A 135,588-nucleotide genomic window follows, 5' to 3' on the forward strand; every position below is an offset into this window, starting at 1 on the left:
CGGCGCAATATCTAATTAAAAAAAGCAAGGTAATATCTTTATATAAAGTAATATATATTTATAAAAAAGCCTTTATAAAACGCTCGCTCTATTTTAAAATAGCTAGCTACGATAACGCAATTATTATTAATTCTTTTAACTAGAATTTAAATAATCCTTATATAATATTTATTAAGTATAGTATCCCTGGAATAGACTTACTAACTATATAAAAGTATCGTAATTACTATAGTTATATTACTAAATCTCTTTATAATAAATACGTATCGAGGCGCGCTATAAAAAGTAAAATAAAAGTAAGTGGTTAGTAGAAGGCTTATAGTCTAGTCCGCTAGGCTTATAATATATTATATACATATCGATTTAGAACTTATCTTTACGATCCGTAGTAGATATATAAATAATACTATATTAGATTTTCTAGCTAGTCGATTTATATATATACTAGTACGAGCTTATATATTATTTTCTATACCTTTCGCTTATCTTTTTTAGTCTTAGGCTGTCGCTATGCGATATATTATTTAAATATAATTTTAAATTATACGATATAGTACTTACTATATATATACTACCTAAATAAGTTCTTTCTTTTTTAAATAGCCGGTATAAATACCGTAAGTACGGATATATAAGCTTAGTTAGTAATATTAATAGCCGTATAACTTATATTAAATAATAAAAAGTCTAAATTATACCTCTTCTGCTTTCGTTAACGGTTCTAATTAAAGTCCCTCTTATTTCTAAATAATAATAAGCTTCTTCGCGCCGTATAGTTAAAAATAAAAAGCTTATTATTATAATGCTTTAAGTAGACTCTTAATAAATCTTTAGTATGTCTAGTAGTAGCATAATAAAATAGGGATAAGTTTATTAAATAAACGATATTAGTTTAACGCAATACCACTGCGGCCTATTAATTAAAAAGTAATTATTATATTTTATTTAGGGATTTCTTTTTTATCCCGGTCCGAGCGGGGTTCTGTCTTATATTTACTTATTATTACCGGTTTTTATATATTACTTAACGCATTTCTAGTATCCCTTTATCTACCCTCGGTTGTTAATTTAGTAAAGTTTAATTATACTACTTAGAGTGATTTTCTAAGCTTATAGTAGATCTATATAAACGAGTGGTATCTATCCCTTATAGGGCAGTCCTATTAGATTAACGACTATATCTAGATAAAGGGATGCTAGAAATGCGTTAAGTAATATATAAGAACCGGTAATAATAGGTAAATATAAGATAGAACCCCGCTCGGACCGGGATAAGAAGGAAATCCTTAAATAAAACATAACAATCACCTTTAGATAAATAGACCTCGGTAGTATTATATTAAATTAATATCGTTTATTTAATATGTCCTGGCCTAACTATATAAATAACTAAGTAATAACTATATGCGGTAGGTTTTACTTAAGCGAGAGTATCCTAGATTCTGTTACACTAAGTCTCTAAGTAAAGCTATTCCTATCCAACTTTTCAGCCTCCTAATGCTAAATTTGGGGAATTCGTTAGTAAATGATGGCTATTCCGATCTATATAGCAAACTTATTATGTTTTTAAGCAGGTTATATAAGGGGCGGTAGGAGTAATATTATAATCCGTACTTCCTTTCTTAATAAGAATCCTTAGATAAGGAAGGAAGGTTTATTTTTCTTCTAGCTACGTCTATTTCCTTTTTATTTCTTAATATCGTGACTTTATACCGAGCATAGCCTACGAGTATCCCGAGTGACGGGCTCGGCCCGGCATAATAATACTCGTAGGCTAAATAAATATTACCAACCTTTACCCTAAACCCTTATAAGTAAGAGGATTAATAATAACTAAAACCGATTGCTCTTAGCCATTAGTAACCTAGTAGCTAGAATGCGTAGTATAATAAAACTTAAAAGCTTACTAATTAGAAGTATAGTACTAAACTACGTTAAAACCTATTTAAATTTATACTTAAGTATAGTATATTAATAATACCGTCTTATTAATAACTACCCCTAGGATAGTATAATAAGGTATATTTAGAGTTAGAGTTATTAAATCTTAGGTATTACTAAATCAAAGATAGGCTATTATTATAATACGTAGTAAATATACTACTTAAAAAAGTGCTCTAAAGCTCGTATATTAGATTCTCATAGGTAAAAAAGGCTTTTAAGATTAGTTCTTATAAAGGGCAGCAAAGTAGCAAGTTAGTAGACCTTTATTATCCAAGCTATTAGAGAAGTTATTAGGGTAGTGCGGGGCGTAATAGGTACTAATTAGTAATGGCTAGGGTAGGAGTTTTTATATATTCAGAGCTTATTTACTACTATAATTAGTCTGAGTAAAACCCACTTATTGCCTTTTTATATTATTTCTAGTTAATAAGTAGTAGGAGATTTTATTTACCTAGTACGTAGTATTAAACTTTCTTCGGAAATTCCTTTGGAAAGTGAAATAGATTATAATACTTTAAATAGGAAGAAGTGTGAGCCTTTTAACTTGTCTATTTAGTTCGGATATCTTAGGGAGATTATATTATACCTACCGTTACTTTAATATGGGATATTACTAATAGCAATGGCTCCGAAAGTTCATGAACTTAGTCGCTAGTGGTACGATTAATATACGTATACATAGGTCGTCTTGCTTAATATGCCGCCCCGTAGCTTCATCTTTTTCTAAATAATTAGCGCTTTAAAATAGTAGGTAATTATAATACGTTCCAGATGCATTTTCACAAGCGATGTGATTATAGGTAGTTAGTAGCATTTTAGTGAGAGTAATAGCATTGATTCTGTTAACGTGCTAATTCTAACAAATTTTACTAGCTCTCTAATAAGCTGAAATCAAGCGTGAGCAGATTTACCTCTGGGTTTGACGTATTAATTAGGTACGAGTTCATGCGTGATTGAATAGTTTTGAACTAACTGAAGAGTCTGTTCTATTGCTGACCTCTTGATGGAAAACACTCTACTAGACTTGGGAGGCGCCTCTTGGACACGCTGCTAGAGATGCAAAAGCACGAAGACGTAAAAGAAGTCCGATGATACTGGAACCAAGGCTGGGATTAGGATGATCTATATGTGACGGCCAGCTCCAGATTCGCTAGAGCACCGGATCTTGAGGATTCGGCAGCGATCATAGGCACTTCTTTAAGCGAACGACATAGCTAGCGGAGCGTTCGTATAGATATATTATAAAAATAAAAGGACGACTTACGTATTATATTAAATAAGAGTAGCTAAAGGTTTTATAGCCTATATTTCGCAAGTCTCGTATACGATACTTAGAAATAGTCGGGGTACCTAGACTAGTCTTATTCATATTGAATTTATTTATATATTTTATTACTATCTAAGTCCCTACGTCGGAGCGTAGGGGATACTTAAGATATTTAGGTTTTCTCTCTCCCTTTAGGGATTAGCTATTAGACGCGACGCTAGTATACTATATTAAGGTTCTTAGAAAACCTTAGTAATATTATTCTAGTCCCTAAAATAATAGTAAAAGGGACCGGACTAGTTAGACATTAGCTTTACCGCGAGTTTAGTAAGGCAGACTAGGAAAGGTATTACGTAGCTCTAGCTTAGATTCTAGGTTAAAAGAGGCCTTTTAGTAATTAATCTTTATAAAGTACTTAGAAACTTCGTTAGACCTAGTGTCTATTATTAGGCAGGATATATTATATGCGAGCTAGGCGGTATAAGCGATGAGGCTTTTTAATTAAATTAGAAACTATAATTTAACAAAAGACAAACCTCGCAGCGGTGCAGCATTAGCCTATGAAGTTTTAGTGTAATTTATTGAATTTAATTAGGAAAGTTGATTTCCCTATCAATCTTTAGTCGTACCTTACGACGTAAACTTTTCGTTATCACTACAGTCCCTCTCTCCATTGTCTTAAGGAGGTAACCGCTTCGCCTTCATAGCGTTAAAATGATCCCGATCTGGCAAGCCTCTACATAGAGTCTGATATTTCTACATAACATATCAATCGCTTTTCCATCTTCCGACTCGCGTAACTTAGCAAGGAAACCGCGGCATTAGTTCCCAAAAACTCGGGTTTGTATCACAACTTAAAACCATCGACGAATCGCATTGCTCTGTCGTCCCGACTGACTCAGTGAGTGGATCCATGGGCGGGTGGGAATTTGGCACAGGTCAGCAGAGTCAGGTTATCTTGGTAACTACCTGACGGCAATCTAATACACTTTTCCTCTCGTGCCTAGATTAGGGACTTATTACTAATCCTCTAGCCCGTTCAGTCTCAAAAAGCACACTAGCAGGGGTCTCCTAGCTTGGTTGAAGCGAATGGCTCTTTAGTAGCCCTGTGCTAATGCTAACCATAGATAGCGACGCACCGCTGAAGAAAAACCTCCTCCTATAGGCTTAGTTACCCACGAGTTAATTTTATGTTTTCCAACACTATTCTGAATTGTTCGGGAATTCTGGGCGTAAAAGAAGGGGGTTGAGGAAGAATAGGGGCTGAATGTTATTAATAGGTATATAAAAGAACATTGAAGCGCATTATCTTAGGCTTACTAACGCTATATTCGTAGTGAGTAAGCCTCGTGATAGTGCGTCGCTTGTTCGAACTTCTTAAACGTGCCCGGGTCTCGTACTGGGCATTCTAGTAGGCTTTGGCTTGGCCTGTCGGAGGAGGCGGTGGTGGCCCCGGGTCCTTCTCAGTGTCCATGGCTAGAGCGCGTGGCTAGGAGGTGATGCATAAGAGTGCGAGGCAAAAGCTTCGATAATGATGACTCCGGCATCATTGCCCCCTGTTCTGCATTATGTGGGTACGCCGGCCAGCACTCAACTGGTTGGGCCGTAACACCTATTATTAGTATAGTAATAGCTACTTAACTCCGAGCTACTACTAAGGTCATCTCGTAACTAATGAGTTTCTTAAGGGCTTAGATGATATGAATAGTAGCTTTTTTATAATCCGCTTTCTAAACTATTAAAGCTAGTAATAATACTAGTTATTGATAAATTATTTAATAATATAAAGACGTTTTTCTATACTTCGTATTATTTAGCTTTTTCTACAAGAGCTGTGAAGACGGATCTTGCGGCAGATCCTACCTAAGTAGCTACTATAGAGTGTTACGACCCAACATATATAACTAAGACCAGGGCCCGCCCCGCAGGCTTGCGGCGGCTGCGGCATACTATATATATAAGAGAACGGGGACTTAGGGTAACTCCTATAGAACGGAAGAACTATAGACAAGTTACGTGTAGATAAGAAACAGTGATCACGCGATAAGGTAATTATTATAATTACTTTAAGTAAGCGCTTACTAGTATCCACTGAGCGATCACTCGGTAGGAAAGGTAATTATTAATAAAGGATATATTTAGAGACGAGACTTGTATATAGTATAGGCTTAAGCCGGGCTTAAGGATAAACTTCCTATAGCTTCTTTAGTAATTAACTTAGTATTAGATCTTACGATCGCTTTTAGCTATTTTTACTAAGAATACCTTCTGATAAGACTACGATTAATTACCGAAGCCTTACTTACTTTACGACTTATAGACATAGCTTTAGGGAAGCTATCCACGACTACGATACTATTTACTTAGTACTCGCAGCCTCAACTTCTGCTAACATACTCACTACGACTAGCTGGCCGTAACATAGACGTGGGTGGCTGCTCTATTAATAGAGGGACGTTGTTAGTGGCTCTAAGCTGGCTTTCCGTTAGGCTGGGCCGAGTCCCTTGGTGTTGTAGCGTCGCTTAGCTCTTGAGTTTGAGTTCGACACTGGAGGTGTCCCGGAGCCTAGTTTGGAGTTGGCTACGTCGGCCGACATTAGTCCGGTGCTAGGCGGCGGCTGTGAGGTAACCGCGTACGCGAGCTCTGGTAATAAGTAGTGAAAACTCGCCCCTCGGCTGGATTAAATGAGTCACATGCACGTTTGATTAAAGAGAGAATAACGGGCGCACTAGAACTCACGCTTCTATAGTCCTTTCCCCTACAATCCAAGAGAGCTGGCCACTGCCTACAGTACCTCGCGAGGGACAATTACCGGAAAAGTTTTCGTTGATAACGGCGCATGGGTAAGGAAGCAGCATCCGTTGATACTGACTCGCAGAGAGTAATCCTGACCTAATGCAAACCTAAAAAGTCTCGATAACTACACAGAGTTTGAGGTTTATTTACTTCTGATTAATTGCTCTACAAGACCTTTCCTAATCAGATGGTAATGTTCACAGGATCTGCCTGTACATCGCGCCGATGCTTCCGGTGTCCTACTTTTGTGATTACCCGTATATATACGTAGCACAAGGCTCTCACACCCGGATGAGTTTTTTTGCACTCTCTTGCATGTCATAGTACTCAATATGAAGCCTTACTATCCTCTTTTTCTTGCCCAGGCTGTCTGCTGTGCTACCTTGCAAGAACAGACCACCAACCTAAAGGACAATGCTCTGGCAAAGAGAGCTTCCTGCAATGTTTGTGTGTGAGTACGGACAGGCGTAGCAGGTTTGGACAAACAACTGATAGCACCACAGAACTACGGTGAAAGCCTCTTCTACCACGAGCTGGGGCCCTTTCTCGATCCCCTTCGACCAAGGTGGTCAGACGTCAAGAGGAGTATACGTGGGGTGCAATGTCCACATTGACCGCAAACGGACTACAGACTGTCTACAATGGAGAGTTTGGACTTCTGGCTCTTGTGGGCAGGTTATAAAACAGCAAACATGCTGATGGACGACACGGCTGGTTGAAAGGAATTGAATGTTAAATACATCCCTCTGGACAGTGAAAGTCCGTATAGGCATCGTATGTACGCAACCTGCAACGACATAGAATGCGTCATTATACAGCAAGTATTTTATTTCCAGCCTCCTGCAGTGTAGTAGTGCACGAAGGAATTGCAAGTCATGAAGGCCAAAGCGAACGCTTTTACGCATGCAAGTCCTTATAGGAGGAATTGGACCTCAAAGCTTTTCCCTAAGTGCAGAGTATTAGGCATGACCGGCGCTTGCTGTCCGTGCCGAAGAGGACGACAAAGGGCGTTGTACATCCTGCTACGATGCCGCAAATCTAGGTATATTAAGCGCCAGAAACTCGCCGCGTTTCGTACCATGGTACATTGCCGTGCAGGAAACCTAGATATTGCCACCTTAGCAAGAAACATAGGACCCGAAATCTGATACTCTTTGACTGTTTTTTGCCGATAACCTTTGAAGCAAATGGAATTCATGTCACACTGCAAGCGATTTCGCTAGATCCATCGCCGTTTGTAGTGTCTGAGACTTGACCCTTTAGATTATGATAGGAGTCGGTGACTAAACATGCCGGTGGCGTCTACTCAGCAATCGGGCTATTAAATGACGATATTGTTGAGGGTTGCTGCAAGACTGAATACGAAATAGATTTCTTATCAACTCGTTTTACGCTGGGTAAGTTACACTCTCCACTATCCGAAGCAGCAAGATATCAGGGCAATAGCCTCCTCTAATAATGTGGTACAACCCAACATGCTTGATCAAGACCGGGTCCCGCCCCGCAGGCCTACGGCGGCTGCGCCACACTATATATTGATTAATTGATTGATTCCTACTCGGTTTTGGCCGCTTAAGTCAGTAGCTATGCCCGGATAGCGGGGTTTGGCCAATAGCCGACGCGCTCCGGGTATTAGGCAAGTCTAGTTCTGGGGTGCATCCGAGGACCACGGCAGTTCCTACGTACCCAGTTTATACTTCTGCTTAGACTTATTCCACTATTGCTAGGAATAGCTCCGGGCATACGTTCTAACTTTATTTGCTATTCTAGCGTATAAGGCTAGTAGTAGAGGGTTGGGTATCGGGAGGGTAGCCTCTTTCTTTAAAAGTTTATTAGCTAATTTATTTCTAAGAATCTAGGTATATCTGGGCGACTAGTAATATTTAATATTCCTTATTTACTAAGCGTTAATAATCTCTTATATCGCTACTTACGAGCTACTTAGAGAGCTACTAAAGCTTAAGATAAAGTTTAGGGTAGAAGTATATTTAAGGTAGATATATATTAGTATAATAGAGGAGGTAAATAGGTAAAGTACTCGCCGTAGGCCTTATTAGGCTCCTTTAGCTTCGGTATTAAAGACCTCTATAACTATAGCTTTTTATAATAACTTAAGGGACGTAATGTATTATATACCTATAGCTTACTACGCTTTTAATAAGTATTAACTTATTTAAGTAAACTACGAGGTTAAAGGCTAAAAGTCCCCTTATTATTTATTAAAAAGTAAGTAAGGATTAGGACCGGCTATAGTTATAGGGGTAAGAGAGTATAGGTCCGCTAAAGTCGGGTTTCCCTCTTAAAATAATTAAGTACTTACCCCTCTAGCTAAAGGACTAATAAGTATAGGGCGTTACTTTAGTATAGCCTCGTAGTATTACGCTATCTTACCCCTTTTAGATCGGCTATAATAATAAGTAGGCCTTACTCTCTAAATAAAAAGTTAGTTAGGGTAATATATTAGACTTAGAGCACGGCCTAGGTAAGTAAAGTAGCCTTTTTAACTAATATATACGAGCGGTTCGCGAGGGTAGTCCCTATTCGGGGCGCTTATAAGAAGTTAGCCAGCTTAGTATAGCTTAAAAACTATACTTTAAAGCTAAATAGAGTTAATAAGATAATATAAGCCGTTATAATAAGTTATAAAAGCTATAGGACGGGAAATAAGATTGAAAAAAAAATTATATAAAAAAAGAATTATCTTTTTTTAAATATAGGAATCTAGTTTTATTTATTCCGCTCTTATTACTAATCTATCTATATAGTTTATTTAAACCTTATTTACTACTTTACTTATTTTTTTATATTATACTTAAACTAACGACTTTATAGAGTTATTTCTCCCCGCTAAGGTATATTCTATTCTTAGTAATTTAACTCTTTATAAAGATATTTTTTATCCGAATTACGCTAGTAATTTTAGAATACTCTACTATAATTTCGTACCCCGCTTTAATACCCTTACTTATTAAAATAATACGTTACGTACTTATTTATATAAATTGCTAGAATTGCGTATTAGATTAGTAACTATAATTAATAAACCTCGTAAAGTTATTTTACTAACCCTATTAGATTTAATAGGCTCGGCTACCCGTCGAGCTATTTATAACGTTCGTATTTCGCAAATCTCTTATAATAAGGCTTATAAATTCTCTTATTACTGCGCCGTACTTAAATAAATATAGAGCTATTAGGCCGTTATTATATCCGTTAGAGGTCCGGAATACTTATACTAAATAAGGGAACCGGTATCCGAACTTAAATAGTATTAAGAAGTTATAGTATAAGTTAGTTTTAGGGTTTTTATACTATTCCCGCCCATACGATTAATATATATATATATTTAGGACGTAAGCTATAGTATTTATTAGCAGCACTTACTATAAGTTATTAGTACCCTATGCGCTTATATCTATAACTAAGTGTTTAAGCTACTTAAAGCTAAAGTTAGGGTTATACTTAAGGTATATTAACTAGAGTAATACCGGATCCGAACCGTTCTTATAAACTACTTAGTTATATAAGTAATTAAAAAAGCGACGCTACGTATATTTATTAATAATTATAAGTAGATATTATTATATAAAATATAGCGTATTAGTAATAACCTTGATTTATAACTAGAGGTACCGGAGTTATTATATACTATTTAAGTTAAATCTAACTCTATATTTATAGAAGCAATAGAATCCTATACTAAAAAAGATAAGTATTACTTAGCCTCCCGCGTCCTTAATATTTTTATAACCGCGCTAAATAGCTATTTTATTTCGTAACTCTTTTTTAAACTATTTAAAGTCGTTATATATTTTAATAAGCGTCGCTTTATAATATTTAATACGGGATATACTAAGTTTAATAATAATAAATAGCTTAATGTATAAGTTAAAATGCTTAATTTATTATGCTTAAATAATAACCTTAATTAAGTAGTACGCGCGGCTAACTTACGTAATTTTTTAATAAAAAATATTATTATAATTAAAAATCTCTTCGATTTTAATATTAAATAGCGTACTTTATACTAACAACGCCTAGACTTAGTTAAACCCTAGCTACTTAGGAAAGTAAATCTTAATAATATTATTAATACTTTCCGTTTTTACCCTCGCTACTATTACTATAAGCTATTATTATTTAAGTAAATATTAAGAATCTAAGCCTATGTAATTATAAATCCGCTCTTAGATATTAACGACGAATTTATTAATAGAGGACTATTATAGGTTAGAGACGACGTTTAACTAAATATTTATAAGATAAGAGAAACCGTTAGTAAACTATATATACTACTAACTTTCTAAGTGCTCTTTTTTTATATCTATAGTTTTTTTAACTAGTTATAATACTAAGACCCTCTATTTCTAAAATAAGGTATTAGCTCTAGTCTTAGTTAATAATTATAGTAGCCCTTAGGTTAGTATCTTTTACGCTTAGATAGAAGGCTAGCTAATACTATTTATTACTAATTATATACTAAAAGTGGGTAGTATTAGCTACTTAATAATATTTCCTTTTTTTATATAAATTATACTTAGCCTATTATTTTCGCTTTATAAAATTATATTAGATAAGTCTAAGATTTTCTATATATTAATAGTAATAGTTAGTATAAGTCCCTCTCGTACTTTATTAGCTACCCCCTTACTACTTATATAGCATATTTACGGAGGAGCCGTAAAGTAAACTAAATAATAATATTTAATAATAGCTTGTTTACTATTTTATCTATTTAAAATACTTATTCTGTATCGTAGTAGTTATTACTATTATAAATTAGTTATATAGGTAGTATATAAAGGCTAAACGGTTAGTAAATAATTTACGAAACTGGGGGTTCTAGCCCTCGATAATTAAAATAAATACGTAATATATAGAAATTATAGGTATATAAGATGTTTAACGTTATATTACTTACTTACTATCCTAGATAAGAACTTTAAATTAAAGTACCGGTTTTACTAAGTTCTTAAATAAATAATCCCGCAGGATTTCTATAAATAGGTTTAGAATTACGTAGTAAAGATCCTATTATAGAGTCTCTATACGCTACTCCGAGGGTATTATTATTTAACGTTAGTAAGGATTAATCGTTACGAGAGAGTATAAGAGAGTAAGAGAGAAAAAAAGAAAAAAAGAAAAACAAAAAAAAAAGAGAAGCGAATTTATATAAATAATTTAAAAAAGAATATAATAAAGCTTATGTATATTATTTATAAATAGTTATTAAGTATCGTAGTAGGCTTGCGAGCGAGTAACGTTACTTAGTTCTATATTTATAATCTTTTTTATATTAAAGGTCGGTCTAGTTATGCCGATATAAAGTAAGCTAAAGTAATTTAATTTTCCCCTCCCTCTAAGAAATAAGCGCAGACGTAATTAGAATCTAGTCTATAAAACGCTAGTTTAAAATAATATAATACGAATTATTAATATATAAATAGAGCTAAATTACTAAGTAAGTAAAGATTTTAAAATAGAGAAGGGGTAGTAGTAGAGCTAGGTAGAGAGACCCTTATTTTATATTCTTTATTATTTATTTAAGTTTTAGTAGTCCTACTATAGCTATTATTATAAAAGGCCCGAAAAATAAGATTAGCTTAACCCGTTTTTAGTAAATACCGCTGTTAATATTACAAAAGCATGCCTAAAGGATAGGCTAGTTAGTAAAAGAATAAGCGTTATATAATTAAAGTTTACCTAGTACCGGCTAGCTAACGTCACCCTTATTTTAGTAAAATTACTTAGAAATAGCTAGTTTAGGCCTTACTAAATCGGAACGTTAAAATAGTATTATTAACTTACCTAGCTTACTTATTTTAGCTTTTCCTACCCTAATCTAGAATTTCTATAAAGCTTAAGGAACGGGTCGGAAGCTAGCGCCTCTAAATAATTACTAAAGATTAAGTAAGTTAGTTTCTCGTACTTTAGTTAATATACTTAGTAATAGACTTCTAAACTATACTAGCTTATCTTATTATAATATATACTAAATAAATACTTATAAGAGCTAGCGCTACTAATAAAGATCCTTTTAACTATAATAACTATTAGTACTTAAGCGCTATAGACTATGAGAATTATTTATAAAATAAGTAAAAATAGCTATAAATAATCGTAAACGTGCCCTGCCGCTCTAATACGTAAGATCTGACTAATAGAGATACTTACTTAATACTTAGAATTTGCCTATTTTTAGTTACTATTTTTGAAACTTCTTTTGGTAAGCGAGGGCGCTTATTAGTAATTATAATACTCTGCGTATTTAAGGTGAGTAAGTTAATAATTATTAACTAAGAAATTACTAACCGATTTAATATAGGATATTATTCAGGGGTTTTATTATAATAACTAGGACCTCGTTTTTTATAAACCGTTAGAGTATGTTAACTAGGCTTAGTAATTTATATTATTACCCTAAGTATATAGTCTAGGAGTATAAACTAAGCCCTACTAATACCGTCCTAATTTACTATTTAGTATTTTAGCTAAGCGACGCTATTTTAAAAAAGGTTTTAAGTTTCGTTTTTAGTATCGGCTTATTTTATTAGTACGTACCTATACTATTATAATTATAGATACGTAAATACGTAAATGCTCTAGTTTAGCAATTCTTATTTATTAATCTAGACTATAACTAATATTATTTAGCCTCCGCTATTTATCCTTCTAAAGTAATAAATTATTCTTATTTAGCTAGAAAATATATACGAGTTCTTTATAATAATATATAATTCTAAGTTATTACGATAAAAGAGCTAGTTAACTTTCCTACCTAATCTAAGTATAAGTTAGGCCCTTAGTTAATATACTATTTACGTTACGATTTACTTATGCCTTTTAGCTTCTCTATTATTAAACTAAGCTAATTAAGAGAACTTTATCTTCGTCGCTTTCCCTTTTTAAATCATTAGTAACCTTAGTTAATATTATAAAAAACGGTAAGATAAAAAAGTAAAATAGTAACGTTCTAATTACGAGTCTAAAAGAGTTAAATCCGGTCTTATTTCGAGGGAAATTAGTAGGGTTTATTTTAAAAATACCCTGTTTAGTATTATATTATATATAATAACGATTAAATAAGTAAAATAAAATTCCTTAATATATTATATTAAATATAAGTATATAACTAGTATATCTAAGCTTTAAAGCAGTCTTTGTTCGTTTCTAAATAGAAAATATATTTATAAATAAAAATAAACTTAATATTTAAGTATACGTCTTTAGTATTCCCTATAATAATATAGTTATAAAGTAGTAGGTAGCCTACTTTATCGTTATCTTCGCGCGGGAATATATAAGTAAGTAATAATATTATACTAAATAGTAATAAAGCGATAAAAATTATCTGTTATTTAGATAAAAGTAAAATAGTAAGTATAGTATAAATAAAAAGAAGCTATAGCCCGATATATACTAAACGTAGGTTAAATAGTTATTTATAGGGGGGTACTAATTAAATACTATAAGTAGCGAGTATTTCGGACCGGTACTCTAAATTAATTAATTATATAGTACTTAACGGCTGGCTTATTAAATAATACTAAGTAACGATTATTAAGCCGGAGGGACGTATACGTAATTCCTTATTTCTATTTTTTATTAGCTTAATATAATATCCGTTAAGTTAAACGTAGTAAGGTATTTATAAAAAAGATAGGGTTTAGGACGAGTACTAGGGCTATAGACCTAACCTAGAGGGGAGTAAAACGGACGCAAAAGTAAAGTAATTAATAAGAAAGTAAAAAGCGCGATTTATTATTAGTATTAATTACGAAATAAGAAGGAGTATTTACGGGTTCGGAGAGTATAGGATCTCGCTTAATTAGTACGTTAGGACTACTTTGTTAAACTAAATTAACTAAGTAGCGTTATATTTATTTAAAGTATATTAGTACTACTTAGTATGTTTTATAATAATAAAGATTAGCCTACTATAGGTCTATTATATTTATAACGCTCTATTATCCTTATTTAGTTCTTTCTTAAGACCCTACTTTAAAATTACGCTTATTAATACTGCGCTAGCTTAATATCTATTTAGCTAACGGTAATCTCGTTCTTATTACTTATTTACAAAATTATTACTATCTAACTAAGATTTGCTTAACTAGTATTTAAGGTATTTACTACCTCGACGCGCCTTAATACTAGCTATTTATACTTAAGAAATAGAGTAATAGGCCTATAAAGAAGTTATTTACTAAGCACGAGCTATTTAATTCTAATTAAGCCGAATACTCCTTTATATAGCTATAACCCTTTAACAAAGGGCGGACCACGTTTATTTACGTTATATTATATAATAAGTAGCTATAAGATAATAGGCCCGATAAGTAGCTTTAACTACGTTGTTATAGTATTATAAACTACCTCGTACGTTATATATAAGTTAAAGTAAATATTATAACTAAGCTTATTATTATTATACTACTAAGAGCGATCTTAGTTTAGTAGTATAGTATTTAACTTAAAATAGGTATTATTATCTTAGTTAGTAACTTTAGTACTATAACGTTTTATTAAGTACTTATTAAAGCTAGCGGGTCCGTATATAGGAGAGCTATTATCGTTCTTAATATAGCGTAACTCCTTACGAAACGTACGTATTAGCTTACTATATATATAGTTATATTATATATTACTTCCTCTCTTATATATATTCTTAATATTTAAAGCTCTTAAAAATTATTAAAACGACCCCTTCTCTACTTTAAAGCGTAGTAGTCCTAATAAAATTAGATTAAAATAAACTTTATTTTTTATAAATTATATTATAAGACTTAAAGTATAATATAAAGAGGTCTGTTATGTCTATATACTATTTATATCTAATAAGAGCTTATATATTTAGTATTAAATATAGGACTATTATCGTAATATAGCGTTAATCTTCTAATACTAATTATATATTATATAATCCTTTACTAAGTCTCGCTACTAAGTTAGCGTCTAAACTTAGCTAGGCGAACTATATTTATTATTATTACTTAGTAAAACGCTACGAAAGAAGCTAATATTAGCCTTTCTAATAGAGCGTATAGCCTTAGCTAACTAATTAGCCTCGGCTTGCTTTACGTTAACTTCGGCTTATTTGATATATTACTTATTTTTAAATTATACCGTCTTTTTTAAGAGAGCAAGAGCTAATTAAATGCCCTAAGGATATTGTATTATATTTCTAATAATAGAGCCTCGAACTACTTATATAAATAAAATATACCGAATTGTTATATACTACGTTTTTAAATTATAAATTATACTATATTTTAGTTATATTAAAGCTTATCCCTACTTAATATATTATATTAAATGCGCGAGGGAGACCGTTAGCCGGCGTAGGTTTATATTTGATTTCTAAAACTAAATTTATAAGTAGATTTCTAATACTTAGTAAAACGGATACCTAGGCTAATAAGTAGGGCAATTCTAGGGTTCTTTCTAAGCACTAGCTTCTTCGTATTTTAGAACATTAGTAATAAATAATATATTACTATTTTATAGTATATTAAAGACCTATGCTATTACCTAAATACTTATTAAAAAAAAGTTAAAAAAGTAGTAGATTAGGGCTATATATAAAAAGTATATCTTATTAAATTAAACTTTTTAATTCTCTAAGCGCACGGATACCTTTATATAGTACGAACTTTAATAGCCTCGTATATAGTATTAATAAGGGGTCTAAATTAATTACTCTAAAAATAGCTTATACTAAGAACGGATAAATACCGTAGCCTCTCTATTAAGTTATAATAACTATACTTAACTAAAATAATCTTTTAACTTACTATTAATAAATCTAAAAAGGCTAGTAGGCTTAGTATCGGGCTTTATTATTATAGCGCCTTATCTTACTCGTTCTTTATATAATCTTTAAAATATTATTTATAGTAAGTTACTACGTAAAACGACCGCTTATTAATAATAGTATAGCCGATTTAATAAAATATTATCTATAGATAGTACGCCGAATCCGCTCGAAACTACGTATTTAAAAAGGGATAAATAGTCCTAAAAAGCTATATAAAATATTGCTTAAGAGCGTAACTTAGACCTACGAAACGAATATATATACTATATCTCGTAATACCTATCTAAGTAGTTAATATTTATAAACAAATCCGGTATAAATAAGAGTATTAGTATACGCTATTAAAGCTAGGTTTTTTAAGAGAAGCGGCTACGTTAAATTAAGCGATTTTATTACGGTTAAAAGTACTAGATCTTATTAGCATATATTTAAGATGGAGTAATATACTTTTAGGTATATAAAAGATCGACGGATATAAAAGTTTTTAAGAGTTTTATTAAGATACTCTTATTATATTATAGTTACTAGCCCGAGCCTAGGTCTATTTTAATTATAAATAATACCTCTTTTTATTACTTAGACCGTATATAAGAGATATGCGCAGTAGCGGGAGTATTATTACTTTACTTAGCGCCGTATTTACTAAATATCGTTCTTATTAAGTATTACTTTAGTAAGTTAAAAAACTTTATTTAATAGGTCTAAAACGAATATTAAAGATTTATACGGGCTAATTTTTAATTATTCTTAGAGGAATATATAACGATTATTAACTAGTAAAACAAAAGTACTAAGGGCTATTTTTATTACTATTCGATCTTTATTAACGAGCTACTAAACTAAAATAATCAACTAGATATAAATATTATACTACTACGATACTATATTTATATTCGAAATAGACCTAAATATCCCATAACTATCGGCGAGCTATACTTTCTAACACGCCCTAGTTAATAAAAAACTAAGTATCGTAATCCTTATAAACTAGCTCGAGATCTAGCCCCCTCTCGAGCGTTAGGTTATATATAAGCTTAAAGTATCGTTTCTAAGTAAGGCTTCTTATTAAAATAATACTATTTTTAATATACTTCGATAATATCGTCCTTTAGCCTAGTTACGTAAAGGGGGAGTAAACGGGGAGGTAGGCTAACTAGGCTACTAAGATTTAATAATAGTCTATCCGACGCTATTATATAATTTAAAATATAGTTATAAATAATTATAGGGACGTAGTTAGTAGAGTCCGATCCTGAGTCTTATTATTTACGCTTACGACCCTATTATTCCTAAGTATATAGTTATGCCCGGATCTCCTCTAAGATATAGTTATAAGTATCTAAGCTATAGCCTTATTATACTTATTAAATAAGATTTCTTATATAATAATTAAGTAGCTAGTGGTATATTTTTTAAGTACGATCTTATTAGTATTACTATCCGTTATCGCATAGGGTACCTAGGCATTTTATAAGCTAATAGACCTATTTCTACGGGTTAACCTCGCTAGCAGCCTCTTACTTAATATCTATCCGTATATTTTACTTTATAAAGCCTATCGCGTAGTTAAGATTATAATCGACGTATAGAAAAAATCGGAAACGTAAAATAAGAACGTTAAAATAGAGCTTCGCGCGGTTACTATAGAGCTATAAATAGTTAAAAATAAGCTATAAGCCGTTAAAAGAGAGCTATAAGTAATAAAAGAACGTATAGAGAATAAAAGCGCTAAGATAAACGAAAACCTTAAAGTACTTATAATAGTAATAGTAATACGAAATAGCTTAAGTACGTTATATATAGACGTTATATAAAGCGGCTTAAGTAAATAAAGTTACGACTTATAAATAGTTATAATAGGTAACGTAACGCTATTAAGCTATAATAACCCTCTATTTTATATAATCAATATATAAAAAGTTAAAAAAAGTAATAATAAGCTTAACATAAGTTAGGTTTAGGCTATAGTAAAAAAGGAGATGTGTATAATAAACAAATAGGGTAGCTAGCGCTATTAAGTTATTATAATAAACTTAAAGAATACGGATAGGATCCGGATTATTTATTATAATAATACTAAATATAAGCTTATTAAGTAAATCGTAAAAAAGAGCTTCGGTCCCGGTATATAAGTTTTATGAGACGAACTCTACTCTATAAAAGTTAATAATATAAAAAGAACTAAAATACTAAATAAAAAGGGTAATATTAGAGCTAAAGTAGTAGAGGTACTTAGCTAAGAAAACGAGACTATAGTTATTAAAATATCTTAGCTAAATAAAAAAGATATACTGAAGGTATATAGGTCTATAGTTATATTTATAATTAAGGCTAATAATATATATAAACTAATTTTTAAAAGCTTTTTTTATATTAAAAAAGAGTCCGGTACGATAATAGTATTTAAGTAGCGGCTACGTCCGTAATAGTATTATAATTATTAATAAATTATTAAGTATAAGGCGTATTAGTGCGCAAACCCCTAAGTATATAGACGCTATATTAAAGTAGGCTACTATTATTCTAAATTTTATAAAATAATTATAATATACGTACTTTATAATAAACTATACGAGTTATTTAATAAGAACTATCTAGAGCTATATCCGCGTTCTTATAAATAAAAAGGTCTAGATCCTTTAGCTTAATATAAAGAAATAGGCTAAGGTTTATAAGAGTTTAATAAATAATAAGGCATTACGCGACTTTATAATTATAATAATATAAGAGCTATAGGCGTAGAGAATAAAAAATAAGGCTATTATTATTTTAATAAAATATAATAAGTAAATAAAGATAATACTAACGGAGTAGAGGGATAAAGGAAAATAGGGAATTAGGAGTTTATTAGAAATAAATAGAAAAGTAGAGGCGGAGTAAGTATTAATAGCGTCCTCGGATATTACTACGGCCGTTATTTAGCTTTTAAATCGAAGGTTATTAATAATATTAATATATATATTAGTATAAAAGCTAAAGATATTATAATAAGCGTGCGACTTATTAAAATAAGCTATTATAAATATCTAAATAAGAATAAGTAAAAGGGTAGACATAGCCTTAGTAAGAGACTTTAATTACTATAACTACTTATAGGGAGGCGATAATATATTAAAAAGCTAGTAAGGCGAGGTAGACTTAATTATTAATTTAATAAATAAGTACTCGCTCCGTAGCCTCCTTTTATATAATATAAAAACGTAAAAAAAGAATAATATAATAATAATAATTAACTTATCCCTCGCGTTTAAAGAGTTAATAAAAATAGTAATATAATACGCCCTATATAAAATAAACTATAGGTCGGATTACTAAGTAATCGAGATAATTTTTAATATAGCCGCGCTTAAAATAAAAAGCTAACTACGGCTCCTCCTTAAAAACGCTCTATAAAAATAAATTAATAAAAAAGTAAAAATAAACTTAGATTAAATACTAACGAGAGGTATAATATAATAGTAAATAGATTAATTAATATTTATAATATATAAAGTAGTAGAGGTATTAATATTAATAGCTAAGCTATCTCTATATATAAAAAAATAATAAACGGTCGACCTTACTTAGCTCTAATAAATCTATACTTCTTAAAAAAAACCGGGTAAGGGTAGAGAGAAGGGTAAGTAATACTTAAGCTAAGCTAGAAAAACGTACCGGCTTAGTAACTAAGTAATATTATAATACTATTTAATAATAAAAAAAGAGCTATTAAGAAGACTTACTAACTAACGATATAAATATTTAAAAAGCCGCGAAGTACTTTAATATTAATAAAGGGGCTTTTTTTAGTAAAATTCCCTATTTAAAAAAAGCCGATAGTTCCTAAATAGGAGACGTTATAGAATAGGCTAAAGAGCTACTTTTTATATTCTTCTCTCCTCTTTTTAATATAATTAAGGAAGAGGGGGAGCGGCTATAAAGGTCGTTAATACCCTTCCCTAACCTTATATTAAAAAAAGTAAAAAAATAGCTCTTTATAATAAAGTCGTAAAAAGCCCCTAGAGAAAATAGTTTATTAATAATAATATAGAAGTATATATAGCTAATAATAAAAGAGAGGGTATTTATACTCTTTTAAACCTTATTAAATAAAAGGGTATTATTAAGGTAATAATAATATATAAAAATTATTTTATTAAAGAAACTAAATAAAAGCGACTACGGTATAATAAAAGCCTAGTAACCGATCTCGCTTTTATTAATACTTAAAAAAGTACTAGAGTCGGTCTTAATAAAACGTATCTCGTATACGGTTAAAATATTTAACCTCCTCTTTACGAACTACTTTAATACTTATAAGTAGAGGTCGGTAAAGTAAGCGCTATTATTACTATAAAAGTATATTTATAAAGTATAAAAAAAAAGAAAAATAGTTAGTTTAGTGAATTTTAATATTAAAAGAGCTTATAATAAAGTATATAAAAAGAAATTATTTTAATAACTTAGGGCGCGGGGTATCTTTAAAAAGCTAGTAAAATAAGTTAATACCTTTTATTTTTATAAAATAATAAGTATTTTAGTTAATAATTATAAGTCCGGGGCTCGTCCGCTATTATAAGCCGGGCTACTTTAAGGCTTATTATTATTACTTATACTCTTCTTTTTTTTTAATACTAACCTTATATAATATTATATTAATAAGACTAGGGGCGCACTAGCCTTTATTAATAACTATATAACATAGGTTATTAAAAAATTATAAGAAGTAAACTGGGAAGGTATTTAAAATATTATTAATAAAATACTTAAGTAGGAACGACGAAGTGGGGCGACTTTTAAGATAAATAAGACGGTTATTATTTAGTTTATATATAACTAAAGACTATTACCGGACTCAACTAGCTTTATTATTAAAGGGGATACTATTTAACTAAAGGACTATATTAAAATACTAGGGGTAATAATAGATATAAAACTTCGTTTTAAAAAGCATATTATAAACGTAACGATAAAAGGGCTAGAGGCTGTACTAAGACTTAGGCGCTTTGAAAATCTATTTTTAATAACGGCTAAATAGTTTTTTATAGCGGCCGTAGTATTAATAATAAACTATGCGTTAAATATTTAAAAATATAAATATTATGTAGCGTAGATAAAAGTAATTAACTAAGTATAAAGGATTAGTACCTAAGTAGTTATAAGAACTTTTAACCTAGTAACTATAGTAGTTACCGAAGTAGAGGTAAGTATATAATTAGTATAAGAGAGATATAATAAAAAATTAACAATATTTTAAATATAAATACAAAGCTTTCTTAAGACCTATCCGCTTCGGTATTTACGGGCGGTAGCTTTTAAACAATTCTTATTACCCTTTTAACTAATAATAGAGGCCTATTATAATCTACTTTTTAATAAGCTAGAGACTATCGAAGGGTATCTAATTACTTTATAAAAAGCCCGGATTAATATAGTAATTAATAACGACGCAGTTAAAGCTACTAAAGCAATCTAATCTAGGTAAGTAATAAGGATAGTAATAAGAAGCTTAGTAAGAAATGGGATTATAAATTATAAAACGACTATAGCACTATTTATATTACTTAGAGAGGGTAGTAGTATAATAATAGCCTTATGCATACTTAGCTTAAAAATAGAGCTAAACTTATATATAATAAAACTAGCGGCGCTAATGAAAGTAATAAAGTCTCTCTTATAAAGGCTTAATTACTAGGCTATTTACGTATTTACTTATAATAAAGCGGCTATACTAGCTATTTATAACCCGTAATAATAATTAAGCTAATAAGAGATCTGCTAATTATATACCGGCGTATAAGATCTTTAAAAAAAAAGTAATAAAGTTATACTCTTCTAGCTTTTATTAATAATAAAATTAGACCTATTAAAAGCGGCTAAAGTAGTAATAAAAAAAAGTATAAGACTAAATAAGATATTATAAAAATAACCGGCTAGAGCCTACTTAACGGTACTAAGGATCGCTTTATAAAGTATATAATAAAAGTACGGAGCTTTACTTAATAACGTAAGAGTATATTTAAAAAAGATCGATATTACTTTATTAAAAAGGTATATACGTAACTTATATAACGAGCTTTTTTAAAAAAAAGCTAATATCCTAGCGTAACTACGTACTAATATAATAAGACTAAATTAGTACTTATACTAAATTAAAATAACTACCTCAGCGCATTACGCCTATAGGTATATAATAAAATTAGTAAAGTATTTTCTTTTTTATTATATATAATAAATAGTAAAACGAACTTAGATACTTTAATAATAGAAACGCAGAGAGGAAACTTATCGTACTTTTTTTAAAAAAAAAAGCGCGTCCGACCCTAATAACTAGTTACCGAACGTAAATATTATTAAAGAAATAATTAAGTTTATTATAAGTACGAAGAGACTAGATACTTAGATTAGCTAGTAATGAAACGACTATAAGTAATTACTAACCCTACTATAACGACCTATACTAACTTATATATTAACTAATAATACCTCTACGTACCCTCGTACTATTAATAATAAGATTAGCTTCGGCTGCTAATAATAAAAAGCCGAACACTTTAGGAAATACCCTTAAAATAGCCTATTATTAATACTATAAGTAACCGTAGTATTAGTATATAAAACTAAAAATAATATATATAGAGACGGATAAGGCTTATATAGGCTTTTAAGAGGTAAGGATATAAACGAAAGTAGGGAATATATAAATAATTATATAAGCCCTAAATAGCTTAGCTAGGGCGTAATAAACTATATATATATATATATATATTATATATATATCGCTTCCTCTATTGTAAATATTCTTAATATTTAAGAAGCCGAAAGTTGCTATAATAGGCCTTTATAAACCTCTAGTAATAGCTATAGTAGTTAGTTTATAAACTAAAATATAGGGTCGGGATAGTATATAATAATACGAGGGGTAGTGCGTAATTAAGAGCTACTCTAAAGCATTTATAATTAGCTTTTATAGCACTTCTAACTATAGTTATATATATATAGTAAGAACGACTTTAGGCCTAGCTTATAAGGGTCGAATTAAAAAAAAACAAAAGCAGTATATTGCTAAGAGGAAGTAATATTTAATCTATACTATATAGTACTACTACTATACTTAGGCTAACTTACTTAACCTAACTTTCGGAGTAATTAGATAAGCTATATAACTATACGTAGTAGCTTCTATCTCGGGCTCTACTCGCTAGCTTTAGACACTTTAGTCCTAATAGACACGCTCGATAGGGTTATTTTAAAGTAATGAGATATAGCACCTATAGCACGTTCATTCGCCTATTGCTTATAATAAGTAAGAAGTAGGATATATATACTCATAATATATAGGTCTTAAGCATATTATAGTTAATATATAGTATAAAGGGATTATCTATAAGTATTATAAATTTAAAGCTATATTTAGTATTCTTATTTTTAAAAATCGCCTTATTAAGTAAAACGCCTTATAAATAGAGGCTTTTATAAAAATATATATTAACCTTCTTCCTCTACGACTCTAACGAAGAGAGCGATAGTATTAAAAAAGAAAAAGGACTTAAATAAGGCGATTCGTATTAGGGAATAAGCTTTTTAACTAATATAGCGTCTTTTAATATTACGGCTAGTATTAAAACTAACTACTCTATAATAGCTTAATATCTAACTAAGAATAACTAAGTAATATCTTTATATAAAGTAATATACGTCTATAAAAAAACCTTTATAAAACGCTCGCTCTATTTTAAAATAGCTAGCTATAATAGCGCGATTATTACTAATTCTTTTAACTAAAATTTAAATAATCCTTACGCAAGGTTTACTAAGTATAGTATCCCTAGGCTAAACTTACTAATTATATAAGGGTATTATAATTACTATAGTTATATTACTAAATATCCTTATAATAAATATATATCGAGGCGCGCCGTAAATAATAAGATAAAAGCTAGTGGTTAGTAAAAGACTATTTTATAAACCCGTATATAAAAACAAAAATTTCTCGTGAGGATCGTAGACTCGTTAACGTATAAATTTTAATATTATTAACTTTACGTACGACTATAGTAATAAGGGAAGATGTTTATAAATCGTTAAATCCTATTTAGCTTATTAAAGGCTTATAGTCTGGTCCGCTAGGCTTATAATACATTATATACACACTAATTTAGAACTTATTTATATAATCTATAGTAGATATATAAACGATATAATATTAGATTTTCTAGCTAGTCGATTTATATATATACTAGTACGAGCTTATGTATTATTTTCTATACCTTTCGCTTATCTTTTCTAATCTCGGGCTATTATTATATAATGCGTTATTTAATTATATTTTTAATATATATAATATAGTATATATTATATATATATATACTACTTAGATAAGTTTTTCTTTTTTTAAATAACTAGTATAAATATTATAAGTGCGGATATATAAGCTTAGTTAGTAATATTAGTAGCTGTATAACTTATATTAAATAATAAAAAGTCTGACTTATACCTTTTTTATTTTTATTAACGGCTCTAATTAAAGTCCCTCTCGTTTTTAAATAATAATAAGCTTCTTTGCGCCGTATAATTAGAAATAAAAAGCTTATTATTATAGTGCTTTAAGTAGAGTTTTTATTTACGCTCTATTTATTTAATAATAAAGTATATATAATTATTTAGTATATGTAATTAGTCCTAAACTAACGGTTATGGCTTCTTATTCTACTTTTTAGATAGTTATCGGATCTTATTATTTAGGCTACTCGTATTTAAAGCTACGTACTAATATCCGTAAGTAATAACTCTACGTTCTTTTTACTAGTAAATATATTAAAAGCCGATTTTAGCTACTTTTATAAAAAGGCTATAATAAAGTTTAGGAAACTAGTAATTATAAAATAAACTTAGATACGGCTCTACTACTACTTAGTACTTAACGCGTTCGTGCGGTATATTTATTTAAAAAGGGATGTATTAAGTAGAGTAGAACGATAAGATAATAATATATTAGACTTATTTTTTATTTTATAGTTCGTTAATAATATAGTACTATTATATAGTAGTCCGTACTTAATAAATTATAGCTTCTCGTTAGTAGTAGCTAAAGAAAAGGGATAGAACTAATAAGAACTATAATAAAACGGTTAAAAACATTATATAGCATTATAAATAGATATAATAACGGCACGGGGCTAATATATATATCTAAGTCCGCTTTAAAAATAGGTTCTATAAATACTCGTCTTTTAATAAGTATAATTTCCCTAAATCTCGTAATAAATTAGTTAGTTTAATTATATTATAGCCCTTTAAGGCTACCTTTAAGGCTAAGGTTTAATAAAAAACGATTTATCTAGTTCTAATAATAAGATCGCTATTAAACTATATAAAAAGAAGATCTCGAAGCAACGTTAAAGGTTAATCTAGCATAATTAGCGGTTAAGTATAACGATATAGCTATTTAGTAGAGGATCGTAATTATATTAATATCTATTTTTTTTATATATCTATTATACCGCCCGGATTACTATATATACTTAGTATTTCGCTCTCCTTATATCCTTTAATTTATACTATCTCCTTAAAAAAGGTAGTAAGTAGTATATTTATAATATTACTCTTTAAATTAACTTATTTATTACTTTTTATTAATTTTATACCGCATCGCGGTTTATAAAAAGATATAAATTAAGACCCGTTCGCTTATATATTAACTAAAATATAATAATAATTAATCCGTCCGAGTCTTTTAGCTAAATCTATATAAATTATATAACTATAGTAATCGTAAAATCTTTAGGTATAAGGTAGTCTAACCCGAAGAAATCTCTATTTCTATTTAATATTAGAAAGGCACTAACGAATATAAGTTAGCAAAATAATTATAATATAGTTATGTTAGACCGGCGAGGTATATAGCTCGTGCGTTAATAAGCCTTTTTGCGCACGTAGTATAAGTAAAGAGCGTACGTAAGTTATAATATAACGACGCCTCTTTTTAAATAGTTTAGTTTATAAAAAGACGGCTTACTTATTAATAAGGACGCTAGGGATTACTTAGTAATATAATAAGATCCGTTCTGCGCTATAGGCTAGCCTAAATACTTTTTTACTACTTTCTAACCTTTAAAAGACTAAATATATACTTTATTAACTATATTAATTAAGGATATTATAAGCTAAATAAGAGATACTAAGGATTTAGCTAAGTTTTTATAAAAAAACGTATTAATAAAGAATAAGAATATGCCGAGGTAATAGAGTAACGAACTTAGCTTATTTTATTTAATAAACATATCCCTACTTATTATTCCCTAGTTTTTACTAAATTTACTATTAAAATAAACTATAGACTAATTTCTAAGGGCTTTATTATAAATCCGTAAAATAAGTTATATTTTATTAATCTCTATTTATAGCTTAACTTCGCGCTAACTAAGTATTACTTTTAATACCCCTTATTATACTCCCTTATTAACCGACGCTATTTTAAAAATATATTATTTTTATTTAGTTAAAAAACTAGGATCGTAAAGCGTAAGATTATTAATAAAAAGGCTATTAAGGGCCCTATTAAAATAATTATAAATAAGATTAAAAAAGTAAAAGAAGTCTAAAGCGCGTTCGATTTAGTTAACGGACTCGTTTTTAAAAACTACTTATATATACTTAGTAACGTAGCGGCGGATATTGTTAAATATAACTTCTTATTAATACCTCCCTCTATAATATATAATAATAAGTCGATTTCTAATAGTTATAGGCCGTTAGATTTGCGTTTACTATATTAAAAACGATAATAACTCGAGTAGTTCTTTAATACTTTATATTCCTAAATATAAATTATTACGTTAACTTCTTATATAATACTTATATAGCACTTATACTTAATAAATATATATAAAGAAATAGTAAACTAGAAGATAATATTAATATTGATTAACCTAAATGCGCGGTTTTAGTATTATATAGAGAGGCTTACCGCAATTACTATTATATACAGACTTATTATTAATAACTAAAAGCTTATTTAAGCACGGTTTATTAATAATAATTAAGGCAATTATATTTATAAAGCTTAACTAGCGCAAGTCTAAGACGCTTTCTTTTTATTTAGTAAAGCCTTTTCTAAAAATAAAAGCCTACTTTAAATATACTAGCCTCTATACGGTAATTACTTAATACTTAACCTTTAGTTTAATTACTCTCGGTATAATAAAAAAGAAATATAAATACTACTATCCCCTATAATATAAATAACCTAGTATAATTATATAATATAAAACGCCCCCTCTTATAAACTAATAAGGCTCGATATTACTTCTTAAAATATAAATAAATAGCTCTTAATTACTAAAAGTATAAGTAAACTACTATTTTCTAAACCGCTCCCTGTTAACTCTAAAGCTCGCTTTTTAAATTTTTTAAAATAGCCTCTTTTATAATATATAAAAAGTATACTTTAATATTTAATATAAACCTAGTTTTTTTATAAATTATAATATAAAACTTACTTCTATTCTCTTAAATAGCCTTGCGTAGTTATACTAAAACCGTAGCTAACTTACGAAGTTCGAGTTAATACGTTTCTTCTTAACCTGTAAATTAAGCTATTATATTAGTAATTCTTAGCTTTTTAAAAATTCTATTTATATACTATCCGAGGATAAGCTAGGGCGTTTTACTAAACTAAAGCTACGGTATATATACCCCCGGGCTCTTATATTTAGCTACTATTTTAATTTTTATAGTATTTATTTAAGCTATTAGTACTTATTATATTAATTATTAGTTAGTAAAAGCATTTCTTTCTTAGCTATTATCGGTTTATAATTAATTTATTACGTATATTAATAATTATAAAGTACTACCCTCCTTAACCTTTTACTAATAGTATATATTTACTTTAAATCGTACAATATATATAAAATCTCCTAACTAGTATTAAAGAGCCCGGTAATGCGCCGTGCTATTTTTTAACTTAGGTGGGTATTAAGTAAGGGTACGCTCGAAATTCCTACCCTACTTAGAATTCTACGAACTATCGATTAGCTTATTAATAATCTTCTTATAACGCTCAATAATTAGGGTACAGTAAACTAAATATAAATTAATTTAAAAGCTATTTTATTACCGCCCTTAGTAAAAGTTAAGAAGCTTCTTAAGACTATTTCGATTTATTATAATATTAACTTTATTAAAGCGGAATAATAGGTTTATCAATACTATAGCGTAAAATAGCGGCTTAAAAGAATATTTAGGAATACGCACCGTGCTTTTATTTATTAAGTAAGTAGCTTAGTTTTTAAGTACCGTAATTAATAAAAAAACCTCTTATAAGACCGCTATAAAGCCTACTAATAGTTAGTTATATAGTATTATCCCTAGGTACTTAAGGCCTATTAGGTATTTAAATCTTTAGATCCTAGCTAGCTTTTTAATTATAGCTATAAACTAGCTTAGAATCTGCTATGCTAAATACTATAAAGTCTAATAGCTCTATAAAATACTTAATATAGTAAATTACTTAGCTATTTATTATAGTCTCTTATATCTACGCATTATACTAAGGGGAAGTGGGATCTAGGTGGGGTTTCCCTATCTCTCCTTTCCGTAAGTATTCGTTCTTCCCTATTTAATAATAACCCGGATTTATAAATAAAAAAGACTATAATCTACTAAATAAAAACTATATTATACGTAATAACGATATAGCTAGAGTTATAAGCTAAGTATAATAAAGATAAATATTATATATAAAAGATCTAAGGATAGTAGTATAAAACGAATAGTTATCGCCCAGATTTAGGCATTATTATTTTAAATACCTAGAGTTAGTACCCTAAATATTTAGTTCGCTAGCGTTATCTAGTTTTAAAATTAGGGCTATAAGGTTAGGCTTTTATGATATTTTATAATATAATAAGGGGCTAATATATAGTATATTACTAACGTTATTTCTATTAGATTTTTATACTTAGTAAAGTAGGCTTAAAAATATAAAGCGCCTTAGAAGAGCACGTCCCTCTACTCTATTAATATCTAGTCCCTAATTTAGATACTTTTAGGTTCTATTATTATTTAATAAATATATTCTTACTAAAGCCTTATTACGGTACATAATAAAGCATTTGTTATTTTATATTAAATATAATCCGTTACTATAATTATTACGGAATTAATAAAGGGCTTTGTCTAGGACTTACGATAGTTATATTAGTAAGTTAAACTCCTAGCTATATATTTACGGGTAGTGTCCTACTAGCCTAGGTAACTTAACTAGCTAAAGCCTAGCGTATTAAGGTCGGGGTACCTCTACTTAGATAATTAACTAAATGCGCTATAAGTACTTAGTAAGGGTTTTCCCTTTAGCCTAATACTATAGTGATTAACTAGTACGAGGGACGTAAATAGAGCTTAATAAGTTACTAAGATAATATTATAAAGAATAGAGCCTATACTTAGCCGTATCTATCGAAATAAGGATTATAAATATATAATAAACGCCCTAAATAGAGAAACGTCTTTTTAAATAGTTAAAAAGTAAGTAAATAGAAAAGCATAGCTAAGAGTAGTAAAAAGTTAATATTAAGGGGGTAGAATCCGGAATTAAGAAGGTAAATAGATCTAAATAGCTAGTAAAAAAGCGTAATAGAATACTAAAAAAAAATAATAGAAAAAGAGTTTAAAATAATAAAATAAAACCGGGGTAGTAGAATAAATCGAAGTTCGCTAATAGGTATAATAACTTATATAAATAGTAAAATTAAGCTTAGTATAATAAAAACGCTAAACTAAGAATTAGATTTATAAAAATAATAAAAAGATAAGTAGGGTCGAACTGCTTTAGGGGTAATAGAATTAAATTAAAGCGGGGGAAACTAAGTACTTATTAAAAATTATAGAGCCCTTTTCCCGTTTTTAATAATATAAGTTCGGATAATATAAAATAATTATAATAACGGCTTTAATAGATTTTCGAAAGAACTTTTATATATATATTATATATTATATAAGCTTTAGGAATTAAAGGCTATAAGGGTAAACGAGATTAAATAGCCTAGAGATTACTAAGTAGCGATACCCTCCCCTAACTATACTTTATATTTTAGTAAAATAGTATAGGGTACTAGGACGGTATTTATCTCTATAAAATCCGATTCTTACTAATTCCTAGTGCTTTATTAAAGAGTTAATCTTATATAGTACTTATTTTAAGGCCTTAATTACTTAGCTACTATTAGACTTTATATTAAATAGCTAATATACTTTTATTTACGTAGTCCTTTAAAACCCGAAATAGACCCTATATATTTTTAACTACCTCTTTTAACTAGAGCTCGTTATGAATAAGTTATAAAATAAGTCCTTAATAATTTAGCTACTCCTTAACGCAAACTATTATAATCTCTACGAATCCTTCGGACTTATAAGCTAGAAAGGTTACGTAATTAGCTAGTTAAATCTCGTCTTTAAGTTATAAAATATAATTTAAAAATTAGAAACCTTATTAATATCGATACTAAGCGTTAATTACTTAGTGCGGGGAGGGGGGGGAGGGGAGGAAGGGGTTACTTCCGTTTTAATAATTAAATAATAGCCCAATAGAATTTAATCTTATTATTAATTATTTATAATAATAGTATTTTAAAGAGTAACTTTCTAACTATATAATCCGAGTATAAGTAAGTTAACTAAGTTTCGTCTTTATTTAAACGTTAAGGAGTTTTATTAAAAGCTAAATTAGCGACGTTAATAAAGGATTAAGAATTAAATAGCTAGCCTTAGGTAAATTAACGTTAGATCGATAGGAGACTAAATAATTAAAGTATAATTACCCTATTTAGTTAGAATTAATAAGGGATACGACGTACCCCTAAGGCTTATTAAATTAGGCCGCGGGAGGTATTATAGCTAGTATTCTTTTATATTATATAATAAAATTACCGAGGAGGACTATAATTAGAAAGTAGCTAGGCGTTTTAACTAAAATAGCGACATTCTTTATATTTTAAATTACTAGACCTAAGTAGTACTTAACCGGCTAAAAAGCTAAGGAGCCTCTTATATATACTTTACTTACGTAATATAAGCATATAAATTCGTATTTACTAACCTAATATAAGCCTATAGTAATACTATTAGCTAATATCTTAGTTACGGTACTAGTAGAGAGCTTATTTATAATTACTATAGCGTTTATATAATAACGCCGAATATAATAAGATAAAGGCTATTAATTAATTTTATATTAACTAATATATTAATATAAGTATAGCCCCTTAATAGAATAAGGTAGTTACGTTTATATATATATATTTATAGCTAGTAAGAGGGTTACGTTTATAACGGTTTATTAATATTAAACGCTTTGTAAGCTATTTTCTTATTACTATTCCCAGCTTTTATAAATATATAAGTTAATAAGAACCTATTTAGAACGGTTCTTTAGAACCCTTAAGTAAAAAATCTTATACTTTCTTAGCTATATTAACAGCTATTTCTCGCTATTTAGCGTTTATATATCTTAATATATAATATATTATAAAGTCTAGCTCTTTTATAAATCTTTTACTTTCTTAGCTATTTGATATAGTTAATTTCCTTAATATCCCCCGCTTCCTCTTTTTATTCTAACGGTTCGAACTAAGTAGATTAAGAAGTAAGCGGCGGCTAAATTCTGCCCGCTTAAAGTCTATTATTATAATACTTTTACTTATTATACTCTTATTACGTAATATATTATATAATTTTGCGTCGTTATAAAGAATACCTAATTAATATAAATTCTAATATGCTTAAGTAACTACGTTAATATTTACGTTAGTTATTTAATTAGTAGAGTTAAATAGAGGTTTTCCGGCCTAACTAAGAAATAAAATATGCTCGTATATATTACTATTGTAGTATAATAGTAGGGTTAAATTAGTCCGCCCTAAGTAAACGGGAACATATTTTCTTTAAATTAAGCGGAGTTTATTATATATCTTTTTTTTATAATAAAAGAGGGCTAGGTTAAGTATCTTAACGCCTTTAGTAACAAGAGTATAGTTATAGGAGGATATCCTAATCTTAAAAAGTATATTAATAGACCTAGATAGGTAAAATAATACGACGTTAATATCGTAACTACGGTCTTTAGCTAGTTAAACGTAAATAAGTTAGAGGAAATCTAATTAGTTTAAGTATTAATATCCGTAATTTTAAAAATTCGGGTAGCGTTTATCTAGGGGCTAGCTATTTACTAATCTAAGTAGATATTATAATATATAGAACTAACGATCTTTTATATTTATTTACTTCCCTTAGCTATAATATCGGTACTCTTATACTTATTTACTAGTCGAGCCCGTACTTAACTTCGCAAGAGCCTTTTTATTATTAAGGATTAGTCGTATTAGTATTAGTAAGAGAGGAGTTCCTTTTTTATTATTACCGCTACTATCCCGCTACTTTATATTATTATCAAATTATTTATATTAAAACCGTATTCAAATTAATAAGTACTTAAACCCTTATTAGCGTTAAGGCTTATATAGAGAGATATATACCTCCTTACCCTTATATACTATTTTAAATATATTTTTTAGTACGTTATCGTACTCTATAGCCTAGGTATTAAGACCTATAATAGTATTATACTAAGACTATGGGGGTAAGTTAGTACGCAGAGCCTAAAAAATAAAAGCAAAGACCTATATAATAGCTATACTATAAAGCTTATTTTTATCGTCGTTATTATTAAAAATATTTAAGTTAAGTATGTATACGGAATAGTATATAATAATAAGATCGTCTAGAATATATAAAAAAACGAACGCCTTTTTTATATATATATATTTATATTAAATACTTTTATTAATTATATACGAGAAGAGCTAAGTTATAATAATAATAACGAGCGATCTTAATATAAACCTAAACTTCTTATTATTTTTATTTATTATATTACGTTCGGGTTTAATTTCTAATTCTAAACCGGTAACGACTTTATTACGTCGTAATTTATATAGTACTTTATATTTAATTACTAGGGCCGGACTATTTTAGTTATTAAAAGTATAATATATATAGAACTAATTTACTTAATTACCCTTACCCCTAGCTCTTTATTAAGGCTTATAGCTTAGTAGCCTTAAGAGAAGTACCGTAGCGTTAATATTATTTTACTTAATAAATAATTACTTTATAGGCTCGGATAAGGCTTTATTTATTTAACTAAGGTTCGTATAACTTTTAAAGATTATAGTCCTTTATAAGCTAATATTACTTCGGAGTTACGTATTATTATATACTTTATTAATTAGTTTTTAAACCGCGTTTTTAATTATATTGTGCTCGAAGTTCTAGAGGCTAGTCTCGTTATTAATCGGGTTAATTAAAAATATAACGTAATTTAATTAATATAGAAATAGAAATATAGGCTTTAAAGCGAACGTACCGGAATTTAAGAGTTAATCCTATATCTCTTATTACCTCGTTACGAAGTTATCTTATAGAACGATTTATTAAGGGAAAATCTAGCTTATTAAATTAGTTATATTACCTTACGTAATTAAGGTACGATCGGTTACTACTTTAATAGCGAGGCTAAGTAAATAATAAAATATCAGATAATATAAAAAGGTTTATAATCGTACTATTTTTATAAGTTCTTTAGCTTACTCGCGTCGGCGCTATTCTTTATTACGAAGTTACTACGCTTCTAAAAGCTATTATTATAATTTTACGAGTTTATTTTCTATTATAATCCGATATATATATAATATAAACTAAGCGATTAATAAATTTAACCCTTAAGTCTTAATAATTTAAATTATTTAGATATATTTCGTTACGTTTAGTCTATATCGCCCCGATAACTATCGTACCTTAAATTTAGAGTTACGTAAAAGAGTTATAGTAAGCTAATTAAATCTATCCCTTACGTCGGCTCTTAATAGGCTTATTAGTACGTACTTATAAAAATAACTAAGTAAACTAGCGGTACGGATTAATAAATACGTCTTATATTAATTTATACGTTTCTTTATACGTTTTTTTATATTACTATATAGAGCGGATATATTATCTTTAGTTATTATTTAAACTTACGAATAGTTTAGTAAAAACTCTTATAACCTATATAATAGTAATATAATATAGATAAACGAACTAAGATTATTCGAGAAGTATTATTTCCGAAGCGGTATTAGATAACCTTATCATATCCCCTATTATAAATCTTAGGATAATATATTTATTAATAAGGAGGTATTAGCTTTTTAAAAATAGCCGGATAGTATATAAAAGCTCTATTTTATTAAAAATATAAATAAAGTCTCCCTCCTTAGCTACTAGCGTTAGCTAGCCTAGCCTTTTATTCTCTATATTACTAAACCGCTAGTATAGCTTTTTTAATATTATACTCTCGAGGAGATAGCTTAATTTAAGGCCTATACTTATTATTATAATAAATAACTACTTATTATAGTTATTTTTATAGGCTATAGTTTTATAAAGCTATATTTAAGTAATAAACTCTATCTTAACTACTACTAAACCCTAAGGAACTTCTTTATTAATAAAAAAAATACTTAATAATACGTTTTATAAAGCTCCCTCGACGTTAGTTATGCCCGAGGCCTTTATAATAAATAAATATTCTTTAAGCTATTCCTATCTCCGCTTTTATATTACCTAAATATTCTTCCGAAAGGGTTATAAATCCCTATTAAATAACTTTTCAATAATACGAGCGTTACTAAGACTTTTATTATCCGATCTAAAAAAGCGAACCTTATTAATAATATAGCCCCGTCTCCCTAGGATATTACCGCTATTATATAATACCGTTTATAATACTATATCCCTAGATACGTTATAATCTTTATATTATTATATAAAGAACTAAGTAACTAAGGTACCCCCGTCCTTATTACTTACTACGCTTTAAATATTTAGTACTTAAGAACGTATTTAATACTTTAATAAAATAAAATAAATAAGAGACTAAAGTAACTTAAGACTTATATTATTAATAACGTAAATAAATACGAACTATTAATAAGCCTTCTTTATTAGGCTTTTATAATTAATTAAATCGAAGCGGTTAGTATTAAATATAATACTTATTATTATAAAAATATAATTACGGGGATTAATATATTTAAATTCTAGCGTCCTTATAATAAGAAATAATAAAAGTTACTTCTCTATACCCTCTATACGTATAAGAAGTAAAGCTCGTAATAAAAATAATCCTAATACCTTTTTACTAGCCTCGAGAGGATTAGGGTAGGTTTATATAAACTCCTCTATTATTTTTAAATATTATTTAATAAAGCTAATTTAATAAACTAGCGTAGTTTATAAGAAATATAATCTATTAACTATTAACTTTAGCCTTTATAATTTTACTAGCTCTTAAATAACCTATTTCTATATAAATTATTAATAATTAAGTAGAGCTTAAATATATTAAAACGTAGTAGTTCGGTACTTATTAAATGTTATTTATAACGGCCCCTTAGCCCGACTTTTAGTAATTAAGTCTAGGTTAGAATTTAGTATACCCTAAGCTATAGTAAACTTACGTAGCTAACTAAAGGCTATTTTAACGTTACTTAATTCCTTACTAAGCTAAATAACTATAGCAAACGTAGCGGCGTATATATTACTTATTATCCTAACTTATTAGCTATACTCCGAGATATTATATTAATTATATCCTTAGTGCCCCTTTAAAGTAGTTTAGACCTTAGGATTACGAGTTAGTATCTTATTATATTAAAGATATAAGATAGAGATATAAGAGGTAGTTATATATATCTATTTATATATTAATATTAAATACTTTATATAATCTAGACTAGGCCTAGCCTTATATCCCTATAGCTATCCGTTTACGCTTTACTTTTTTTAATCGCTTTTACTTAACTTAGTCTAATATCCTTAGCGAAACGCTATAAAAAGTCTATATATACTATCTAAACGTATTTAGTATTAAAAAACTCGGGTTATCTTAATATTAAAAATAGTTATACTAAATAAGATTATTATATTATATAATACGCTCTCGTTTTACTAAATACTAATTATTAAAATAGTTATTTCTAATTACTAGCTAGTAGTACTTAAACGTCCGTTTTATTAATAAAAGCTTATAATCCTTAATATAATTAGGGTACTAATTTAAATTAAGAAGTAGTAAGAAGGGCTTAGGTTAAGGAGTCTTTTTAATAATTAGCTTAGGTTAAGGATAAGTACGAATACGGTCTTATCTAACTATCTCTTTTTTATTATAAAATATAATTATTAAATTAATAGCCTTAATCTAAAGCTCTATAAGTTTATTATAAAAGTAGTTAGTTAATTAATAATAGAGGATATAGGCTAATTTAGTACGCTCAGAGATCTAGAGGTTAATATCCGGTTTAATATACTCCTCGTTTTTTTTATTATTCGCTTACTTCTTAATATCTTATATTAAGTAGTTATAGAAATAATATTCGAGATACTCTTTTATAATACTCTTATTATATTAATCCCGCTTCGTACATATTTCCTTAGTTAGCCTACGGATTTCGGCTTTATTTTCTTTATTTTATACTTAGTATTAACTTCCCCCTAACTCCTATTACTATTACTCTAGCTTTATAATTTCCGAATTAAGAAGTAAGTTCTCCTAAACCTCTTTAAGGACTATATCTTTTATTACTTAAGGATTGCGCATAAGGCTAATATACGTAAATACTTTATATATTTACTCCTTAGTTTTTTTTTTTTAAAAGTTATTTTAGAGGTCGAACTAAACGTTCTTATTAAAATATACGCCTTAAAACGTAATAAACTTAGGATCGTAGCGTATTATTTAGTTACGTATAGTATTAAACGTATTCTTTAAAGTTAAAGCTTTAAGTATTTAAAATCCTTATAAATACTATTTACCTTAACTTATTATTTACTATATTTACTGCCCCTCTTTAAGTAAACCGTAGCGTCTAGGCCTTTTCGAAACCTATATTAAAGCTCTATCGGCCTATATTATTTTATAATTTAAAATAACTTATAGCCTCGTTAATAACTAATATACTATTACTAAACTTTTAAAAAATTAGAACCTTAAGTATTAACTACTTCTATTATAAAGCCGTAAACTAGACTAAACCCCTAACCTCTATTCTTAGTACTTAGGTTATATTTATTAGGCTTATTATATTAAAAGCCTAGTTATAGAGCGCTAGAGTAATAATAATACTAACGGTATAGAAAATGAGCCCTTTTATAGGTATAAAGAAGAAGATAGTCCTATTTATAATTAATATAAAAAGCACTAAAAGTAATTAGAGCCGCGGCGCTACGTATACTCACGGTCTTAGCTTATTATTAGCTCCTTTGTAGTAAATGAACTTATTAAACTGCCCTAGGACATTCGTTACGGTACTTATTTCGCCCCAAGCAATCTAACTCATACTTAACTAAAAATATAAATAAGGCTAATAAGGGTATCTTTATATAAGGGGATTATATACTTATTATATAAATATAAGGTTTCTTCTTATAGTTATTCATTCGTTATACTTATTAATATATATAGAATGACCCCTGCCTATCTAACTGCTGCTCGATAGTTATGAGCCCAGTAGACTCACGCAGCCTCTCTGGACTCTAAATAGCTCCAGAACTGCCACTACACCCCTGAACTATTGTCACAGTAGCCAGGCGGGATTTCAGTTATTCCACGAGTATCAAAACATCAACAGTGCCATTATTGATCATGGCATCCCGTCATTCTTCCATTCGCCTTCAGGGGCAAGGAGATTGGTCAAATTGGTACACCTTCATAAGGATGAACGCCAAGGCTAATGGAGTCTGGGACTTCTGTGATCCAGAAAGATCCACCCAACCCATTGAGCCTATTAGACCTACGCTTGCGGAAGAGCCGAATGTGCAACAGCTCTCTGTCTACGAAGCACAGAGTAGAATATATCCTGAAGAACTCAAGCGTCATGAGAGACGTGTTCACGCTCTCCAGAAGACAATGAGGGATATCACAACAACGATTGAGCCATCAATGCTGTCTTGGCTTGGTGATGCAGATACGCCAAGGGAGATCCTGACGATCCTTAAGAGAAGGTATCAACGGACCCCTGAGGCTGAGAAGATCTTAGCGTATAAGAACTACCGAGATCATCTCATTCGAATCAAGCGGTCCAACACCATGGATTGGATCCAAACGTGTGAGACTTACCTCACAAAGGCCGTCAGACTTGGCTGTGAAGAGATGAGCGTTACTCATCAACAAGTAACCCTTCTCACCACTTTGAAGGCAGTCTACCCTGACTTTGCTGCTCCACTGGCTAGGGAAACTACCAAGGAGGCAGTCGACAACATTACCACAGAGAACAGACTCTCTGGCATCACCATTCTTCATCAATTCAGAGCTTGGCTCGAGGCTGGCTATGGTGAAGACCACAATACAAGAGGAGGAGCTTATGCAACTTGGCAGCAGAAGAACGAGGAGCAATCTTCCCAGGCATCTTCCAAGGCTGCCACTTCCTCCAACCTCACGTCATCGACTGGGAAAGCAAACAGCGAGCCAGGAAAGACAATTCCAACTTGTCCCATTGATGGGAAAAGGCACTGGTATGTTGAGTGCTGGTATCTGAACCGTCAACTTCGCCCAGAAGGACTTCAGCTTAGCGCTGCCAAGGAAGCGCAGGCAACAGCTCTTCTAAGTAAGAAGACTTGGATAGCGGAGAAGATCAAGAGGTACAACGAAACCAACAACTTTTCAGTACCGCAATCAACCCATTCTACCACTTCAACCGGGAAAGCTCACCATATACGAGCAATCACACCTTCAGACTCTGATACGGACTGGTCAGACTCCCTCTCCACCCCGGAAGAACCAAACGGCAGCTGTCAGCATGTGGCGGATGGAGAAGAGGTTAGGAACGCAGTTCTCGTCGATACTGGCGCTTCTGACCCTCTATCATGGGACAGATCACGATTCCGATATCTTCAACCAGTCAAGAAGGCGTTTGACACACCCAACGGACCGATTCAAGCAATCGCCAAGGGCTCTCTCATCGTCAGAGCATTCAACCCTACGGACGTAGAAGTAGAGCTTGCTATTCCCAACGCATACCTGATTCCACAGGCATCAACTACTTTGATCAGTACCATCAAGCTAGAAGAACAAGATCTTTGGTTTTCAGCAAGAAAACGATGCTTTGAGGATGGCGACGGTAACTCTGTGTATAGAGTATGGTCAAGCAATTCACAGTATCACCTTGAACGCCCACACGAGCAGTCTGGGAATTCCTTCTTCACGTCAAGCAAGAAACCAAGATCTCAGAGCAATGCAACGGGTCGTCTTTGGCATCAGAGATTAGGACACCCAAGCAAGGAGGCTCTACAGCATCTGAACAATGCATGCACAGGTGCTGGCGTTGAGAATCCACACACTGACGATTGCGAGGCTTGCCACTTAGCAAGGGCAAAACGAATAGTTTCACGACGTTCTCCAACATACAAGACCACTTATCCTTACGAAAGGGTAAATGTGGACTTCTTTTTGATGGAAGAAGCCTGTAATGGTGCAAGGGTCAACATCATTGCCACCTGTGGTCACACCAAGCACAAGCTCACGAGAGCCTTAGCCCATCGACGTCTCCTAGGTCTCCAATTCATCAAGCAGTTAGTCAAGTTCCTCAACACTCAATATGGGATCATCGTCAGGTTTATCCGTTTGGATGGAGACATGGCTCTTCAAACGAACATAGACACTTTCACTGCGGACGAAGGTATCATACTGGAGCGAACCGCACCATACACATCTGCTCAGAATGGACCAGGGGAAAGGGCTGGAGGAGTCGTGTTCAACGATTCGAGAGCAATGGGGATCGAATCCAACTTCCCGTCCGACTTATGGCCGGAGATTACAGCAGCATCAGTATACGTTGGCAACCTGACTCCGCGCAGGAAGATACATTGGAAGAGACCCCAAGGCGTTCTCAACACGTGGCTCAATGCCAACAGAGGAATGAACAGGCCGGAGAAACCCTCAATTGCACACCTAAAAAGGTATGGATGCAGGGCCTACCCTCTGACGAAAGATTACCTCGCTAGCCGCCAGCGAACAGCCAAAATGGCACCAAGAGCGCATATTGGCTATCTATGTGGCTACGACAGTACCAACATCTATCGAATCTGGATCCCAGCTTTACAACAGGTATTCCGGACAAGAGATGTCACCTTCGACGAAACTATCGTCTACGACCCAGCGGTAGAAAGCTCACCAGATGACTTAGAACTGCTCAGAGCACAGGCTGGTCAGCTAGATCTAGTCGATCTCAACCTTGATATTGACCTCACGATCGAGGCAGTCATGAGTGATTCAGCCCATCTAGGGAGCATTGCAAGCCCACCCGCAGCATTAGCTTCTGAATCCCGACAAGCACGACAAAGCAACTCAACAAAAAGTTGTCCAGATCAACAACCATATAACTACGGATCTGATGGCTCTGATACCAGCCTGGATATCTCTGCAGCTGGGAGGGTGGAAGCCACAGAACCCACCACAGACTCAAGCTCTCTGATAAATCCTTCGTCTTCCCCTGACACTACTGGAGGAGACAAAGAATCAGACCACATTTCAGATAATCAAAATTCCCACGAGGAGATTCTTGATACCATCATTGTCAGAACTGATAGTGACACCTCGCAAGACGAACAAGAAGGTCACCAGGCAAGCCAGAACGATCAAACAGATAGTGATCCAGGTCAGCTACCTAGGGGGGTGCTAGAAACAGCGGAGGACTCCAATGAACCACTCAGTTCAACCCCGGACGTCACTTCATCTAACATGTCCACCAACATTACCAGAAAGCGACAACAACACGATACTGCGCAAGGAGTTGATCTAGCAAACATCATTCAAGCTCCAAGGACTCGAAAACCTAGCAGGAAAGCACAGGATTACAACGATAGCGCCTACCAGAAGGGATACATGGCATACATCACCACTAATGGGTCTGCATACCACTCTGCAAGCCTGAATCACAACAACAAACGACATAAGAGAGATCTTCCTCCGCCACCTAGGAACTGGAGGGAAGCTCAACGACACCCGTTCTTCACTGACTGGAAGAAAGCCTGCGAGGCAGAACTTCAGCACCACTGGAACATCGGTACGTGGAAGAAGATCAAGTCTAGCAAGGTCAACACAGAGCAACACTTCATCATACCGCTATTATGGGTATTCACGTACAAATTCGACAAGCATGGGTACTTGCAAAAGTTCAAAGCAAGAATATGCGTTCAGGGCAATCTTCAACCTCCTAGTGATTTAGATACCTCAGCATCGACGCTTGCAGCTAGGACTTTTAGAACCATGATGGCGCTTGGAGCCAGATTCGGTCTGAGATTCTGGCAGAAAGATGCTGTCAACGCCTTCACAAATGCATGGCTAGATGAATTGGTCTATGTCCACTACCCACCAGGCTTTGAGGAGTATGGGCAAGTTCTACTGCTTCTCCGAGTTCTTTATGGCCTCAGAAGGTCACCCCTTCTCTGGCAACGCCACATCACAAAGACAATGAAGGAAATCGGTTTCACCCAGCTTCAAGAGGATGAATGCGTTTTCATTAGAAATGGAATCCTCATCTTTGTCTTTGTGGACGACATCGTGATTGCTTTCCTACCTAGCAAGGAGGATGAGGCAAGAACACTCACCAACAAACTACAATCTCATTATCAACTGAGAGACATGGGAGACCTTCGATGGTTTCTAGGAATTAGGATCATTCGCGATCTCAACGCCAGAAAGATATGGCTCTGCCTTGACAGCTATATCGATTCACTGGTCACTAAATACAAGATTAATCCTCAAGGAGGATGGCCTCAAACACCTATGAGTCCTGAACAGCTGATTCAATACAACGGCCAAGCTTCCAAAGAGACGATCAACAACTATCAGAGAAAAGTCGGCTCACTTAACTACGCCGCGGTGATTGGGAGACCAGACATCTCGTACACCACATCGCGACTCTCTGAATACCTTCAGAACCCTGGCCCAGACCACATCGTAGCAGCAGACAGATGTATGGCATACCTGGCTCGAACGAAAGGACTTGCAATCGAGTACGACGGATCTGCCGAAGGAAGACTCTACTGCTCCTCAGACGCTGCCTTCGCAGACGACCTCAACACTCGAAGGAGTAGTCAAGGGTATGTGACAATGCTTTTTGGAGGCCCTATCGACTGGAAAGCCACCAAACAGAAGTGTGTCGTCACCTCATCAACCGAAGCAGAGTTGATTGCTCTCACCCAGGCAACTCGAGAGTATATCGCCACGCTCAGGCTGATGAAGGAGTTAGAGATCCAACCCGACGGATTTCCAACCATACTCTGTGACAACCAACAAACTCTTCGTCTCCTCACTGCTGAGAAACCTCATCGGGTCTCGAAGTTGAAACACATCGACATTCAGAACCTATGGGCAAGGCAAGTGTGTCAGAAAGGAGATATCAACTTCCACTGGATGGATACAAACCACACTATTGCCGATGGGCTCACGAAGCCTCTCAACCGTGTTAAACACGCCGATTTCGTTCGTTCACTTCGTCTCGTTGACATCACTCACCTGCTGGGACAGGAAGAGGAGTGAAGGAGCAGACATAGCTTCAGGCAAAGCCTGAACCTAGGGGGGTGTGTCAGACTGCCCCAGGACATTCGTTACGGTACTTGTTTCGCCCCAAGCGATCTGACTCATGCTTAACTAAAAATATAAATAAGGCTAGTAAGAGTATCCTTATATAAGGGGATTATATACTCACTATATAAATATAGGGTTTCTTTTTATAGCTATTTATTTATTATACTTATTAATATATATAGAATGACCCCTGCCTATCTAACCACTGCTCGATAGAACTTAATAGCCATTGCCGGTACGGCTCGTCCCGTCACTAAATAGCAAACAATTATTATAAGTATGTCCTTATAGCACAAGGCTTTTGGACGTCCCCGCCCGGCTGTTTCCTTATTAGCAATCTGTTAAGGAGAAGGGAGTCTTTATCTTATAATAGTTAGTTATTATAATCTACGTTTTTTATATCTTTACTATACTTAAGATTAAGGGACTTAATACCTTAGAGCTTAAAAATCTTATCCGTACTTCCGTTTTTAGGTTTTTTCTTTTTAATATATACGACCTTAGCGGGCCGGGCGCTAGTATAATAGAAGAGCTAGTAGTAATTAGCTAGTTAAGTACGCTACCGTTCTAAGAATAAATATTTAGTAGTTATAATAATAAGGGTCCTGCTAGCTATTTAGCTAAGTTATACCCTATTTATTTATATACTATATTTATAAAATAGGTTAACTTAAATAAGCTAAAGCAGTAGATAACTACTAATATATTTAAGTCCTTATATTTTTAGATTACTATATAGTTAATAATGCTTCGACGCTCCTACCTTAGGCGGCTAAGACCGGGTCTTCTTCTATCTAGCTTATAATTATTATTATAAATAGTATACTAGATATAGTAGTTATTTATTAAAGCTAGTAGAGTATAGGATACCGAGCGGCTATTGTGCGGAGAGTACGTATTTTAAAACCGGATATACGAATAGATACTTAATAAATACTACTAGCTCTACTTATATTATAGTAAACGAGCCGCTTTACCCATAGGTCTACGGCTTTAATAGTTAGCTTATTCCGTAATAAGAATTTAATTTAAAAAACGGCGGCGATTAGGGTATAATTAGGGAGAGTTTTAGGCTATTATTAACTTTTCCTAGGTAAATAACCGCTTTAAATAGTTAAGAGGCTTTATTTTATGCTTTATTTACGTACGGTTTTATATTATATTATATTATATAAGTAGTAGTATTTAAATTTAGAATAAGATTATAATTAATAGCTAGATATTTTAAAGAGCCGCAATTTAGAAATCCCTTCTTTTTTATATTAAAGCGATTTTTTAAATTCGTAAGTAGTTTCTAAACTTATTATCCCGTACGAACTAAGAATAGTATTAACACTTTATAAAACGTCTTCTATATATATCCTCTGGCGAATTTTACTCCGTTTATAAACCTTATTCTTATTTTCGTTTATTTTAACTAGACATAAGCTATTATAATCTACTTTTTATATTTATCCGTGCGCGCCACGCCCTACTATAACGTAACCTTAGTATTTATATTAATACTCTTATTTTCTATCCCGCGCTCGTAGCCGTGTTCTTATTTTTATTATTAACTTAGAACTTCTTTAATATACTTTTAATTAAAGAACGACCGGCCGCCGTGCTATTTAAGTCTACGCGTCGGATAAACTAAAGAGGTTTTATACTAGGCTAACTAGTTTTACTAGAGTCTTCGTATTTTACCCTTTTATTTACGTTAATAATAGAGTATATATTAAGGGTAACTTCTGCTTTAGTAGTTTCTATAAGACGCCGTATTTAGCGTTTCTTATTATAGAATATAGTATATAAAGCCGGGCGAGCCTCTATAGTAAATTAATAAGATAAAGGTCGGTTACTATTAATAACGTAATATTAAAATTACTTTAATAGTGACTTTAAAACCGGCGCATAGCGGAACGTTTTTTAAGGGCCGGATATAAGAGGCGCTAGCCGAGGCCTCTCTATATAGGTCGATATAGAAAAAACCTATTTACTTATGATATTAAAAAAATATAAAGTCTCTAGGGATATTATAATTAGCTAGTAACGCCTTAGAAGTGAAAATGCTATTATTAAATAGTATTTATATAGAGTACTAAAATACTAATATTTAGCTTATATTTATAGCTCTCTTATTAAGAGCTCTCGTCAGAGCCGTTACTAAATTAATAAATCGTTCTATTATTTAAAAGCTACTCTCTTATTAAGTATATATATAAAAAAGAGCTCTTTTAAATTTGCTCGTTCGGCTACTTTTAGCTATATTAGAGCTAGATTAGTAACCTTAAAAATATAAAAAATAATATATTATATTTAGACGCTCTATATAATAGTATAAGTAGATTAATAACTTAAAGCGAGGAAGCCTTGCTCTATTTCCGACCTAGATCTCTATTATTAAGACTATATTAGTTAACTATAAATTAATAAGTAGCGCAACTCGGCCCGCTTTTTAATAACTTCGTTCGTTCTACTCGTTTTATTCGTAGCGACTCTAAAGGCGCGGTGCATAATAATAAGTCTTATTATACTTAGCTATTAACTAGCCGTAATTAAAGAGGTCCTCTTTACTTTTTTATATTAAATATACGTAGCCGTCCTATTTAATAGTATATAAATTAGCGCTATTATTAGTCTCGTAATAGCTTACGATATACTAGAGACGGGATACTTAAGTAGCGTTATTTACTTAGGGTTACTTAACGTATTTTTATTATATATTAATATACTCTCCGTTTTTAAAGACTTATAAAGTTTAATAATTGTCTAGCTAGTCCTATTTAAGGGTATTATGGATACTTATAACTATATTATAGAATATATACGCACTACTCGTAGTAGTATAAATAACTTTAATTACCTTAAGGTATAAAGACTAGGCTATGTAAATTATCGAGCCCCGCTATACTTTTATATTAATATAGATATATTTTAAAATACGCAGTACTTTAAGTATATAGTAGTCTTTTTAGGGGAGTGAATTTATTAGAAGTTAATAATAAGAAGTCGGGTTATAAATAGCGGCCCTTAGTAAGTACCCTCAACTTATATAGGTACGTAGTTAGATATATATTTTTTAGTATTATAAAGCCGTACTCGCATACTTCTACGTCTCGGAGTTAAATATATCTACTCTTTTTGCTAATAAACGCCCTGTTTCGGGCCTTAGACCCGGATTATTAATAATACTATAGCTCTAAGTGGCGGGATTTAAATAAAATACTGCGTCCTTATGGTTTATATAGCTTTGAGTATATAAAAGTTAAAAGAATAGACTCTTTATTATAGGAAAGCTAACTTAGCTAGTTTTTATTAGCGCGATTTCTAACTAATGCGACCTTCGTAACGAGCGGACATACCCCCCCCCCCCCGGTCCTATCCCTACTCTCTCTATAACTATTTTATAAAAAGGTCTTTAGGAGCTCTACTATATCTATCCTAAGACGAATACGCGTCTCTAGTACCGCCTTTACGTTACTATTAATATTTATAGAGTTAGCTATAGGCTATTTAGTCTTTATAATCTCTATATTAGTATAGCTATAGTAGAACCTAATACGGTTATACTACGTTTATCGTCGGCTTCTTATCTAAAGCTATTATACCCTTTACGTATATCTAGCGTATTTAGTATTATATGATTAGTATTTAGGCATATTATAAATATATTATTAGATATTACGGGGTCGGCGCTAGCTTTATTATATTAATAAATACTATTAATAATATATACGCTACGGTCGAACTTATATATATTAATATAAGCTTTTATAAGGCTATGTTTATTTTTTGCGGATTAAATAGCCTCCTCTCTTATATTAAGTTTATATTTATTAAGGAATAAATCCTTAAAGAGCTATACTATTAAGTAATTTAAAAGAAGGACGACTAGATTAAGTATAGATCTTATATTATCTAAGTTAGTTAAGTAGACTATAGTCGTATATTTAAAAACGATAAAACTGATATAGACGTCGGCTTATTAAAGATATAGGACTATAGAACTTATATACTTACGTAGCTATGTCACGGCAGTGGGCACCAGGGCCCTGTGGGCCCTGTGGCTTAGCCTTAGGCTGCGAGGCTGAGCTCCTAGTGGTTACGTAACGAGCTAGACCGCTGGGTCCAAAGGGCCAGCCTGCTAGCTTCTGCCCACTATTCTATTTTTTCTCTTTTTACGTTAAGTCTTTAGTTAATTAGGTTAATATAGTAGCGTTCTAACCTACCTCGAGTTCCCTTTCGTAATACTACTTAACGTTACTTAATTAACTATTCTCTAGAGACAAAACGATAATATTTTAATTAATTAATTACTAGCTACCCCTATTAAAAAAGCGTATAAAAGAGCCGAGCAATAGCTAATTAAATTAATCGCATATAAGTAGCGTAATTAACACCCCTTAAATATACACCCCCTCTACTAAATATAATAATTAGAAAATATAGCTAGAAAGGCTAAGTCTCCCTTCGTACTAACGGCTTTTAATAAAGTCGCCGCCTCTACGAGTCTTAATAGAGCATTATAAGCCTTAATAAAGGCGCTAAGCTCCCGGTTATTAACCTAGAGGTCGCGCTATTTAATTAGCTAATAGAGCGCTTCTTACCCTCTATTACTTAGGCCGATCGCTTAGCATACCTTAGTAACGTAGCTAACTAGCTTACTTTACTTATTTATATCCGTAACAATATCCTTTTTAAAAAAAATACTAAGTAGTATATTAACCTCGACCTTATCTAAGAGCTATACCTTAAAAACGATAGAAAGACCTTATTTAAGTAGATCGAATAGTAGTTAAAGATATATATTGCCTAGTACTAATTAGAATAGGTCCTAGCGTCCGCTATTAGCTAGCTAAGTAATAGTACTAAGCGCCTATATATAATAACTTACGAGAACCTCGACCTTACGCATACTATTACTATAGAGCTCCGTATTATAAAAGAAGCCCTTACCCGAGCCTATATTAGTAATATGGCTATAGCTAAAAGGCTAAAGTAATTAGAGAACGGCTCCTAGGCTAGCTCTATTTAAAATACTACTACCCTTAGCGCGCTAAAGTAGTAGCTAATACGCTTAAAAATATAAAGTAGTTACAAAACCACTCTAGCCTCGTCCTATCCCGTTACCCATAGCTCTTAAAAAATACCTAACGTACCCACTTTTATAAGTAATAACACTAGCCTTAAGTTTAACTACTAGCTCTAGCGTATTATAAAGCGCTTAGAAAACGCTAACTATAGTACGGATAGGTACTACTTAGAGTATATTATTAATAAGATTAGAAATAGCGCTACGGAGTTTATATACCTATTACTAACTTTTAACGAGATTACTATAACTAAGTAGCTACTCTACGAGCTTAAGTCGGCTTATACTAGCCCGACTACTATAAATAACGCTAGCTATAAGCTAGACGTACTTACGATTACGCTTAAAGACGTTTACTAAAAGCGCTCTATATTTACTAAGCTCGCGCGTATTAGTAAGCTTCTAAAGTCCTAGTAAAAGCGCCGTTTTTATAATAAGCTACCTATATATCTTCGTAACTAGGCTATATTAAAGTACTTAGATAATACGACTACCTTTTAAAAGTATACTAAGTACGTTACCTAGCTAGCTAACGTAATATAGCCCCCTTTTATAAAGGACCGCGCGGTTAAAGCTTCTAACTAGACTCGCTAGACCTCGGATAAAAATAATAAAAGTAGCGGAAATAATAAAAGTATTAGAAGTATTAAACAGGACCGAGGTTATACCTCTACCCGCAAAACGATCCCTAAAGCCTTATATTAAAAACTTAAGGATAGTAGCGCTTACTTCGTTTATAATAATACTAAACATATCTCTAAGGACTACCCTAAGAAGCTAAAGACTATTATAGCCGCTATTAACGCTACTACGGGCCCTACTAAGACAGAGTCGGGTTTAGAAAACTAGACCCCCTAGTAAAAGTAAACTCCTAGCTAGGGGATACGTATAAAAAGGACGGAAAATTAATAATTAATTTAGTAAACTTATAAAATCTCGTAGGGGGTTCGCCCCTTAAAATAGAGCTTATATTAATATTTAATAAATATAGAATTTGCCTAAGAGCCTTACTTAATACGGGAGCTAATAAATACGGATTTATAAATAACTGCGTAACCCCTTTATTATAATAGTTCTACGCGGCCCTATTTTATAAATTACTACGCCTAATCCCTACCGCCGGGTTTAATAAAAAGTAATTAGATAATACTAGCGTAGTATAAACTGCTAACCTATATATTAATCGACGGGTCCTTTTAAAAGCACCCCTCCTTTAGCTTAACACGGGCCGCTACGACCTAATCCTAAGGTAAAAGTAATTCGAATACCACGGGATAAACCTTAATATTCGCTACCGATAGCTAATATAGCCTAAGGACCTACCGCTATAAAAAATACCCACTACTATTATTAGGGATATCGAGGACCTATATGCCCCGGAAGTTATCGACGTATAATACTAAATCGACGCCGACTATTAGTAGGACCTATTCGAGATAAATATAGCCCGCTATAACCAAAAGCTTTAGTAATAGCGGGCGAAGGGTACGCTAATTAAGATATTACTACGCTTATTAAAAATAATAGCCCGTTAAATATAGCGGTTAGACGAGGCTAAGGATATAAAAAAAATAGAACGCGCCCTTAAAAGCACTACTATCGCCCCCGCAAAGAGGGTTAGACGATAAAAACCATACTTAGTAACGTTATAAATAAATATTACCTTTATTAGCGCTCCCGCATTCAAAAAGAACCTAAGGCAGAATAATATCGAAATAGGCTCTATATTACTCTATAAGCTAGACCGTATTATAAAAGATAAAAAGGAAGAGGAGGACCCCTTATATAACGACGACTAGGTTACTCGTAACCTCATAGTAACTAACTTACTAAAGTACCTACGGCCCTAAACTAACGTTTTTAGTAAAGCGGCTAGCGATATACTTACGCCTTATAAGCCGTATAATTATAAAATTAAGCTCTTAAATAGTAATAAAGAGAAGCTAACCTACCACTCTCTATATAAATAATTAGTACCGGAGCTAGAAGCCACAAGAGCTTATTTATTAAAGTACTTATAAAAGGGATTTATTAAGCTAGGTAATACTCCTTTTACGTTACCGACGCTATTTATAAAAAAGTACGATAGTAGTTTGCGCTTCTATATTAACTTCTATAAGCTAAATAAGGTTATAAAAAAAGACCACTACTTACTACTGCTTATTAACGAGACCCTCGCATAGCTAAGTAGGGTAAAAGTATTTACTAAACTAAATATTAAATAGGCCTTCTACCGTATTCGCCTTAACCTAGCCTCCGAGGACTTAATAACGTTTAGAACCCGCTACGGGGTATATAAATATAAAATAGTACCCTTCGGGCTCTATAACGGGCCTACTACGTACTAACAATATATAAATAAGATACTAATAGAGTACCTAAACGACTTTTATATAGCGTATATAAATAACATCTTAATCTTCTTAAACGACCCCCTCTAATACTAAGAGCACGTTACTAAAGTACTAAACCGCTTACAAAAAGCAGGCTTATAAACAGACATTAAGAAATATAAATTTAGTATTACCTCTACAAAGTACCTAGGCTTCGTAGTTTCTATAAAAGGTATATAGCCTAATAAGGAAAAAGTCTCTATAGTTAAAAACTAGAAGCCACTTATATTACTTAAGGGCATCTAGTCTTTCCTCGGGTTCTATAACTTCTATAAGAGATTTATAAAAGATTACGGCCGCCTAGCTAGGCCCCTTACGAGACTAATAAGTAAGGGAGTTCTTTTTAACTTTAGTACTAACTACGAGACGGCCTTTAAGGCTATAAAACTAGCGCTAACGTTAGCGCTAATCCTTTACTACTTTAAACTAGAGCTACTAACGCGGCTAAAAACCGACGCCTCTAACTTAGTATATACTAGAGCGCTACTATAATAATAAGAAGATAACGGGTTATAGTACTTAATAACCTTTTACTTAAAAACGATAAGCAGCGCAGAGCTTAACTACGCTATTTATAATAAAAAAATACTAATAATAGTACTATGCCTAAAGGAATAGCGCGCAGAGCTTATAAGCTACGAGCATAAGTTCGATATTATTATAGACTATTAGCTACTACTATTCTTTATAACTAAGCGCCTACTTAACTTATAACAAGCCCGCTAGGCTAGCACGCTAGCGAACTTTAACTTTTAGATCTATTACCGCCCGGGAAAGGAAAACGTACTAACTAACGCCCTATTACGGAAAATAGAGGATATCCGTACTTAGTAAGTACTAAAAAAGGCTAATAAGACCTAAGTCCTCTTACCGCTAGGACTACTATCCCCTAATATCGCGGCAGAGCTACGGGCGTTATTAAGTACCGCAGTTAGTTAACTATAGCTTATAATTAGCTCGCTCTTACTAAAAGACGAGCTCTAGGGGTATTTACTAATAAAGAAAATTCTAAAGCTTAATAGAGACCTTATTATAGCGTCCCTCGCGCTAATATAAGCGCTAGTAGCCAAAGGGCGCGAGCGCTAATTTATCTAGGACGACGGATTACTAATAATAAATAAGAAGCTCGTAATACCCGAAGAAGAGAACCTTCGTATTATAATTATTTACGAGGTCTACGAGCAAAAGCTCCTCGCCTACCTAGGGCATAATAAGGTTATAAAAATAATTAAATAGTAATACTACTAGCCGGGCCTAATAGCGGATACTTATTAATACGTATAGAACTACTATACTTACTACTAATTATAAAAGCCGCGCAATAAGCCCCTAAGAGAGCTAAGGCCACTTCTAGTACCTAACTACCCGTAGTAGCACATTTTTATTAACTTCATAACTATCCCTACTAATTAAAAAGGATTCGATAATATTTAGGTAGTAGTAAACTGCCTAGGTAAGAGGGCAATATTTATTCCTTATTACAAAACTACTATAGCAAAAAATATAAGCTAAATGTTCTACGAACGGGTACTACCTATCTTCGGCCTACTAAAGACTATTATATTAGACCGAGGCCCCTAATTTATCTCTAACTTCTAAGGGGAACTTTATAAAATTTGCGGGGTTAAGCTATAACTATTAACGGCCGACTACCCCTAGATAGATAGCTAAATAGAGGTACTAAACTAGTATATCCTATAGTAATTAAGACTACTAATTAACTAATACTAAGATAACTAGAGCGATATACTACCTACAATCGACTTTACTTATACTACCTAGCCTAGCGAAACTATAGGGCTATTACTATACAAAGTAGAATTCGGTCGTTAGCTACGGCTCTCTTTTAACTAGTCTAAACGAACTTACTAATTTAGCTCTATAAAAAAAAAGCTAAACCGTACCGACGCATAGTATATAGCCTAGGGGATATACGAGGCCTAGGAGACCGCTAAGAATAATATAAAGGTCGCTTAGGCACAATATAAAAAGTATATTAACCGCTACTAGCACCCGGACGACCTAAAGCTAAGAAACCGGGTCTTTATTAATACCTCGTACTAAAAGTCCGCTAATATAAATAAACTATAATAGCCATAGGCTAGGCTATAGCCTATTATTAATACCGGATAGGGGGGTATATAGATTATAGAACTATTAGCGGGTAGCTAGGTATACCCAGTCTTCTACCTAAGTAAGCTAAAAAAGGCCGCCGACAACTTACTACCTAAGCAGAACTAAGACCCGCTACTACTAATTACTAATAACGACGGCAAACCGGAGTACGAGGTCTTAAAAGTTATTAAATTACGCTTATATAAAGAAAAACTATAGTATTAAGTAGACTAAAAGGGGTACGATACGGATCTAACTTAGTACGACGTAAAGAGCTTTAAATATACGCCGGCGGCGCTCTAGGCGTTCTATTACTAATACCTAACTACTAAGGGCCCGCTATAGAACCTAGATATATAAATAGAAGCCGCCGTAGCTAGCGATTTACTATTACTAAGGGAGGACGATAATATAATAATAGTAATTACGGCTATAGATTCGCTAGAATAAGAGGTAATTTAGAGGTTTATTTTTTTAGTACTACGGATAGCGCCCTCTAGTATAAAAAGGGGGGTAATATTACGGTAGTAGGCACTAGGGCCCTATAAGCCCTATAGCTTAGCCTTAAGCTACGAGGCTAAGCTCCTAGTAGTTACGTAACGAGCTAGACCGCTAGGTCCAAAGGGCTAGCCTACTAGCTTCTGCCCACTGTTCTATTTTTTCCCTCTTTACGTTAAGTCTTTAGTTAATTAGGTTAATATAGCAGCGTTCCGACCTACCTCGAGTTCCCTTTCGTAATAGCTATAGAATACTTAATATTTAATTAAGATAAATACTATCCGAAGTAATAAACTCCCTCCTAAGCTATGCGCCGTGTCCCTTTATTAAGGAGTTATTTTACGTTTATTAAATATAGCTATTTACTTAAATACTAGTATCGCTAACTAGGCCTTACTAATAATATATTACGAAGGACTAGTTTATTAAAAATTATTATTATAATTCTATACCTTTTATTCTTAATATTATATTTATTTTACTAATAGCTCTATATTCCTCCCCTAATTATCTCGGCCTATTATATTAATATTATTTCCGCGGGGTGCTCTTTTTTTTTAACTAGAAAACTCTTATAATTACCGGCCCGGGCCGGCTCTCTTTCGTATTCCGTAATATATATAAGACGCCCGTCTTCGTTAAACTAATACTATCTTTTAGTATTTCTATAACGAGTTATATAATTACCCTTAGTAACTCTTATAAAAACTATAATATAGTAGCGTTACTACTCCGGGACGCTACTTAGAAATAGTGTGAATATAGTACGTAGAATATCCTTAATAACTTCGGTTCTCGCGTTAATAAGCCGATTATATTCCGGTAGTTTTATATATCCGTAAGCCGCGCTAGCTTATTAATAATATTACGTAATATTATATTGTCTATCTTAGCGCTATATTATAATAAGACTAATATTATTATAGGGTTATTATAATATATAAAAAGCGTTTAATTAAGACTCGTTGTGCTATACGAGTTATACTTATTAATTTCTAAGAGTTCTAAAGAGAGTAATATCTTAGCTTCTTAGTAATATTACGTTTATATAAGTTTTAGTAAGAGAGGCCCCGTTTAGTTATTATAGGCTAATATATATACTGTTACGTTTAGGTTAGTACCCGACTTAATAAGGAGATTAATAAGGTATTCTTTTATTACAGCCGTCTTATTAGCCGTCTTTTTAACCCCGGCTAAGAGGGCTAGCTCGAGTAGGTCCTATTTAAAGATATAGAGCGCTAGGTCGGCCCCCTCGATTAAAGTATTTAGCTTATTTATAGCGTCCGCTCTAGCCTTTAAGAATACTAAGGCGGCGGTAAATATACTATCTCCGTATACTATACTAAGGGCTATTATATACTATATATCGATCGTTATAAGTTAGTTTATATTTATACTAAACCGTACTAAGTAACTTATAATTATATTTAGTAATAGTAATAATAAGGAGTAAATTAGTAGCGTATCCTTATTATTATTAGTCTCGTTTACTTCTATCCCTTTCTTATTAATAAAGTACGTAATTACTTTAGTAAGCCTAGCGGTAGCGGCTTAATAAAGAGTATTAATACTAAACTTAAAAAACTTAAGCCGTGCGCCGCGCTAAAAGAGAACTATAAACATCCTAACGTCTCTACTTAATAAAAATAAAAAGACGGGAGTACGTAGCCTATAGTCCGGGGCCCCGTTAATATTAGTACCGTAGTTAAAAAGAAACGAGATAATATTAGGATAACTTTTTAAAGCGGCGAGATAGAGGGCTATAATAAAAAAAGGGCTATATTAATACGTCTCGGTTATATATATAATAGCCGGTTTATTATAATTAGCGCTAGCTTAGTAAGTATATTAGAGCGTAGCGAGGCCTATTTGCGTATTTATATAATTAATAATAATAATAAAAATAGTAAAGTTTTGCCCTAATTTAATATCGTTTTTATAAGGCTTAGGATTAAAAAACGAATACTAAGTACGCGAGCATTACGTAAACTTAAACTAAATATAGGGTTCGCTATAATTAAAAATATATTACGCTACGTCTAAAGAGATCGGCTTTATAAAAATAGGTTTTATAACTAAGTAATATTAGTAGTTTTAAGTAAAACGACATAGTTTATAATAAATAGCGCGGCATTATAAAACTATAAAGTAATTACCTAATTAAACTTATTAGCTTTATATTTAATATAAAAATTGATATCCTATTCTAAGGGATAGCTCTTTGCGCTAGAACTATCCTATTTATATACTATAGGCCCCTAATTAATACTCTAATTTAAGTACGTTCTTAACTTTTACTACTTAGGCACTATAATACTTTTTACTTTTGGCTTATCTAGGCGCAAGTTAAAAATAACTTTATAAAACTAAAATATTAAGCTATTTAAAAGAGCTCTTATAGCTACGGTAAGGGTTAGCTTAGAAATCGGACGTTTAGGTAGTTTCTATATTTACTTTAGATACTAAACCTATCTTAGTTTATTAGTAGTAGTTATTAGCTCTAAGGTCGATAAAAGCTATAAGTATTGCCCGTAACCTCGAGTATTTTTAGTATCTAAGAGACGTAACTAACTTTTTAAAAATAAGAATCTATTACTATAGAAATATACTTACGTATACTATTATATTACTTATTAGCGAACTCTACGCTAGGCTTTTCTAAATAGCCGGCGTTAATGCCCGGGAACCGGAGGTAGATATTCTTAATAACGTAATTAGAGGCCTTCTTATGTATATAGGAACGTGTTTTCTTTATAAAGTCTATTTTTTATTTAGTTAAAAAGTTATTACTATTTTATTATAGTAGGTCGTTTTTAGTAATTAGGATAAGAACCCCCTATTATAATAAGGATATTATTTATAAGCTAGGGACCCTCTTTAATATCCGTTTTAGTTATTATAGAGCGCTAATTCTAATTAGAATTTCTAGCTACGCGCTATCTACTTACTTAGACGCTCTTTTTATAGACTAAACTAAAGCTAACCTTTATAAACCGCTACTTAAACAACGTCTATATCTAATTTTAGCCCTTTAATAACCGGGGTATTAATTTTAGAGTGCGGCCGAATTAGTTTCTAACTATATAATAATAATATTTTTTCCTAATTTAGTTTACTTACTAACTCAAGACCCTCCGCGCCCAAAAGATAAATACGCTTAAAAAACATCCTTTTAAGTAATAAAGTATTACGTTATAACAGATTTATTTACTTAGTATACTCGTAATACGTAGGTTAAATATCCCGTAGTAAATATTTAATATAACGGAATTATTTATAACTATTATACGTCTAGAGCTATATTTAGTATTCTTACTTTTAAGAAATACCTCGTTAAGCAAAGCGCCTTTAAAAGGGTACCTTTATAAATTTATATATCTACCTTTCTAAGCTACGACTTTAATAAGGAGAGTAATAATACTAAATAAGAAAAGGGCTTTTTATAAAACGATCTACGTTAGGAAATAAGCTCTACGCTTAGAATAATATCCTTAGATATTATAGTTAAAATTAAAACCGCTTACTCTATAGCGGCTCGGTATTAACTAAGTAAAAAGAACGAGGTAACGTTTTTATATAAAATAGTATACGTTTATAAAAAAGCTTTTAGGGAACGGTCGTTTTATTTTAGGATAGCTAGCTACGATAGCGCAATTATTATTAATTCTTTTAAATAGTATTTAAATAGTCCTAGCGTAACGTTTTTTAAATACGGAATTCCTAAACTAGACTCGCTTATTATATAAGGGTATTATAGCCGTTATATATATAATACCGGATATTATTATAAAATATATATATAAAGGTATCTTATATATTTAATATAATATATGCTTACCGGATAAGAATTTCTATTTATAATTTATAGCGGATTTATTGATAAGATATAATTTTCTAATTATTTAATTTATATCTAGGTATTAATACTAGATTATATACTATCCTATATACTTTCCGCTTATTTATACTAATTTATAGCTATTTTTACGCACTATATTATCGAATTATATTTTTACACTTTACTTTATAGTATATATAGCCCTTAAGTAAGATCGTTTTTTTAAAACGACCGGGGTAAAAAGTATAAGTAGTTAGATATAAATCTAGTTAGTAATATTAGTAGCCGCATATAGTTATAAGTATATATTACTCCTCCTCTATATACACGCTCTTTTATATATACGCTCTTCTATATATACGCTCTTTTATATATACGCTTAATATTTTTAAAACTAAAAGTTATATACCTACCTATTTAATAGCGAAGCGCCGATCCCTATCTAATATATACCTCCCGTCTTAAGCTAACAGTTCTAGCTTTAAAGTTAACCTCTTAAATAGCTATCGGAACTTAGAAGTTAGGCTTACTTATATCTAAATTTCCTATAAGTAGATAGAATAAAGATTAATCTAGCTACTTTTATAAAATAGCTATAATAAAAGCCTAGGATACTAATAACTATAGAATAGGCTTAAAAGTAACTCTATTATTATATATACCTCGTATATTCGTATAATATATTTATTTAAAAAAGGATATATTAAGAAGAGCAAAACGATAACTTACTTATTATTATATAGTATAGTACGGTACTATATTATATAAACTATACTAAAAACCTTAATCTTATTACCGTAATACGATAGAGTTATTACTTTACTTACGTATTTAGAACTTAGCTAGTACCTATTATAATCCGTATTATCTAATAAACTATTATAGCTTCTCGTTAGTAGCTATTAAAAAAAAGGGATAGAACTAACGAGAACTATAATAAAGCGGTTAAAAACATTATATAGCGTTATAAGTAAATATAATAATAATATAAAGCCGACGTATACGTTTAAGTCCGCTTTAAAAGTAAGTACTATAAATATACGTCTTCCTCTAAGTATTATTTTCCTAAATCTAAAGCCGAGTTAGTATATTTAATTAGACTGCGGTCCTCCGAGGCTATCCCCTAGGCTAATATTTAGAAAAAAGAAGTCTACCTAGTTCTAATAAAGAGGTCGCTACTAAACTATATAAAAAAAGAATCTCGTAGCGAAGTTTAAAATAAAAATAAAGTGCGCAGCTATTAAGTATTATAATACAACTATTTGGTAGAGGAATATAATTATAATAATACTATCTTATTTCTAGACCTATCGTTATAATAAACTAATTTCTAGTTTATTACTATTTTCGCGTCTTTTAGTTCTTCTCTTTAAAAGACCGGTGGCTAGAATTACTTATTATATTTTAAAATAACTACTCTACTTATATACTTATTATTATATTATTATAATCCTTAGAGTTAATAGTGCCGCCTCCCCTCTCGCAACCTATTTATTATCTCGCTATATATTATATATCGACCTCCCCTTAATCTCGTCCTTACTAACTAAATTACTAATCGTCTTCCTTAGCTAAATAGTAAAGTACAAGACCTTAATATATATAGACTTAGTACTGGGCCTAACTATAAGTAAAATCCACTTATAAAGAACTCTTACTATATCGTACTACTTATAATAAAGTAGCCCCCTTCTCTTAATTAATAATTAGCCGTAACGTATTAATACTTAATTAGCTTTAATAGCTTTATTTAAAGTTATTAAATTTCTAATCTTATAGTTTTTTAATATTATAAAGTCACGAAGTAATCTCTCTATTTACTTAATATAAGAAAAGCGCTAATGGATATATATAAGCGAAACGGTAGTATTATTATTATATAAGATCGGCGAGATATATAGCTCGTATATTAATAAACCTCTATACGGCCTTATTATAAGGCGCACGTAGCTTATATAAATATCGCTTCTTTTCCTTAGACGCTTTTTACTAAATAGGTTAGTCGCTTAGTAACGTAGCTAGGCCCATCCTATTAGCTAATCTACTTTCCTTCTTATACTATTTAGCATTTAAACACTATCCTTGAGTCGACCGCGTCTATTATAGGGACCCCTTTAAGGTTAATATAATAAGCAGGGTTAAAAAAAATACTACTAGTATTTAGTATTAGTCTAGTCTAGTACTAGTAAGTCTAGTATTAGTCCACCTTTTAGAATACTAGACTAGTATTAGTATAGCTAGTACTAGACTAGACTAGTATTAGTATACTAATAGTATAATAATTAGTATAAAATATACTATTTATAGTAATTTAATTACTATTTTTAGAAATTTAAAAATTAGCTTAGATTTACTCTAAAAGAAATCTAAAAAATATAATAAAAAATATTTCCATAGTAGATATAAGTAAAACTATTTAATTAAAATTTATATATAATTCAATTTTTAAATTCTTAAAAACATCCTTAAAAAACTAATATTTTAAGAATATTCTATTTGAATAAAAGTATTTATGCTTTTAAAGCTATATAAAAAAGGTTTTTAATAGTTTTATTTTAATATATATTAATATTTATAATTAATTATTAATTATAAATAATTTTTTTTAATATGTACTAATTAGTATACTAATACTAGTCTAGTATAGTATTAGTCCAGGCCATACTAGACTAGACTAGTATTAGTCCAGGTCGTACTAGACTAGCCTAGTATTAGTCCAGGCCATACTAGACTAGACTAGACTAATTTCCAACCCTAATAATAAGGGACAGAACTTCCGTCTAGCCGGCGACAGACCATAATACCGGATTAATAATCGCGTTAAAGGGATGCTATAATAAATTACATTATACAATATATAAGAACTAATAACAATAGGTAGATACGAAATAAAACCCAGCTTAAACTTAGCTAGGCGAAAACCCTCTCACCCTTCCTTAATAAATAAGACCTAATGGTTTTCATTTAATAAATATACCTTAGGGGGATAGTACTATATTATACTAACATTATAGGCCTTATATCGTAGCCTAATAACAAATAATAAATATTATAAGTAAATAGATAGTAGGATAGTAAAAACATAGCAAAAACCTAAATGGGCTTTAGGTAGTAGAACTTTATTAGGTGAAATTAAGGGGCGGTAGAAAACTTTAATAAAATTCCTAAATTAGATAAAAGAAAGAAGCTAAGGTAGCTAAGGTAGTAGAACTTATTTAAAACTCCATAATAACTAATAGAATCCCCTAGAGCTAGTAGAATTAAACTAGAGCTAGTAAAATCGCTAAAAGAGGGAAAAGGGCTAATAGTAGAAAAATAAAAAAGCCTACTAGTAATATAGAAATAGTAGAGTTATTAAATCTATAGGGTTATAAATTATAAGTAAGGATTACTAGTGGAGGTAGTAGAACTAATCTTGTGCTAATAACGTACTTCTTATTACTACGATAAGATAATAATCGCTAACTTAGTAACTTACTATAGTACTCTCTTTTATATCCTAGGGGTCGATTTATAATAAATAGTTTATAGCTATAGATTCTATTTACTATAAGAGTACTATAGTATTACTAAGGTTTAGTTTTTATAAATAGCGCGGTTAAGCTTCTAATTAAATAATACGTTTTAGTACTATCTAATTACTCTAGTATATATTTATTATTAAACTAATTCTTAAATAAACCCTTATTTTATTTATTTATAGCGTGCTTTATTCTCGCGTTTTTACGTAACCTAGACTATAATCCTAAGTAAAACCCTATACTTAACCTATATATAATTCCAGAAAGTATCTAGCAATTCTATTTTTTAAAAACGTAGCTCATCCTAATACTAAGGATAGTTATATTAAATAACCCCGCCGTTTATTATAGTGCGCTCTCGTTCCTCAAGGTGCTAGTTATTAAAATAATTATTCTTAATTATTATCCGGTAGTATTTAAAAGTCCGCTCTTTTAGAAAAAGCCGCTCATTATTAACGCAAATAGGATATTATTTCGTATTTAAAATAAGGGGAACTATTATTAATAAGTAAATATTTTTTATAATAAGTAGTTCTGCGCGAGCCTATAGTTAAAAGTGATCCCGTTTAGCTAATTCTCTCTTATTATATAAGACTATTATTAAGTTTATAGCCTCGATCCTTTATTATAATACATCGTCCTACGTTTAATTATCGGATTAATAATATAAAATCTCGGCGAGACGCTTATACTTAAGAATCCGTAGGTCAATTTCCGGCTCTATATACTTTTCTTACTCTTCGCTACGGGCTTATACCTCGATATCCTATATAGGACGGTTATAGAAATAGTAATCGTAATATTCCTTAATAATATATAAATCGCATCGAGCTTTTATTAAATAGATTTAGTTAGTAAGTATGCGGATCTTAGCCTCTTTATCCTTACTTTTTATATAATATTAGCTATTTTTAAGTTCTACCTAGCGTTACTATATTTTAATAATAGCGCGATCGGGTTCTAAGTCGTTTTAAAGTTTTATAAGAACTATATTATTTATAGCACGAGGGTTACGTATTAGGCTAATATGTGTAAATAGTTTATATATTTAGTTTTTAGTATCCTCTTTCAAAAATATATTTTATAAGTCGAAGTTAATATTCTAATTTATATAAGTATTATAGAAGGTTATAAATTTAGGATTATAGCGTATTATTTAATTACGTACGGCGTCGGGAGTATTTCCTAGGATTACCCGTTAATTTAGTTATAATAAATAGATTATAGCTTAACTAACCGTTCGCTATATTCGCTACTCCTCTTTATATAAAGTACGGAGTCTAACGCTTTTTAAAGCTAGCGTTAAGACTTTACTAGCCTATATTATCCCATAACTTAGAGTATAATATAGCCTTATTTACCGCTAGCTATATATTATAAATGCGTTAAAAGACGGGAGTCTTAAGTATAAATACCTTCTAACGTAGCGGGGTATACTAAGTAGGACCTCGTATTTAGGCTCGTAGTATCCGGGATGCGGACGTTAAACTCGCGGCGTCGATAGCGCTTATACCTATTTAAATCAATTAAATAAATAAGTCAAACAAATAGTTAAATATAAGAATTTCAGTAAGTTAAATAATCAAATATTCTAGCCTATATATTTAGTATATTTGATCAAATCTAGAATCTAAGGGTGGGCCCGAATATACTAATAATATACTGAGAAAATACGGTAAAAAAGGGGCCGCCCGGACCCGGATTCGAACACCGGACCTCCGGTATTAAAGTGGGCCCGCTGAAAAATTTCGGCGGCTCCGGCGCAAAATCCACTATACTATTTATATCTCTAAACGGGCTATAGAAAATTCTAGTAAATTAATTAAATATTTATTAAATAAGTTAAATAATTAAATATAGCGCGAGAAATTAGCTAAATAATTAAATATGAGGTTTATATTTGATTTGTTTATATGGGTATAAGCGCTAGGCGTCGAAGGCATAGTTATAAAGAGCTAGAGTAATAATAGTACTAACTATATAGAAGATAAGCTTCTTAGCCGGAGTAAAATAAAAAATAGTCCTATAGCTTATTAGCCCTCGGTATGCGTATAATAAGTTATTAATATACGGCTTTAGTTTATTATCTACTCTTTTATAATAAACGAACTTAATTACTATTACTAATATAGGTATATTTATTATAAAGTACTAAACGATTATAAATAAGATATCTTCGTAGTATAAAGCCTTTAGGTAACCGTAATTAATAGTCTCTTAGAGTAAAAGCCCGTTAAGTAGTAGCGAGCCCTTATCCTTAGCTCCTACTTCGTTATTACCCTCGATACTCTTTAGGTTATTATAATACTTAGCGTTTATTAATTCGAGGCCTTAGGTTTTAAAGAGTTTATTTACGGACTTATCTTAGGGTTTTTTTCTTTTATTTTAAACGAGCTCGCTAGGCCGTGCTCTTATATAGTATAGAATTTAATAATATCCGGCTAGTTAGATGCGCTACCGTTCGAGCTAAAAGATACTTATATCATAAGTAATATTAAAAGTTAAAATAGCTCGGAGGTCTTTTATACTAAGGACTAGCTTTTTATTTATATTTAGTACTCTTAAATTAAAATAGGGGATAATAACGTAGTTATAAAACTAGAGTAAACGTAGTTAGGGTAGGTATTAGAGTAAATAGGCTAGGCGCAGCTACTATATACTTTATATACTTTTTTTATATCGTTACGGTTTATATAATAGCTAGTAGTAGTAGTATATATCTATTAGAATTAATAAATATATACTCTCGAGGACCCCGAAGAGCAAAGGTTTAACTGCTCGCTAATGTATAAAAAAAAACTTATTATTATCTCTTAAGTAAGGCTATTAAGGGCCTCTCTTTACTTACTAAGTTTTTAATTAGCATAATACCTAGTCTTAGTAACTTTAGTTATTAAAAACTAATACCCGCTAAACGACGTACCGCTTCTACTTTTTTAAGATCTTTATAATATTAATTTTAGTCTCTTACGATAGCTTTAGTTAGACAAAGTTAATATCCTTAAGCTTATTACGAAGAGAAGTATATTACTTAGTTAATAAAGGTTCCGGCCGTTTAGTATCTCTATTTTTATTCTCGCGGTCGGTAAGGTACTTTAGGAACGCGACATTCTAATTTATTATAGTAATTACCTATTACGGTATTATATTAGGTTAATAATCGAGCGACTAATCGTTTCCAGAAAGCTACTAAATAGGTCGTATAGTAATTTATTATTTTTAAGTAGTAGTAAGGGAATAAAGTATTGCTACTATTTAAGGTAATTGCGTATTATATTAGTAAGTTAACTAGGAAAGCTAGAATAGTCTACTAGGCTAGAGGTAATAAATAAATAGCTTTTATAAAAAGTATGGATAATTTTAAATAAGGTAGGGGATCTAGGCACGTAGACTATATTAGAATTAGCTATGCGCACCGCCTCGGCAAGGGAGCAGGATTTCGCAGGTCCCTGCCCTAAAGTACTTAATACCTCGCTACTAACTAGCTCTGATAGATACCTCGTACTACTAAGGCTGCGTAAAACAGCGGCACTTTCTACTAAATCCGGCGGCAATAATAGCGCTTTCTCTATTTAGTAAGTAAAATAAGTACTATAAAAGGGTTAAAGAATATATTAAAATTTAGAGTATTTAGGTTAACGTATTTCTAAACCTTAACGCCTTTATTTATAGCACAAAGTATATTAAACTATTTAATCTAACTATTATAGTTAATTAATTTAGCTTAGGCTAAAGTAAGTATAAGTAAGTTAATTATTTTAAAAAAATCGTAAGAATCGTATTAATAAGTACGTTATTATAATATAGGGTCTTAATTAAGAGCTAAGCTTATAATTATTACGAGTTATAATACGTAGTAATAAATATATAGAGTATAATAAAAGTAGCTTAATTATTAAAGTAGAAATAAATAAAAGTAAAAGGTCTATATATATAATATCTAAGATAGATACGTAATTTAGTACGTAACGGGCACTTCGTGAGGTGCGATTACTATCCCTATTACGTAATAGCATATGCCCCAATATACGACTAATCGGAATGCGACGCGACGCTAAACCTTCGATCTCCTTTATATCTAGACTAATAATACTATTAGTATCCCTATTACAGGGTAGTTAGTTCGAACCGTAGTTAACGAAGAGATTAATTAAACTATATAAATATCTGCGTAGGTATAAAAAGGAGGTTCTAACTATAAGTTAGGCTAGCTATAATAATCGTAAATAGGGCCCCTAATTAGCCCCTATATAATTAGCTATATGCCGCGGTCGAATTAAATTTCTAATCTAATACTAACTTTCTCTTTTTTTTATCAATTTAACCGCTATAGTTAGAAATATAATTCGACCTTAGGCCCGTTTACTAAGTCGTCTTTTTTCCCCCCTTTTTTTTACTCTTTTTATATAACCTATCCCTCTATTCGTATAGTAACTTTTTTATTATTTATAAATTGCTCTAATCCCTTATTTAGTACTACTTTTATAAAAGCGTTTGCGAGGTTATTTTTATTATTAATCTAACGGATCTTAAGTATCTCGCGCTTTTTATACGATTACCTAAGGGCTATAATATTAATTATAAGCCTCTTTTCCTTTATCGTTCCTAATTTAATAAGGTATTCGTATAGTAAATAGGAATTAGTATAAATAACTATTAAAATAAGTAGAAAGCTAATTCGATTAATAATCTTCTTTAGTATTATTAAAATCGCGTAGGAGAGGTTAACGCCGTTAATTATATTATATACCTCCGACGCTAATATACTTCCTATTACCCGCTTATTTTTAGTTAACGAGTAGTAGATTATATTACTATATATAATAAATTCGCTCTCGCTTATACTCTCGTTAGCTAGGATAATAATATACCCTAATTATAAAATAAGGTTATTATTATTCGTAAATAACCTATTAATAAAGACGTAGAGCTTACTAATCGTAAGATCGATCGGGTAGTAGACGAGACTTTAATTAAGATTCGTTTATTATTACTTAAGCCGCTTATTAAGTACTTTAATATCTCGTTTAATTAGATTTATAGCCTACGCTACTCTAGTATAGTTAAAAGTGACTTCGGGTTAATAAATACTTATAATATATACCCCTCGCGCGAGCTTAGCTTTATACCGCTTTTTAATATTAGTTACGTTCGGATTAATAAAATTAATTTTCTCGCCCTACCCCTTTTATTAAAAAACGATAGTTTCCCTTTTAATTATAAAAATCCCGCTATTAAATACTAGGGGGATATTTATTATAAAGACCTCTTTTAGCTTCGCTACGAAGCCCGCTTTTTAAAGCTCCTTATCCTCCTTTTTTATAAAGTTAATATTAAATAGGCCTAATATATCGTTAGTCTATATTCTGACGATCCTAAATTAGTCGCTTTTATACTCCGCAACTAGTAGGCACGGGTCGTACGTAAAAGTAATTATTAATAATTAATTAACATAAAAATCGTAGTAGGTAGCCTACTAATAGGTGCCCGATTCTGCGAGCCTATATAGTGGCTTAAGCACTTTAATAATCGTGCCTTCTAGGTACTTACTAGCTATTTCCTTTAGTAAATAGGCCAGGATTTTCCTTATGAGCCCTGTGGCCGATTAGGTATAGGCCTAGGTAATATTACGGCTCTAAATCTCGTATCCCTTCTTCTATAGCGATGCTATTAATATTATTATTAATTATTAGCTATAGCGCTATATAGTAAGCGATTATATAAGTAGCGTCGCCTTTTTAACGTCGCCGTACCCCTAAATTACGTATTTAGACTTCTCGTATAGCTAGGGTATTCCTTTCTTTTTAATCTTACGAACTATTCGTAATTTAAATATACGGAGGTTTATATATTTTTCGGGGTTATATAGGATAAATCGATAGACCCCTCGATTACGAAGAGTATCTATTTCGTTAAGATCTAATCCCTTATACGGTTTTTTAGTAGTTATAATTACGCCTTCTTTACGTAGTTTAATTACTAGCTCGAAATCGGCTTTCTCTTTTATTATATAAAAGGTATTAATTACTTCGTCGCTAGTAATAAATTGCCGCGTTAGGGCTTACTATTATAGTCTTTTGTAACGTCTCGCTAGTAGTATTAGTGCCCTTTTAGTAATTTCCTTTTCCTCGTCGTTTATTAGTACTATTACGACGATTTTGTTAAGGATGATTTCTTATGCCTTTACTGCGGGTTATATAGTTTCCCCTAGCTCTTTTTCTTTTTATGAGTTAGAAATTACTTCGTTAGGATCTATATAATACGGTTTAACTACCGTAATTAATACTTCGAGTAGTTAGTTACGATCTCTTGTGACTATATAAGAGCGCTCGTTAACGGAAATTAACTTATATAGCCTAGCTTATTATTAGGTAATTTTATACTATACTCGTATATTTAAATTTAGTAATATATTTAAATTATCCTCTATATCGGGCCTATTGTGCGTAGTAATTACCTTATTAACTTACTTTTTTATATTTACCTCGCGCAGTGCCTATATTACTTTTTTAATTACTCGGGCTCGTTAGCTTATGCCTAGCGACGGTAGCGAGGCTAAGGTCGTTTTTAAATATGCTCTAAATATTAATAGCGTTAGTATAAGTCCGTTAGGCCCTATAGTATTATTATAGCATTTGAGTGCTATTTAGAAGCATTTGTTATTAGTAGAATCTGGATTTTCTTTTTTAATAATTCTAAACGCCCTTTTTAACTACTAGTATACCCTCTCTATTTTTTTAATACTATAGTGCGCTTTAATAGGTACGACTTTTAGCTATATACCGTAGGCCGTCGTATTATCCTTAAATTTTACTAACTTAAAGCTAGTATTAGCGTCGGTTCTAATACTATCTAGCGGTCCCTAGTATATATTAATTTAGCTTTTTCGTAGGGCTGCTTATATTATCTTTACTTATAGATCCCGGAGGAATTGCCCTACTTAGAAGGATATAGCTACGTCGATTATATATAGTACTAGCTAACTATTTAAGTAGAAGATATTAACGACGATTTCTTAGTTAAACTTAAGCTTATTACGCAATTTAAACTTGAATTTGCGTGGGCTCTGTATATTTATTTAGTATTAGTAATATACTTTCGTTAACTACTCTAGCGCCCCTATTTCGATATTATTATTACCTAATTACTTTAGGAGGTTATATAGCCTCGTAACCAACGAGTACCCGAATTTCTAATATAGTTTTCTAAGCTCACTTTTTATTAAGTAATTAATCGACTTTATATTATTAATAAGCTTTATAAACGCATGCCCCTATTATCGTTTAACTATCTCGAAGTACTTACCGCTAGAGATTCTATTCCTCGTATTATTAAATATAATACCTAGTTGATTTATATTTTTTAAATATAGGAGAAATGGGGTATTAACAGGTAAAATATAGAAAGTTATCGTTCCGAAGTACGTCTCTACTTCTACTATACCTAGGGCGACGATTTCCTTACCTAGGCCGAAACTAATCCTCGTAATACCCGCCGTTAATATATTAAGTATTACTAGCGTAATTCTTTATAGCGCTTAGAATTACCTTTTTCTTCTAGTTAATTATTATAATGCCCTAGTATTTAGGATAATCTTATAAAAATCGTTTAGGCCGTACTTTTCGCTTACGTAAAATACTTATATAAGCTTAGTATTCGAGGGATCTAAGTAATATAAAAAGGACCCCTCTAGCTACCCCTAAATATAGTTAGTACTATATTCCTTTTTTTTAAATATTAATAAAGAGAGCGTTTTCTCTTTAATTATTAAGAGAATAGGCTTCGGCCCTATTAAATTCGCCCTTTTAACTACCTCTATATCCGTTATCTAAGGGACCTTCCCTTACTATCTATAAATAAAAGCTTACTTATTAAGAGCTTTTACTACCCTCTATTCGTTTAGCCTCGTATATCCTCCGGAGGCTAATAAGGTAAAAAAAGAGTAGTTAATATCGTCGATTTCGTTATAATCTAATTCATTAGTATAGGGGGTAAGATCTTCTTTATTTTCCGAATTTTTTATAGGGAGTATATACTTTAGGCTACTACTTTAGCTACCGTCGCTAGGTTCTATACCCCTAGATCTACCTTTATATATAATAAGGAATTAGTTAAACTAACGAGGGCTGGTTTTACTATCTATTACCCTCGACTTTTTATACTATTCGTACGATTTAATACGCTCTTCCTCGGAGTAGTTACTTAATTAATATTTATCCTTTTTATAAATATAGTATTACTTTTTTTATTACCCTACCTATAAGTTAAATCTCTACCTATTTAACGAATTTAGGCCTCCTTATTAGCGATTATTATATTTAGCTTCTTTTCTTTTCTTATTATACGTTCGATCGACCTAATGTTATTAATAAGGGCCGTCGTATACCTAGAGATAGGTTTAGCACGGTATTCTTACCTTAATATTAAAGCTAGATCTTAGCTTCGAGTAGAGCGTTTCGTAGTCTTTGAGTACTTAGTATAGGGTGATTTTTATCTCTAGTATACGCTAGATTATAGTATAAAAATATCTAACTTTCCGCTTATTTATCCCCTTATTTAGCTAGGTTTTTACTAGCTTATCGATTCGATTAATAAGCTCTTTAAGGATCTCTACTCGCGATTTACCCTTTATTATCCTAGCTATAAATATAAAAGAAATCGCTCGTAGCTTAAATAGGAGCTCTAGGTTCTTATTATAAGTCTCGAAGCAGCTTCGGATTATATTAATTATACTAAGAAAGTCGTTTTAATTAAAATTACGTACCGCTTCGTAATAGTAATTAGAGGCTTTACCTACGAGTACGATATTAATTACCAAATAGTACTAGTATTCCCTAATTCCGACTTTTTCGTAATAATTATAAAATATTATTAGGGTTTTTTATAAGACCTTATACTTCCCCCTAAAATATAATTTCTTTTTTAGGAAGATCTTTTTAAGGTCTATAAATTACTTTGTATTCGCTACTAGATTTTTAGTATTTATATACGATCCTTGCGTCGCTACGTATTATTAGTGACTTTGGGTCGTTTATTTCTTTTTTTATTAGCTAATCGGCGCCGAATTTCGTATTAATAGCGGTAACGAGTTATAAATCGAAATAGGTAGAATTATTAATTATCGTACTTTTAGTACTATATTTTACCCCGGTATATCCTTTTATAATAATAGATTTTTATTAGTAATTATAAGGAGGAAATTTAGGTCGTTTACCCTTTTTTTAAATTCGTTAAAGCGATTATATACTCTATCGACCTATGCCTAGTTCTATAGTACGAATTCCTTTTTTATAATTATTGCTATTAGTATTTCGTATAGCTCTCGCGATTATAATTATACTAGTAATACCCCTCGCCCGTAGAGGAATTTATTAATTACTTTTATAATTCTTAAGCTTGCGCTCGCGAACTATTCGTTTAGCTAGTAGCTAAGGTTATTTACGATTTTATAGAATAGGGGTTACCCCTATAGCCCCTTTTTTTTATAAACCTTAGTTAAATAGATTAATACTACGTTAATTTGCTCGCTATTAAGCTAATTTGCGATTTTATATATTTACGTCCCCTAATAGTCCGGGTTAATATTTACTTACTTATAAGGGATTAGGATTTTATTTAGGATCGGGTTTTATCCTCTTTTTCTTTACCCTAACTTACTAAGGGTCGTGCTCTAGCTTATGCTCGTATTAGTAATTATTAGTATATTTAATTTTAATGGGGATATGTTTAATCTAAGCGCTAGTTATAATAAATCCGTGCTTTTACTACTTAACGAATTTATTAAGGTCTAGGAGATTCTCGCTTCTTCTTACTATCTTACTATTACTCTCGTTTTTATTATTTCTAGCAATTATTACTACCTTTCTAAATTGCTAGCTATTATACTTATTATAATCCTCCTTTTTATTTAGTATAAAAAGTAGGTTTTAGTAGTTCTTTTTTATAATAATAGCGGTAGACGTTTATATTATTATAGGAAGATATAGTAATTAGTCTCGGGATCTTTATTAGTTACCGATTTTTGTTATTTTATATATTTCTAGCCTCTTAAGCCTCGTACTCTCTATGATTTTTAAATAGCTTCTTTAGTTAATTTTTTAAAATTAGTAATCTCGCGCCGGGAGCTAGTATTATAAAAAAGCCCTTTAGCGGCCCTCTAGAGGATTCTTTTCTTTTTACCTTAAATCCTCGTCTTTTTAGCCTTTTTTTAAGCTAATAGTAACTCTAACGAGAGGTCGTAAGACTACTTTAGGGTAGCCGCTTTTTTTTTAAGTTAATCTCCGAGCTCTATAATACTCTTAGCTCGATATTATTAGGACTTTTAAATCCCCTTCTCTCTCGTTAAACTATCCCTTATATTATATTCTTAAGTAATACCCGGGGGGTAGTTAAGGGAGCTATAAGGAAATTATCTAAATCGTAGGCTTAAGGTTATACCCATAAGATCTTCGTAATAATAGACTTTTCTATATACTATAAATTTTTTAATTTAATAACTTTTATAAAGTTACCTTTATTACTAAGTAAGAATATTTACGTTTAGAAATCCCCTTTTTTAATCGCGCGGTACTCTTTTATATTATACTTTTATTAATTTAACTAGTTAATTTTTAATTACGGGCCGGCTATAAAAAAGTCGTTTAGTAAAAAAGCTGCTCGGGGCGACGGTAAAAAGCTAGTTACTTAAGCGGTTTTATTAATTAACGTAGTTTAACGTAATAAACGTCGACTTCTTATAGGTAATAAAGGGCTACGATTATTTAATTCCGTGCGGTATTTAAGAATTACCTCTTTTTTTATCTACTTCTATAAGGTTAATTAGTATAAATTTCTTATCCCGTATAGTATTAAGAAGTCGTCTCTTTTGCGTAATAAAATACCTTACTAATTTATAATAATAGAATTTAATTACTAATTAGTGTTAGTATTCCTATTATAAAGTAGTTAGTTCGAACCGTAGTTAACGAAGAGATTAATTAAACTATATAAATATTTACGTAGGTGTAAAAAGGAGGTTCTAACCGTAGGTTAGGCTAGCTACGATAATTATAAATAGGGCCCCTAATTGGCCCCTGCGCAGTCGGCTGTATGCCGCGGTCGAATTAGACTTCTAATCCGACAGATGCTATGTACTGCAATTATTCCCTATATAAATACCGGTAGCCGACCTCAGGATACCAGTATCGCGAGCTTTTCGTCCCGTCTCTGGAAACAATGAATCCACAGCGTCTGTTAGGAAGAGCTGCCTTCAAATCGACCAGCAAACTTGGCCAAATCCACAGCAATCCTGCCCCTATGTTGCGCGGCGCTGGCGCTCATATCGGTGTTCTGGTATGCGACGCGATAGATATTGCTATCTTCAGAAGGCGTCTGATTCTGATACGCATTCAGCTGTTGGCTAGGGAGGCTTCTCTGCGACGCTGCTGTTGAATGCGTGTGTGCCGATTTGCGCTCGGAACCGCTGCAGTGAGCCGATCAGTAAAACGTACCTATGTTTAGATATCACAAGCGGTGCAAAAAGCTTGAAACACGACAAGCATGAGAATTGACAGCTTTACCTGTGGCAGGCTGATTTCCCGGCGTTCGGATCCATCTTGATCGCAAGCTGATACTCGCTTTATGGCAGTTGCAATATTGGTAAATTATGTCTGCTAGAAGCTGACTGAGTCGCTGAACACCGAGAGCCTAGTCCTTGCTTCGCAAACATTGCAAGAAGAGCTTTCTTTGGCCACCAAAAGTTTCCCTCATTAAATACTAATTTGAATCTCCGAACAACGACGAATGGGAAACTATCGGTCAGGAAACGCAGTGGTCCTGGTCACATCCCGATTCCCGTCTCGTTAAGACGACCAAATGCTGCGCGGGCTCCAGACGAAAGCCAGATGAATCGACAACCCCTCAAAAAGGTGCAATCCCTCATGCGTTCCAGACTACATTTGCGGGGCAGATGCCTTCGAACTCGGGCGTAGCGGGGTTCGGCCGCCTAAGGGGACTAGTCGAGTGGTTGTGTCTAATCATGAGCCGGAGTCGTTTCGCAACGGTGGATGATGAACGCGTCCCAGCTCCACGCCCCGTCCGGGGAACACCATGCATGCGTGCATGGTAATGATGGTCACTAGCGTGGTGTGTAAAGTGAGAGCTCAAAATATAATCGACCTGATGAAGCCTAGGGCTAGCTTAAGAGCGTAGCCTGCTCGGTGCTGTGATATCAACTATTAGCCCATAGTAAAAACATCCAGCCTTGAGCGCGGGAATATCTGCAGAATCGAAGATGATTCAGTTGAGGTTAGTCTGCACCATGAGTTGCCACCGGGGTCATTCTTTGATGTTGGAAGCTGATTGGTATGTAAGGTAGCCGGCAGCCACCTGGGAGCACCAAAGGGCAGCGCTGAAGGATGGCCTGCCTGCCAGTGTTCCAGTTCTTGAAGATGGATATCCTGGGCAGGCATTCGTACAAAAAGAGAAGGTCACAGTTCAAGCTATGTCCCGGTCAGTGGACATCGTTTTGACACAGACATAGCATATCTTGACTGCGCGTGGAGGAGTGGTCATACAGCCCGGAGCCGAGACAACATGGAGGGTTGACTTCAACCACGCCCCCACCATCCAGAAGGAAAGCGAGAAACCTCCTTCCCGTTCAGTCAATTTCCTTCTAGCGGACTGGAAGAGAACTGGCCTCAGTGATGCGGCAGGCTGGGGCAGCATATTGTTGCGGCAGCGCAGCCGGCTATGAACGATAAGTTCCGCGGCCTCCGATCAACTTTGATCGGGCAGCAAGAAGAAACAGAAGAAGAGACTGCAATGAAAGGGTGGGTAGGATGTGGTCTCAAGCCCCTCGACTGTGGCCCTTGGCAGTGAGGTCTTGTGTTGTCATATCTGCGAGTTGCTTCATGCCGTTGGCATCCCGGATAGCGCCCGCAACCAGACGCATCCGATGGCCTACGTGGCCCAATTATGCCTTGCTCCAACGCCAGTGGAGATGATAGATGCTTCGGCTCGATGCAGAGTGCTGCCCGTTGCATAAAAATCCCCTCACTTTCTTGCTTCGCTCTCCGATTCAGGGCCCGTATCGTGATGCCTTGTGATGTTGTTCGCTTAGGCACCAGTGATCCGACAGAGCCTGACAGAGTGTTCCGGTTGCCTTGATGGTTTGCTCAGGGCAGCAAAATATCAGCTACGGTCGGGTGAATTCAACCGACCTTCGTCTGGGTTTGTGTCGTCCTCGGAAGTGTTGTCCTCGTTCGTTTGTGGTCGACCTTACTCAGCCGATTGACTAAGCTCGCTTGTGTGACCTGCTTTCAAGGGGTTCTGACTTTGTCTTCTCCGAACACATGCTCGGAGGCCTGGTGATTGTGCCTCGTTCTTAGATGGCAGTTCGTTCAACGAATCGACGAAGGAAGGATGCTGCGGATGGAGGATTGGACCAAGTATGGTTTAGTGTAAAAGCAACTGTGAAATGAGGGACTACAAGAAGCTGGGGATTCTCTTGATAAATATCCGTTCGACGGTGGCTTTGAACTGGGCATTGCGCCTTTTTACACCAAGGGATCTTGCTCCCATTAAGTATGCGAAGAAGCCATCGTCGGATGTGGGGTATGTTGTGCCTTTCTGTGTACGGAGTAACTTGGATGTAATTTCCTGACTTTGGTAAGTTTCAGTGACAGTATCCGTACGATTCGAGGCACAGTAGGAAGCCCCGAATGCTATGTCTAATTGGGTCCAGCCACGATCTCGGTATCGATCAGACTGGCAACGCAGAAGATAACACAGTTTGTGCACTGTTTCTTTCCCAATCCATCCTTCGACATGATTCTCCTGCCGAGACAGAAGGACTATCCTCGTCCAATGAAATCCAAGATACGACATATATCGGAAGCGCCATGGACTCACACGTAGACATGTTGATGCAGCGTGGCCTTTTGGTCGAAAAGAGTTGCATGCAAGGCGTCGGATTAGTCGCGCAGTTGAATCCATCTTTTTCCCGTCTAAGGATCTAAATATGTATGTACATCTCAAAACGGAACCATCACAGCTATGACACAATCCACGATGTACTTATTTTGCTATTCGCGCGTGCTCCTGCTCCCTCACCTGGGGATACAACAGGCAGGCGAGGCAACTGAATTGGTTTCTAAGTTCACAGGTCACCTCGACTGGGAGATTATCCAGGCCTCATGATACGCGAACGCACTAACGTCAGCACCCTAAGTCGCATGTCGATGACATGAAGGACCAAGCCAGTCAGCAGCTGGGCAGACTCAGCGACTTCCGAACGAAGGCAGTGTTGCTGCCGGTGCCACAGGATTCGACGAGATTGGGAAATAAACGTCCTTGAAAGAGAGGAGGGTGATCCCTTCATCGAATATCATCATGGAGTCAAAGGTCATCAGAAACATTTGATTTAGTGCCTCATGCCACCTTCACTCAAGACGATCTTGAGACCCGTGATACATCCCATTCTAAGTCCAAGTGATGCCTTGCAGCTCACACATCCAATCCGAATGTCCAGGCTCATACACATCAGTAGGCCCATATTCACCCCCCTCCGCCGCATCCATGTTGCAAACATTGACATTAAAGTTGCACAACTGCACCGGCTCCAAGCCAACACCCTTCTCCGACACGGTCTCCCAAGGGTTCGTAAGCTGCTCATAATCATGCTTATCAAAGCAGTCCCCAGGCCCCTTCAAGATCTCCTCCTTGGTAAGCCCATACGTCTGGATGAGCTTCTCGGCAAGCCGGTGTTCTGGCACATCATCATCGCTATCGCGCCTCTGGAATCGCCACTCAGTCCACTTGCTATTCGCCTCCTGCCTACACAGGATAGCGGCAGACGAGGCATCGCAAGCCGTCTTATTGAAAGTGCGAATGATGTAGACATTCTGCGCCTGCATCAGCAGCGCCATGGCATTGACGCTGACAGTCTTGTACATCCACGTGTCGAAATCATCCTGCGTGATGTTCGTCTGGCGGGAGAGGAAGCCGCCACCGCTCAAGACCTTGTTGATACCCCACGTCGGATCATCAATGGGCGCGTCAATGACCTTTTTCGCGTACGTTCCGATCGCCTGCTTGTACTCGTCGACTTTGCCGCCCATCTGGCTAGACAGGTCGCTCCATCGCAGAAACTGGCCGCCTGCGCTGGGCGCGAGCATCATGCCGCCCGCAATGATGTTGCCTCCCTGGACTGTGCTAGCGATGCTGCCCGCGGTGGCGCCGAGTGCTGCTGTGGTTGGAAAGGCGTTTAGGATTCCGTTGACCCATGCCAGGAACCGCTTCATGGGAGTTACGTTGTCCTTCTTTGCCGGCCATAGGTCGTCGACTACCTTTGAGAGCTTCAGGCTTAGGATGGTGGCGGCGTAGGTTACGGCGAGGTTGAGGTTGTTGACGTAGTTGTTCCAGCCTTGGATACCCATCAAGGCGTACCTTGCGTGACTCGTTAGTACAGAGAAGAGTGATGGGATAGAAGCAGAACACATGGCTTACCACCCAGGTAAAGTGACCGGTGTACACGGTTGACCGGCATTGCACCACAGGTTGACCCCGCAAAAGAAGTTGGGGGCACCTAAGTATGCTCCTAGAGCTTGCACATTGTCGGAAGAGTACTTCGTATAATGTTTCGCGGCGTTGGCGAGGAAGTTGTCTACGCCCTCCTTCTTCCATGTATCGCTCGAGAGTTGGCTAGGCACGCAGTTTGCACGCGGGCTCACGACTGAGAGCAAGTCGGAGCCAGGACTAGACGGCGCCGCGTCCACATAGACACTCGAATACCCAGCGCATAACGCCAGTAAAGATCGAACGTGCATGAGAGGCTATTATATCTCGAGAATGAACTGCCTGCAGTTACTCTTGGTAAGACTGATACAAAGGATAGGGGTGCCTGGACGTCGGCGCAGAGCAGCTGGTCAATATACACTGACAGACAAGAAATATGATGATGGGTAGTGAGGCTCATCGAGGCAAGTTCCCGGTGTTCAAGTGAGACATATAAGCATCTTGAAGTCGAAACAATTAGTCTCCATGTTTGCCGGGCAAGCTGTTTCCTGGACTGTGCTGTCTGTCGTCAAAATTGGCAAGCATCATTGCGTGATAAGGTGCAATCGAGCAAGGACCGCCGTTCATCTAATTAGACTTTGTTACGATACCATTGATGATGATTGAATTGAACACGAATCGGATATCAGGTCAAAAACTGGTAAGATTAAGACACTTTTGCGTGGTTAATGAGAGTCGGTCAATGTTGTGATAGATAAAGTTCCCACTAAGCTTGGATCACTATGTGTCAGGCTCGGCGTTGCCGCTTGGTTCATGTTTCCGAGGATCTTCTGGGCAGTATTAGTGTAGATCCCTCTTTCAAGGTTTGCAGGAAGTCTTCCAGGAATAATATAAAGAAATTGATAGGACTGTAAGCAACTCATTCAACCACTTGGCTCCGCTATGGCGATAGCCACTGAGTACACAATTGGCTCTTTGGTATAGTCGAGCATCTAGTCGTTCTATTACTCGCAGATACCTATATCTCTAAGCGACTGAGATGTGATTATAGAATCAAGACATTATATTTCAACTCGATAACGTTGCCATTTTCTAGACAGCGTATTACAACAACAAGAAGACATTCAACGCATACGCAATCGACATTGAAGCCAACGACTCGACGCAACCAGCGCCTCTCTCTCTTCCCTCTCTTCCCTCCATCTTCACAGAACCCAAACCCATCGCAAACCCACCATGAAGTTCTCCATACCCCTCCTCCTCGCCGCCTTCGCCACACAAGCCCTCGGCGACAGACACCACTTCTGCTGGTGCGGAAGCGACCAAGTCCCCAAATCAGACCCCTGCCTGACACAAGCCGCCTGCGCCAAATACCCGCAAGACAAGTTCTTCGGCGTCGAGGGCGGCGACCCGTCCGCGCCGACGATATCGAAATGGAGCGAGAAGAAGGCAAAGTGCTACAGCACGCGCGCGTGGCCCGTGATCCCGCATCCATTTCTCGGCGGGAACGAGTTTGAGGATGCGTGCTTTGCTGCCGCGGCGGATCAGGCTGTTGTCGATGCGTGTGGCGTTTCGCCTGGGAGCAGGACGGGGGTGAAGTCGTATTGCTCTGAGCCTTTTGACTGAGGGAATGTTTGCTGGGTTTGGTGGGTGAGCTCTGTTCTTGAAGTTTAAGTTGTTCAGGAAGTCTTGGGCGATCTACGTGAGTGGATGTTGACACTTGCTAACTTTTACCAATACCAGTCCTCCGCGAGTCTACCAGCGAGATTTGAATAACGGGGTCGAGCACCTCGATGCTTTGGCGTTAATCGGATTCAAGAGAGAAAAGTATTGATAGAATTGGAAATAAACTATAGATCTCTTGTGCAAAGCATGGTTTGGATTGAGTCCAGACATTTCTATCGTCTTTTAAATATACCTTAGCCTTGACAATCCTACAAAATTGAACAATGGAAATGCGATTATCTGCCCGATTATGAGAAGTCAATCATCGGCAGGGACCAAGGTCTCAACTGTCCGCCAACAAAAAACGCGTACGATAGACGCGTCTATGGAGAGTCAGTTCGACTGGCACCTTGGGGAGAGAGCCTCAATTCAACTATTGCCCTCATGATCAAGTCACAAAGCTGATGCTGCCGCACCGAAAGGTGAAGCTTCGCGGGCCAGCGGGCCCCCAGCTGCGAGCTACACGTCCCCACCCCGCCAATCAAGCCCCGGCCCACACCCTCTACTCCACATTCCTTCATAAGCCCTCAACTTTTTCTCATATTTTGCCTTCGGGCATTTGGTCAATTTGAAACGATACAGAGAAGATGTAAGCACCATCCCTGCACCCCTCGAGTTCGAGTCTGGAAACAGTCACTGACTTTCCTCACAGTAGCATGGCCCCTGCACTAAGGATGACACGCTCAATCAAAGAGAAGCTACCAATTTTTTTCTCGATTCTTTAAAATCGACTTTTCGATTGAGCGTCTTCTCTTTTACGAAGAGAAAGCGCGACGGTTCCCATTGCTCACCTCAACGCAGGTCTATCTGGCCAAATCCTTGGGGTCGTATGAGAGGAGATTCTTTATTTACATCTTAGGTGGGTAGTTGTTCACAGTACGCTACAAGGTTGCGCCGGACATGACGCCTGGACTGGCCAAGTCTTCTTTGGGCGCGCGCTTACACCAGTGGTTCTCATCATTTTGATATATTCGGACAGCATTAGTACCCAAACCGTGTCGCTTTCGATGCAAAACAATCACACATTTGCACTCAACAGGTAACACTGCGCGTCAAGTTTTTCTCGTTGCATTAAATCGAAAGTAAATAACATTACAAATACTGTGAGGGCTGTCCGTTTTTCCGCCGCCCGTACTATGTGGTGGGAAAGAATATGTCTAGATGTGCTCAAGGACAGGATATCTAATGGTCTAGAAGGAGCGTGGGTTGTGTCATTAAGTCGTAAAGCGGAGAGATGTGCAAATGAAATCCTCAAGATCCGTCGTGCGTGGTAAGTACTAAATCATTCTCATGCCTGGGGCGCGGCAGTGCGCTTGGGCATTTCCATGTCTACCCCGCGGAAGCGCATGCCACGCTTCTTCTTGGATGAGGTGGTGCTGGTGCTAGTCGACGAAGTCTTCTTCTTCTTGTCATCGTCATCAGACTTGCTGGTGGTCGTGGGCTTGGAGGTGATGGTCGAGCTGGCAGGAGTGGTGGCGGGAGAAGTGACCACGGGGCTCGTGGTGGTGCTCACGACCAGAGTCGAGGGCGTCGAGCTGGGGGTCGAGCTTGGGGACGGCGCATTGGTCTTGGTGGCCCAGTAAGCGTCCAGACGGCTCTCGACCTCCTGCTCGTTATTGTAGGGCTGGAGCTTGGCCATGTACTCGACCCGGGACTTGATCGCGTCCCAGCTAGATGCAGCAGAGCTCTCATTCTTGGAGCGCCACTCCAACTGCATGGGGTCGGCGAAGGCTTCCTCGTCGTAGCCAAGGTCCTCGAGCTTGGTGACGTTGAAAGCAGCCATCATCTCATGGTCCTCGTGGATGAGGTTGTGGCAGTGGAACATGTACACACCGGGCCAGGGGGCGTAGTGAGCCTCGACGGTCACAGTCTCACCAGGTCCAACCCAGACGACATCCTTGAGACCCTGAGACTCGTACGGGAAAACCGTGTTGCTACGGCCGTTGACGCGCTTGATGACGCGGAAATCGACGAGGTGGATGTGGATTGGGTGGCTCCAGCCGCCGGAGCTGTTCTCGAGCTCCCAAACCTCAACAGTACCCCGTTTAGGCTTGGCAAGGACGCGGTTGTTCACATCAGCAAAGATGACACCGTTGATACGCCAGTCGCTGCCGGTGCGGTGGAACAGGAAGTGCTGATCAACGCCGGTCTTGTCCTTGGGGAACGGCACGGCCCGGAGGGAGGAGGGGACTTCGGACTTGTCATTGACCGATTCGTCGCTGACTACAAAGCGCATAACCTTATCGGTGTGCAGATAGTCCACATCCGCGGCGAAGCCTCTGGTGTTGCGCATGGTGACATTCTCGCCCTTATACTTGGAGAAGTCAATGACAATCTCGTAGCGCTCGGCCATGGAGATGTAGAGATCCTTGACCTTCTGGGGTCCCGTCAAGAGGCCGGCATCGGAGGAGATGACTTCGAATTCGACTCTGTTGGCCTTGAGATCTTCGAGGTAGAGGAAAAATGTACGGGAAATGGCGGCATCGAGAAGACGGAAACGGTACTTGCGGGGTTCGACCTTCAGATACGGCCAAGGCTGTCCGTTGACATGGATAACATCGCCGTATAAGCTAGTCTGTTCGTTGGCAGGCGAGTACAGAGTACCATCGGAATTGTATTGTTTCGCAGAGAGAATCAGAGGAATGTCGTAGACGCCGTAACCGCTGGGGAGGCCAAGAGAGTCTTCAGCAGAATCGTGGAGGATGTATGCGCCAGCCTGGCCAAAGTAGGCATTCTCGGCAGTGTGGTCGATGGCGTGGTCGTGGTACCAGAGAGTGCGGGCGTTCTGATTATTGGGATAGTAGTAGTCTTTGTACTGGCCAGGGTTGAAGACATCTTCAGCCCAACCATCCCAAGGTGTGCGCTGAGCAAAAAAGGTTAGATGATAGTATTTCAAAGGTGGATGGTTCTAAGCCTTACCGAAGGAGAGCCGTGAAGATGAACTGAGCTGGCCATCTTGGCGTGGTTGATGAAGCGAACGACTGCCTCTTCGCCACGCTCTATGAGGAACGTTGGTCCAGGCGCTATGCCATCATATCCGACCAAGTTTGCAGGCTTGAGGTTGGGGTAAACTTGAGCGGTGAACTCCTTGACCTCAACCTCATAGTACCTGATCTTCTTTCCGGTCACTGGATTGATGATCGCCTGGTTGGGGCTGCTGGAAGTTAGCCACGAGAGCTCTTCATCAACGAACGGTATGAGCTGCGGATGTGGCTTACTATCGTTCCTCCTTAGGAGGGGGAATTGGTAGAGGAAACTCGTAGAGCCATGTGTATGCGGGACTGTCCCAGTCCTTGGCGAGGGTATCAGAAGCAAGAGCCAAGACAATGGCCAGAGACTGGCGAAGAGTGAGAGAGACCATGGCGGAGATGGAAGATGATATGCAGGGAAATGAGCCAAGAGAAACAGTGCAAGTGACAAGTGCTGGCCAAGACGGGTGGCGACGCCTTTGTAACTGTCAAATGCTTGGAAGGAGACAAGGGCGATGAGACTGGTGGAGAAGATTTCCGTTCGTAGGGACAGAACTCCAGTATTTATCAACTTTCATAATTCATCTCGATCAAAAATCTGGGTGGTCGAGGCGGCGAAACCATGGACCGAGTTACGGCGATCCAGTCCAATCTGACGAGACCCACGCCGGACCCCAGGTAGAAAGCCACAACGACAGCCTTAGCAATGGCGTGAGCCGGTGAAGGGTTGACCTCGAGCGAAATGTTTCCCGCACAGAGGTTATCGGCTAGCCCTTTGGAGCAAGAGCATCGCTAGTCTGAGCTGCTCTCTAAGGCGAGCAATATCCTTGGGATGAGTGGGCTGACGAGGGCGTACTGTAAAGCTCAATGGCCGACTTACGGTCCTTCAACATGGATCGCATCGTTCGGCGTCAGTGGGGCAAGTCGTTGTCTATGCATACACTCCAAGGGCAGATGTCTGGACGGTGAAGAAAGAAGGCCAGTCTAGAAACACGCGGTAGATGCAACACTCTTGTCCGAGTATGCCGAGGGGGGTCCAGGCCATCGGCAACCCAGGATCTTGGTTCAGCAGAAGCAGCAGCCAGGGGATGGTCGAGCTAGTCTCTAGCACGTACGATCCGTTTGGTTCCTCGAAGGTGACCCCATCTGCAAACTCGTGGATCGAAGATACGAATAAAGAAGTCAACGGGCGGCAGCTACAGCCATCCAGATCCAAGCCCTCAACGTCGGATTGCTTCTTGTGGTTGGGTCAGTGGGTAGGCCGTCAAGACGAGCGCCACTCTCGCGTAGCGCGCAATTTGATGCATGGAAATGTAAGAAGAGCTTTTGCCAGCCGGGCGCGGGAGGTTTACCTGACGCTGGTCAAGACGACATGAGAAGGCTGGGAGTTGACGCCTGGTGTCGAGGCCATAATGTTAGTATCCCTATTATAAGGTAGTTAGTTCGAACCGTAGTTAACGAAGATATTAATTAAACTATATAAATATCTACGTAGTAGGTATAAAAAAGAGGTTCTAACCGTAGGTTACTCTAGTTATAATAATCCTAAATAGGGCTCTTAATTAGCCCCTATATAGTCGGCTATATACCGCAGTTAAATTAAACTTCTAATTTAATACTAACTTTTTCTTTTTTTTATTAATTTACTTATTATAATTAAAAATCTAATTCGACCTCGGGTCCGTTTATTAAGTCGTTTCTTTTTACTCCTTTTTTTTATTCTTTTTATATAACTTATCTTTTTATTTATATATTAACTTTTTTATTATTTATAAATTACTCTAACCCCTTATTAAGAGTTATTTTTATAAAAACATTAGCGAGGTTATTATTATTATTAATCTAATAAATCTCGAGTATTTTACGCTTTTTATATAATTACTTAAGGGCTATAATATCGATTATAAGCCTCTTTTCTTTTTTTTTTAAATTTAACGAGGTATTTATATAATAAGTAGGAATTCGTATAAATAACCGTTAGGATTAATAAAAAGCTAAGTTAATTAGTAATTTTCTTTAGCGTTATTAAAATTATATAAGAGAGGTTAACGCTATTAACTATATTATAAACTTTTAATATTAGTATATTTCTTATTATTTACTTATTTTTAATTAACGAGTAATAGATTATATTATTATATATAATAAATTCGCTCTTACTTATACTCTTATTAACTAGGATAATAATATATTTTAATTATAAAATAAGGTCGTTATTATTTATAAATAACTTATTAATAAAGATATAGAGCTTATTAATTATAAAGTTAATTAAGTAGTAAATAAGGCCTCGATTAAGATTCGTTTATTACTATTTAAATTATTTATTAAGTACTTCGACGTTTTATTTAATTAGATCCGTAGCTTATACTATTTTAATATAATTAAAAATCGCTTTAGGTTAATATATACTTATAATATATACCCCTTGTGCGAGCTTAGTTTTATATTACTTTTTAATATTAATTACGTTTAGATCGACGAGGTTAATTTTCTTATCCTACCCTTTTTATTAAAAAACGACGGTTTCTTTTTTAATAATAAGAATTCTATTATTAAATACTAAGGGGGCGTTCGTTATAAGGACCTTTTTTAGTTTTATTATAAAGCCCGCTTTTTAAAGCTCCTTACCCTCTTCTTTTATAAAATTAATATTAAATAGGCCTAATATATCGTTAGTTTATATTCTAATAATTTTAAATTAGTTACTTTTATACTTAGAAATTAGTAAGTACGGGTCGTATGTAAATATAATTATTAATAATTAATTAATATAGAAATCGTAGTATATAGCTTACTAATAAGTACCCGATTTTATAAGCTTATATAATAGCTTAAGTACTTTAATAATCGTACTTTTTAAGTACTTACTAATTATTTCTTTTAATAAATAGGCTAGGATTTTTTTATAAGCCCTATAGCTAATTAAGTATAGGCCTAGGTAATATTATAGCTCTAAATCTTATATCCCTTTTTTCGTAATAATACTATTAATACTATTATTAACTATTAGTTATAGTACTATATAATAAGTAATTATATAAGTAGCGTCGCTTTTTTAATATTACTATACCCTTATATTATATATTTAAACTTCTTATATAGTTAGAATATTCTTTTTTTTTAATCTTACGAACTATTTGTAATTTAAATATATATAAGTTTATATATTTCTCTAAGTCGTAAAGGATAAATTAATAAACCCCTCGATCGTAAAGAGTATTTATTTTAATAAGATCTAATCCTTTAAACGGCTTTTTAATAATTATAATTACGCCTTTTTTATATAGTTTAATTACTAGCTTAAAATCGGCTTTCTTTTTTATTATATAAAAGGTATTAATTACCTCGTTATTAATAATAAATTATTATATTAGGGCTTATTATTGTATCCTTCCGTAACGTTTCGTTAGTAGTATTAGTACTTTTTTAATAATTTCTTTTTTTTATTTATTTATTAGTATTATTATAATAATCTTATTAAGGATAATTTCTTATACTTTTACTACGGGTTATATAGTTTCCCTTAGCTTTTTTTTTTTATAAGTTAAAAATTACTTCGCTAAGATTTATATAATATAATTTAACTACCGTAATTAATACTTCGAGAGGCTAGTTATAATCCCTCGTAACTATATAAAATCGCTCGTTAACGGAAATTAATTTATATAGCCTAGCTTATTATTAAATAATTTCGTACTATATTCGTATATCCGAATTTAGTAATATATTTAAATTACTCCTTATATCGGGCTTATTACGTATAATAATTACTTTATTAACTTATTTTTTTATACTTATTTTACGTAATACCCGTATTATTTTTTCAATTACTTAGGCTCGTTAGCTTATATTTAGTAATAGTAATAAGGCTAAGGTCGTTTTTAAATATATTTTAAATATTAATAATATTAGTATAAGCCCGTTAGGCCCTATAATATTATTATAGTATTTTAGTACTATTTAGAGGTATTCGTTATTAATAAAATCGGGATTTTCCTTTTTAATAATTCTAAACGCCCTTTTTAGTTATTAATATACCCTTTTTACTTTTTTAATATTATAATACGCTTTAACGGGTATAACTTTTAGTTATATACCGTAAGCCGTCGCATTTTCTCTAAATTCTATTAATTTAAAACTAATATTAGCGTTAGTTTTAATACTATTTAGCGGTCCTTAGTATATATCGATTTATCTTTTTTATAAAGCTACTTATACTATTTTTATTTCTAAATCCTAAAGGAATTGCCCTATTTAAAAAAATATAGCTACGTCGATTATATATAAGACTAGCTAATTATTTAAATAAAAGATATTAATAATGATTTCCTAATTAAAGTTAAGCTTATTACGTAATTTAAATTTAAATTTACGTAGGTTCTATATATTTATTTAGTATTAGTAATATACTTTCGTTAACTATTCTAGCGCCCCTATTTTAATATTACTATTATTTAATTATTTTAAGAGGTTATATAGCTTCGTAACTAATAGGTACCCGAATCTCTAGTATAGTTATTTAAGCTTACTTTTTATTAAGTAATTAATTAACTTCGTATTATTAATAAGCTTTATAAACGCATACTCTTATTATTATTCGACTATTTTAAAATACTTATTAATAAAGATTCTATTCCTTATATTATTAAATATAATACTTAGTCGATTTATATTTTTTAAATATAAGAAAAATAGGGTATTAATAAGTAAAATATAAAAAGTTATCGTTCCGAAGTACGTCTCTATTTTTATTATACTTAGGGTAACGATTTCCTTATTTAAACTAAAACTAATTTTTATAATACTTACTATTAATATATTAAACGTTGTTAGTACGATCTTTTATAGTACTTAGAATTACCCTTTTCCTCTTATTAACTATTATAATACTTTAATATTTAAAATAATTTTATAAAAGTTATTTAGGCCGTACCTTTTACTTATATAAAATACTTATATAAGCTTATTATTTAAAAGATCTAGGTAATATAAAAAAGACCCCTCTAACTACCCCTAGATTTATTTAGTATTATATTCTTTCTTTTTAAATATCAAAAAAATAGGCTTTTACTTTATTAAATTCGCCCTTTTAGCCGCCTCTATATCCGTTATTTAAAGAACTTTTTTTTATTATTTATAAATAAAAACCTACTTATTAAGAGCTTTTATTACCCTCTATTTATTTAGCTTTATATATTTTTTAGAGGCTAACGGGGTAAAAAAAGAGTAGTTAATATCGTTAATTTTATTATAATCTAATTTATTAATATAAGGGGCGAGATTTTTTTTATTTTTTAAATTTCTTATAGGGGGTAGATATTTTAAGCTACTATTTTAATTACTGTTACTAAGTTCTATACCCCTAGATCTACTCTTATATATAATAAGGAATTAATTAAATTAACGAAGGCTAGTTTTATTATTTATTACCCTCGACTTTTTATACTATTCGTACGATTTTATACGCTCTTTTTCGGAGTAGTTACTTAACTAATATTTTTTTATTTATAAATATAATATTACTTTTTTTATTACCTTACTTATAAGTTAAATCTTTACCTATTTAATAAATCTGGGCCTCTTTATTAACGATTACCGTATTTAGCCTCTTTTCCTTTTTTATTATATATTTAATTAACTTAATATTATTAATAAGGGCCGTTATATACTTAGAAATAGGTTTAGTATAGTATTTTAATATTAATATTAAAGCTAGATCTTAGCCTCGAGTAGAGCGTTTTATAGTTTTTAAGTACTTAGTATAAGGTTATTTTTACCTCTAGTACGCGCTAAATTACGGTATAAAAATATTTAATTTTCTACTCGTTAGTTCCCTTATTTAGCTAGGTTTTTATTAGCTTATTAATTCGATTAATAAGCTTTTTAAGGATCTTTATTCGCAATTTACCCTCTATTATTCTAATTATAAATATAAAAAAAATCGCTTATAATTTAGATAGGAGCTCTAAGTTCTTATTATAAGTTTTAAAGTAGCTTTAGATTGCGTTAATAATACTAAAAAAGTCGTTTTAATCGAAATTACATACCGCTTTATAATAATAATTAGAAGCTTTATTTATAAAAACGATATTAATTATTAAATAATACTAATATTCCCTAATCCCGACCTTTTTATAATAATCATAAAATATTATTAGGGTTTTTTATAAGACCTTATACTTCCTCTTATAATATAATTTCTTTTTTAAAAAGATCTTTTTAAAATTTATAAATTATCTCGTATTTATTATTATATTTTTAGTATTTATATATAATCCCTACGTTATTACGTACTATTAATAACTTCGGGTCGTTTACTTATTTCTATATTAGTTAATCGGCGCCGAATTTCGTATTAATAATAATAACGAACTATAGATTAAAATAAATAGAATCGTTAATTATCGTATCTTTAGTACTATATTTTATTTTTATATATCTTTTTATAATAATAAATTATTATTAGTAATTATAAAAAGGAAATTTATATCGTTTATCTTTTTTCTAAATTTATTAAAACGATTATACGCCCTATTAACTTATACTTAGTTTTATAATACGAATTTCTCTTTTATAATTATTATTATTAGTATTTCGTATAGTTCTCGCGATTATAACTAAGCTAATAATACCCCTTATATATAAAGGAATTTATTTACTATTTTCGTAATTCTTAAGCTTATACTTATAAACTATTTATTCAGTTAATAACTAAGGTCGTTTATAATTTTATAAAATAGGGGTTACCCCTATAGCCCCTTTTTTTATAGACCTTAGTTAAATAAATTAATATTACGTTAATTTACTTATTATTAAGTTAATTTATAATTCTATATATTTACGTTCCCTAATAATCCGGGTTAATATTTACTTATTTATAAAGGATTAGAATTCTATTTAAAATCGGGTTTTTTTCTCTTTTCTTTTACCTTAACTTACTAAGGGTCGTACTCTAGCTCATACCCGTATTAGTAATTACTAACGTATTTAATTTTAATAGGAATATATTTAACTTACGCACTAATTATAATAAATCCGTACTTTTACTACTTAATAAATTTATTAAGGTCTAAGAAATTCCCGCTTTTTCTTATTATTTTATTATTACTCTCGTTTTTATCATTTTTAATAATTACTATTACTTTTTTAAATTACTAGTTATTATACTTATTAAGATCCTCTTTTTTATTTAGTTTAAAAAGTCGGTTTTAGTAATTCCTTTTTTTAATAATAGTAATAAACGTTTATATTATTATAAAAAAATATAATAATTAGTCTCGGGATTCTTATTAATAGCTAATTTTTTATTATTTTATATACTTTTAGCTTTTTAAGCCTCGTACTCTCCGTAATTTCTAAATAGCTTCTTTCCTTAACCTAACTTTTTTACAATAATATTTTATAAAAATAATTAAAAATAAACGCCGGGTAGCTCGTAAAAGAGCTATATAAGTTATTAAGTACGGTTAGTAAAGTTAAGCCCTTTTTTTTATAAAATTATAAATATTAAGGACTTATTAAAAATACTTACTTATCGCTCGTACTTAGTAAGACTAAATATTTTAAAGATTTTTTCTCTTATTACTTCTTTATACCCTATTTTATATTTTTTAAATGGTTTTTTCTATAACTTAATTATAGTTAGGTAATTATCGCTTATTAATAATCCCTTTTATTACTTAGTTAATTTTTTAAAATTAATAATCTCGCTCCGGGAGCTAGTATAAAAAGAAGCTTTTTAATAATATTTTAAAGGGTTCTTTTCTTTTCTCTTTAAATCCTCGTCTTTTTAGCTTTTTTTTAAGCTAATAATAACTATAGTAAAAAGTCGTAGGACTATTTTAAAATAGCCGCCTTTTTCTTAAGTTAATCTCCGAGATCCGTAATATTCTTAACTCGATATTATTAGGACTTTTTAACTTAATACTATTAGGACCTCTAAATCCCCTCCTCCCTTATTAAACTATTCTCTATATTATATTCCTAAGTAATACTCGGGGGGTAATTAAAGGGGCTACGAAGAGATTATTTAAATCGTAAGTTTCGAGGTCCTATTTATAAGATCTTTATAATAATAAACTTTTTTATATACTATAAATCTCTTAATTTTATAACTCTTATATATATTCTTATTATATTTACTAAGAATATTTACGTTTAAAAATTCTTTTTTTTAATTATATAATACTTTTTTATATTATATTAATAAGCTCGTCCGTTACGCTAATTAATTAAATAAGTAGTTATTTTATAAGTATTTCTTTTTATTAATTTAACTAATTAATTTTTAATTACGGGCCGGCTATAGAAAAGTTATTTAATAAAAAAGCTACTTAATATAATAATAAAAGGCTAATTACTTAAATAGTTTTATTAATTAACGTAGTTTAATATAATAAACATCGACCTCTTATAAATAATAATAAGCTACGATTACTTAATTCTATATAATATTTAAGGATCGCCCTTTTTTAATTTATTTTTATAAAATTAATTAATATAAATCTCTTATCCCGTACGGTATTAAAAAGTCGTCTCTTTTATATAGCGAGATACTTTACTAATTTATAATAATAGAATTTAATTACTAATTAGTATTAGTATTTTTATTATAAGGTAGTTAGTTCGAACCGTAATTAATAAAGAAATTAATTAAATTATATAAATATTTACGTAATAAGTATAAAAAGGAGGTTCTAACCGTAGGTTAGTCTAGTTATAATAATCCTAAATAGGGCCCCTAATTGGCCCCTACGTAGTCGGCTATATGCCGCGGTCGAATTAGACTTCTAATCCGATATATAAAGAAAGAGCTAGTGCGGCTGTTCAGTCAGTCTAGGTCCCTTGTTCTTGAATCTGGTGTGGCTATTTCAGCCTCAGAACCTTCGACAATGCAAGATATCAATAGCGCGAGCCTCCTAAGTTGAAACGAGCCACTGAGCGAGCACCACAAATGGCCCAGCGAGGCTATTCTGGGATCACGGTACCGGCTCGAGCGCCAGTATCGGTTGGCGCAGGATGCCTAAGAGCTGATGTGTATTCAATGGACAGTAGAGGAAGAAGCGACTCGGAGCTGACATGCAAGAGGTTCCAGGGTACTGGGTCGGTAGTCTGTCGAGTTGGAGGTGGATGGGATCATTGACAAATCGGACTCTGCGTTCCCCAGAGCACGGGAGCAGGGATGCTGCCCCGGACCAATGGCTTCGGAGTTGTGGAAGTGTGCATCGTATCTGGTCCAGCTGCAAGAACATGAGAGCTGAACAGCTCGAAGCAGGCATTCTGTGCGAACGAACGCTGCGGGCCTCCACACACACACACAGGCCTAAAGTCGGTCTTTATCGACGCTTGAGCCGGCTCTGATCGGTTCCCGACTGGGCATCCTTCCCATCCGATGATGAAGGGGTACACCCTGGTTCATGCCAACCTCATGTCATCTATGACAGGCAGAACTTTCTCGTTGGTGTCATTAGGCTGACAATGCTTAGCATACGGTGTCAGCAGCCGACCCTGACAAGAGGTTGTCGAAGGCTGGTTGAGAGAGCCAGACGCAGTCTTGCGGCACGTGATGCGGTGTGGAAGCCGGAGGGTGCGCTGCCACTGGGACTGAAGAGCGTGGCCAGGCCGACAACTTGACAAGACTATCGTACGCCACATTGACGCAGCTGATGGATGCTGCAGAATGCTTATTCCTTCGATGATGCGGCCATGATTCGACGACATGTCTTCTCGGCGAGCTTTTCGTCCGACTTCTGCGCAGAGAAGAAGCTTCTCATCGATATCGGATGGATCGTTGAAGTTCGGACAATGCACATCGTCTGGACTTTGAAGGTCTAGTAGTCTGATCTCAGGGGTAAACTGGAGGATACGTGGAGGCAGTGTCCATGTTTCGGCCGGAAATGGAAAAGATGAGAGGTGGGACAAAGCGTTGAATTCGCCGGAATTGGCGATGAGGTGAGAAAGAAAGGCACTCGGAGGAGGAGGGAAGAAGGCTGGGTGGGTGGGAAAGTCGAAAGAAAGGCAGCAGTCAGTAAACCCGGGCGACACCTTCCCCAAGTTTTCGGTTCCTGGAGCCCCAAAATTTAGTGCCAAGCCGCTACCGTCGCTAAACCTTATTAGCGCTTCAGCCCGGACCAAGATGAAGCTTAATTATCTCGAGTTTGATTGGCCAAGCTCCCGTGACCGGGGCTTCAGGGTCCACCTTAGTCAGGCGCTCGTTGTCCACCTCCGTTTCCCATCGCCGCCGCTAAACGTCGAAAACCTCCGAGTAAACTTAACCACACCACATTCTCTGGCCGTGTCCTTCGGCGCTTTGTGCTCGTATACCCCAGGCTGCCACACCCTATCGACTTGCCAGCGAATCATCCACCCGGCAGTCGTGGGATCAGGACTCCAGCTACCCAGACTGCCGGGTCGTGAACAAAGAGGCCACACGAGCGGTTCCTTGTCCTTGTCCTTGTCCTTGTCCTCTTCGAAGCCGCATCCTCAAGCCCAAGCCGATGACCATGTCTCGAAGCCCCCAACGTTTCTCGTTTCACGCCAGACGTTGCGTACCGTATACGATGAAAAGCCTGTTCGGATGATTGTCAAAGGATACGCACGCGACGTGCTCTCGACTTCTTTACTGCGTCTTTGTCGTTTGGACCTTGCTGTTGAACGGCTGCCCACCAACCTCCCATGCCAAGACCCTTAACTGGCTGAAGGTTGTCACAGTTATTTTTCGCCGTCGAAGGAAAAACTGTCTGGTGGCGGTAGACGGTTTTCTCGTGGCGTTTCCCTGTCGAGTGGCAGCCTCAGCTTCTGCAGACCCTCATCTCCTCATCCTGTGATCTACCAGCTATCCAGCCGTCCGGCCCAGAAATCATGACCATCCAACCGGAATCCTCATCTCCGCACAACTCGGTGTAAGATTTGTGGAGATCTGCATAGGACTACTGACCTGAAGTCGTATCTCTAGTTCCTCGTGCATGGACCGGCATACGGCCAGGCCAGTCTGCAGAATCGTGGCCTCGCCGGCCTCGTCGGTGTTCGCGATCCTAGTCTTTCTTGCATACTGCATATTCATCATAGCTCGTGCAGGTATGTGCATTGCCACATGCACAAGTGGCTTCCGCACCATCCGTCTATTCTGGATTTATCCTCTCGTTTCGGATCAGCTCGTCTAGCCTCATGGGGTTTTCAAAGGAGTCACCACTCGGGTGCTAGTTCGCTACGAAGCCACGTTCTAGACCTTTCGTGTTTTAGCTGCCAAGCCTCACGGTCCCCTCGAATCCATCTCGGGTGTTGAGAGTATAGGAAATACTGCGGGGAGACACGATCTCGGCCGACTCTTCAGAAATAGTTCATAAGTGCTGGGCTTCATCGCGATATCTCGATCAGAATGAAGTTATCCACCACTCTCATCTCTCACAGTCTGATATCTGGCAAACTGGTCTAGCCGACTCAGACATATCTTCATCATGTATTCGGCAAAGTCGATCTTCTACGCGGCCTTGAGTGCTTCGGTCTCTTTCACATCTGTACAAGCACAGGTGGCAGATTATCCCTTCGACATTAACGGAGCGTTCGAAGGGCAAGCATACGTCCCTCCAGTCATATGACAGTATTTGGTGAACTTCAGACTGACATGGAAACTGCAGTGCTTCTGCCAGCACAACAGAATTCAACACCGGTGGCACCTTCAGGTGCAATGGCCACGCCATTACTGTGCCAAAGAATCTTCAAGTCACATTCCCAGCGGCCTTCATTCCTTTCAAGGAATTTGTGGGCAGCAGTGGCGGCTACACTGGTTACAACTGCGAGGTCACAGGCAATGTCGTCAACGGGGTTCCCATTGCTGCTCAGGTCTCAATCGCCCAATCGCTTCTGAATGGTGCCTCTGGTTTCGTTGATAGCGTGAACACTGATGGCCGGATCAAGTTGACGGACGGAAGCACCATCCGCATCAACGACCCTAACGCCATCTACTCCGTCGGATACACTTCCCAGCCTTTCTTCACTGCAGACGACGCCAATCCAAGCATCAGCTCTTTCTCTGGCTTCCCCATGTGCGTTCCGCGTAGCGCCACCGATGCTCTCTGCCCTCAGTCCAACAGACCAGATGTTACCCCTGGCGTCAAACAAGGACTTTTGTAAGTCTCGAAGCTCACTTTTGTCCGAAACTTTCTAACACTTATTTTTCAGCAAAGCCCCTGATGCCCTGGTCATGGCTCCCATTGTAGCTGGCGATTTTGTTGAGTACTCTGGTGTTCAGTCCGGTAGCGAGATCATCGTCTACAACCTTGTCGTGAGCAACGTCCAGATTACCACCTCGGGCGCCCCGACGTACATCCGCATGGAGGATGCCAACATTGGCGTTTGGACCGCCGACACAGTCAACCAGGAAATCGCACAGACCAGAGTCAGTTACCATGCCGCTGTCTCCGCATCATGAAATGCCCGTGTAGCTAACACAACACAGTTCGTCGGCTATACATCTGACTCTGCCGCAAATGTCAACCCCATCAAGATCTACGCCATTGAGTACGACCCGTGCACTGGCGAGGCCGTCGATCGTGAGATCGCGGGTGTGAGCGTGCCCAGCACCGAGGTCCGCAACAAGTTTGAGTACCGCATCAAGGCGACCCAAAACGACAACTACGCCCGCGAGTACCGCGTCGTCGCCGGCACCGGCACCGTGAAGACCAAGAACGGTATTATGGCCGGCCAATATGTCATGCCTGTCTCGGAATGGATCCAGCCCGAAGACTCCGTCCCCGGTCGCCCTCCCAGCCCGCATGACTTCCGCAGCTACGCCTTCTTGGCCAAGGGGCTGGGTCGTGATGCCGAGGGTAACCTCTGGGGCCCGCTGAACCCCTTCCCCCAGACTGGTGCTACCCTGTACGACAACTCCAAGTGCCCTCCCGCTACCACCCCTACCACTGGCACTGGCACTGGAACGGGTACTGGAACCGGCACAAGCACCACCCCTGTCACCGCTGCCAGCAGCTCGGCGGCGGCCGTCAAGTACAAGGATGTCGTGACGATGCCCACCTACAACTGGGTCTCATCCCAGAGCGGCACGCTCACCGTCGGCTGCCAGTCCAACAGCACCGACGATGCCGCGGTCGCGATGAAGCTGAGCTACACCAACAAGGACGGTACCACCACCGGCCTCGCCATGACCTCCGGTGGCAAAGGTCTCTGGAACTTCAATAGTAACAAGATCAAGCAGCCCACAACTGGAACAGTCATTTGCAAGAGCGGTCTTGGCGGCCAGGTAGCGCGCTGAAGTGTTTGACCGGAAAAATTGGCTATTGATCTTATCGATGGATACCTTTGGCGTTTCGTTTGGGATTTCGGTGCGCGATACCTTTTAGATTTAGATAACCTGTTAATGAATGATGAACACTATTGCAATAAATTTCCCATATCACCGTGTTCATACTTTGCCAGATGAGGATAGTCAACGCCGAAAGCTTACGTGCCAAGACAATTCTATAAGTCATGAGTAATCACAACGACTAGAGGAGTGTCTCGGTGATTGACAATGTCAGCATAGGGCCCGGGGCTCGGACGAATCGTCATATTCTAAATTCACCTAGAGTCCCCGCGAGTTTGAGAAGAGGAAAGGATAGCCGACTAAGTCCATCCTTAGCGTTGCGCTCTCGAGTCATTTTTGACGAAAGCTTAGTGTTTTAGTGGAGATGAGGGGGGGAACGTTGGACTTTTTGGACGCTAGAGATAGACGAGCTAACCACATGCTCTTTGGCTGCTCCGAATACGTGCGGCTGAGCGTGAGAGGATTCTTTCGGGGATGTTGGTTACTGCGTACCCTTATTTCGGGACAGAGGTTCAGGTTTTTTGTGGGGGTGCTTCCTCTGCTTCCTCTAAAAGGGAATCTGAGGTTTTGTTATAGATATCTACAATCCCAACATCGCAACAATCCAGTATGGCTTTCTTTGTGATATAAGTCTGTGAACGTCTCCAAGAACGTTTGGCTCTATCATCTAACTACGTCAGTGGAAAAGGGGTAGCAGCAGAAAAGATAACGCTTCACGTCTGAGTCCATTTCCCTTATTCCTGGTCTCAAAATGATCAAAAAAGGTCTGTATGAATAATGAACTAAGCTGGATAACATATCTAGTAACGCCATGTAGGACTTGTTGAAATATTCATCGAGGGAAGGCAAGTAGCTAGGCCGGCATCTACCCGGACGTCAAGGCTATGCCAGACATTGGTGTTTAAGTCTTTTCAAATCAATTCAGCCGACTTCTAAATTTGGCACGATCCTCACAAAGCAAGATTGTTGAGAACAAGTCCTAGTGTTTCTAAATTCTGATGCTGAGCAATAGTTTCCGTTCCCTATTGATCCAGTATCAGCCTCATCTTTATGGGCGGTGTGAAGTGAATGCGTGTTGAACAGCTTATCTGTTGCTAGTATTAAGATGACCAGGGCAAATCGGGAAATCCCTCGCCAAACTCTTGTTGAGGATGAATCTGTGCAAACTCCAGGTGATGAGGAAGCCTTGGATCAGGCCCAGGATGAAGCTTTTCCCGGTGACGGTAACATTTAAGACAAAATTGGAAGTCAGGACATCTCCGACAGGAGTATACCCGGCCGATTACGTGCTACTCATGTAATACATGGCATTAGCAACACATCCATTCAGGAACATGAGTTAGATAGCTTTTTGCGCAAGATGTAGGAACACATACCGATTGACAACAAGAGCAAATCATTTGGTGATGTTCATAGCCCGCTCTTCCTCTTTCGTCTTTGAGCTTCTGAAGCTCCTTTGGGTCACTCGCCTTCGACAAGGCTGCAATGACATCTTTTCCGCTGTTATGGAAATAGGCGATTTCCACTGGATACCATTTTACCTTATCCTCTCTCACACACTTCACTCGGCCATTAGCACCGCTGTTGAGGAGGTGCTCGATCACCTCTACTTGGTGTTGAGAATCCTTCTGAGCAAACTTTACTTTCGAGGTTAGACCTCTAGCGGCCCAGCAGAGTGCCGTCCAGCCATCTTTGTCAGCTTGATTGACATCGACTCTGCCAGATGAGAGAATGGTTTTGACAGTTTGAACTTCTCCGCTTTGAGCTGCCCAGTGTAAAGCAGTGCGACCGGTCTTGTCCGTCAAATTGAGATAGCCATCTCCCTTTTTGGAAAGGAGCTGTGAAAGGCCCAAGTACCTGTCATAGGAGTGAACGGCTGCGAAGTGAATCGGTAAACGACCCATCTGATCGGCAATAGTTAGGTTCGCTTTCAGTTTCTTTGAGAGAACCGTCCAGGTGCTATTTAATGGCAACAGACAAGCCAGGTTGAGCGCAGTGCCGAAGAATCCGCAATTTTGATCGACCTTTGCCCCGGCCTTCAATACAAGATACTCGAGAATCTTATCGGTTTCAGATTGAAGCACCCGCTCCTTGCCAAAGCACGCGGCCTGCAAAGCATTGCCCATAAAGCCTTGGGAGACAAAATTCGCATCCGCACCGCATTCCTTATGGAGGAACTGAACCATTGCCAGATTGCCGTCAAAGCATGCCTTATTCAAGGCGGTACCATATAGGGAGTTGTCCAAATTGACTTGGGCGCCTGCCTTAATCAATTCCTTGATCATTGGCTTCATATCTCCCTTCTCCCAAAGTTTATTGAGTGAATGCGGATCGTCGTCTCCGGATCTGACAAGATTGATCAACGGTGTACAGCACCTTTGAGAACATACAACGTTGAATTCGTCTCCGTGTTTAAGATGATGCGTGATCTTGAGCAGCATGCTTTTAGAATGTCCTTGGGTCGCATGCAGGAGGGCTGTGTTGCCATGATTGTCGACATATTTGTCATCCCACAAGAATCTTTTCGCTTTAACAGCATTGTCCAAAGCGAGTTCGGAAAGACGTAAAGGAAGATTTCCACATCCATCGATATGGAGTCTTGCGCCGCCTTCATGCGATTGCGGGCTTGAGCTTCTTTCGCTCGCATTGGACGTCGATGGAGAAGGCATGATTGGAGCTAGATGCTTTTGAAAACGTCAAAGAGGTCGTTTTGCTTTTGCTTTTTTGAGGGACCGTGGGCGATGTTGTAGAGACTGATGATGGGGTAGCTGTGAGGTTGCTCATGATGAGAGATCGTAGGAAGTTGTCAAGTATTTCATATCCAGTGGTGAAATTGATGCAGATCAAATGAAGCTCTACTGTTCACTAATGAAAGAATCGTGTTTGTGTAGTACAGAAGTAGTACGCGGTAGCAATCTGTCTTTATTCTCCTCCGAACCCAACCAGTCAAGCTGAATACCTCATGAAGTCGTAAAGAAGGCCAAGAAAAGTGTGACGCGAGATGAGAGTTGTACTATCATTTCAATCGAACAGTCGAGGATACTCGCAAGCGACAACGGGGACGATGCGGGTTAGAGACCTCAGCTGAGATATTGTAGATGTCTTAAGTCGATTGATTCCTTTGTGTGGTAATAAGGCGTAATTGCTGGCCGGCAATTACGGTTCCGTTTTTGTACGACACTTTGTCAGTCTAGGTAGCACATGGTAAGGTGGTGTGGGCTGGTAGAGGGTCACTAAAGGATGAACCTCATATTGATCACCAAAATACATAACGTGCCGCCTTGGTCGCCGCCACAACACCACCATCACAAAATTGCCTTTCATCCAGACACATTTATTCGAAAACCATGTTTCCGAGAATGTGGCGGCCAGAACAGCCCGTTCGTCCTACTTGAAGTATTGGCCCTTGAATCCCGGGAGGATCTCCTGTCCTTCCGAGTTCTGATAGCTGACCCCTTTCCTTTGCTGCCAAGTCTGCTTGAGGGTGGTGAACTCTCCCATGGTCGGCACCGGGTGTTCGCCAGCCTCGAACTCGTTCTGAGTAAAGCCCTCGCGCTTGAGCACTGGTGAGTCAATCGTCTTCAGTACGAGGTCGTTTTGAGGACGCGCGAAGTACAACAAACCCAGGCGATCGACATGGCGCTGGTCCTTAGGCGGCACAGATACCTGGTTCCGGATCAGCAAAATGTAGAGGGCAAGTCAAGTTGTATAGATGAAATTTCACTCACCCGGTGAACCGTGGACTTGACGTAACCACCCGTCAGGAAGCTGAGGGCATCGCATGTGTTGACGGTAAGACTGCCATCGAGCGGCTTAGCCCACTTCCAGTCGCCGGTCTCATGATCCCTGATTTGTAGGGCGGCAACGGGTTGACGGAAAAGCAGGGTGATCGTCCCCAGATCTGTGTGGCCGCGGGACCACAGGCCATCATCGAGTTGCTTAATCTCTTCTGGAGTGAACTTGGAATACTTCATGTAGCGCAGATGAGACTCATCGTGAGTCTCCCACTTGTGTACGCGTGTAAAGAAGTCCTCGGGCAGCTCTAAAGCCAGGGCGATGAGGTGGTTCAGGGGGTCTAGCACCTTATCATGGAGGTTCTAAGTTTCGCGTTATTCACGATATCCTACGTACGATTAAAAGGGCTTTCATCGTACCTTTGCGAATCCTTCAATATCTTCCTTGCGATCTTCCAGAAGCTTGGGCAAAGGTTGTGTGATGTGTCCAGCGCGAGCTGGATTGCATCTGTCAGCAACGCTTCCTCGATTCGACAAAGTGAAGAAATACTCACTAGCCATGTTCCATACTTCTGTCTTATCCTTGAGGCCACCGCTCAAAAACCGCCGACCAGCGGGACGGTATCCATTGTAATCTCCAGAATCCAAATCCGGCTCATACTTGAGTTTCTCGTCCAACGGCAGCTCGTAAAATTTCTGGCCAAGAGCAAATTGTGCGTCGACGGCCTCTTGCGAGATGCCATAGTTGATAACATAGAAGAAGCCCTTGGTACGAATGGCCTCGATCAGTGTATCGGCAAGCTCCTTGTTGCCCTCTGGTGTCCCATACTTTGCAAGATCAATGGTGGGAACTTCGGGTGCCTGTCAGCTTGCAAGCCCTGCATAGTCTTGCGTGGAAGCATGGTGAGCCAAGACTTACGGTCAGCCCAATCGAGGTTCTCCTCCGTCTCTGGGACGTGGGTGTATTGGTACAGTTCGGACACAGCAGACGGCATTTTGGGCGGTGAGGCGGGGTACCTTTTCTTCGGAGGCTGGTTGGTCTCTGTCTAGGTTTTCTCCAATACATCTAAAGGCCGGGTTCCAAGCTCGCCATTTTAACTATGAACCTTGACTGCGACTCCGGACGGGTTCGCACCGGATCTCGCTGCCCGTATTAGTCGAGCCAACACGGCACGGCGACGTCTCCGCAGGACTGAACCCCCACCAAATCCTCAACCATCAAGAGACCAATAATAGCAAGTTGATTTGGTTTCATCCTTCTCCATGGTGTCACACTCGCATTTTACCCCGCGGCACTTACCAAGCAACACAATAAATCTACTTGGTCGAGGCACTTGGAGATGCGAGATCGCCGCATGTCATCATCTGATAACGGATGGCGCAATCCCCACCCCCGTCACACGTCGTCGGGCGTTTCCCGCCGCTGAACCGATGTCTGCGCCGCAGGAAACGGGTTCAAGTCAGTCTAGAGATCCCACCCGGTAGTATTTCTCCGGTCTTGGACGTTCGGTAAACCCCCGAGTTCGGCGGAAGTGGTGGGTGAGGGTTTGTCCGGACTCACGATCTCGTTGCCGCATCGGAGATTATTGGTCCTTGTTTAAGGTACTTTACCCGCTATCCCGCATCTTTCCCCGGTAAGCATGGACACTCGTCATTCCTGCCACTATGGCGAATAGTGGGCGAGGCTCTTGTGCGATGCATATAGTCGGGTCTCGGCGGGTGTTATGCTGCATGAGAGACTGGAGTTGAGCTTATCGCGGACAAGACACCGCGGTGGTTGGGTGTCCGTAGGAGAAGCACGTCTTGGGGGTGGCAAGCATTTAGTGAAGGCTTGACATAAGACCATGAAGGCGAAAGGGACATAGACAGGGGGACGAGGAATCCTCCTGGCGCCGGTGACATTATATGTAAACCACTACCGACAGCTCAGTGCCGATTCTGACACTTGCACGTGCATCGCAGACGAGATTTCGGTAGAACCAGCTGAAGATGGGGTCATTCGGTCAAAAGGTGAAGGGGAACAAGATAGGGGCAGTGATATTGTCAGTATTTGACTGGTACCGTAAGTATTCGACCGTGTATCTTACACAAGGAAGTCACTCACGGTCATTGAACAGCCTCCCACTATCCTGCAGAGGAGCGAAAACTTTTGCGAAAACTCGATCTCGCGATTCTGGTCTTTGGAAGTTTGTCTTGTAAGTCAAGGTCTCTTTATTTGTTTGAAGACAAACCAAACTAATTATTACTGTCACTACTCTTAGTCTTTTGCAGAGTAAGGGAATCTTTTACTCGCAACCCCGGAGTTATGAGCTAACCGTCAGTAGTTCCTTGGGCAGCAAAATGTCACCAACGCATATGTATCAGGCATGCGCGAGGATCTTGATTCTCACGGCAACGAGTTGAACTACTATGTCGTCGCTTGTAAGCAAAGTTTCAGACACTCATGTCACAAACACCACTGACCATCTTAGACAACACCGCGTACGTCATTGGCCAAATCCCGCTCATGACTCTGCAAACGAAGGCAAAGATGTAAGTCTCACATTTAGATATTTGTTCAGGAGAGGTAGCAAGTTGCTGATCAAGATTATGCAGTGCACCTTTTCTGTTGCCTTCCCTCCAGATCATCTGGGCAGTCATCGCCTTTTCTCAGTCCACAATCAAGCATAGCTGGCATCTGTACATCCTTCGCGCCATTACAGGTTTTCTCGAAGCTTCCTCATTCGGTGGCACTCATCTCATTCGTAAGGATGCTTGTGGAAACTCAATGTCTCCTCGACGAAGTACTAAAAAAAAGTAGTGGGCAGTTGGTTCAAGAACGAAGAGCTCTTCAAGCGAGCCGGAGTATGGTTCATGGGTAACTCCTTAGGCTCCATGTTCTCTGGCTACTTGCAGGCTGCGGCGTATCGAAACCTCAACGGCGTTTTTGGACGTGCAGGGTGGCGATGGCTCTTCATTGTCCAGGGTATCATCACTCTACCCATCTCCTTCCTGGGTTTCGCGTTTTGGCCTGGCCTTCCAACTTCACCCAAGAGGTGGTACTTCTCTGCGGAGGAGCACGCCCTCGCTGTCAAGCGGATGCCAACGGTTGAGCAGGAGGGCATTACGTGGAAGACGTTCAAGTATACGCTCTCCAGACCGATGTGGTGGATTTGCGTTCCTTGTTACATGTTAGTGTCTCGGAACCTCTTCAAAAGCAGATGTTTCTCTAACACATTACAGCTTCTTGTGCCAAGCACACTACTGGACAGGCTACATGGCTTTGTGGCTAAAGGCTGCTGGATACTCTGTTGAATTGGTGAATATTTTGCCGACTTTCATCGACCTTCTGCGGGCATTGTCTTCCTGGCTGGGAACTACATTAGCGGGTTGTTTGAGTTTGAGGGGCCTTTGGTCTTTCCAGGCGGTAGGAATCCCATCTTATCAATGTTGACACAAGGATCAGCGCTGATTACTCATAGTCATTTGTGCTCTTCTCTTGCATAGTCCTGTCGATATGGAACGTCCCCGACATCCTCAAATTCCTCGCATTCTATTTCGGAGGTTTCTCTGGAATGGCATCCCCGATCTTGGTATGTCGCCTTGTACACCATGCTAGATTCACCTATCTAACAAAATCGGCCTAGTATTCCTGGTTGAACTCTACACTCAAAGAGAATTACGGTGAAAGAGGTCTTATCATCTCTTCGATGATGACCCTCGGATTCTGTGGACAGATTTGGATCCCTCTCTTCACCTTCCCAACCGTCGAAGCTCCGCGCTATCCCCACGGGTATCCCGCAGCTACAGTATTCGAAGTCGCAATGTGGGCTTTTCTCATGTTTGGCACATGGTACATGAAGAGATGGAAGCACAAGCATCCTGACCTGGAGATGAGGCTTGCGACCGAAGGAGCTGCCGCGGAAGGCTCCTCAGTCATTGGATCTGATTCCGATAGGCCCGACGGAGATAGCCCGGCTCACCGGTATACAGGCAAAGGGGAAGAAATTGTGGCCACTCAGCCTGTGAGCCAGAAAGTCTGAAATATTTTGGAGGTGATAAATGAGCGCAATAGCTCGTAGATGCATATTCCAGCGGCAAAGGATTCACCGGATGACTTTAGTCTTCGGTGTACTTGTTTTTGCAGACAAGTCTGACATGGACTAGCGAGAAGAAGATCGATCTGCAGGACTGAGCTGCACAGAATGGATCTATTTGATAATTAAAATTCTCGCGAGATTTCAAGAACAGACAAGTGCTTTGAGGTAGATATGTTCAGCCAGCGGAAGGCGGCATTCTGGATATAATAATGGCTGTCACAGCCATCTGTACTATGACGAGAGGAGAAAATGAGCGAATCCGAGGATGTAGCAGACGGAAACCCTGAATGAACAGGCGAGTTGTTCAGTCTTCTTTGTATCAATGACAAGCGGAAGAATTGGCATCTCGTTGCACAAATGCAATTGTGTAACACAAAAAATCGCATCCTTCAGTATGCTTAAATACAGCTATTGAATTGTTTGTTGAGAGTTGGGGCGGTACTTGGGTTAGGTAGCCTAACCTGATTAGGAAGGCTGAAAATGGCGGCGGTCTGACATAAGACGGAGGTGACGCGCTCTCAAATTATTAACAATGTCAATTGCGTTTCATCTCACTTTGCTTACATACACTTAATTACTTCGCAAGCGACTTCGTCACGTCGCCTGTGCCTAAAACACAAGCTCTCAGAAAGGACCGGTCAAACCGGGGGACCTCCGTCTTCTAGGGTAATTGTGTTAAACCATACGAATACAACCGCACATTCTTGCGCCATCAAGATGGCGCCGAACCAGAGGCCGGCAACCGGCGACACCTTCAGTCACGACGCGACGGAGACTACTCCATTGCTCATCGCCGGCGATATCGCTCCGACTGCTGACCCCGATGTCTCCAAGGCCACAACACTTAATGAGCCATCCCAAGAGAACGAGACTCCGGACGACGATGATAAGCCATTGCCGGTATGGCAAGTCTTTTGGCTATGCTACGCGCGACTTGTAGAGCCCATGGCCTTCTTCTGCATCTTTCCGTACATCAGCCAGATGGCCGAAGAGAACGGCCACCTCGCCAAAGCGGACGTCGGTTTCTACAGCGGTCTCATCGAGTCGCTCTTCTCCCTGACCCAGGCCGTCGTCATGATCTTCTGGGGCAGACTCTCTGATCGGATCGGCCGCAAACCCGTCCTCGTCTTCTCCCTCTGCGGTGTTACCATCGCCACATCCATTTTCGGCATGGCACAGACCATTTGGCAGATGATCCTCTTCCGATGCCTGGCAGGCGTGTTTGGCGGATCTCTTGTCACGATGCGCACCATGATTGCCGAGCACGTTACTCAAAAGACGCAAGCCAGGGCCTTTAGTTGGTTTGCTCTGAGCGGTAACCTAGGAATCTTCTTCGGGCCCCTTCTCGGCGGGGCCCTCGCCGATCCGGCGCATCAGTACCCGAGCGTTTTCAAAGCTCAATTCTTTTTCGACTACCCTTACGCACTATCCAGCTTCTGCGTTGGCTTCATTGGTTTGACGGCGACCATCACTAGCATACTGTTTGTCGAGGAAACACTGGTCAAGGAGAAGCACAGCAGCAACGACGATGCAGCAGCACCGCCCAAGAAGGACAAGGGCTCCATCAAACAGATCGTCAAGTCGCCAGGCGCTTCCAATGTCCTCTTCGTGTACGGTTACCTCATGCTCCTCGCATTGTCCTACACGGCCGTCGTCCCCGTCTTTTGGTTCACCCCAGTCGAGCTTGGTGGCTACGGCTTCACCCCTCTGCAAATCTCCGTTATGATGTCCGTCAACGGTATCGCCCAAGTCTCATGGCTTCTCATCATCTTCCCGCCACTGCAACATCGCATAGGCACGAACGGTGTGCTGCGTGCCTGCGCCTATGCGTACCCTTGGTTCTTCCTCATCTGCCCTCTCGGCAACGTCGTCCTTAAGCTCGGTGTACACAATCCGGCCTGGGTCACGTTCTTCTGGGTCTTCATGCCCATTGCTCTCACTATCGGCTGCGGCGTGAGCATGAGCTTCACTGCCATACAATTGTCGTTGAACGATATCTCGCCCAGCCCTCGTGTTCTGGGAACGCTGAACGCTTTGGCTCTTACCGGAGCAAGCGTCATCAGGGCATTTTCTCCGGCCTCATTCACCACCCTATTTGCCATAGGTGCTAACACTCAGGCCCTAGGCGGTTATGCCATCTGGGTTCTGATGGTTGCACTCGCAGCTGGGCTGATTTTCGCCGTGAGGAACCTCTATGGGCCGGAGGATTTGAAGAAGGCCAGGGAACAAGAGCAGGCTGAGTCATCTTAGATAGACTACGTTACGGTACTAACTTCATGTTGATGTATCTTTGCAGCATTCTGCTTATCGTAGAATCATATGCGCAGAGAAGTCAAAACAGAAGCTGCTCTTTGAGGCAACACTTGAAATTTTGTACATCATGAAGAACCCTATTCGTGGCTCACTCACATGCATTTCCACAACCGAATCACTTTGAACATCTCGTCGAGGCCTTGGTCTGAAAGATGTAAAGCTTTTTCTCCATCAGCATAATTATACTAGATACTATTACAGGTTATTTACAGACGATCATTCATATGGGTATTCCGCCAGCATCCGTCTCGTCATATCCCCGACTTCCTTTTCCTGTTAAAATCCGGCAAGACAGACTCCGGTTCTACCGGCTCCGTCGTTATCTCAACCTCGCGATGCTGCCATATCCTGTTATCTGAGTGAGGATACCCAGAGTTGCTTTCTTTAGAGATCTTCTTCCCGTGGTAGTGCTCTCGCGCACTCACACCCGCTTCATGCTCGGGAAAGTTGTCCCTGGCTGGGCTCCGCACGGTTACGCTGACCGTGCTCTGAGGCATCAGCTCGACGTCATTTGAGCTACGAGAGCTACGGTCATCGTCGCCTCCACCCATTGTGCGAAGGCCGATGCCGTACTTGGACTCCTCCCGAAAGTTCGGTTTGGCGTTGGCTTCGGGAAGCTTGGACCAGTCTTTCGAGCCATCCCTTGCATGAGAGGCGTTTCCGGATCGTCCGCCGCCGATGGTCATGCCTGCTGACCTTCCTGTCGACTTCTTGTTGGAGGACGACTGGGCGTACTTATCCAGACCACTTCGTTGAGCGGATTCAAGGAGACCCTTCCAGAGTACACGTACGATTGGACCCTGTGCACTTAATCAGTCATGTTATCATCAACGTTGTCATTGCTAGACTTACAAGAGTCGGCAAGCATGCAGACACGATACCACTGCTGATTTCAATGATGTTCCAGGCCAGGCCTTGGGCCAATGAGTCTATTATTGTTGAGTTAGCACGAAATAGTCAGAGAGTTCATCCGCGTCAAGAGACTTACAAGGAACATCGTTTTTCGTGTATAGCAAGAAAATTCTGAAGCGGTAGACACTACAGAACACGACATAGCTTCCCAGCAGGAAAGTAAAGAGGACCAGGATCCGTTGAGCTCTATTCATCTGGAGTTTCAACACGTGGGGTATCGGAAGATAGAGAATCGCAATGTCGACAATGATGCTCGGCACAGCGATGGCAAGTTGCGTCAAGAAGAGGTTGATGCAAGTACCGGGCTTCCACGGTTCCCATAGCGTATTCAGGGGAAGACACTGTATCGAGGCGGCGACGACGCAAGCAAGCGTCCAGAGCGATGTCAAACTGCCACATATCCATGCTCCCTTGCGGACTTCCCGCATTGGAAAGATGCGCAGGTACAGCAAAAGCAGCGCTATTTTGTATACGTTGACTCCGTTGACGTACAGAATCTCGGCACCGATCATGGTCTACAGAAATAATGTTAGCTTAGTCCTCATGAGCTGGATGGTAAAGCGAAATTGCACAGCGCTAGAGAACGCTGATGCATACCTTGTCGAGAAACTGCAGCTGTTCTAGTGTAAGGCGACCTGAATGCAGTCCGATACCAGCATCAACCACTTGGCGAGAATGTTAGTATGTCTTCGTACTCTCATCTTCCAATGCAACTTACGGATGAGATTCATGATCATGTTTCCAATCAATATCACTAGAGCGAACAACATCGTGTAGTCATCTTTGAGGTATCTCGCACCCTGCAGGTGACGGGCCGTAAACCTTAACCCGACCACAAACGCAGCAAAGACAGTGAAGGCGATCGTAATCGCTCGTACATATGGACGGAGATCCTCGGACAGGTTTTGATCTTCAGCGAAGTCGGCCAGCTTCTTCAGATAGTCCCTCTGGGGTTGGTCGATAGTCGGATCGTTGTACGGGTATGTCACCATAGTGGCTGCCATGGCGGGTGGCTTGATGGCCACGCGGGCTCTCGTTGAACAGCGGTCTATAGAAAACGGGTCGTCGTCGATGGTGAGTGGAGGGGGGTTACCGAGTAAACGGACGCAAGGGGGGTCGACGACACCGGCCACACCACGTGGGGATGGGGAATCATTTTATCCTGAACATTTTTTGGGGAATGCCAGATGCCTTCGTTGCCGCGGGCTTTGCTTACACAAAATCTAGCAGGAGAGAAAAAGCAAAAACACGTGCGACAACCCCGTCGTCGTCTATCACGGCCGTGGGTTTCGGGCTCTTGGACCCGTTCGTTTTTCCCGAACCACTGTTGCATTCCCAAACTGTCAATCACTTCTGTTTTGACTTGTCATGTTTGACATGTCAATCTGCCCCCATTGCAACTGCTACCTCGGGTAGGGGCCCAGAGAGAGACAATAGGTGGAACTGCAACCGAAAGAAGCAACGAAAAGGGGAGCGAGCACCCGGCCAAGTCCCGAGGAGTTGTCGGGTTTGTCAATCTTTGTCAGTTTCGAGGAGGAACCCCATGAGGGTTGTCCAGACATCTGTGGACTATGGACAGGGTGTGATATCGTAAGGAGGCTAGGAGTATAAATTGTTCCAGTCCTAGTCTCGTCTTTCTTCTTTCTCCGTCTTGGGCCTACACAAGCCGGCCCGCAGCACGCTACAGACACTAGGAAACATCGTTGCCAACGTCCGATAGACTCGGATTAGGAAGAATGCTTCCGGCGCACGGCTCTCGTTATGGGGTCTCGCATCCAAACTCGAAAAACCGTTGGAACTGATCCCACGCTAGTCGACTAGTTCGGGGGAGATCCCCTCTTCTAGACCCGCCTCTAGCAACTAGGGCCCGCATGCCATGCCCCTTGACGTCCGGGCGCATCCTTGCATGCACAGGGTTGACATCGACAGATCAACGCCAAAACCACGGCAATTGTGGCCTCTGTACAGCTCCCGGAAGAGAGCTTTTGAAGACGCGGATGGGGGCCACATTGAGTCAACAACCCTGTAACTTGTACTCAACTTCTTGCGGTGGACCACGATTCCTTCCTGTGCGTCATTATCGTCAAATACTAAGTGGAACATTGACATGAGGGATTGCGTTTCTTTGGGTATGAGGGGCAAGTTGAAAACGACAAGAGATATAATACGAAGCTTGCCCCAAGCCCCCGAGTCCTCGACTGCCGAGGTAACATGGAGAAGATGGTTGCAAAAGGCCTCGGAGACTAAAGCAAACTACTTAGCGAGATGCCTGAACCTCAAAAGAAAAAGAAATGCTGAACAATGCAGAACAACGGCGCAGCACATGCTACTCCGTACACAAAAGAAGATCCTGCCATATGCATTCTTCAAGCTGCAAGCCTGTAAGGTACCGAGCCCCTCTCGTCATTTTGTCTCCGCTCGATCGAACCGGGTGTTCACTTGCGCCATAACCTGTTCCGTCATGACCCCCTCAAGTTGCCCCCCCTTCGAACCCCTTTTCACAACTGGAGCAACCCACCGCCAACGTTGGGCCGTTTGTGGATAACTTCGGAGGACCGCGTAAACCTCTCTAGCGGACCTCAAGGACTCAAGACCTCATGGCAATATCCGACAGACTACCCGGCGCTCATCCCGCTGTCACGCGTCGTTCATCGCTTTTGGCCGCTGTCATTTCGGGGATATTGCTTGCTGAGGATGTATATTCATGCCTTGATATCTATAGCAGATACGAAGTAGTACTTTAGAAAGGCCACCTGCCTCTGCTCATCACCTGCTTCTTGTCGTTACTGCCAGGCAGGCTACACATTCCTTTTTAGAGTCCACCTCGATCCAAGTCTGCACGCATCCCTCGCTCATCTCTGCTCTTATCCTCATCTCGTCAATCTCTGAAAGATCCAAGATCGCATCACTCGTGGTTCTCTGGTTGTCACGTCACATTCCCATTACACAATGAAGCCCTCAATTCTTATTGTCCCCGGCGCTTGGCAGCTGCCCTCCGCTTTCCAGCCTTTCGCTACCGAGCTGGCCGGCTCCGACTTCAACACCTCCATTGTAGCTCTCCCCACCGTCGGCGGTACCACCACGCCCCTGGCATCCCTCTCCGACGATGTTGCCGCCGTGCGCACCGAGCTGGACAAACTTGTTTCCGATGGCAAGGAGGTCGTCATCTACTCCCACTCCTACGGTGGTGTCGTGGCCAGCAACGCTGTTGAGGGCTACGACGTTGCCACTCGCTCCGCTGCTGGTGCTTCTGGTGGTGTTGTGAGCATCGTCTACGCCAGTGCTTTCATGCTCCCCAAGGGTTCCAGCTTGCTCGACCTTCTCGGCGGCGAGCCTCTTCCTTGGATGATTGTCGAGGTATGTAACCCAATACCCCAGTTCCCGTCGGTTACGAAACGGTAATCATACTAACATGCATTATAGGGGGACCGTGTTGTTGGCAACGCCACTTTGCTCCCCGAGGTCGGCTTCAACGACCTTCCCGCCTCTGAGCAGGAGAAGTGGGCGTCCGAGATGACCTGGACCGCTCTTGGCGCCTTCACCAACGCCTCGGGCTACGAGCCTTGGAGCAACGGCATCGACTGCGCCTACCTCTATGCCACTCTTGACAACGCACTGCCTCTCAGCTACCAGCAGGGCATGTCCGCCGTCCTGCCTGCCGGCTCCAAGACGGAGACCGAGCCTAGCGGCCACTGTGCTCACCTTAGCAGGCCGGCAAATGTGACCTCTATTCTCAGCAGATGGTATCCGGGCAACTAAGTGCCGCGGCGTGTCGGGGTGTGAAACGAAGAGTTTTGTGGTTTCGTGATAGCGGCGTGGCGGCGTGCGGAAAGCGCAGATCTAAATGAGCCAAGTAATTCGAATAATACCTCCAAAGAATTGATGTAACGCTGTCAAATCCCTTCAGTGGGCCTGTTTTATTTGCGACGCGACTTCGACAGCGGGCACAGTGGTGTGTCTACCCCATGGTTGGACGGAGCAACAGTGTCAAAGAGACTTGGCGAACTGGCGAGTCACTAACCTAGCTGGCCACGTTGAGGCAAGGGGAATGGCAGCTTTTCTACCATCTGAAGACGTTCTCGATCGTAACGGCCCGAAAATTCTATCGTGCCACCATGAACCGTTCGTGTCCCCAGATCGTTCGTCAATGAATCGTGGTCCTCTCTCTGTTGGTGGCCATCTCCACATGACGCCTGTCAAACTGTCAGGAGACAGACATCGGAAATAATGGCTTTCGTCTGGTTTTGGGTGGGAGCCGGGAGAACCAACAAGCCATGCCCATGCTAGGGTGGTGCTGAGAGCAGATTTTCTCGCCTACCAAACACCGAACCCCACAAGGATCCTTGAAGGTTCGACGGTTGACCTGAAAGGCGGAACCTCTTCGATGAGCGATCGGGTAGCGTGCTGTAGGTGAAGACGCTCCTTAGCCGCCAACATCTCCAAATAATACGAGTTTCTCTATCCAGATAATCCAGATAGTTGTCACGGGCGTGGAAACAAGTTACTGGCTAATTCAAACTGCCGTAGCGGAACAAATGCGTCTACTGGCACTATTGCATGTTAGTTTGTGCTGGGAGTTCCCTGTCTCTTCGAAAACTACTGGACTTGAAAACAGTAGATACATCCATATAAATGGAACCGTTTCATCTTTCGAATACCAACGAAGAGCAGTCCCTTTGTCATGAAGCTGCGAAGCGAAAGGTGTGGTACACATAGGCGGGATACGCTTTGGGCGAGGATATCCTGCCAGCAGCTCCCGCTATTCTGCCCCCAGGCTGTGGCTTGACCTCCGCTGCCTCCGAGCCCGGAGCCCAGCTGCCCACCTACCTACTTACCTACCTACTACACTTACCTCTAACTACCACTTCGTCGACCTCGCCGTCGCTACCGCTACCGCTACCGCCGCCGTTAATTAAAGCTATTCCTAACGTTAATATACCGGAAGAAGGGAATAATCGCAAAGTTAACGATCTTTTTATTTATTAGCGCCGTTAATTACGATAAATACGGTTATATAAAGTACGACTACCTACTTTACGACTAGCGCTTCTTTACCCTACCCGAGGCTAGAGTAGTACTTAACGAGGCTATTTACGAAATAGTAGTTATAATTAAAAGTAATAACGCCTCGTAGAGTTAACCTACCTAAATAAGCGTTATAAATCCTCGACCTCGTTTATAAACTACCGCTAGCAGGCCGCTACTAGCTTTTTAAGTAAGTTAATTAAGTAGCTAGGTAATTAGGCTAATTTAATAGAATCGTCGACTTAGGCTAATACGTTAACTTAGGCTAACGCGTCGATTACCGTACTTTTTACTAAAATAATTTAAGTTAATTAACAGCCTCTAATTAGCCTAACCCACTCGAATGCTAACTACGCAAAGCCTAGCTTACGTATATACCCAAGACCGGCGGTCGTGTGGCGGCCGCAGCCACACTTGGGGGCAGAATAGCGGGAGCTGCTGGCAGGATATCCTCGCCCTACGCTTTTCTCCACGCCTGGAGGACTACGCTCCTACCTTGTGGTTTTTTACGTAGCAACCCACCCGCTAACAACATCAGGAAAGGCAATTTCTAGCACTACTGTGTTGATTTTTCTATATGAGAGCCTCAAATTTCTCTGCGTTAGCCTAAAAGTTGCCAAGCAGCAATTTACTCTTTAGGCTGGGCTGTCATGAATATCTTGGGAGAAGATCTGATGTTTCCATATGGATGGTATCTCGGGAAAGAAACCGCGACAGGGGGGATTAAACGAGGTGATATGTAATCATGAATCTGAGGCCGTGGTAACTGATAAGCCAGGTATGTACCGATTGGAGAACACATACTATCTCGATCGACTTTTAAAGCAGCCAATCTAGGATGGACAGATAATACCTTCACTGACCTGGCGGTATCAGAAAGAGACTCACCTAGTTGGTGATATAATTACCCCATGGAGACATCGTAATGTAGTTCTGTGGAATCATCAGATCTATCGCATAATTTAGAGCGGGCCTACTAGATTGAATTGGAACTGGGAAGCACCAAAACTGTAAAGCTGGCATGTTTGTATTGAACACATGATCAGTATAAGACTTGGTCACCTTGAGTCTCCGCCATCAGTGCTTTCAATCTTCTTTTCCACGGGATTTCATCTCCAAGAGCAAAAGCCACCCCGAACCTCGCTGCTATTGTACAAATGTGATGTTCGCATATCGCAACTACGCAAGCCTACCATGTCCACCCCAACACTGTTCATTGCAATTAGAAAGCTTCTTACATCATCCTGAAGAAATTGGGTCGACTAAACCCGACTGGTTTTGATGCATACCTAGCAAGCCTGAACACCGTCGACGAGTTTTACTTCGGTTTAATGTTGCTCAACACGCTCCCGTAGACTGAACAGACAAACCCTCGATTGGGCCATTGGTGACGCTGACTTTACAGTCCCTACCCATGGCGAACTGCACATACGGTCCCTGGGGAATCGAAACACCTCCAGTGTCGCCAGCGCCGACACATCCGCCAGCTTGTCCTCCTCCAGAAGCGGTGAAGGCAAATCCGCAATTGCCTCTAGCCTGGGGATGAGCTTGGACCGTCGCAGCGCAAAGTGCAGCAAGAGCGAAGATGAAGCGAGCCATCTATTGTTCACTAAATTAGCTCTTGACCAGGTGTAGGCGTGACAAGGATGAACTCAAATTGAGGTTATTCGTTCAGAGGTTCAAGGCCTGGGGAGTGTGAAGTGTAAACAACGTTTTGCTTGGTAAAAGTGTAAGATAGTAAGGTCACGAGCCGATGGGATGAACTAATGGCAATCAATGGAGTTGACAACTTGTCTATTATATAGAGTTGACGGGTTCCTATTTCCAAACGCGGGACGGTCTCCAACTACCAGATTCCCGAAATAGCCGTTTAGCTATGGCGAAGTCGTGATCGCTGGCACAGATTGATTACCAGCCCCACTACCTTAGCGAGTTACAAATGGATTTCGCAGCGCAATCGTGAAGTGACATGACTAAGTCATAAACTTACATATATTAATAGCATGACGATCTACATGACCGAGGGAGCTTGAACCAACCACAAAGAACGATTGCTCTCGCTAAAGTTGCATGACTCTCTTGTGAAACTGCTTCTTCAAGTGCAACCGTCTGTTGTTTTCTTACCGCTTCTACAGAGAATAGGTAATTTGCAGCGCAAATCCCTTTCTACGGCAACAAGTCTGCCAAGTAAGTCGACCCACCCACTTTTGGCCACCCCCCCCCTTTTGGCCACCCCATTTCTCCATCCCAGCCACCGTATTAAGACCCTACCCACGATTTTCAAACTACTATAATAATTATAAAAATCGTCTAAATATAATTCTTTTTTATATACTTATTTATTAATATATAATAGTCTTATATACTAAAAATAAAGTTATTCGGGCTCTTGAGGCTATTAAAAGAGGTTTTTTAGTTAATTAGGCCTCGATTAAGTTCGGAGTTCTAAAGTTAACTCTTCGTAATTATAAAAGAGGCTACTAAACGAGGGTAATAGTATTCGTAAATCTCTAGAGGCTTCTTTTATAATAAGAAAACTAACTAGCTTAATAAGTTCGTATTTAATATAATCTAAGCGTTATACTAATTTATAAATAGCTTATAAAATTCGCTAAGCGAGTTTTAAGATCCTAGGGGGATATAAATCCTTTTAAAAAGAGATAAATAGACGCTTTTTTAAGGAGGAACTTATTAATTAAGGTCTAGAGAAGTCGTACTATCGATTCGAGGCGTCTAAATAGGGCTATTACTAATATAATTAAGTTATAGTTTAGATTACTTAATATATTAAAGATTAATAATATTAAATAAGCTAATAAGTATAATATAAATAAGACTAATATCCTAGAGGGTAAGGGATTTAATAGCTTAGTTTTAAGTAAAATAGAGATTATAATAATATAAAAAAAAGAGCTTAGTTCGCGTACTTAGGTATTTATAATCGAGTATATCTTTATTAATAGTCGAGCTATTAAACTATTAATTATATATAAGGGAAAGTCGGTATAGTAGTAGTAGTTTCTATTTAAACTTAACCCTTATACTAGTTAGGAGTTCATAGTAATAAATAATAGCTAAACGACTAATAAAACTGCCCTTAAGTAGTTAAAAATAGTATTCTTATTATAGACTAAGACCCCCCCTCTTAAGGGGCTTAATATATTTAATAAGCCTCGATTATTAGTTCTAAATAGTTATAAGAGTTATATAACGATAGAATTTATATAGGAATACTATAGAAATAACGTTTACTTACTATTTTTATTATTATATACTTCTTATATCCTCTAGCTATTAAATATAACTATTTTTAAACTTATTAAGTCTAAGTATAAGAAGGAGCTTAGTAAGGAGGATATAATAGATAATTCTATTATTATTAAAAAGCGGTACTTCTTAAGCTATTATTAAAAAGCTCGTTTAGTTAGTTTAACGTCGTTAAATATATAAAGTAAGTAAAAAGTAACTAGACTATATTCCCCTAGTATAGCTAGACTACTTACTAATCTAATAGTCCTACTTAACTTAGTTATATTAATTAAAAAGACCGTAAATGCTAAGTAAGTAACTAGTAATACTAAAAAAGCTATTAACTAGGTATTAGCGGCGTTTATTATTAACTAATTAATATTTAAAAAGGCTAACGAGCTCTGCGATTAGTTAAAGTTATTTATAAAGCTTAGTTTAGATTATAATACTTAATAACTATTATTTAAAAAAGTAAAAAAGGTATTTAGTAAGTAAGCTTACTATTTAGTAATATTTTAGTATTATATTCGAGTTCTAAAAGCTAAAATTAACTAATTAAGGCCGTAAAAAAAGAAGAGTATATTAATAAACTTAAATACTAGGTTCGTAAATATCTAGGATATATAGAGAGTTTAGGAGGACTTTAGTAACTATTTAGTTAGTCTTAGTCGACTCGTAGGGGTCGAATTACCTAGGGAGAATAATAACTATATTATTATAGTAGTAGAAGATAGTTAATTAATTAAGTGTAGTTAGTGGCGATGTTTTAATACTATGTTTTGATGGGGTGGCCAAAAGGGGGGGGTGGCCAAAAGGGGGTGGGTCGACTTAAGGAAATGAGAGAAGCCAAGATTAGAAAGTCGCTACGAAGACGGGTATTGAGGAGAATGCAGTGTCATTCATACCATCGTCAACGAATCGATAATCGTACCCGGGAACGAATATGGTACAGGTAAGTCCAGAATAAATGAGTCTTACCTTAATTCTTTTGGGTGGTGATGTTTCGATGACTCCTAATGGCACCTGCTGCATTAGTGGCTCATCTCGATGACGCCCGACAAAACCCTGAGCTGGAGAGGTTCAGCAACAAGTCCGGCAGCCCAACATTTACTTGTCATCTAGAGCTTAGGAACAAGCACCTTGCACCGACGGTAACTCTGGTGTGGCTATGTACCTCATCGATTCAGGAATCAGGGCCATGATCCATGAGCACATCAAGACATCAAGGCTGGACTCGGCCGCCGAAAGGGTCAAAGACCGCTGGGTGCTATAATCATAAGTCAGCTGCGTCAAAGTCTCAATTGGCCAAGTCCTTGGGTTCTTTCAATTGTAGCCGCTGATTGAGAAAGTCTCGATGTGCTCACGACGAATCACTGGGCCATAATCACTAGCTCGTACAGTCATCGGTCACTGTGATGGTCGGCGTCCTCTAATGCGGCTGCGCTGCTCAAGTTGCCGCCGTTGGAGTGGCTATGATCTTGGAAGGGACTATTAACACAATTCCGGCTCAAACGGTCAACATCCTCTGGAGTATCCAATCAATCATGGCCGGTTGGCCCAATGGCAAGGCGTCTGACTACGACTCATCAGTTATCAGGAGATTCTGGGTTCGACCCCCAGGCTGGTCAATATTTTTGATTTCCGATGCGGTATTTCCGTCTTTTTTTTTTTTTTTTTTTTTTTTTTGCGCTTGTGGACGGGGGCGGCGGGCCCGGCAAAATGGGTCCTTTTCGGGGCAGATTGTTGAGGTTCTGGCCGGGATTGGCTGGTAGTTTTTGGAGTAGTCCGTACATCGGCCCGGTGCGGAGGCGGGGGTTACGGGGACACGTTCATACGGTCGGTAGGGAACGTGGGGGTTCCGTTCGACTTGCAAGGGCGACCGGAAACGTCCCGGCCTACCTTGTCTTATACATTCGTGCAAACAGGCCCCGAGCCGAGAGAGTATCTGTCGGATGTAATCTGGCTCCTGTGTAATGCTAATCAATCGATGCTGGAGTTGCCATGGGTTGCCTAAGGTAGAATCCAACCAGATAAGCATCTCCTACATATGATGCCCACTTACGCAATAATTTGACCTTTTCTAAATACTAATCAGATAGTGGGATGTTGCGATAATACCATTGGTTGATACGTGCAATTCGTTCCCAGATACGGCAAGCCTTTCCACGGCCGATGGTTTAGGCCCCTTGGAACTCTAAAAAACAAAGCCGGCAGTCAATTCGGAAGACGTACGTACTGCTTCTTCAACCACCCGAGACGGTGAAACTCACGGAGCACTCTGCGATGTCTGCATCACCTCGGCAGTTGAAGCTTGCCTCGTGTACCAATTACCCCTCCCACCGGCGCGGTCTTCGGATAGCTCTTGTTTACCGTAGGCTGTGGCCTATGCCGCCTAACTATGCCCCGGACCCCCGGTCAAAGTTGCAATCGCACTTCTTATCCCAAAGTTTAATAAACACCGTTTTCTCCGACGAGCCTGACCGTACCGCAGCAAATTCTTCAACTGGTACCGATAGTCGGGTACGTCAAGACCAAGGTGTCGCTTTGGTCGGAAAGTTCCATAATCTTTTCGGTCACCTTTTGTACGAGGTAAGGTATGGTGGCCTTGGGAGGGAAGATACGAGAGGAGGAAGGTGGAAAGCTGCTGCGAGTCATGGAGCTATGCTTGCTGTGATGGCAAGTTTCCACATGTCATCGGAGGGGTCGGAACTGTTCCGGCAGCGCTGCGAACGCTATTATAAAGAAGCTCAGAATGAAGCTCTACAATCACACTGAAGCCGGAGGGTGGTTGCTAGATCCCAAACGCCAATACCAAGAGTAAATAGTCATCATCACAACAAGCCTCCCCAACATGCCTCTCCGCGTCCTCCTTACCGGCGCCAACGGCTTCATAGCCCAACACATCCTCGCCCAGTTTCTCGCAGCAGGCCACTCCGTTCGCGCCGTCGTCCGCTCCCAGTCCTCCGCCGACCAGCTCCACAAGACCTTCGCCTCCTACCCCTCCACGCAGCTCGACTTCGCCCTGGTGCCCGACATCGCCGCCCCGGGCGCCTTTGATACCGTCCTCGTCTCGGACCATGCGCCCTTTGACGTCGTCCTCCACACGGCCTCGCCCTTCAACTTCCGCAAGGGCAACTCTAACGCCGACTTCCTCGACCCAGCCGTCAAGGGCACGACCGAGATCCTACAGGGCGTGGTGCGCAAGGCGCCGACCGTGAAGAGAGTCATCGTCACGAGCTCCATGGCCGCCGTGATCGAGATCACCAAGCCCCCCATCTCCGACCCGCCCAAGATTTACAGCGAGAAGGACTGGCTCGGCGTATCGAGGGAAGACGCAGAGGCATCGACGCACCCCGCGATACCCTACGTCGCCAGCAAGAAATTCGCAGAAAAGGCAGCCTGGGCCTTCCTCTCCTCCGAACCGAAACCCGCCTTCGAGCTCGTCACAATCTGCCCGCCCATCGTCTACGGACCCCTCTACGACGTCTCGGCGACGGCATCCCCGCAGAACCTGAACGAGAGCAACCACATGCTCTACCAGAACTTCTGCGGGCCGTCACTTACCAAGGAATCGCCGGTCCCGCCTGAGATGCTGCACCTGTACGTCGACGTGCGGGACGTCGCGCGCGCGCACCTGCTGGCAGCGACGACGCCCGAGGCGGGCGGGAAGAGGTTTCTGGTGAGTCCCGGGGGCGTGTCGAACCAGCGACTGGCGAATATTTTGAGGGAGAAGCTGCCGCAGTGGGAAGGGCGGATACCAAAGGGGGACCCGGCCAAGACGGCGCTGGCGGAGGGCATGTTTGGGGTTGATGCGTCGTTGGCGGAGAAGGTTCTTGGGATGGAGTATAGGAAGTTGGAGGATACCATTGGGGATACTGCGGTGCAATTCGTCGAGCTTGAGAATCGCGCAAAGACTGCTTGAGCGGTGTGAAAATATTGGGTCCATTTGTATGTACTACGTCTTAGCGAGACTAGACTATTGGTACAAGTCTCTGGCTACAGTAACACGCTTAAAGTAGCATGTAATAAGTCTTCTGGAACGCTTGTTTGCCATCTTGTCGGGTTGATCAACTCTTGCCGAATTGCAGACTCTGCGTGTAACAGTATGAATGAAGGCCGTGTTTGCCCATCTCGCCCCCATGGCCGCTGTCCTTCATGCCGGAGAAGTAACCTCCGTGGTGCGGTATCTCGGGGAGGTTGATAGCGACTGTTCCCGCCTCCACCCTCCGGGCGAGGCTCTCGGCACGGCCTAGATCGCGGCAGTAGACAGACGACCCGAGACCAGCGTTGGCCAGGTTGACTCGCTGGAACAACTCGTCTTCCTCTGTCCAAGATAAGATGGGTACTATCGGGCCTGGTGGCATAGTCGGCATGGTTGGCTTGTGCGTGAGAGCAGAGAGAGGCGGTATCTAGCTCAAGATATTCGGGAAAAGATTAGCCGGCTCACCAAATTGTTCTTCCTTGACCAAGATAGAGTCATCAGGAGGCTTTGTGACAATGGTCGGGGGTATCCAGAAGCCTTTGGAGTCTTCGGGATGGTCCGCAGCAATCATATTGAAGCCATTCTTCTTGTAGTGGTCATAAATATCCTTGACAACATTATACTGCATCTTGTTCGAGACGGGGCCGAACAAACTGGGTGCGTGGGCATCCTTGGTGATGACGTATTTCTCGGCAACTGCGCTCTTGAAGGCATCCAGGAATTTTTCATACACCGAATCGTGGACGTAAACTCGCTTCGTTGCGACGCACATCTGCCCGGCGTTGAAGAAGCATCCTTGCGCGACCTGTCCTGCCACCTTTGCAATGTCAATGTCGTCAGTCACGATCGCCGCGTCGTTGCCCGCTAGCTCCAAGGTCAAGCGCTTGAGCGTCTTTGCGCAGCTCGCCATGACGCTCTTTCCTGTGGCAATTGTCCCGGTGAAGCTGATCTTGGCGATGCCTGGATGCAAGGTCATTGCGATACCCAAGTCGACGCCGCCGTTGACTACCTGTACGACACCGGGAGGAAAGACGTCGATGAGCAGCTCGATGGATTTCATGACAGAATACGGAGTGAAGGGCGAGGGTTTGACGATGATGCAGTTGCCGGTGATGAGCGAGGATGCCACTTTGATGTTTGACAAGATGAGAGGGAAGTTCCAAGGACAGATAGCCCCCACGATACCCAGTGGTTGGTGAGTGGCGACGATCTTGATGTTGTCGTCCTCGAAAGTGACTTCATCTTCGAGGTGAACATTTGCTGTTAATTGTAAGTATGAGCGAGTCAACTCAAGAGAACAGTGCAGGCATACAATAGTACGAGGTTTGATTGCAAGTATTTGTGATTTCGATGTCGGCCATGAGACTCTAAACGCCACGAATCATCAGTATCTTCATCATTGGATTGATTTCATGATAAAGGTTATGGTATTACCGATTTCCCCGTCTCTTTCATGACGATTTCTTTCAGCTCATCCTTGTGGATGGTATAAACCTCCACAATCTTGCGCAAGAGGTTGGATCTCTCTTCGATCGTAGTCTTGGACCAAGTCTTGAGGGCCTTCTGAGCGGCTGCAACGGCTTCCTCGAGATCCTGCGTCGTGGCAAGGGGAGCATCCCAGAGCGGTTCCTCGGTGCGGGGATCTGTGCATTGGTGGTGGTTATCGCTCCCACGGCGCTCGCCGTTGATGACGTTGTAGAACTTCATGTTATCCGCTGTCGAATCAAGCAGGTATCCCATGGCTGCGGAGAGTTCTGAAGAGGCAGATATGCCAGCTTAAGAATCGACGTGTCGGCAAAGCTATATCTACTCTCTACCTCGGTCATTGCACCGTCGAAGAACCAAAAACTTGTCTCAGCCGGTATAGCTGGAACGCAGCCGAAATGCCACGCTGCTCCATGTTCCTGCGGAGAAGGGAGGGGTTCGAGCTATCGGCGATGTCAATCGGCCTTAGGCGTTCCGGATTTGGTGCCGGGCTGCTGACACGGCGGAGGATTTAGGTTTGACGGCAGTTGAGATAGACAAAGATGGAGCCGCGGGGGGCCTGCAATAAGCAACTCTCCCCGTTCCTCAGCCCGCATCCTCTGGGGTAAGCAATATAATCTTGGAAGGATTTGCCGGGGATCGGGGTAAAAGAGTTGTGTGAACGGCTGGGGATAGATGACAGAGGTTGGTGGAGGGGGTTTGTCAGCGCCGGAGTGTTGATGAATCATTCTCGGTGACGGAGGGCTGGGATGCCTGTCTGTCATCTAATCATTTTCGGTGTATATCGGTGAATATCGGTGAGCAGAGGTGAGCGTAGGTGAGCTTTGGGTTGGGAGCATCGCTTCATCCTCACCGAGGTAAGGTAGACTTGGTTGCGGAGCGTGGATTGAGCGTTGTATACCTATGACGAGCCACGTGCCGACCGATCCCCGTTGATGCGTACAGTATAAGCTACAGAGTCGCATAGCATCTCTGAGTGCATTCGACTCGTTGGATAAGGTACAATCGTACATCGTATGCAGAGGTTCAAGATGGGAATCGGTGCCAAATGGAACAAATTGCATGTCTGGACCTTCTGGCGATGCAGGCACGCAGGGTGGAAGATGCCGACCAAGGGGAAACGGAGCCGGCCGACAGAGGGGCCGCTGGTGAACGGCATGAAGCGCAGCGGGGCTGCACGGATCTTTCAGTGCTCATGGCTTCAACTGAAAGACGATGTCTGCCGGGGGCAAAGGTAGGGTCAATATAATATGTCAAGTAGTGGTTGATTCTTCTAGGTAATATAGGCAGAAGCCCTTAATATAGGCAGAAGCCCCTATATATAGTTATAGCTAGTTACTACTAGTTATAATATATAGCCTATAACTATATAATATAATAGCCTGCCCCCTAATTAAAATTTTATAACGTCCTTATTACTTATATTCCCTAATTATTTCCTTTAAATATAACGTTATTATAATATAATACTATTATAATCGTTATAAATATATTACTTAAAATATTCTATAGTAGTTATAATTATTATACTTAATAATATAATACTTTAATAATAAGTTACTAAGTTATCCCCGTAATTTAGTATCGAGATTGCGGAGTACCTTTTTATAAATTATCTTCTACTCGTTATTAGGAATCGTTATATTAGTTATTTTTATTATATAGTTTATTTCTTTTTATTATCCTCTTTTCTATATCTCTTATTAAAAAAGAATTATCCTCGCTTTATTATTTATCGTCGTTTTAATAGTAATCTTTTATATAAACTTATAAAATTCTTTATTATTATCTTAGATTAGGGTTATATTATATTATAAAATTATATCCCTAGGCTTCTCTTTCTTAATTAGCGGTTACTTTAATTATTTTAAAAGTAGGTATTAAGGCCCGGGAGTTGTATTAGTAGTTCGAGGTACTAGCCTTTATTATTTATAAGTAGTAAGAAGCGTATTTAGTATATTATCGTATTTAGGTTCTATAGAATTATAAATAGTAAGGTATTTTAATAGCTTAATTTAGTTAGAATAGTTATACTAATTTTTTAATAGGTTAAGGCTATATAAATATATTATTATTATAATTTCCTTAGCCATTACCTCTTTTTTAGTAGTTTTATATAAAGCTCTATATATAGGATATAATAATAAGTCGCTTTTTTTTTAGCTATTTATAAGCGTTTAGTAAAGAGTTATTATAACTAAAATTTTATTAAACTCTAAGAAGATAATATTATTTAAGTCGTTATTAAAGAATATTATAGCGTAGTATAGGCTATTATAATTCTTTTTATATAGCTAACTTTATTATATTAGCTTAGGAGTTAAGTAGTGCTACTTAGGTATTATTTTATTTAAAATAAATATACTTAGATTAATTCTAATTAGTTATATTAGGGGATCGTTAAGAGTCGGCTTTAAGAGTACGGGTATTTTTTTTAATAAATCGTTTTAAAAAGGATTTTTTTATAGAGTTATTACTTTTAGCTTCTTATTACCCGTATTTTTTATTTTTTTAGTCTTATGTTTTTTTTTTATTAATAGCTTCTTATTAAGTAGAATACCGTCGTTAGATTCTCTTTTATTAAACTCCTCGTTACTAATCCCCTTTTCGATTTTTAAAAAATCGTTATCGTTATTTAATAATAACTTTATATTATTAACTTTTTTATTCTTAACTTTTAACTCTATAAATAATAAGTTATTATTAATCGTAATTAGGGTTTAAGCTATTATCTTCTTTAGCTAGGATAGTAGTTTCTCGTTTATTTAATTTTAGATTTTTTAAGTAGTATTATTTAGCGTTATGGATAGTTAGGTATTAAATATTCTAAGTCTTTTAGGAAGTAGGTTTATAATAAATAGGTTATATATACTAAATAAACTAGCAAATCCCTTACGTCTAGTCTCGAGTCCGGGGTCTTCTTTATTTACTAAGCCGTTATCTTCGTTTCCTACTTTAAGTAGTCCGTCGTTTTTATTTTTAATAGCTAATAAGTATTATAATAATTTAGAAGCGTTCGTACGATCGATATTAAGGGTTATTAAATTATTAGGATTATTAATAAACGTTTAGTTAGTACTTTTTTTATTATATACTTAACTAGCTAAGTTAGTAAGGCTATTATTAGTTTTATTTAGTTATACTATTTTAGTATAAGTATATAGAGGGAAAGAAAAAGATATAGCTAAAGTAAATAGAAATAAGGTTTAAATAGCTAGCTATAAGTAATATAAAGTCGAGATTAAATAATAAGTTCGATTTTTAGCTTTAGGTAGGTACTTAAAATTAGGAATAGTTAATACTATCTTTTATTATAAAAAGGAATTATTATTTAGCTAAATTAAATATTCTTCCTCTTATAGTAATAGATACCTCGTTACGATAATTTTATAGGGAAGTTCTAATTACTATTTATATTATTTACCTAGTCCCTCTAATTATAATAAGAACTATAATCTATTCTTATTTTATTAAATATTAATAATTTTCTTTAGTAAATTAGTAAGTAAAATTACTATCGGTATTAGTAGTACTCGTTTATAAATATTAAGTAGTAGTATTAGTTCTAAGTAGTTAACTAAGATGATATCGTATATTTTTATATATTAAAGTAAGTCGAGCCTATATACGAGTTATCTAACCCGTTCGAGGATCGTAAAAGGCCTAGTATATTATTATAAATATTTCTTTTTTAGCGTAGTTAATTATAGTATATTATAATTATAATATAGTCTTAGTATAATACGTTATTTAACTTTAAAAAATTTAGTAAGGCGCTTCTAGTCGTAGTATAATTTTATCTAGACAGCTATAATAATAATAGCGTCGTATACCTTAAGTCGTATTTCTAGTCTAGTTAGTAGTTTATCTATTACGTTTATAACTATATTAATAATATTATTAGGAGTAAATCCTAAAATAATTTCGTTAGGCAACTTAGTTATTACCGCTAATTTATTATTATTAATCTCGAATTATAGTTAGGGAATACTATTAGGCTATCGGTCTAGGGATTTTAGTAATATAAAGTATATTCGTAGCGCCGACTTAAGTATAAAGTTTATTTATTTACTTTAGCCGTTAGTTTAGGGATAGTAAGTTATTAAGTATAAAAGTTTATTACCGTACTTATCTTATATATATTTCTATATTATAAAAAGGAATTTAGGGTCTCTATTACTTAGGATTACTTTTAGTAGTCCCTAGTTATAATACTATAAGAAGTCTATTAGTAACGTCGCCTATTACTTTATTATTATCGTTTTATATCTAGGTATTAGACTAATCTATTTAAATATCTTATTAGTTATTAATAAGATATAATCGTATCCTTTTCTTAAGGTCGGTAGTCCTAAAATAAGATCGATAGTAATTATATAATAGGGATATAGTAACGGTATAATAAGTTATATATTATTGTATAATCGGTATGTTTTAAGTTTTATTATTAAATACGTTAGGTAACCCTAGATATAGCGCTTTAAATTCTATATAAGTCGTAGTATATAATATTTAGATAGTATTATAACTATTTTATTATAGCTTATATAGTTTCCTCTATAGGCCGTTTTAAAAATATCGGTATAATATATTTAAAGGATATATAATTAGTCGTATATATTATACGTTACTTTTTATAATAGTCCCTTATATAAAAAAAATAGTAATTCGGCGCGGTTCTTTTTAAGTAGTATTATATTATTACGGATTATTTTAATAATAGATTTAAAAACTAGGTCTATGTCGTAGCCCTACTAGATTTTCTTTTTAAAACTTAGTACTATTTCGAGAAGAATTGTGCTAGTACTATTTTACGTTACTAATAATATAATATTATCTTTTAGTTACCGGTTATTATTTATACGTATTAGTAGTAGACTAATTTATATAATATAGGTATTATTAGTTAAGAAAACTAATTATGCCCATATTTATATTACTTAATCGTTTAGTACGTTGTTTAGTAAAACGTTTAAGCCGCTATTTATTAAATTTAGCTCGTTATATTCTAGGTCGGCTAATAGTTTAAATAGCGCGTCCGGCATAATATATTCCTTACTTAGCTTATATATAACCTAAATATTAAATTAGCTAGCGTACTCTATTACCCTAATTAGTTTTTTATTATTAATACTATTCGCTATAGTATTAGTAATATCCGATTATTATTATAGGCCTACGATAATAGAATAATTAGTAATAATTATTATAATAAGTTTTAATATAGAGATCTAGTAATTATATTTCTTTAGGACCTAGACAAAACCTAGTGTTTTTATTTCCGTTAGCTAATATCTTTTTTTAAGCTCGGATAGGGTTCGTAATAAGTATAATACTAGTTAAATAATACCCTTTAGTAGTGGTTTAGTTAGCTTCCCTTCGTTATTTATAATTATTTATAATACTTTTAGCTTAACGTAATAAGCTATAATACTAATACCCGTCGCTACTACGTTAAAATTAATAAATAGCGGTCGTATTAAGTCGTAGTAATATAGCTTAATATTATTTAGTAAGTCGCTACGTACTTTTTTAAACACGTACTATTCCTTATTAATAATTATAATTAGGACTAATTTTGTTTATTATTTGCGCCCGGGATCCTTACTAGTAATTCGTTTACTATTTTTAGTCCTTTATTATAATAAATCCGTTTTAAGTTATTTTAGTAGTTTTATAATAGATATATATCCTAGGACGTTATTATAAAAGTACCCTACGAGGCTAATAAATATCTTAAAGTTACGGAGGGTCGTTAGATATTTAAATCGTTTAAAAGTATTTAACTTTTTTATTATAATAAATAAGCTAAAGGCGTTAACGTATTATTTAAGAACGGTAGTACCTAGAAATCTTATAAAAGTCTTTAATAAGTTAATATTAATGTTTTTTTATTATAATAAACGAAAAACGGCGTTAAGGTTAGTAATATACTCCTTTAACGTATTAGATCTAATAATAATATCGTTATAATATAATCGGGCTAAGACGTTTATAAAAAGGGCGTCTATTTATTATTAAACGTAGGCGTTCGAGTTTTTATAACTTATTATAGCGTAGTTAAAAGTATATTATTCGTTAAGTATAATAATTATAAAAGCGTTACGAGATTCGGGGTATATTTACTATTAATAATAAAACGAACTTACGTTTATAACCGTAATATAGTACTTATTTTTAATAATATTAAAGATATCGTCTTATAATTGTATTAAGTAGCTATCTAAGAGTACGATCTTATTTAGTCCGCGGATATTAATAACTATATAGCCTTTTTATTTTTTATTAATTTTACGCTATATTATAAAAACTAAGAATAAAAACGGTACCGAGTTTATAATATAATATAGTCGTTCTTAGTTAATAAGTATATCTAGTTATTTCCGGACGACTTCCTTTTTATTAACTCCTAAATAGTAAATCTTTTTCGTCTTAAGGACCTCCTTTTCTTAGCTTAGTTTAAAAGTAATTCGTATTTATTAGTTTTTGGGAATATTAATAAAGCCGGTGTTTTTAAAAACGTTTTAAAAATAGTTTAGTAGGGGTATAAAGTAGTTTATTTTATTAGCTCCGTTATATATCGTAATTCTAATTATATATTTCTTTAATCGGTCCGTTAGCTAGACCTTTATTAGTTTAGAAATTATAGCCTCGTTTAGCTTATTATCCGTATTATTAAAATTAGCTACTATGCTTACTTAGTTATTATTAACTTACTAATAATAGGTATTTTTCACGATTAAATTAAGGGAGCCGACTTTAGCTTTTGCGGGGATTATAATAGGTTTATTAGTATTATTAATAGCTATAATATAGTATATATTTTTATTAGTTAATAATGCGTAGGATGCGAACTTATTATATAGTGCTAGCTTAAATAGTAGGTTTTTATTAGTTATTACGGAATATAAAACTAGGAGTAGAGAAGATATATATAGTAATATAGTTATTATCGTAGCCGATCGGATCGTAGCCTTAATAAGTAGTTTGCGTTTAGTATTATAAAACGCTAGGACGTTAATATTATATAATTAAATAGTAATAGTAGAGGTAGCGAAGTCGATTTTAAATTTTTTTAGTTTTATAATATCGGTACTAATTAATATATTTATTTATAGGCTATTAATTAGCAATATTTCTTATATAAAGTATACTAAGGATAATATACTATTATTTATAATAATACCCTTAATATAAAATAAGAAAACTATATAGTCTTATATTTAGTATATATTTATTCTAATACCTCTAATAATTAGAGAAACGGCGCATTATGTAATTTTTAAAAATAAGAAAATAGTTATAATCTATTATTAGTTAGTAATCGATTAATTATAGCTTATATTAATATAAACCTCCTCCTCGGTATCGTTGTTAAGGGAAGTTATAAATCGTAGTTATATAATAATAAATATTCTTATTCCGAATCCTATCTTAATATCTAGTTTAGAATCCGTAGTAAAGGTAATAATAAGTAGTCTAGCTTTATTAATAACTAGAGTATTTATTATTAGCGAGGTAGTTACTATATTATCCTCTATTATTAATATAATATTATCGAGTACGCTTTTCCCTAATCCTCGTTATTTAGTAACTAGGGAATCTTAAAAAAGGCGTTAGCCGTTAGTATTTATAGTTTATATTAAAAGCCTATATCGTATACGTTACGGAGATATTAAAATAGTTTATTACTTAAAGCGAATTACTTATTATATTTTTTATAATTATATATATTTAAAGAGTTAGTAATAAAAAATACTACGTTTCTAATTGCGGGTACTAGATCGTAATTTAGAGGTCCGTAGTCTATATTATTAAAATTATTATTTATATTTAGTTCTTTTAGTTAGTCGTTACCGTAGTATGCCTATTCTAAATTCTAGTCCTCGTCTTATCTTAATAACTCTTCGTCCTATTCCTTTAATACGTAGGCTTATATATATATACGACGTAGTTAGTTATAATTAGAACGGTTTAAATAGTAGTTATCGCGCTACTAATATAGTTTATTAAGGTTATTATTAGGGTTATAGGTATACTTACTAAATTATAATAATATTATAGAACTTCTTATCTAGGGGGGTCGGTATAGCTAAGACTAAGCACTTTATTACGTTTATTACGTAGTATTAATTATCTAGCTATTAACCTACGTCATAAGTTAATTATTTAATTAATTACTTCCCTAGGAATTACTACCTTTATACGAGTTATTATACTAAGTAAGTAGCTTATAGTTATTCGGACGATTAAAGTCGTTATACTAATTATAATTAAATTACTTATTAAATTATTAGTAATTATAGTTCGGTTAGTAATTATTAAACTCCGGTCTTTACGATAAATAGAGAGTATTTTAGTATCCTCTTTTTTATAAAGCTAACTTTAGTTTAGGAACTAGGTCGTTATTATATAAAGAGCTCGTTATTATTTATTATATTTAGTAATTATTTTGTGTGGGATATTTATCCTTAGCTATACAAATCAAAATACTCTTTTTATTATCGAAGCGGTTTAAGAACTAAGCTAGGGTTATTATTACTATTAGTTTTTTTATTTATATTTAAATCTCGCTATCGAGAGCTTTAAAAATAATTTTAAATTATACTTAAACGTCGTTAATGTTTATATTTTATATATTACGAATTATTATTTATATAAATAGTTTAATTATATATTTATTAGCGAGGTCCTTAATTATAAGTTTTTATATATATAACGCGTTAAGGGCTTTAAAAGAATTTTATTTAAACTACTTTTATAAAGTCTTAGTAATAACTTATATTTCGTAATTAGATAGAGCTAGTTATTTTAATTATATAAGCTTAGTAATGTGCTATATTAACGCTATACTTAGTAAATAAGATAACTATACCTCTTTAATAGCTACGTTACCTCTAGTTATTACGAGATACTAGAGCTTATTATAAAAAATATAGACGTTAGTATAAGTAGTAAACTTAGTACTAGAAATAATACTATATTTCGAATTATTATAACTAGTTAGATCGAAGTATCTAATCTCCTCTAATTTTAGAGGTATAAACTAATTACTATTATATCTAGGAGTTAATTATTAACTACCGTCGTTATTATTATTTATATTATTTATAGTTAAGGCTATTGTTATAGTAATTTAGGTAATTATATTAGTAGAGAGACTACTAATTAGGTTATTATTGCCCGTAGGCTAGTTATTACTATTTATATTACCGTCCGTTATTTTAAAAAGCTTTACTAACTTATTATAGTTGCTAAGTAGAGAAGGGTATAGGTAGTAATTACTTAGGTTAGTAATAAGACTTTTTAAATCGAGGTAATTACTTAGGTTAGTAACACGTATTATTATTAATACTAAAGGTACGGTAAGTAACGACTATAGTTAAGTAGGAGTTATTAGATAAGTATTATTAAATAACGTTAGTTAGTAATCGAACTTTATGGTATAGATTTATCGGATTATTATATTAACTCTTCGTACCGATTCTAAAAATTTAATAAGGTAATTTAGCTCGATTTTATTAGCGCGAGTATTAATAATTTAATTAGCTTACTATAATACTTATATTATATAACGTCGGTCGGCGTTTATAACTCTCGCTATATAGGGGTAGTTCGTATTATTAATATAAAAACGTAATAATTATTTAGCTTTTAGCTTAGCTATTATCGGTCGTATTTTTTATAGGGGTAGAGTAAGGATTATTTAGTAAATTAAATCCTAGTTATAATAAGCTAATAAAAAAGAAATTCCTAGTACTAAGTCGTATTATAGGTTGTACTATTAGATTGCCGGGGGTAAAAGTAAGGTTAATATAATATATTAAGTAGTGGTTGATTTTTTTAGGTAATATGGGCAGAAGCCCCTAATGTGGGCAGAAGCCCCTATGTATAGTTGTGGCTGGTCGCCACCAGTTGTGGCACACAGCCTGTGGCTGTGTAGTGTGGCAATGTCTCAGTGGCGGGGAAGCACCGGCCTTAGTGGGGAGGAGGGGAGGGCCGATAACGATAACGCATCCCACCAAAATCGCAGATGCAGATTGGCGGGATCCGCTGATAAGCTCAAACTTGGGCCCTCTGATTCGCCAGACGCCCGTCGCAAACCGCAGCCAACATGTCAGCGACACCCGACAGCTTTTGTTTTGTCTTGCCACAGCAATCACTGAGCACATGGAATCAGAAACCAGAGGGAATACCGCCCGTTAATATTTGCAAACATTTGTTCCCACGGATATAGGCGAGCGGAATGCAGTAAATAGACACACATATACTCCGTACACAAGTATGACTGGCTGGCAAGTGGCCCATTCTGCAGCAAACACTACTCCTAGGTACCTACAGAGGCTTGGCTCAACCTGAATTAGCATCGTCTTCGCCTCTCTTTCTACAATAAAGCTGCGGGGTTGTCTCTCTTCCACCATCCTAAGCGCACCTACACCCCTTTCCTTTTCTCTCCTTTCCCTCTCCTTTCCCTCTCCTTACACTCCCTCCTCATCCTCCTACCCAAAGACCTTCGAAGCGTGCTGAGTGCTTACCTGATATCACATCTCACTGTGAACTGGTTCTCGGCAGCTTCCTGGCAACATGGCGCCTATCGCCATCTCCCCCGAGCGGGATGTCGGGCCTTTGAACTCGCTCACAACCAACTTTGACGATACCATTCGCTTCTACCTCAATGGCACCCGGGTCGTGCTAGACGAGATTGACCCCGAGCTAACTCTTTTGGAGTACTTGCGAGGCATCGGTTTGACGGGAACCAAGCTGTATGTCCAGGCCCTAGCTTTCTGGCCCCCAGGAGATTGAAGCAATCATGACACACACTAACACCCATCAGTGGATGTGGCGAAGGCGGTTGCGGTGCCTGCACCGTCGTCATCTCCCAGTTCAATCCGACGACGAAGCAGATCTACCATGCGAGCGTAAACGCTTGTCTGGCACCCCTAGCCAGTGTCGACGGCAAGCACGTAATCACCATCGAGGGCATCGGAAACACAAAGAGGCCACACCCCACCCAGGAGCGCGTGGCGAAGAGCAACGGCAGTCAGTGTGGTTTCTGCACCCCCGGCATTGTCATGAGCTTGTACGCTCTGCTACGCAACAACGACTCGCCCTCGGAAGAAGACATCGAGGAAGCCTTCGATGGCAACTTGTGCAGGTGTACCGGCTACAAGCCTATTCTCGAGGCCGCGCAGACATTTAGCGTCGAGAGGGGATGTGGAAAGGCGAGGACGAATGGTGGTTCGGGCTGCTGCATGGAGAATGGCAACGGCGAGAAGAAGGAGGGCGGATGCTGCATGGACAAGGCAAAGCTTGATGACCAACCTATCAAGAGATTCACGCCCCCCGGCTTCATCGAGTACAATCCCGATACCGAACTCATCTTCCCACCCGCCCTCAAGAAGCACGAGATGAGGCCGCTTTCGTTCGGCAACAAGAGGAAGAAGTGGTACAGGCCAGTAACCCTTCAGCAGCTGCTGGATATCAAGAGCGTACACCCTGCAGCCAAGATTATCGGTGGCAGCACCGAAACCCAGATTGAAGTAAAGTTCAAGGCGGCACAATACCCCGTCTCCGTTTTCGTCTGTGACATTGCCGAGTTGCGACAGTACGAATTTAAGGATGACCACCTAGAGATTGGAGGAAACGTCGTCCTGACAGACTTGGAGCACATTAGCAAAGTGGCAACACGTCACTATGGAGACGCTCGTGGCCAGGTATTTGAGGGCATTTACAAGCAACTCAAGTACTTTGCTGGCAGACAGATCCGCAATGTTGGTACCCCTGCTGGGAACTTGGTTACTGCATCGCCCATCTCAGACTTGAACCCGGTACTCTGGGCAGCCAATGCCGTCTTGGTGGCCAAGTCTCAGAGCGAAGAGACCGAGATCCCCATGTCACAGTTCTTCACAGGATACCGACGTACAGCACTTCCTCAAGACGCCATCATTGCTTCCATTAGGATACCCGTGACGGCTGCCAAGAATGAGTTCTTCAGAGCATACAAGCAGGCCAAGAGGAAAGACGACGACATTGCCATCGTGACCGGTGCTCTACGGATCAAGATGGACGACGATGGCGTAGTGACCGAGTGCAACCTCATCTACGGTGGAATGGCGGCCATGACAGTAGCCGCGAAGAACACCATGGAGTACTTGGTGGGCAAGCGCATTGCAGAGCTCGAGACCCTCGAAGGAGCAATGAATGCCTTGGGAACCGACTTTGACCTGCAATTCAGCGTTCCGGGAGGCATGGCTTCGTACCGAAAGGCGCTCGCCTTCAGCTTCTTCTACCGTTTCTACCACGACGTCATCGCCAATCTCGGTGGGAAGAGCGAGCATATAGATATCGAGGCGGTCGACGAACTTGAGCGTGGCATCTCTGGCGGAACCGAAGACCACGGCGCGGCTGCTGCGTACGAGCAGGAGACCGTGGGCAAGTCCAAGAGCCATGTTGCCGCTCTGAAGCAAGTCACTGGAGAGGCCCAATACATCGACGACATACCGGTGGCGAAGAACGAGCTGCATGGCTGCTTCGTGCTGTCGACAAAAGCTCACGCAAAGATCAAGTCGATCGACTACTCTCCCGCACTGAATATGGCTGGTGTCGTCGATTATATCGACAAGGGCGACGTCGATTCACCTGAGCAGAACCGCTGGGGCGCTCCCCACTTTGACGAGCTCTTCTTTGCCGAAGGCGAGGTTCATACTGCTGGTCAGCCCATCGCTATGATTTTGGCTACTTCAGCGTCGAGGGCAGCTGAGGCCGCACGTGCAGTCAAGGTCGAGTATGAGGACCTGCCATCAATCCTGACAATCGAAGAAGCGATCGAAAAGGACAGCTTCCACAACTACTACCGAGAGATCAAGAACGGCGACACTGAAGAGGCATTCAAGAACTGCGATCACATCTTCACCGGCACGGCGCGAATGGGTGGCCAGGAGCACTTCTACCTCGAGACGCAGGCTTCATTGGTAGTCCCCAAGCTCGAGGATGGCGAGATGGAGGTGTTTTCCAGCACCCAAAACGCTAACGAGACGTAAGCTCACTCTTCATGAAATTTGTGGTTTTTGTACTAACAGCTTGTAGACAAGTCTTTGTTGCTCGGATGACGGGCGTAGCAGCAAACAAAATCGTCGTTCGCGTCAAGCGACTTGGTGGTGGCTTCGGAGGCAAGGAGACGAGATCAATCCAACTCAGCGCACCGCTCGCGCTCGCAGCGAGGAAAACGAGGCGGCCGTGTCGCTACATGCTGACGAGAGAAGAGGACATGGTCACTTCGGGGCAGCGCCATCCGTTCTTGGGCAGATGGAAGGTCGGCGTGAACAAGGACGGCAAGATACAAGCGCTGGATCTCGACGTCTTCAATAACGCCGGTTGGACATTCGACTTGAGCGCGGCCGTCTGCGAGCGAGCAATGTCCCATTCGGACGGCTGCTACAGGATTCCCAACGTCTTCATCCGCGGCCGGCTGTGCAAGACCAACACCATGTCGAACACGGCCTTTAGAGGATTTGGCGGACCTCAGGGCATGTTCATTGCCGAGACTTACATGGAGGAGGTTGCGGATCGATTGGGCATGCCAGTCGAGAAGTTCCGTGAGATCAACTTCTACAAGCCGTTGGAGCCGACGCATTTCAACCAGCCCCTGACTGACTGGCACGTACCACTGATGTACAAGCAAGTTCAGGACGAGGCAAAGTATGAGCTGCGGAGAGAGCTTATCCGGCGCTTCAACGATGGCAACAAGTGGCGCAAGCGTGGCCTAGCAATCATCCCGACAAAGTTCGGTATCTCCTTTACTGCCCTCTTCCTAAACCAGGCGGGCGCTCTCGTACACATCTACCACGACGGATCCGTCCTGGTGGCCCACGGCGGTACGGAGATGGGTCAGGGACTGCACACGAAGATGACGCAGATCGCCGCACAAGCTCTCGAGGTGCCGTTGGACAACGTCTTCATCTCCGAGACGGCGACCAACACGGTGGCCAACGCCTCAGCGACGGCCGCGTCGGCCTCGTCAGACCTCAACGGTTACGCCATCTACAACGCGTGCGCGCAGCTCAACGAGCGCCTGGCGCCGTACAGGGAGAAGCTGGGACCCGGCGCGACGATGAAGGATCTGGCGCACGCCGCGTACTTTGACCGAGTGAACCTTTCGGCGCAAGGGTTCTACAAGACACCGGAGATCGGGTACACGTGGGGCGAGAACAGGGGCAAGATGTTCTTCTACTTCACGCAGGGCGTCACGGCGGCCGAGGTGGAGATTGACACACTCACCGGCACGTGGACGTGCCTCCGGGCCGACATCAAGATGGACGTCGGGCAGTCCATCAACCCGGCGCTCGACTACGGCCAGATCCAGGGCGCCTTTGTCCAAGGGTTAGGCCTCTTCACGATGGAGGAGTCGCTCTGGCTTCGCAACGGGCCGATGGCGGGTAACCTCTTCACGCGGGGTCCGGGAGCGTACAAGATCCCCGGGTTCCGCGACATTCCGCAAGAGTTCAACGTGACGCTGCTCAAGGACGTGGAGTGGAAGGACCTGCGGACGATTCAACGATCGAGGGGCGTGGGCGAGCCGCCGCTGTTCATGGGCAGCGCGGTGTTCTTTGCGATCCGCGACGCGCTCAAGGCGTCGAGGGCGCAGTACGGGGTGGCGGCGACGGTCGGGGAGGACCGGGAGGGGGATGGCCTGCTCAGGTTGGAGAGCCCGGCTACACCCGAGAGGATCCGGCTAAGCTGCGAGGATCCGATTATGAGGAGGGCCAGGGTGCTGCCGAAGGAGGGGGAGAAGAGCTTTTTCGTAGCCATTTAGCAACGGGCGCCAAGACTCTTTTCGGTTTGCATGGGATTCTTTTCTTGTTTTCTTGGAGGGGTTAGGTGCTCAAGTGTCGATTTTTTGGTGTTCAATTCGTAAAGAGTCTGGCGAACTTGACGAAGATTTTACGATATGTTGTGTCACTTCATTCAATTCTCCCCTTGTAGTATTGCATAACCATTACTGCGAAGTACCCAGGAGAGCAATGCGTCACACGATCTCGAATGCGCCCCCAAATCGCCAAGTCCCGTGAGCACAGAGAGATGGGATGATGAGGGGGACGACTTTGGGGCCGGGGTAGCCGGGGCGATGGATGAAGCAGCACGAACTTGGAAGCGGTAGTGATTATCTCTCAGCTGGAAAGCCGTGGACCAGGGCGGCCGAGGGGAAGCAAGAGAGTGCGAGAGAGCGAAGCAGAAAACCACCTTGGGCCGAATGGCGGGCTGTGGTTTCATGCTTACATTACATTGCATGCTGCAGGCGACTGGAGAATACTAGCTCTCAGCCGTTGGTCCTTTTCCATTCTGCTTCGCTGCCGTTGGAGCGCAAATTGACTAGGTACACTAGTAATACTGGCTGAATCGTTGTAGTCAGAAGAAGATGGGACGAAGGACCACTTGGTTTGCGGGCTTGCCTTGACATTTTCGAGAGCCAAGAATTTACCGTTTGGTTTGATGCGACGGTGGTGATGGAGCTGCTCAGGGGATTTCGGGAACAGCGACTAAAGATAGCTCGTAGGGCAGAAGGGAAGCTGCATTGACGGGTGGGTTCCTCTAGCAATGTCTGTGCCATGCGTGCTGGTGTGATATCATTGCTTTGAATTGGCAGATGATTGACCGAGGTACCTTTTCGTAAAATGTCACCGAGTCGTAAATGTGCGTGATGAGACCTTCACCGAGGTAAAAGGTGACAAGTCGGGATGAAGGAGAAGGCGGGGAAACCAAATCGCATTCTCTCCCCTACCGCTTCTCTCTGCGACTCTCTCGCTCTCATTTTGCTTGTCTCATCGGGCGACGTCCGACCAGCTAGGTGAGGGGGGATACCTCATTACATGACGATTACTGGTTGTAACCCACTTCTGCACAGCTGCGCCCAGCCTTGGATACCGTGCCGTGAGTCGTGATTTACTGATAAGATTGTGGCTGTAGACCTCAGAGTTTAGTGAAGTGGTTTCTCACGATTGAGGTTGATGAGTGAAATCGTACGCAGTATTGAGTGAGTGAGTGAAGATTGAGTGAGATGACGAAGTAGCATCCCCCGCTTGGGTCAGGTACTTTCCACTACCAGGAACACAACAACATCGATCTTGCCTGTCCTGGGCTCGTCCCAAAGGCTAATGTGTCGAAGTGGGTGGGAAGGAATGCCGGGTGCTCAATTAGCTAACCCACTTCCCATGGCAATTGGGTACGGATACGCCGCCTGCCCGTTGTCGTTTTTTTCCCTTTTCCTTTTCTGCGAAGCTTTCAGCCAAGGTACCAGGTTGGTTCCCTCTCGCCTGGCTCGCCTGGTTCAGCTCCCATCCCATTCCCTTGGGACTGATCATCATTTGCTCATTGCGCCAAAAGCCCGCACCCATTTTTTCTTCTTCTCCATGCGACTGTCCAAAGCCACCACGACCAGAACACCAACACCTACACCTACACCACAAATTGCGACCACGCTCGAAAACGCCCACGATTCCGCGATCCCCGGACCCGAAGCGAATGAACGTACCAGGAGGACGAGGACTACCTAGGAACTTGGAAAAGAGGATCGGCAGTTTCCAACGGATCCCTTGCAATCTGTGTCCAACTCGAGAACTGCAAGGCGGGACGAATCCGAAAGCAAGCAAAGCAAAGCAACCATAGCCGAACTCAGCCCGCCGGCTACCCGCACGCGACAACCTCGTTTTCCCTACCACTCTGTCTGCAGAAACCCGCCACGCCCAATCTTTTGCGCAGACACTCGAGAGCACACCACGGTCGATTAGCATTATTCACCCCCGGTGTCAAATGATCTGCGAACCCTCGTCTACTGCGTAACCTTTGAGGTCCAATGGGAGCCGCTGCCCCATTGAACTGATTCCGAGCCCGCCCTCCACCACCACCACTCCTCCCACTACCACCACCACCACCCATAACTGCTGCCGTCACCCGTCCTGGGTCTCTCGCCATGCCAGATAACGGCAAAGACGTAAAGTCTGAAGCGCAAGACGACAAGGAAAAGCGCGACAAGACCGAGAACAATGGTGGCCATGCTCACTCGGCCAAGAGCCCCAAAAAACGCCGCAAGGTCAACCACGGTATGTTGAACCCCACGTACAGCTGCGCGCTGTATCCGCGGGCTCCCTTGAGACTGCGATTGCAGCTGCTGCAGCGACTCTCTCTCTCAGTGCCGCAAGTCGTGCGGAAGCACCAGCTAATGTCATGTGCCCTCCCAGCTTGCGTCTACTGCCGGCGATCTGTAAGTCAGATAGCCCTTACCCAAACAGCATAACTGGCATTGCTTCCCCGGCTCCGCGCATGGTGTTGACACTATCATGTCTCTGCGATTGCTGCCGTGCGATGATTATGC

General features: G+C 37.5%; 31 protein-coding genes and 1 non-coding gene across 32 annotated transcripts in view; 14 read left to right on the plus strand and 18 right to left on the minus strand.

The window, feature by feature from the left end:
* Positions 1 to 24,895: 24,895 nt before the first annotated feature.
* On the plus strand, positions 24,896 to 25,075 carry CLUP02_01867 (uncharacterized protein; the record flags this gene model as incomplete). Its single annotated transcript, XM_049280903.1, has 1 exon — positions 24,896 to 25,075. A coding segment is annotated over one exon (180 nt), but the record flags the coding sequence as incomplete, so codon positions are not given.
* A 2,854-nt stretch (positions 25,076 to 27,929) lies between these two features.
* Positions 27,930 to 28,085, minus strand: CLUP02_01868 (uncharacterized protein; the record flags this gene model as incomplete). Its single annotated transcript, XM_049280904.1, has 1 exon — positions 27,930 to 28,085. A coding segment is annotated over one exon (156 nt), but the record flags the coding sequence as incomplete, so codon positions are not given.
* A 4,583-nt stretch (positions 28,086 to 32,668) lies between these two features.
* On the minus strand, positions 32,669 to 32,830 carry CLUP02_01869 (uncharacterized protein; the record flags this gene model as incomplete). Its single annotated transcript, XM_049280905.1, has 1 exon — positions 32,669 to 32,830. A coding segment is annotated over one exon (162 nt), but the record flags the coding sequence as incomplete, so codon positions are not given.
* A 4,167-nt stretch (positions 32,831 to 36,997) lies between these two features.
* CLUP02_01870 (FluG domain-containing protein) lies at positions 36,998 to 37,183 on the minus strand (the record flags this gene model as incomplete). Its single annotated transcript, XM_049280906.1, has 2 exons — positions 36,998 to 37,079; positions 37,143 to 37,183. Coding segments are annotated over 2 exons (123 nt in total), but the record flags the coding sequence as incomplete, so codon positions are not given.
* A 365-nt stretch (positions 37,184 to 37,548) lies between these two features.
* On the plus strand, positions 37,549 to 38,893 carry CLUP02_01871 (uncharacterized protein; the record flags this gene model as incomplete). The annotated part of the gene is made up of 2 exons (XM_049280907.1): positions 37,549 to 38,509; positions 38,778 to 38,893. 2 exons carry the CDS (start codon positions 37,549 to 37,551, stop codon positions 38,891 to 38,893), a joined length of 1,077 nt encoding a protein of 358 aa, XP_049136864.1.
* A 644-nt stretch (positions 38,894 to 39,537) lies between these two features.
* Positions 39,538 to 42,444, plus strand: CLUP02_01872 (uncharacterized protein; the record flags this gene model as incomplete). Its single annotated transcript, XM_049280908.1, has 1 exon — positions 39,538 to 42,444. One exon carries the CDS (start codon positions 39,538 to 39,540, stop codon positions 42,442 to 42,444), a length of 2,907 nt encoding a protein of 968 aa, XP_049136865.1.
* Positions 42,445 to 57,316: 14,872 nt separating this feature from the next.
* CLUP02_01873 (uncharacterized protein) lies at positions 57,317 to 57,496 on the plus strand (the record flags this gene model as incomplete). Its single annotated transcript, XM_049280909.1, has 1 exon — positions 57,317 to 57,496. A coding segment is annotated over one exon (180 nt), but the record flags the coding sequence as incomplete, so codon positions are not given.
* A 4,058-nt stretch (positions 57,497 to 61,554) lies between these two features.
* CLUP02_01874 (uncharacterized protein) lies at positions 61,555 to 61,680 on the minus strand (the record flags this gene model as incomplete). Its single annotated transcript, XM_049280910.1, has 1 exon — positions 61,555 to 61,680. A coding segment is annotated over one exon (126 nt), but the record flags the coding sequence as incomplete, so codon positions are not given.
* Positions 61,681 to 61,857: 177 nt separating this feature from the next.
* On the minus strand, positions 61,858 to 62,082 carry CLUP02_01875 (uncharacterized protein; the record flags this gene model as incomplete). The annotated part of the gene is made up of 2 exons (XM_049280911.1): positions 61,858 to 61,954; positions 62,003 to 62,082. Coding segments are annotated over 2 exons (177 nt in total), but the record flags the coding sequence as incomplete, so codon positions are not given.
* Positions 62,083 to 62,397: 315 nt separating this feature from the next.
* On the minus strand, positions 62,398 to 62,651 carry CLUP02_01876 (uncharacterized protein; the record flags this gene model as incomplete). Its single annotated transcript, XM_049280912.1, has 2 exons — positions 62,398 to 62,529; positions 62,592 to 62,651. Coding segments are annotated over 2 exons (192 nt in total), but the record flags the coding sequence as incomplete, so codon positions are not given.
* A 4,556-nt stretch (positions 62,652 to 67,207) lies between these two features.
* CLUP02_01877 (uncharacterized protein) lies at positions 67,208 to 67,426 on the minus strand (the record flags this gene model as incomplete). Its single annotated transcript, XM_049280913.1, has 1 exon — positions 67,208 to 67,426. A coding segment is annotated over one exon (219 nt), but the record flags the coding sequence as incomplete, so codon positions are not given.
* A 3,737-nt stretch (positions 67,427 to 71,163) lies between these two features.
* Positions 71,164 to 71,638, minus strand: CLUP02_01878 (uncharacterized protein; the record flags this gene model as incomplete). The annotated part of the gene is made up of 3 exons (XM_049280914.1): positions 71,164 to 71,392; positions 71,490 to 71,546; positions 71,610 to 71,638. The coding sequence occupies 3 exons, from the start codon at positions 71,636 to 71,638 to the stop codon at positions 71,164 to 71,166; spliced, it is 315 nt and encodes a 104-aa protein (XP_049136871.1).
* Positions 71,639 to 74,092: 2,454 nt separating this feature from the next.
* CLUP02_01879 (uncharacterized protein) lies at positions 74,093 to 74,290 on the minus strand (the record flags this gene model as incomplete). The annotated part of the gene is made up of 1 exon (XM_049280915.1): positions 74,093 to 74,290. The coding sequence occupies one exon, from the start codon at positions 74,288 to 74,290 to the stop codon at positions 74,093 to 74,095; it is 198 nt and encodes a 65-aa protein (XP_049136872.1).
* A 100-nt stretch (positions 74,291 to 74,390) lies between these two features.
* Positions 74,391 to 75,737, minus strand: CLUP02_01880 (uncharacterized protein; the record flags this gene model as incomplete). Its single annotated transcript, XM_049280916.1, has 2 exons — positions 74,391 to 75,357; positions 75,418 to 75,737. The coding sequence occupies 2 exons, from the start codon at positions 75,735 to 75,737 to the stop codon at positions 74,391 to 74,393; spliced, it is 1,287 nt and encodes a 428-aa protein (XP_049136873.1).
* A 925-nt stretch (positions 75,738 to 76,662) lies between these two features.
* Positions 76,663 to 77,052, plus strand: CLUP02_01881 (uncharacterized protein; the record flags this gene model as incomplete). The annotated part of the gene is made up of 1 exon (XM_049280917.1): positions 76,663 to 77,052. One exon carries the CDS (start codon positions 76,663 to 76,665, stop codon positions 77,050 to 77,052), a length of 390 nt encoding a protein of 129 aa, XP_049136874.1.
* Positions 77,053 to 78,439: 1,387 nt separating this feature from the next.
* On the minus strand, positions 78,440 to 81,022 carry CLUP02_01882 (bilirubin oxidase; the record flags this gene model as incomplete). The annotated part of the gene is made up of 5 exons (XM_049280918.1): positions 78,440 to 80,014; positions 80,071 to 80,305; positions 80,370 to 80,488; positions 80,757 to 80,893; positions 81,001 to 81,022. The coding sequence occupies 5 exons, from the start codon at positions 81,020 to 81,022 to the stop codon at positions 78,440 to 78,442; spliced, it is 2,088 nt and encodes a 695-aa protein (XP_049136875.1).
* A 9,236-nt stretch (positions 81,023 to 90,258) lies between these two features.
* Positions 90,259 to 90,813, plus strand: CLUP02_01883 (uncharacterized protein; the record flags this gene model as incomplete). Its single annotated transcript, XM_049280919.1, has 1 exon — positions 90,259 to 90,813. One exon carries the CDS (start codon positions 90,259 to 90,261, stop codon positions 90,811 to 90,813), a length of 555 nt encoding a protein of 184 aa, XP_049136876.1.
* A 170-nt stretch (positions 90,814 to 90,983) lies between these two features.
* Positions 90,984 to 93,390, plus strand: CLUP02_01884 (uncharacterized protein; the record flags this gene model as incomplete). The annotated part of the gene is made up of 5 exons (XM_049280920.1): positions 90,984 to 91,024; positions 91,078 to 91,199; positions 91,780 to 92,251; positions 92,304 to 92,520; positions 92,581 to 93,390. The coding sequence occupies 5 exons, from the start codon at positions 90,984 to 90,986 to the stop codon at positions 93,388 to 93,390; spliced, it is 1,662 nt and encodes a 553-aa protein (XP_049136877.1).
* Positions 93,391 to 94,541: 1,151 nt separating this feature from the next.
* CLUP02_01885 (uncharacterized protein) lies at positions 94,542 to 96,110 on the minus strand (the record flags this gene model as incomplete). The annotated part of the gene is made up of 2 exons (XM_049280921.1): positions 94,542 to 94,598; positions 94,818 to 96,110. 2 exons carry the CDS (start codon positions 96,108 to 96,110, stop codon positions 94,542 to 94,544), a joined length of 1,350 nt encoding a protein of 449 aa, XP_049136878.1.
* Positions 96,111 to 96,828: 718 nt separating this feature from the next.
* On the minus strand, positions 96,829 to 98,170 carry CLUP02_01886 (2OG-Fe(II)oxygenase superfamily protein; the record flags this gene model as incomplete). The annotated part of the gene is made up of 5 exons (XM_049280922.1): positions 96,829 to 97,107; positions 97,170 to 97,538; positions 97,596 to 97,672; positions 97,730 to 98,026; positions 98,095 to 98,170. The coding sequence occupies 5 exons, from the start codon at positions 98,168 to 98,170 to the stop codon at positions 96,829 to 96,831; spliced, it is 1,098 nt and encodes a 365-aa protein (XP_049136879.1).
* A 994-nt stretch (positions 98,171 to 99,164) lies between these two features.
* Positions 99,165 to 101,349, plus strand: CLUP02_01887 (major facilitator superfamily transporter; the record flags this gene model as incomplete). Its single annotated transcript, XM_049280923.1, has 12 exons — positions 99,165 to 99,237; positions 99,293 to 99,370; positions 99,437 to 99,447; positions 99,500 to 99,596; positions 99,647 to 99,707; positions 99,771 to 99,919; positions 99,976 to 100,345; positions 100,398 to 100,581; positions 100,637 to 100,747; positions 100,802 to 101,179; positions 101,237 to 101,283; positions 101,322 to 101,349. The coding sequence occupies 12 exons, from the start codon at positions 99,165 to 99,167 to the stop codon at positions 101,347 to 101,349; spliced, it is 1,587 nt and encodes a 528-aa protein (XP_049136880.1).
* Positions 101,350 to 101,971: 622 nt separating this feature from the next.
* Positions 101,972 to 103,504, plus strand: CLUP02_01888 (major facilitator superfamily transporter; the record flags this gene model as incomplete). Its single annotated transcript, XM_049280924.1, has 1 exon — positions 101,972 to 103,504. One exon carries the CDS (start codon positions 101,972 to 101,974, stop codon positions 103,502 to 103,504), a length of 1,533 nt encoding a protein of 510 aa, XP_049136881.1.
* Positions 103,505 to 103,818: 314 nt separating this feature from the next.
* On the minus strand, positions 103,819 to 105,483 carry CLUP02_01889 (uncharacterized protein; the record flags this gene model as incomplete). The annotated part of the gene is made up of 5 exons (XM_049280925.1): positions 103,819 to 104,367; positions 104,420 to 104,496; positions 104,556 to 104,994; positions 105,077 to 105,144; positions 105,198 to 105,483. The coding sequence occupies 5 exons, from the start codon at positions 105,481 to 105,483 to the stop codon at positions 103,819 to 103,821; spliced, it is 1,419 nt and encodes a 472-aa protein (XP_049136882.1).
* A 1,945-nt stretch (positions 105,484 to 107,428) lies between these two features.
* Positions 107,429 to 108,238, plus strand: CLUP02_01890 (uncharacterized protein; the record flags this gene model as incomplete). Its single annotated transcript, XM_049280926.1, has 2 exons — positions 107,429 to 107,836; positions 107,903 to 108,238. 2 exons carry the CDS (start codon positions 107,429 to 107,431, stop codon positions 108,236 to 108,238), a joined length of 744 nt encoding a protein of 247 aa, XP_049136883.1.
* Positions 108,239 to 110,546: 2,308 nt separating this feature from the next.
* Positions 110,547 to 111,103, minus strand: CLUP02_01891 (uncharacterized protein; the record flags this gene model as incomplete). The annotated part of the gene is made up of 2 exons (XM_049280927.1): positions 110,547 to 110,647; positions 110,875 to 111,103. The coding sequence occupies 2 exons, from the start codon at positions 111,101 to 111,103 to the stop codon at positions 110,547 to 110,549; spliced, it is 330 nt and encodes a 109-aa protein (XP_049136884.1).
* Positions 111,104 to 113,605: 2,502 nt separating this feature from the next.
* CLUP02_01892 (uncharacterized protein) lies at positions 113,606 to 115,408 on the minus strand (the record flags this gene model as incomplete). The annotated part of the gene is made up of 7 exons (XM_049280928.1): positions 113,606 to 113,823; positions 113,893 to 114,020; positions 114,128 to 114,140; positions 114,165 to 114,278; positions 114,452 to 114,729; positions 115,024 to 115,114; positions 115,264 to 115,408. The coding sequence occupies 7 exons, from the start codon at positions 115,406 to 115,408 to the stop codon at positions 113,606 to 113,608; spliced, it is 987 nt and encodes a 328-aa protein (XP_049136885.1).
* Positions 114,300 to 114,381, plus strand: CLUP02_tRNA013. Its single transcript has one exon. It is a non-coding gene; the product is annotated as a tRNA-Arg (tRNA).
* Positions 115,409 to 115,604: 196 nt separating the features above from the next.
* CLUP02_01893 (NAD dependent epimerase/dehydratase) lies at positions 115,605 to 116,675 on the plus strand (the record flags this gene model as incomplete). The annotated part of the gene is made up of 1 exon (XM_049280929.1): positions 115,605 to 116,675. One exon carries the CDS (start codon positions 115,605 to 115,607, stop codon positions 116,673 to 116,675), a length of 1,071 nt encoding a protein of 356 aa, XP_049136886.1.
* Positions 116,676 to 116,820: 145 nt separating this feature from the next.
* Positions 116,821 to 119,379, minus strand: CLUP02_01894 (aldehyde dehydrogenase; the record flags this gene model as incomplete). The annotated part of the gene is made up of 8 exons (XM_049280930.1): positions 116,821 to 117,107; positions 117,201 to 117,995; positions 118,048 to 118,102; positions 118,170 to 118,510; positions 118,578 to 118,663; positions 118,722 to 118,984; positions 119,074 to 119,121; positions 119,176 to 119,379. The coding sequence occupies 8 exons, from the start codon at positions 119,377 to 119,379 to the stop codon at positions 116,821 to 116,823; spliced, it is 2,079 nt and encodes a 692-aa protein (XP_049136887.1).
* A 9,425-nt stretch (positions 119,380 to 128,804) lies between these two features.
* CLUP02_01895 (xanthine dehydrogenase) lies at positions 128,805 to 133,032 on the plus strand (the record flags this gene model as incomplete). Its single annotated transcript, XM_049280931.1, has 3 exons — positions 128,805 to 128,983; positions 129,055 to 131,256; positions 131,307 to 133,032. The coding sequence occupies 3 exons, from the start codon at positions 128,805 to 128,807 to the stop codon at positions 133,030 to 133,032; spliced, it is 4,107 nt and encodes a 1,368-aa protein (XP_049136888.1).
* Positions 133,033 to 133,536: 504 nt separating this feature from the next.
* Positions 133,537 to 133,827, minus strand: CLUP02_01896 (uncharacterized protein; the record flags this gene model as incomplete). The annotated part of the gene is made up of 1 exon (XM_049280932.1): positions 133,537 to 133,827. The coding sequence occupies one exon, from the start codon at positions 133,825 to 133,827 to the stop codon at positions 133,537 to 133,539; it is 291 nt and encodes a 96-aa protein (XP_049136889.1).
* Positions 133,828 to 135,186: 1,359 nt separating this feature from the next.
* CLUP02_01897 (uncharacterized protein) overlaps positions 135,187 to 135,588 on the plus strand; it is a gene marked incomplete at both ends in the record, with an annotated part of 6,314 nt that continues 5,912 nt past the window's right edge. The window contains 2 exons of the mRNA XM_049280933.1: positions 135,187 to 135,316; positions 135,455 to 135,477. Coding sequence (XP_049136890.1) covers positions 135,187 to 135,316; positions 135,455 to 135,477 — 153 coding nt within the window. The remainder of the gene's footprint in view (positions 135,317 to 135,454; positions 135,478 to 135,588) is intronic.

Source organism: Colletotrichum lupini, chromosome 1 (assembly GCF_023278565.1).
Source record: "Colletotrichum lupini chromosome 1, complete sequence".
NCBI lineage: Eukaryota > Fungi > Ascomycota > Sordariomycetes > Glomerellales > Glomerellaceae > Colletotrichum > Colletotrichum lupini.